The sequence below is a fragment of the Physcomitrium patens genome, chromosome 15 (genome assembly GCF_059467195.1).
Source record: "Physcomitrium patens ecotype Gransden chromosome 15, ASM5946719v1, whole genome shotgun sequence".
Taxonomy (NCBI): domain Eukaryota; kingdom Viridiplantae; phylum Streptophyta; class Bryopsida; order Funariales; family Funariaceae; genus Physcomitrium; species Physcomitrium patens.
The window spans coordinates 13335164-13479342 of NC_143424.1; the positions used below are offsets into that span (position 1 = coordinate 13335164).

Here is a 144179-nt window from a genome sequence, read left to right on the forward strand (position 1 = left end):
ATTATATAGAATTATTCTTATCTTCAATAAAATCACTAAACATCAAGAGTTTCTTCAAACATTGTAATATCAAATGCATTGTATCTCTCCATCAATAATCAAGGAAGAACATGTTGTTCTTGAAGGTCTTTATCTACATTGTGGCATCTTGAACATTGCAATAATAAAATGTCTCATCTAATAAATCATTAAACAATGGCTCATGAATTGAATGTGTTGGTTCTTGATTTTTTGTCTCTTTAGTACTACAAATACAAAGAAACAACAAATAGGAATAGGAGGTTGAATGTAATCTTTTCTAAATTATAATTCTTTTATAGTAAAAAATTACTACTTCATCTTGATTTTGATGAATGTCATCAATAAAAAATATCAACATTCTTTATTATATTTGTAAAATTTTTGGATAGCTATCATGGACATATCTTTATTGTAATTATTATTTAGATAATATGAATAGATAGAAGTATATAAAAGTAGACTAATTTCATAATATTATTTAGATAATATGAATAGATAGAAGTATATAAAAGTAGACTAATTTCATAATATCTTCTAAGAAAGCTTCTTAGAAACTTTATAGATACTATTTTGACTTTATGTATATTTATAATTGATTGATAGGTTAGAAACTTAATCAACTAGTTAACCACTTATCACATATATTTGTAGCTTATAAAACAAGCTAATTATGTGGCATCCATATAAAAAACTTACTTTGTAAGTTAAAATACGTATTGTATTAAGTCAACATATTTTAAAGGTCTTATAAAACATTGATATATAGCTCTTAGATAGATAATAAATATAGAGGTAAGAATGAAGCCTTCTTCTTTCTTATCAACTCTTTTCTTCCTTCTAATCTAGTTTCAAGAGTCTTTAATTTTCTTTTCTTTTGACAATAGTCATTCTAATTTTTTTTTAATATACATACTTTTTTATTTTTATTTTTTCATACTTCTTTGAAAAGTCTCACATATTTATTTGCTTTTATCTAGTTCTTGTCTTTAATATGTGCTCCTATGTGTATTTATAAATATCATATTTGCTCCAATGAACAAGATATTTTAACTTATTTTAGTGCTGCCTTGAGTCTAAGACTTTTTTGACCTCAAATTCTTTATTATTATCTATTTTTATAAAAAGGGATTGCTCTTATTATCTTTTTGATATATTAATTAACTTTTATGGCTTAAAAAGGGACATATGAAATACTAGATAGATTTTTATTTACTTAGGTAGATATAATTAATAAGCAATTGGATTGATTCATTCATAAATATGAAAAGGTTTAAGCTTATAATAATCCATCTTATCACAAAGACAAATAAACTTAATATCGTAACAAATAAATTATAATTTATTACCTATGTTGAATTATAGTTGTTTTTTGCAATAGGCACCTATGTTGACCTTTTACCATTCTTAAGCTTCTTTTAATTATAACTTCATTATTATATGTAACTCTATCAAATAATTTTTCAAATATTTTATTATAAAATTATCAATTTTTGATAAGTTTAAAGTATCAAGTCGTAGATGATAACCATAATTAATAATAAAAAAGTATTTATTGAATAAAAGAATGTATCAAATTATTGTATGTAAACTCTGCCAATGGCAAAAAAAATTATGCAATCATCTTGATGATAATTGATGGTATACCTCAAATATTGCTCTAAAACTTGATTCACTTATTCTATTTATCTATCATTTTAAAGATAAAAGGTCAAAGATAGTGTTATATCTATCTTCAATATCTTAAAAAGGATTCTCCAAAATCTTGATATAAATTATATTATATCTGATTTAATATCATTTGATAATCTATAATAGTAATAGATATTTTAAGAAAAAAAATTAGTTATTTCTTCATTTCAAATAGATTTTATACATAATACAAAATATGCAATTTTGGTGAAATAATATACTATCATGAATATAAAATCATATGAACTTGAACTTCAAAGATCTATAATAAAATTCATAGAAATAGAAGACCATAGTTGTTTTGGTATAAGCAATGATTGGAAAAGTTTATAAGATCAATAATGTGGAACTTGTGGCTTTGAACAAACATCACATGATTGTATATAGTCTTTTACAACCTGTCACATTTGCAACTTCAAAAAATCTTTAAATATTAGCTATGAAGTCTTGTTGTATCTAAAATGTTTCGCCATTGAAAAGTCATGACAAACTTAAAGAATATGTAAATATGTTTTTTTTTCTTAGAACATATATGTCATCTTTTAAATAAAGTAGGTTGTTCTTGAATTCAAACTTAAAAGTATTATGAGACTTAGAAAAAGTATTCTTGATATTGTGAACAAGAGTATTAGTGGGTATATTTGATTGAGTTTGCTTAAGAAAGATTGAATTAATAGTCAATATTTATTTTATTATTTGAAGATGAAATTGCTCGAACTTCAAGCTGATTGTTTTTTATTGATCAAAATTTCTATATATATATATATATATATATATTTGCTACAAGATAAAAATACCTAAAAAGTATAACTCACAAATCTTGTTATTTTTTTGATTGATATGTAATTTTAAAATCAAATCTTAATAATGACATGCTACAATGAGCCTAACAACAATTCAATACAAACATTAACATGACGTATTTTTATAATCCATATATACAATAAAAAAATTAAAAGTGCATTTTAGATAGTGAAGCCATTCTTAAAAAGAATCAAAAATTAAAAGTTCTTTATTATAGATTTTATAGTTGATTTATTTATTTATTTATTTATTTATTTATTTATTTATTTTTAGAATACAAAGCTATAAGATGGAGTTTGTTATTTGCTCCTACTTATGATAATATTACACTCAAGAAAAAGTATAATGCATCTATTTTCATATATAAATGCTTTAAAAAAGTCAATGCAATACAAAATTAGTGATGAGATAAATTCCTTTTGCAAAGTATCTAACAATGCTTCAATTTCTTTTATTTATAAAAAATTACTTTACAAGTCAAAGCTGTAAGTAAAGCCATAACTTGAAAAATATTCTTGATAAAGATCTGATAGTACTTGATAAAGCTCAAAAAATATTGTATATCTCTTATTATTCTTGGAATCTTCTAATCTATGATAATTTGGATCTTCTTGGGATCCATTATAAGACTTTTATTGAAAACGATGTATATTAGGAAGTCTACTTGAGTAGTGTGAAATACATTCTTTTTTATTTTGACATATAATCTTGCATCTTTAAATTTTTTTAATATACAAAAAATATAAAGTTCATGTTCTTTTATGTTCTTAGAGTAGATTAAAATGTCATTTAAATAGCAAACAATAAATTCATGAAAAAAATTCAAGAAAAATATTATTCATAAGATGTTGAAAAAAAGCTCATACATTTGTGAGTTCAAGAGGCATGAAATTATAATCAAAATATCTATACTTATTTTTAAAAAATAGTCTTTCATTCAACTCTTTCTTTGATGTGGATTAGATTATATGTTCTTGTAGATCTATTTTTGTGTAGATCTTTATTTCATTAAATTGATCAAAAAATCTTGAAGAAAAAATTGATGTTACTTATTCTTCATGGTGATATTTTTAAGTCCTTGATAGTCTATGCATATCTTTAAAGATCTATTTTTTTTTCTTTAGAAACAATACAAGAGCTCATGTTGGAGATTTTGAATGGCATATGAAATTTTTGGCAAACTTCTCATCAATGTATTCTTTTAATATAATCAATTCAGTTTGCAATAAGTTGTAGATTGATCTTAATGGTGGTTGAGTTCTTTCTTGAAGATTTATTAAACAATCATAGGGTAGATGTTGTCATATTATGTATTGTCATGTTTGAAAATGTACTTGGCATCTAGTTATAGAGGGTGAGGTTATATTTTATAAGTATCCAAGAATCGTAATATGTTTTGCCATTATAAGAAGAATGCAATTTGAATTTTAATTCAAAAGTGCTTAAATCCAATAGAAAGTGATCAAAAAAAACTTTTTTTTAATAATCTCAACCATGTATAAATTCTAATTATTTTTTTAATTTTATAATTAGGTAATTTTAATTTTTCATTACAAATCCTAATCCTAATTAGCAAGCTTTATTCAATTGTAGGTCCTAATCTAAATATCTAATTAGAAAAAAAAATTCTATTTAAATACCACTACAAATTGTTTATGTGCTCAAAAAGAATTCACTCCAATCCAACATACAAATCATGAGAAAACGCCTTAAAATCACACTGATGTTATTTGGCCACCAACTTGAAAGTTGATACAAATGTTCTAGTAGTGATTTCCCCTTCTTCAACTGTTACTTCTACTCAAAATTGGTGTATAGCTTGATCTTTAAGTCCTCTAATACCATGCCAAATCTCACTTTGATCCAAATAGTAGATCTTCAAATATTATAGAAATCTTACCCAATCTCAAACTACCAACTTCTGATACCTTCTTGTACCAAAATCCAAATAAATACCAACCTCACTATTAAACTATCATAAAATATCATATACACTTAACACACCCAATTAACTAAGAACTATCAAATTTTTGAATTATAGATGTGATACTAATTATATAAACTAACTATGAGTAATAGTTCTAATTGTATTGCATAAATTTCGAGTTGCCAATAAAAATCCTAACTTTGAATAACAACTGTTGAGTTAAATCAAATCCTATAAAAACAAGCCTTACATCTCTAGAAGAAGGTTCAAGCTAGCTCTTCAATCCTAATTGTTAATCTTTGAACGCTTCTCTATTTTGTCCTAGGTCGTCATTTTAGTAACTAGAGGTCTGATTTTGACCCTATCTCACAAACTATCAATTCCCAAATATTAATCTAACCTATCCTAGGGGTTTTTTAGTCCAGTCCTATCATCAACTGAATTTTAGTATCAACCATATTAATTATTTATCTCTTCTAATCTGATTTTATTAATTTATGGTCTTTCTAAGATAGTAAAAGAATCTCTATAATCTAGAGAGTAAAATTATTAAGCAACCTTTAACCTACTAACTATTAAGACAAGAAAAAAAGTACGAGGCTTTTATAAAAGCCATGTTTGAATATCTTGAATTATTATTGAATTAAGATAATTAGATATTAATTTATAATATTTTTTTATTATATTTTCATCATATAATTGTATTACAATATAAAAATGCTTTAAAAGAATATCTGTATTTTTTCAAAAAAAATATCCTAGAAATTTTGATATTAGCTAAAAATACCACTTAATATTTTTCTACCATCAAAAATGGATATAGCGTATATAGCAAAAGATGGCCCTTGTTATGTTGCATATATGAAAGCTCTTGTATCTAATAATATAAATTTGGATGTATTAGATTTATATTTTTTTACTTGATTAAAGGAATTTTGAATTAAATTACAAGAAAAGTCAAAGTTATAAGAAATCTAATCTATTTAAAGGTTATATTTTTTTAACCATAATCCTTAAATAATTGGTTTGAAAAGAGATCTTATTACATTAAATATTAATGTTATTATGATCTTTAATTGTTACATCTAAAAAAAAAGTTCTTATATAAAATCTCTAGAAGAAAAAAAATGACTATCTATGATTTCTATATATATAGATTTAGCTTTCTTAATTAAAGATATTTCTTGTTTTTGACAAAAAATTTGTCTGTAAAACAAGTGCAGGCTTGTAAATCTAATAAGATAAAGACTTTGTGATTTTTAGGTCTTTAATACATAACTGTTTTAAAATATACAGTTTGTATTGTAGGAAAAAAATTATTTTTTATCACATTGTCTTTTCTAGCAACCATGCCCTTTATTTTGTAATTGCATTATTTTTTTGGACTAATTTGAGTAGTGTGCTTGGATTCTATATAATATAGGTACAATATTTTTTGACAAAGTTAACTCTTTTTTTGCTCAAAGAAAAATTTAAGATATATTATATCAATTTATATTAGTTTTGGCCTTAATAAAGAAGTTTTAAAAAACTTATGATCTGCAATTGTTACTTGAATTGTTCTTCTCTAGCCAAATATTTATTCTTGAAGCCTTTCAAATAATCAATTGATACATATAATGGCTTGAGCAATAAATTATTAAAAAGATTTTACTTTTGATATTATGAATAATAAATCTTTAATATTATCGTTTAATCCATATTTAAATTGATTGGTATAGACTTTTTTATTCTAGTCCACATTACAAGTAAGGTTTTGGAATTCAATTACATACATGGTGGCTAATCGTAATTTTTCTTATAAAGATAAGACCTTGATGTTTGCTACTCTTTTATATCACTTTTTTCAAGTATGGATGTAAATACTTCTAAGAATAAATTCAAATCATAAAAGAGCCATGAATATTTTTTTATCAAAGATCTAAACAAAGAAATAGAACTTCCAAATAGAAGTGCACCTATAAACTCAACTTGAGTAAATCCATTAAGATATTGGAAAGAATACAAGCTCGGATAGAGCTTGACTACTTATTGAAATCTTCAAAATTTTGATTTGATTCTATCAAACTTTTTGAGCATATTAATCCTTGCCTCTCTTGTTCTTATAGAAATAAGATTTCTTCAATTTGGTTATAAAGTTAATCTACTTGCTTCTTTCAATTGCACAACTTCTTAGCATAGACTCTGAATTTCTTCTATAGACATAGAAATAATGCTTCTATGATTGACATTGGTGATCCGTGAAATTTCTACTTTAAGAGTATTGAGAAAATTGTGAAGATCTATAATAGTTAAAAATCTATTTTGACTTGTGCTAAGTGTAGCATCAATGATTTTTTATTCTATTTCAAACAACTTAATGAATCTCAAAGTTAAATTAAAAGAAAATAATATGTATCTTTTAATATCAAATGAGAATTTTTATAAAAAAGATAATTTATTTTTTTTAAAAAATTATTATTAAAAAAATAAATTTTAATTTAAAATGAATAATTTACAATCTTTGAAACACAACAATAGAAGTGAAGTAACAACAATAGAAGTGAAGTAACTCACTCATTTCTAAAAATATAACAAGAATAATAAATTAAGATTCTTTTTAATTTATCAAAGATAAGAATTTTAAAAAGTTACTTAAATAAGTAAAAATTAAATCAAAGAAAGTTGACAAACTAAAAATAAAAAATAAATATACTTAATAAAAAATTAAAATAAATATTTCTAAAGATTGGAAAATTAGAGATTCTTAAAATTAGACCAAAAGTATGAAAAGAATTGATAAGAGTAAAAACAACTTCATTCTTAACTCTATATTTATTATCTACCTAAGTATTACGTAAAAATATTCTATAGAACCTCCAACAAATGTCTAATTTACAAGTCACGTGTCTTAACTTACAAGGCAAGTTTCCTATATGAGTGCCACATTATTAGCTTATATCACAAGCTATCTATAGGTATGACATGTGGCTAATTTATCAGCCAAGTTTCTAATCCACTAATCACCTATAGATATATGTAAATGTGAAACTACATCCATAAAGATTCAAAGAAGCTTTACTATAAGTTACTATTAAATTAACTTATTTTTACTTACTTCTATCTATTCATATTATTTGAATTACTATAGACATATTTATGAAAATATGATAGAAATTATGTCTATATTTATGTATATATATATTCATATATATATATATATATATATATATATATATATATATATATATTATTGCTTCTTAAAGATAAATGATTCAGATCCAATAATTGAATTAAATTTAAAAATAACTTATAGATCATTATTTTTTATTTTTTATATAGTGATACTTCTATATTTCTTTACTATTTTTTTAAAGTTTTTTATAAATTCTTTTTTACAAATTTTGCTTATAAAATTCAAAGTTTAAAAGTGATTGTATATAATTTTTGTGTACCTTAAATAATTATTTGATGAAAAAAAAAGTAAGCTATATAAAAATTATTATTAAAACATAAAAAAATTATATTCCTTGTTACAAACATATATATTTATCTAGATAAAAAGTATTAGATAGAAAATAAATGTAGATAGATTTGATGTTATCTTGTGGCAAAGCTTCTTAATAGCCTCATAGATGCATATTTGACATTATACATATTTGTAATTCATTGATAAGTTAGAAACTTGGCCGAAAAGCTAGCCATGTATTACATGTATTTATAGCTTGTGATACAAGCTAAAAATATGGTACACATATATGAAACTTGCTTTAAAAATTAAAACATATATCTTGCAATGTTAATATGTGTTGGAGGTCCTATAGAACATCGTCACGTAGCTCTTAGTTAGATAGTATATATGGAAGCAAGAGTAAAGCCTTCTTAACTCTTGTCAATTCCTTTTTAGTCTTTAATCTTATTTCAAGTCTTTTTAGTCTTTATTTCTTTGGCAATTACAATTCTAATTCAATATATTATTATATTTGAATTATTTTTCAATCTTTGTAGATGACATAAGAGTATATTAAGATTTTTTTTTGTTTGAGATTTTTATCCTTCACAAATTAACAAGAGTCCTAATTTATTGTTTTTTTTTTTTTTTTTTTTTTTTTTTTTTTGTTCTAAAAATGAATGGATTATTTTACTTCTATTATTATATTTTTAAAGGTTAAAAACCATACAGCTTTAAATTAACTTATAGTTTTTTAACACTATTTTTTTTTTCCTTAAAAAAAATAAACTTCCTATCACAGACATATATATTTACTCTAATATTTATCTATAGGATTAAATAGAAATAAGTAAAAGTAGATTTATTTCATAATAATTTTTAGATAAGCTTCTTAGAAGCTTTATAGATGGTATTTTGACTTTATATGTATTTGTAGTTGATTGATAGATTAGAAATTTAGTCAATAAATTAACCATGTGTTGATAGTTTGTAGAACATATAGAGAACTTGCTTTGTAAGTTAAGATACGTATCTTGCAAAGTCAACATGTTTTGGAGGTCCTATAAAATACTACCACATAGTTTTTAGTTAAGAATATATATTGAAGCAAAAATGAAGCCTTCTTCATTCTTGTCAATGCCTTTATTATTGTTATTGTTATTTCAAGACTTTCTAGAATTTTTGTCTTTGGCAATAATTATTTTAGTTTAATATTATATCATCTTTGAGTGATATTAGACTTTTTGAGTGTCAAAAGAAAGTATTGATATTTTAATTCTTTGAAGTTCATGACCTTGATAGTTTGAAAAGAGTACTAATTTATTATTTTTATCTTATTTTAGAAATGAATAGATTATTCTACTTTCATTTTTATATTTTGAAGATTATAGATTATCCATCTTTAAAAAAAATATTTAATTTTTTAATACTAATTTTTTTTTTCTTTAAAGAAAGTAAATTATCCTTCATTGTAGAAATTTTCATTCAATATTAGAAATTGTAGATTATCATCTTCTAATTTGACTTGTGGATTGGTTAAGTTATTTGAATTAGGAGAAAAAATAATGGATGCTATATTTAATAGAAGTGGGAATAGATTTATAATTATTATAGATCTTTACGTACTATTCTTAGAGTAGAAATTCAAGCATCACTAGTGCCAACTACGGAAACACTAATCCTATGACTATAGAAGAAGTTGAGAACTTATGACAAGAAGTTGTGCACTTGAAGGAAGAAAAGAAATTAACCTTATAACCAAATCCAAGAAGTTTTGCTTCTATAAGTACAATAGAGACAGGGATTAATATGCCCAATAAGTTTGATGGAACGAGATCAAAATTTCAAGGATTCTTGTAATAAGTCAAGTTATATTTAAGATTGCATCTCTTCAAATATCTTGATGGATTTACTCAAGTTGGATTTATAAATACACTTCTATCAAAAAGTATTCTTTTTTAATTTGCACCTTTAATGAAAAAAGATATATAACTCTTTTATGATTTAAATTTATTCTTAGTAGTGTTTATGGCCACATTTGGAAAAAATGATCAAAAAAGAGTAGTAGAAATCAAATTCTTATCTTTATGGTAAGGATCACAATCAACTACCATATATGTTATTGATTTCTAAAATATTGCTTGGAATGTGGACTAGAATGATAAAGCACTCATCAATCAATTTTGATATGGATTGATGGATAATATCAAAGATTTGTTATTGATAATATTGAAGGTAGAATAATTAGAACAATTTATTGCTAAAGCCATTGTATGCAACAATTAATTATTTGAAAGGCATCAAAAATAAAGGTTTGGCTTAAGAAGAACAAGTCAAGTCATAAGGGTATCTTCCAAGTTATCAAAAACTTGTTCATGAAGGTCAAAACAAATGCAAATTGATATAATATGTTTTAAACACTTCATGGATGAGAAAAAGTTTCAATGTTATTAAGAAGGTTTATGCTTATATTGTAGAGAAGCTCAGCATATTATTCAATATTATCCAAAGAAGCAATATAATCACAAAACTACGAGCATGATTGCTAAAGAAGATAATGTGTCAAAAAATAAGTTTTTCTAGCTATAATAGAGACTCTGCAGCTGAAATCATGTGTAATATATAATACATGTCCTATTCTGTTCTTAGATTCTTCACCTTATTTTATAATAGATAAGTTTTTAGGATCTAAAAATCACAAAGTCTTTGCATTATTAGATTCAAGAGCCTCAGCCTATTTTATAAACAAAGAATTTTTCAAAAAAGAAAAAATATCTTTAATCATGAAAATTAGATCAAAAAAGTAGAAGTCATAGATGGTTGATTATTGTCTTTTGAAGATATTATTTATAAAAGTATTCTTTTAGATGTAGCAATTAAAGATCACAATAGCATCATAATATTTAATAACATAAGATCTCCATCTAATTTGATTATTTTAAGATTATCATATTTATAAAAATATAACCTTTAAATAGATTGAATTTCTCCAAACCTTAATTTTTTTGGTAGTTTAATCAAAAATTCCACAAATCAAGTAAAAATACATAAATCCAATACATCCAAATCTTTACTGGTAGGTATAAGAACTTTCATGCTTGTAACAAAAGAAGGAATATATTTTGTTATATGTACCATAGCCATTTTTGATGATAAAAAGACATCAAGTGGTATTCCTAGTCAATATCAAGATTTTCAGGACGTTTTTGAAAAAAAAATATAGATATTCTACCAAACAATGTCTTTATGATTGTTCTATTGATCTTTGAAAAAGAGCTTAAATACCATTTGGACCAATCTATAGCCTATCACAAAATAAGTTGGCTGCACTCAAGGAATATATTGATAAAAATTTGGCTAAGAATTTCATACAATATTCTAAATCTCCAAGCAAGGCTCCTATCCTATTTATAAAGAAAAAAATAGATTTTTATAGATGTGTGTAGATTATTGAGGATCACCATCAAGAATAGATATCTTCTATCTTTGATTTTAAAATTTCTTGACTAATTCAATCAAGCAAAGATCTATACAAAAATAAAATTACAAAGAGCATATAACTTAGTCCACATTGAAAAAAAAATTGAATAGAAGACTATTTTTTGAAGTAGGCATGGACATTTCGAATATATTTTCATAGCTTTGGGACTCATGAATGTACCAATTGATTTTCAGCATGTCATAAATGATATCTCTTGTGAGTTTCTTAATGATTTTGTTATTTTTTATTTAAAAAATATTCTAATTTATTCTAAGAATATTAAAGAACATGAACTTCATATTTGTAATGTTATACAAAAACTTAGAGATACAAGATTATATGCAAAGATGGAAAAGTTGGTATTTTATACTACTCAAGTTGATTTTTTAGAATACATCATTTCCAACAAAGGATTAATGATGGATTCTAAAAAGATTCAGACTATCATGGATTGAAAGGTTTCAAAAATAATCAGAGATGTGTAATATTTTTTTGAATTTATTGATTATTATCAAATCTTCATTAAGAATTTTTTCAAGTTGCAGCTTTTCTAACACGTCTAACATATAAAGACAAACTTGAGTAGAACAAAGAAACAAAAATATCCTTTAAAGCCTTGAAGACAACATTTATTTCTTCACTAATTTTATATCACATCGATTTTTCTAAGATGTTTTTCATGAAAAAAAATACATCAAAGTTTGTTATGGGTGTTATTTTATCACAAATGAGAGTAGATGATAAGATCCATTTGATTACTTTTCATTCCAAAAAAATTTGAGTAGCCAAATTAACTACAAGATTGATAATAAAGAGCTTTTTGTAATCATAGAGTCATTTCAAGAATAGCATTATTATCTAGAAGGTGCTTCTAGTCTAATTATTGTGTATACGGATCAAAAAAACCTTGAATACTTCATGTCGATATATATTTTGAATTATCACCAAATCCATTAGAATATGTCTTTATCAAGATTTGATTTCAAGATCATCTATATTTCTAAAAAAAAACAAGATTTATCAAATGTCCTTTCTAGACATTCTTATCTTATATCAAAAGAAATAAATACAATTCTTGATCAAGAAAAAAAATCTCTTAAAGTTAAAGAAATTTCACCTTTGAGCAATAAAATCAATAATTAACTATTGATTCAACCTTTATCAAGCAAATTCAATCAAATTTGTCTTTTGATTCTTTTATTTATAATATTAAGAATAATTCTTTTAAATATCATTATACTTCCAAGTTTGAACTTAAGAATAATCCACTCTACTTCAAAAGACATTTATATATTTTAGAAGGCAAAGCATAATTATGTATTCTTTAAAGTTGTCATGACTTTTCTATAACCAAATATTTTGGATACAACAAAACTTTGGAGCTAATATCTATAAATTTTTAATTGCCTCAAATGTAGAAGGCAATCAAAGACTTTGTACAATCATGTGATATTTATTCAAGATCCAAAATTCCTCATCATCAATCTTATGAACTTCTTGTAACAAATTGGACTATTATAGGTTTAGACCTTTTCATATCAATAAATAAGTCAATCCTATTGCTTATTGATTATATCAATTAGAGTCTATGAAGATCCATCTTGTATTTTATATATCTCTTTTTGAACCATACAAGATTGAATATTCCAAAAAAAAGATAATTTTTTTTAATAAAAATAGATATTAATTAAGAATTTGAGGTAAAAATAATCTTAGATTCAAGGTGGTGCTAAAATAGGTTAAAATATCTTATTCATTAGTGCAAATATAATACTAGTAAATGTACATAGGAACCAATAAAGAATCTTTCAAATGCAATAAAAAAAATTGAAGTTTTTCATTGACAACATCTATCAAAATCAAGATGAAGAATAGAAAATCTTTGATATAAAAGAAACAAGATTCAAAAAATATAGCATTCTACCTTCTATTCTTTTTTGATACTTTTATGCATTTTTGATACTAAGAAGATAGAGAATCAATAACCAACACACTCAATTCAAGAACTATTACTTGCTAACTTATTGGACAAAACATTGTGATTATCACAACCTTCAAGATAATGTAATCAAGATAAAGATCTTTAAGAATGATAAGTTTTTCTTCAAAGAAATGGTGAGATATAACATGTTTGATATCACAACCTTCAAAGAAATTTTCAATGTTTGGTGATTTTATTAGAGGTTAAAACAAATCCTTATGGTATCTCAAATATTTTATTTAAAGGGAGTTACAAAGGCTTCAACAACAATCAAATAATAAGGTGGTCTTCTTACTTTAGTATAAGATACTATTAATGGCTGAGAAGATCTATCAACCAACTTCAAATAGAATAAAGATTAGAATATGTGGCAAATACAATTTACCACATCTTGAATTTTTTCAACATATGATAATCATTCTTTCTCAAAGTTGTCTTTAGAAAGAAGAATAATGTCACAAATATATATATTTATTCTAATATTTATCTATATGATCAAATAAAAGTAATTAAAAATAAATTTATTTCATAATATTTTTTAAAAAAACTTCTTAGAAGCTTTATAGAAGTTACTTTGACTTTATATGTATTTTTAGTTGATTGGTAGGTTAAAAACTTAGTAAATAAGTTAACTATGTGTTAATAGCTCGTAAAACAAGCTAATTAGGTGGTACATATATAGAAAACTTGTCTTGCAACTTAAGATATGTATCTTACAAAGTCAATACGTTTTCGAGGTCCTACGGGATACTACCATATAGCTCTTAATTAAGAATATATATGGAAGCAATAATGAACCTTCTTCATTCTTGTCAATGCTTTTCTATTCTTTAGTCTTATTATCTTTGGCAATAGCCATTCTTGTTTAATATTATATTATTTTTGATTGATTTTTTTGTCTTTTTGAGTGTCATAAGAATCTATTGATATTTTATTTTTTTGAGATTCATGTCCTTGATAGTATCCCTTTTTGTAAAAAAATTCATTGAATATTAAAGGTTGTAGATTACCCTCCTCTAATTTAACTTTTAGAATTTATTTAAATTAGATATGGAAGAAAAAAATATTGATATTATTCTTGGAAGAATTGAAAATAGATTGGAAATTCTTGTAAGTCTTTACAAGCTTGTAAATTCTCTTAGGATAGAAATTTCATATATTTTTAATATAAATCATAGAGTTACAATTCCTATATCTATGAAAGAAGTTAGTAATAAAGTTTAAAGTCTGTAATAAAAAGTTGTGCAATTAAGAGAAGCAAGTAGATCTCATTCACAATTGAATCTAAAGAATCTTGCTACTACAAGTAGAAGAAATATAAGGATAAATATGTTGGAGAAGTTTCATAGAACAAGATCAAAGTTTTAAGGACTTTTACAATAAGTAAAGTTCTACCTAAGATTACATCCTTTTTAATAACTGGATGGATATACTCAAGTTGGAATCATAGGTGCACTTTTTTCTAAGAGTGCATTTTTTTGGTTTGCATCTTTGATAGAAAAAGATTCATAACTATTCTATGATTTGAAATCATTCTTGAAAGTGATTGCAAAAAATTAGCAAAGACCAAATTCATAGCTTTACAACAAAAATCACATTCAACTATTACATATGCTATTGAATTCCAAAATCTTACTTGCAATATGGATTAGAATAATAAAGCCCTTATTAATAAATTTGATATGGATTAAAAGATAATATCAAAAATTTATTGTTAATATTATTGAGAGTAAATTTGTTAGAATAATTTATTGCTTAAGCCATTGCATACAATAATTGACTCTTTAAAAGATATTAAGAATAAAGATTTGGTTGAAAAAGTACAAGTTAAGCAATGGCAACATCTTTTAGGTTTTTGGAAGCTTACTCGTCTAGACCAAATCCTATGCAAATTGATACAATATGTTTTAATCTTTTACTAAGTAAGAAAAGACTCATTCTCATCAAAAAGATTTGTATCTATATTGTAGTGAATCTAAACACACTAGTCAATATTATCTTTAAAAATTATAAAATCACAAAATGATGAATATATTTGCTAAAGATAATGCATTAAAAAATAAATTACTTCAACTACAATAGAAATTGTACAACTAAAATCTTGCATAACTCAAAATAAAGATACTATTCTCTCTTCAATTTCTTCACCTTGTTTTACATTAGAAGTTTTTTTGAGACCAAAAAATCACAAAATCTTAGCCTTGTTAGATTTAAGAGCCTTAGCCAATTTTATAAATGAAAACTTTGTCAAAAAACAAAAAATATCCTGAATTAGGAAAACCAAACATGTACATGTGGAAGCAATAGATGATTGTTTGTTGACTATTGAAGATATTATACATGAAATAATTTTTTTAGGTGTAGCAATTAGAAATCATAATATTTTAGTAATATTTAATGTGATTAGATCTATAATAATTTTAAGATTATTGTGACTAAAAAAATATAATCCTCAAATAAATTAAATTTTTTATAACCTTAAATTTTCTCATATTTTAACCGAAGATTTTGTTAGATATGTAAAACTTTATAAGACCAATTCATTCAAATCTTTATTGATAGATGAAAAAAAAATATGCATACTACAAAAGAAGGATCAATTTTTTTTATATTTGATACAGCTATATTTGATGGAAAAAAAATTTCAAGTGGCATTTTAAGCTAATACTAAGATTATTAAGACATCTATAAAAAGAAGCATTTAGATATTCTTTCAATACATTATTCTTATAATTATTGCATCGATCTATAAGAAGAAGCTTAACCACCATTTGGACCAATCTATAATTTATTACAAAATGATTTGACTATACTTAAAGAATACATTGGGAAAAATTTGGCTAAGAATTTCATATACCATTTTAAATCTCCAATTGAAACTCCTATCTTATTTTTAAAGAAAAAAGATTGATCTTTACAAATGTGTGTGGATTATCAAAGATTCAACAAATTCACCATCAAGAATAGATATCTTCTACTTTTAATTTTAGGGCTTTTTAATCAAATAAATCAAGCAAAGATTTATATAAAAATAAATTAATAAAAAAATATATAATTTAATATATTTTTAAGAAAGAGATGAATAAAAAAAACTATCTTTAAAAACAAGTATGGACATTTTGAATATAATATCATACCTTTTGGATTCAAAAAATGTACCAATTTATTTTCAAAATTTAATAAATAATAACTTTTGTAAATTTTTTCATAATTTTGTTATTTATTCTTTAAAAAATATCTTAATCTATTCTAAGAACATAGAAGAATATGAAATTTATATTTGTTGTGTATTATAAAAACTAAAAGATGTAGGATTATATGCTAAGATAAAAAAAAAATGTATATTTTATACTATTCAAGTTGACTTTCTAGGGCTCATCATTTCAAATGATAGTCTTATGATAGATCCTAAGGAGGTTAAAACTATCATAGATTAGAAGATTTTAAAAATAATTAGAAATTTGTAATATTTATTGGAATTTATCAATTATTATTGGAACTTAATCAAGAACTTTTTTCAAGGTGTGATTCTTCTTACACATGTGACATGTAAAAATAAATTTGAATAGAACAAAGAATCTGAAGCATCTTTTGAAGTTTTCAAAACAAAATTTATTTCTGCACCAATCTTTTGTAATATCAACCTCTCTAAGGCATTTTTCATGGAAAAAAATGCATTAGACTTTACTATCAATATTGTTTTGTCACAAATGGAAGCAGATGACACTCCACTTAATAGCTTTGATTCCAAAAAACTTTAGCATCCAAGATTAATTACAGCATCCATTGCAAAGAACTTTTTATAATTATAGATTTATTTCAAGAATAGCATCATTATTTAAAAGATGCGTCTAGTCTAGTCATTGTATATACAAATCACAAGAATCTTGATTATTTTATGTCGTCACATATTTTGAATCATTTTCAAGGTTATTGAAGCATGTCTTTATCAAGATTTGATTCTTAAATTATTTATTGATTTAAAAAAAAAACAAAATTTGTCAGAAACTCTTTTTAAATATTTTCATTTTGTATTAAAAAAAAAGAGATATAATTTTAGATCAACAAAATTGTTGATTTTAGAAAATTTTTGATTTTAGAACAACAAAATTGTTGATTTTAGAACAAGATAGAAGAATTTTATCTTTGAATAATGAAATCAATATTTACTATTGATTCAACCTTTTTTAAGCAAGTGCAAACAAGTATGTCCTTTAATCTTCTTATTCATTATATTAAAAATAATTCTTTTAAATTTTATGATTCTTCAAAATTTTAATTCAAAAATAATCTATTTTTTTTTTAAAGATGATTATATATTCCGAAAGACAAAGCACAATTACGTGTTTTCCAAGCTCATCACAACTTTTCAATAGCTAAATATTTTGGATACAATAAGACTTTGAAACAAATATCAAGAGATTTTTGGTAGCATCAAATGTAGAAGGTAGTTAAAGTCTTTGTACAATAATGTGTCATATTTTTAAGATCAAAAACTCCTTGTCATCAACCTTATAGACTTCTTCAATCATTATCTATTCCAAAACAACTACAGTCTTCTATTTTGATGGATTTTATCAAAGATTTTTCAATCTCAAGTTTATATGATTCTATATTTGTGATAGTAGATTGTTTTATTAACTTGGCATATTTTATATTATATACAAAATCTATTACAAATAAAAAAAAAAACTAAGCTATTTCTTCATAATATTTATCACTATTATAAATTATCAAAGGATATTATATTTGATAGGAAGACTCAAGTTTAATAAAAATTTAAAAAATCATATTGAAGATTTTAAATGTAGACATAAATCTATCTTTTATTTTTTTATTAAATTAATAGAAAGATAGAATGCATGATTCAAGTTTTGAAGTGATATTTAAGGTATACCACCAATTATCAATAAGTTGATTAAATAAATATTTTGTTATATGTGAAGTTTATTTATAATAATATGATACATTTTTTATTCAAAAAACATCTTTCTTTCTTAGTTATGGTTATCATCCATGATTTAATATTTTTAATTTTTTAAAAGTTTAAAATCCTACAATAGAAGATTTAACGAATTATTTATTTGAGCTATATACGATAATAAAGGTATAATTAATAAAAGCTTAAAAATAACAAATGATTAATACAGATGCCTATTATAAGGAGCAACTTCAATTCTACATAGTCAACAAGGTATGATTACTTTGTCACAATATCAAGATTAATCATCCTTATGATAAGTTGGATTAAGGTAGGCTTTGACCATCTTTTATTTCTACATATATCTTCTTGAACCATATAAGATAGTGAATATCTTAGGTAGTAGAAAAATGCCACCTTCTCTTATAGAAGATGATAGTAATCAAGAGTTTGAGGTGGAAGAAGTCTTAAATTCAAGGCGGCACCAAAATAAATTGGAATGTCTTATTTATTAGTATAGATATGAGATTAGTGAATGCACATGGAAGTTTACTAAAAATCTTGTAAATGTAGTAATGAAAGTTGATTCATTTCATCAACATCTATCAAGACTAAGATAAAAGTAGCAAGATTTATGAAAGATGATGATTTCTCCTTATAGAACATGTTCCTAAAAGAGGAGATAATATTATATATATAAGAAGTATTAGATAAAAATTAAATATAAGTAAATTTGATATTATCTTATGGAAAAGCTTCTTAAAAGCTTCATAGATGCATACTTGATCTTATATATGTTTGTAATTGATTGATATGTTAGAAACTTGACCAATAAATTAACCGCATGTTGTACGTGTTTGTAGCTTGTGATATAAGCTAATAATGTTGCACACATGTAAGAAACTTGTCTTACAAATTAAGACATGTGTCTTACAAAGTCAACACGTATTAGAAGTCTTATAGAACATTGTCATGTAGCTCCTAGTTAGATAATATATATGGAGGCAAGAGTGAAGCTTTCTTCTTTCTTATCAATACTTTTTTGGTCTTTAGTCTTATTTCATGACTTTTTAGTCTGCTTTTGCAATAACTATTCTAGTTCAATATATTATCATCTTTGAATGATTTATTTGTTTTTTTGAATAACATAAGAATGTATTAAGATTTTTTTTTTTCTTTAAGATTCACATCCTTGTCATTTTCTTCTTTTAATATGGTAGTTTTTAGATTTTTTTATTATTATTTTATTTCTATCTTATAAATTTTGATGTTTATTGATTCAAAAAGTATTAGCATACTTTTGAAAGAAAAAATCATAGATTTTGGAGGTTAAATACTACCAATTGTCTCAAATTTGTATATAATTTTGATATAAAATATGTAAAAATATTATATATATATATATAATATTGATATAAAATATATAAAAATATTATATATCTATATATATATATATATATATATAATATTTTTTTAAAATTTTATAATTTTTTTATAAATAATGGATATCTACCTAAAATTCACCTATACTAACTTGAAAAGTATTTTGAAAAATCTTAAAGTGACATTTAAAAATTTATCCCATGAATTGTGAAGATTGCTACAAGCTTGAATATGACTTAAGAATAAGACTTAGCTTCTATGCAGCAAAAACTTACATGACATCTTTGCAACTTGAGTTTTAACGTATTTTTTTTAAATTTTTAGCACTATAAATATATTATTAAAAAAGTATTTTTTTTAAAAAAATCTATTATTTTGCATTATCTGACAAGATATTTTCATTTTTCCTAAATATTTTTGAAGGAATTAGTATCACACAAGTTTCAAAAAACGCCACCTTAGCTTAAAAGATTGTTTATTTCAACGTTTCAAATTTATTTTTATATTTTTTAAAGTTAAGACTTTTCTTGTATGATTTCATTTAGAAAAGTAGAGATGTTCTTAATCATGTAAGATTTAATTTAAATACTTATAATCTGAATACTTGCAAAAAATTATTATTTCATGTTATATCTTTCAACACAAAAGCTCTTCATTTCATAGGTACAAATCTAAAAATAATAATTGACTTGTTGTAATTATGACGTTTTTTGAAGAATAATAGAATTTATATCTAATTCCATATAAAGAAACAACAAGAATTTAAATTGTAAGCACAATAATGATATCAATCACAAAACATTATATGTTAATCTTTGTCATTAAAGATATATTTTTATATAAACTATATAATATATTTGTAAAAATTTAATAAAAGATAAAAATAATTATGCACGTCAAAAAAAAAATGGAATATATTATTCCTGGTAAATTTATACACCATGTGCTGAAAATTTTAAGTCTTCAATTCAACATAATTGATAATTTAGCACTAAATTTAAAAATAAACCTATGAGTACTGTATACTTTGATGTATGTGAATTTGAAGTTAAGTTGATAAAATTTGGAAAATCAGTACTTCACATTTGAGCGCCAAATGAAATTGGATTCTATTTATTTATTTTATATCACACTTACTCCTCCAGAGCAAGTTTTTTAAATTAAATATAATAAAATAACATAACTAGTATCTGTAATTGGTGATGATCATTGTTATTCTTATTTAATTTTTAAAAAATGATTTCCTAAATTTGTACACAACATAAATGTAATAATGGACTCATTGTTTGTGTACATAAGAATTTAAAGATACGAAAACATCCAGAATGATAAGAATATTGAGCATTCCCTGTGTTTGGATAACAACTTGTGTTCATGAATGCTTCAAAAAATATATATATATATATATATATATATATATATTTATAACAAATAAATGTAAAGTTGTATGTTTTTCAGTGTATTCCAAGCACACATTTTTATTTCATTTTTTCAAAATTTAAAACTCCTGTAAAAATAAACCAGGTCCATGGATAGAATATTTATTTATTTATTTGCTTAACTTACATTGGCAACTTGACAATTTTTGATATCCAATGCAGAAGGTAAAACCTTCTTTCTACTATCGTTTTATAAAAAATCTAGATAGTTTGATCTAACTGAAATGCTTTGGAGGGATTGCAAAAATTGAGAAAACTGAAAATTTATGTGACTGTTTTGAAAAATCTGCATTCACGAACTATTACACTTATTCTTACATCTCAACCAAAAGTATATAATTAACCATGCTTAATCTTTTATTGCAACGATCAGAATTAACTACGAGAAAGTAAGAACAAAATAAATAGGAAGAACAGATGTTAAGAAAATATTGAGAGCAAACTTGAAAACGTTCTTACGATCAAGAAAGGAAAAGCAAATAACTGTTTTCATTGGTTTCATGTATTGATTTTTTCTTACTTCAACTAATATACTATTTATGCTCTAAATGTAATATTCTAATATCTAGCACTGTTATTTTCAATATAACAACTAGTAGGTATCAATATTGTGACAAAATGGTTTTTAATCTAAAATATTAAAAAAATCATATTGTTAAATTAAATTTATCATATTGTTATAAACAGTGATTTATGAAATAATGACGTTGCTGATATGCATAAAGATTTATATGTATGTACGTATATATACGTATGTATATAATGACCAGGAAGCATGCACTAATATTGTATTTTGACACTCACATGAGAATTGGACACAAGTCAATAAATAAAATGAAGTCAACAACACAAAAATAAAACTACCTTTCATAGATTGTTTAAAGAACAATAGTGGGTACATTTGTTCATATTTAGTACAACATCAAGTACGCTTTGTTGTCTACCAGACATGACCACATTGAGGAAGCTAAGAATGAATGACACATTCAATGCATTAAAAACAAAAGTGCAATGTCTTCGTACACTTTTATGACTGCTTTAATGAATTCATTGGGGGGGGGTGTATGTATGTATATATATATATATATATATGTGTGTGTGTGTGTGTGTGTGTGTGAACATAAACATAAAGTCACATATTTTTATTTCACAAAAAAGAGTTTATTGTGTGAATTGAAGGAAGAAAAAGTATTTAAAACTAAATTATTTGAGGATTAAAGTATTTTTAATATTTTGAATGCATGTATGGGTTCAAGTTTCTATTCTAGCATTGTTTGTGTCTGATTGAATTAAACAATGTTCCAGGATATAAATAAATGAGTGAATCAAATTCTTTGTCATTAGTACTGCATTTCTAAAGAAAATGGATGTACTTTTTCATTTTGTGTTACACAAAAAGCAAACCTTTGGCTAAATTTTTTTTCACGTGTTACTAAGTTCCACCGACTTACTATCCAACAAAAATGCATGGACTACTGACAATATCCAAGGATTCAGGGTGATCGAAATCACATTTGACACACAATCAATCACTTTTTCTGCACAAATTCATACACACACATGTAAAAAAACTACGGAACATTATTATTATTTTAGGACTATGTGCAAATCCTGAACATTCCTCCACAATTTATATTCTAAACAAAAATTTAAAATTATGTGTAATATTCCAGCCCTAAATTACAGTGTCGTTGACATCGTGAAGATTCCCAACTCATGATATATATATATATATATATATATATATTTATATATTCATATGTTCCATCGCGTTCATAAACCTGCAAAGTTATTTTCCAAGACACTTATTTTCTTCGTCTTCCACTTTATAAACCAACATCTACAACTTTCTTTTTACACCCTGATATAAGATCCAGCGCAAGTTTATAAAAACATCACACTGCTGGGAAGATCATTGAAGAGGAAGCATTTAACGAGCAGCAGTTACGTCGACGATGATTGGATACGTGTCGGAGAAGATACACACATACACACATATAAATATACATATTGGATATGAATGTTGCATTTGCATAAGTCGTAGATTCGTCGCAGACATGGGGTGCCGAGGTGATGAAGATTTAACAAGAGAGGGAGATAGAAACAAAAAAAAAAAAAAAAAAAGGGGGATGGAGGGTGACAAACGGTGTTTGGGAGGTCCTTTGAGGCGATGCCACGTCGAACACCCCACCGAGGAACCGGCTCTTCAAGTCCTTTTTTACGAGGCTCCAGTGCAGGAGCGGAATGCAACCTGCCCACGCAATGGGTTTGAATAATTCCCGCTCTGCAGACGTCGAACACAGTCAGGATAACAGAGAGTTGTCCACCAAAACGAGGCCTTTGCCAACTGCTGCAGTAGTCAGAGACGTTGATCGCAAGCGCCCACCCAGTTGGTGGAAGGATTAGATGGCAATAATCTGGAAGACGGGCAATGCATCGGATGATGGGAAGGAAGGTGGCCTGGCGATCATGATGGACACGCTTTGCAGGCTGGCGGGGCTGCGGTGCGTGTCGGGGGAGGTAGGATCTGCAAAGGGAAGGTGTGCGGAAGCCGCTTCCGCACCGGCTGTCTCTTTGCTGCTGCCCCGAAAAGCAGGAGCCTGGAAGAAGGGAGAAAGAAAGAAGCATCTCCGGAGCAGCTGCTATTCCTGGACTGTGTCCCTCTCTCTTTCCAGTCTCACTCCCTTAGATGGAGGTTGAGAGCCTCTTTCGTTTCTGTTCTGCAGGGATCTGTAGTCAGGTAATATTATTATTATTATTAAAAAGAAAAAACTGGAGTCGGTTGAACCTGATTTCACTGCAGGGGGGAGGGCTCATCAGACGACCACCACACCAGGTGTTTGCGATGGATGATGCCATGGACCGCGGGCCGTCCACCATCGTGGCATGCAGGCGCGGTCCGTACCAAATAGGTACCATCCGTGCGGGGCTTCGAGACTAAACATAGCTCGGGAGTAAGAGAAGGAAAAGGACTCCCAGATCCACTTCCAGCCATTCAATCTCGGCAATAGTCAGATGCTTCCCCACCAATCTCTTTCTCTTGCTACCGTGAATTACCCCGAAACCAGTCTCCGATTCGATGCGACCTTGGATCAGGCTTGGTACGGGCTCGGTTGCTCCGGATTATCATCACCAGGCTTGCATCGAGGAGGACTGCAGCTAGGCTCCGTTTTTACCCTTCCTTCCTTGTCTGAACTTCCTCAACTGCGATCCATCCAAGTTGTAACACACTGCCAGACTAGATAACTGACGGAACGAGCAGGACTGGGGGTCTGGGTCGCTGGACATGCGGGGGGGATGAGGAAGAAAAGGAAGGGAACCGTAAACCCCTCCTTTTCTCTTTCCTTTCCTTTGCTTGGCTTGGCTGGGCTGGGCTGGGCTTGGCTCTGCTCCTGCTCTGATGCTTTTCCTCCCGTGCGGTGCCAGAAGTCTTGCCTGGGCATTAGCGAAGGCACGCAGTATGTTCTCCAGGGCTGGTCACACTTTTGGGCCAGGGTCAGGGCCAGGGCCATGCGAAGCGGGCCTCCTCCTTTGCCTCCCCCGAAGCATCATCATCGTACACGGCTTTGTACTGCACTCAGTACTTGACTGAAACCGGAACCCCAGCGTGGAGAATAACGTCCCCCACCCCACGCATCTCCCCCTCTTTCTCCCCTCTCTCAGTGTTTACATTGTTTATATATATATATATACACACACACACACACACATACACTCACACAGATATGTATCTATCTATCTATCAACCTGGTTACTTTCTATCCAATAATGAATTACTATATATATATATGTGTGTATATATATAGTAGTACGTAGAGGGAGGTAAAAGACTTGAACGGTGTTCGGCACACTGACTGCTTTCATGGTGTGGGCACCAAATGAACTAGACTCTTCACATCAGGAAGTGGGGGACTTACCGAAGTCACCCAACCTCCATTTTCAAATCATAAAACCAAGTATCAAACAAAAAAAAAATTAACTAAATAACAAAATAAGACTGGAACCTCTGAAGAGTACGATTTTATTTGAATTTGAAACGGACGGGAGCCAAGCCCAGCCCAAGATATATACATTCCTTGATAAAGATAAAGTAAGAGAGGGAGGGGGAGAGAGAGCCCCGAGCAGCTTCTTCCTCCTCACCCACTAATTCACCCTTCCCTTCCTTCGCCATTAAAACTTGTTGTTGTTATTGTTGTTGTGCTGTTGCTCTCCAGTGCTGTTGTCTTTTGCCTTGCCCCTGTATATATTTGTATCTCCCTTGTGTGTGTGTGAGTGTGTGTTGCGTGCGCCACCAGGTTGCAAAGTCATGAGAGAAAGGAGCGGGAAAACACCTTTCAAAAACAGTACAGAGAATGAGGGTGAAAAAACAAAAATAAAAACGAAAATGAAAACGAAAATATAAAGAAATTATGTACACAAGAATGAAGTGCTTCATTCGCAAGCCACTCACAAAGAGGATGTGAGGGGAAAAAGAAAAATGTCATGATGGCCCGCATTCTTTGAACAGTGAATGCCCTTGTGGGTTCTACAACACAATTGACGAGATGGGGTTGTGTCGTTTGTTGCGGCTTTTTCCAGCGCGATGGCCCCCTTCTCGGAAGAGAAAAAGCGGAGAGAGGGGCTGCTTCGGAGGTGCTTCAACCAGCAAAGTAATCACCATCGCATGAGAAATTGTCTGCAATTATCTCTCGCTCTTTTTCTATCCCTTCCGCTCTCTCACATCCGAGCCATCACCTCCTCCTCTGAACTGAAGAAGCACCTCTCTCGCCCCCTCTTGAGTCCCCATTTCTTTCTATCTTTTAGGGCTGATGAAGAAAAGTAGAAACTAAAAAAGAATGATACACGACTATTATAGATGGTTTCTGTCTCCACCTGACGGAGATCTCTACTGTCCAGCCCACACACGTTTGGTATTCCCAATATTTTAAAGATTTGCTTGTTTGCCCTAAATCCGTTGATATTGGCAAGCATCTCGGAACAGTAGGTTCAAATATTCATTCAACTTGCAAATATAATTTTTCAGAGGCAGGGAAAAACATGCCTCAAACAAACAGGTTGGTTAGAATTTTTGTGGGTAATGCGACGATTGGACGAATTAATAGGGTACCTAAAAGAAGGAAACCTTACAAACGTATCACGTTCCTTACAAAAGCAATTAGAAAGATGTTGCTCACGTGTGAAGATCAGTAATTTGAAAAAAGAAATAAAGAAGAAAAGAAGAAGAAGAAAAAAGAGGTTAAACCTGCTTAATATGAAACAACGTCCTCAATATCTCACAATCATCCATAGTCACCTCTTCAGTTAGTTTTACAAGAAACTGCCAAGCACAACCCAATTGACTGGATAACTATCATCGCCGTCTCCATCACAATCTTATTCGGTCGGCATATTATTTAGCGAACACATGGTGAAATGACGCGATATTTCATAACAATGTAAAGATGAAAAAACCCAAAATTATTCGCAGCACCTTGTGAGACGCTGCTTTGCACCTGCCGAGGAATTAGAGCACACACGGCCAGGTGCAGTTTTTCTGTTCTATTTACCACCCATGGGTGCGGAAAGTACTATTCATACAGACATTTTGGAATCGCGCGGTGGAAGGGGATGGATTGCCTCATTCCTCACGCAGGAGGAGGAAGAGGAGGTGGAACCAGAGGCAGCAGCGGCAGGTGTGTGACAGGCAAGAACCAAACCCTCGCCCTCTCCCCCGAGATATGGCGCGACGGTAGCTGGAAGCAGTTCGTTGGCAGGAGGGAGCTTGTGGGCGTCGGGTACCCCTCCACCAACCAACCGTACCGGGGCAGCGAGAACCTTCCATGGTGGGCTAAAAAAGGAATGGGAATGGATCAACAACGAATGAGGGAGGGGATGGAACGGAGGGGAAAAAGCTTCCTCATGTGTACTTCCCGGTACACGGATCAGACGAGGGACTTGTAGTAGTAGCAGTAGTCGTAACAGCGGTGTACATTGTTAATAATAGAAACTAGCTAGCAGACAACGCCATGCACCGACGATGGGACAAAATCGGAGGAGGCCAAGAAGTAGTAGTAGCAGCAGCGACGTCGACTTTGTAGCTACCAGAAAGTAGCATTCGCGGGGAACCGTTCGTTCGGAAGCTGCTTGCGATGTGCATGCAACAAGTTGTTGCTTCAAGGTGGGGATGGTGGAGCACCCGCCTCTTCTGCTCCTTTATCCCCCACCTCTCCGGGTCTCACATTCCAATCTCTGCTTGATAGTGTGTCACCGAAGTCAGTTGCGTCATCTTCGCCCTTGGAATCTAATCTGGGCCCTACCCTTTCCCATGCACTTGTACCTTTGATGTACTTTCAGAAGTACTCAGAAAGTACCTTCTCCGTGCCTTACGCCGTCTCCCACTCCCTCCCCACTCGATTTAGGACCCGCAGCTGGGTGAGGTGGACCGCTGTATTAATCCCCGCTTCACGGATCCATTACACGGTGATAAATCTCATGGGTTCTCTTTCTTTTGCCTTATTTTTTTTTATTTATTAATTTTGTTGTTGTTTCTTTTTCTGCGTAGATCGATATTTGATAAAAATGTTACTTGAAACTCGTCGCTAAGCTCCGTTTTGAAAGCACGTCAGCGGATTGAACCTCAAGGTATCGAATCAGCAGTTCCACTAGTTACGGTTACAATTTCGACTCTTGCTCAATCCTCCGCGACTGAGTGAAATCCTGTCCAGGGCCAGGATCAGGATTTGGATTTCCTTTTTTGGTTCCCGTATTTATTTAGAATTCTTTCGATGCTTCGAACATTGCCATACCACGTGTTTAGGTTATTCCATAAGTGACTCAAACATGGCATTTCAGAAGGAAAAAATAAATAAAAATCCTGCATACTATTTGACCTGCTTGGGTTTGCTGCTGCCTCACACATGGATGCATTCCTGGAGCAGATTTCCACCTTTGTTGCCACTTGGGCGTGGATCCCAGTCCTAGCGTCAAGTCCGGGAAGTTCTGCAGAATGAGAATAAACTATCAAAGCAAAAAAGAAAAATAGAAAAATAGTACAAGAAGAAGAAGAAGACTTTTACCCCACAACCGAAGCAATCGTTGAATCGCTGTTAGATGCGAGGGTGACAATAAAGCGCCGCTAACGGATTCAAAATGCTATACCACCATGACGTATTCCTAGGTCTTGTCATGCTCGAGGTTAAAGAAGAAAACTGGTTCTCGTGGAGGAGTAACATCATGTTCTCTATAGTTACTGGAAGATGGGGGATCCTCCGCAGTCACTAGCAAATTGTCGTCTCCGTGTGTCCAATGTGCATTTTTATGGAGATGACTTCTCAGGTTTTTCTCATTGTACAGTTTTGATGTATGGGTGGTATTTTCTAACCTCTTATTTTATTTGTTTGTATATATGTATAAATATATATATATATATATAAAACGTATAGAGAGCATGATTATCCACACATATATTTAGACGTTGAGAATGCACAAAAACATAACACGTTGAAACAACGCGGATGTAAACCTTCCCCTAGAAAGTAGTGCTATGTCAAAGTCGTTACAATAAAACCGCGTAAAAATTCAAAAGAGGAAAAAAACTAGGAAAGGGAAAGAAACCTAATGTGCGTGTATATATATATATATATATATATATCAAAGTAAAGCATTGCAGATTCAGGTCAATAATACTTCAATATTTACCGAGGTCCAAGTCATACCCACAATGGATGAAAGAACCCAGCAGCGTGACAGTGATGGAAGAAGAAAGAACAACACGACGATGATGACGACGTCGACGACGAAGATTGTTCCCCAAGTAGGTGATTCCCTCCTTCCCTGCAACAAAACACAAACCCATTTCTGCAAAGTCACACAACCACGCCCACACCAATTTACCACCACGACCACTACTACTATTATTTTTCCTCCCACCACAGCGATAACTTCCAGAAGCAGGATTACGCAGCCTCGGTGGGTGACTTCACCTCCACTGCAAGGGGGTGCAAATGTAGAGTGGGAAGGATTTTACGAAGAGTGAGCAACGGAAGCAGCGATGATGCCCCAAGACAGCAAGCAAGGAAGAGTTGGTGGTGGTGGGGATTGGAAGGAGTTGGATATTATTAGGATGTGAGAAAATGGGGAAGGTACAATCCAAAAGAACGGAGTGTGTACGGCAGTCGCTACGGAAGCTCCTTGTTGGTATCTGCCACACGGACCTTTTCTCTACTTTCTTCTTCTTCTCCGCCTCCGACGGCCCCTCTCTCGGCTCCCTTCCTCTACTCTCTCTCTTGCCCCACCCACCCACCCCCCGCACCCTCCTTTCAACCCCCTTTCAGCCTCCTTTCTTCCTTCCCTGCCCTGCCTGCCTTCTTCAATATCTCTCTCTTATTAGTTACATATTCACGGATTCCTCTACATCTATGCGTGTGTTGCGTTGCATCGACATCGCCGTAGCATTTCACATCAACCACTACCGATGTGGTGGCGAGTGCGGCGGAGGTGACGCTGCTTTGTGTTTTTGGTCGACTCCGCTGGCATTCGTTTTGGCCTGTTTGCTGCAGGAGCAGCTAGGTAGCTAGCTAGCTTTCTTTCTTTTCTTTTCTCAGGTGGGGGAGGAGCCTGTTTTGCGTTTCGACATCGAGGATTTTGAGTGGTGTTTTTGTTGGGAGTGAGTTGCGATCGAGTCGGAGGTGACGAGACGAGCGTAGAGGGTTATTAATTGAGTGAGGAAGTTGAGAGTGCGGTTGTGTGTGTTTTTCATAGTTTCGTTGGAAACGGACCTATGGAGCCGCCACGGAAGGAGCTCGTGGTTGGGGACAACCCCGGGGACGGCGAGAGTAGCGAGAGCGTGGTGCTGCAGTGTGGGTCGTCCGCGGATGTGGAGCAAGGGGAGGAGGTTGTGCGAGGGGAGACTCGTGCACGGGAGAGTGGGGGGTTTGTGAGCGGGCGGAGCATATCAGCGGCGTTGCACTCGTACTGCGATGGGCTCGAGTCAGAGATAGTTGTAGGAGGACCTAAGGCGCAGGGTCTGTTGCGAGGTCTTAGTGTAGAGGTTGAGGACTGGTCTCACATGGACAAGCTGGGGTGCTTGGTCGAGAATAGCTGTGCGGAGGATGTTGACGTGGTTAGTGACCGCGATGACGCGGTTAGCGTGCGTGTTTTGAGTCGATCGGATGGAGACCGGAGAATGGACAGCTTGCAAAATGGGTTCGGTGAGTTTTACGCCCTCCCTTGAGAGTTGTATTGTATGTACATGTACGTATGTGTGTATGATCGATAGCTTTAGTTGTGCGGGTTGTCTGGTGGGTGAAGTGTTCATCAACGAAATCCCCTCCTCGCATTCTTCCGTCTCAGGAGTGATGGTTCAGTCGAGCCAGGCTATTGTTTGTTTGGAAGTAGCAGTTGCTGTGGGTGTTTCAAGGACTTTGCACTACTACCGATTGGTTAGCGTACCATGTTGATGGGTTCAAGCATTGTGCTGATGCATTTGTTCTGCATCTGCAGCTTATTTGACAAGCGGTATCAGCAAAGGACCATGCCGAACACAGAAGAGCTTCATGCACGATCCGTTTGGAGTTGGCGAGTCTCGTGGCATGGTGAGATTTTGACGCGCTCGTGGTTGATTTTCCGATGTGCATGGTTTGGATTGTCTCTATTTGGTTTCCAGCGATTGTCGGAGTAGTGCTAGGTTCTTACATGAGATGCCCTCAGGTTGACAGTCTTCCAATGAAGAGAAAGCTTGACGACATGGAAGAATGTTGTACCGTGGTGGAGTCTGAGATGTGCGAGGACTCTGTGAGCGAGGACGATTGGACCTCGTCATCGTCTGTCTCGGATGCTAGTGACAGCGAGTCTGAGCAATGGACGAGAAGGAGAAACCTTATCAAGAGAAAGAGAAGCGGAGGTGACATAACTGAAGCCTTTCAACCGAGGTCTGGTTTGCTTTTCAAATCTAGGAGCGCTCTGGATCAAGAGGAATTAGTGGACTGCAACGAGGAGTTGAAAGGGATGCAAGAATTGTTGCAAATGCAAATACAGGTAACAGCTCGTTGTCTACGTCTAAACCCAGTTGAAGTTCTTAACAGTGTGTTTCAGTTTATGAACGGATCATAGTGCTCGGATTCGTGTACTTAACGGCGATTTTCTCATGTGTCCGTGTGTTCAGGCTTCTGATAGGAGGGAAGCAGGAATGAAGCAGCGTATGGAGATGATGATGGACATGTTATTCAAACACATGGGACACGTAGAGAAGCGTGTGAGCATTCTTGAAGATGTGGCGCAACCGCAGGATCAAGTCTTGGAGAGAATTAACGTTAAATTAGAGAAGGTCATGGAGGGGTTCTCCACTTTGAATGAGAACCTGACAATCCTGTCTGCCTGTCTATCCAAGAACTTGGAGTCTCAATGACACTTCTGAAATTATAATTGTACATACCACCTGTGTAGTCAAAATTTTGTTTCTTTTTCTTTTTTGCCATACGGGAACTTTTTGGGAAATACTTCCGAGAAGTCGAACAACGAGTGGAGATAGTCAGAGGGAGGGTAGGGGTACCATTGTGGTACAGGCGCATCCCCTGAATTCACATTGCGAGAGCCCAAGTAGGTTGATGCATCAGTTGTTTTCATTGAACATACAGCCTCGAGATTTGAAGCGAATTATGGAAAAAATTCACACGTATTCCGTTGTCTGATGTTGGTCTTGACGTAAGTAGTGCGCATTCGTCTTTTGTGTCAATCGGGGTTTTCAAAACCACTCTGAGTTGGACCTCACTTTCATGTTGAATCCAATGCAAGAATCAGACCATATACTCTATTGTCAAACCCGGAAATCATCATCGGGAGTTGCTGCTCCTGTTCCAAACCTCTTGCCTAAGAAGTGAACCTTGGAATTCCTACAATATTCTCGCAACAAAAGCGATTGGAATTATTCGAAGGTTTTCATCAGGATGCGACTGAGTTCTCGCTTAATTGTCAGCAGAGTGAGTAAGCCGTGATAGTAGCAGCAGATGTCGGACGCAGCTGCCGAATGGTGAGGCTAGGAGCATCTCCGTTCCTAAAATTCTTTTTCGCTTCAATCCCACTTGCACCTTCCTTTCTAACTTAGCACTCCATAATCACAAACTTCTGGTTGACAAAAATCTTTCGATCAGTGCGTCGTGAAATTGACGGGGAAGTGACAACATGGAATGCGCAAATGAGAGAAAGAAGTACAGTCCAGAGCTGCAGCACCAGATGGGAGGCAGTCAAGACGCCGAACTCTACAAGTGAATTTCGGCAATCCTCAACCATTAAAGCAGAGATAAAGATATCCCACAGTGCAGTGTAAACTCATTTTTTGGGAAGAACTGCAAAGAGCTCACAGTTCATCTCTAACCAGAGCCACACAATAACTCGCAGAGACCAACAACACACAATACAACTCAAAAGACCTCTGAGCATGGAGTTACTGTTCCGTGAACCAGTCTATCCAGCTGTGGGGAAGCCGAGTGACTGAAGGAAAATGGTATCACTACGGAGCTTGTTGCAAGGCAATGATGTGAAACGGCGATGGAATGTTATTTTATTTTGAGGCTTCTTGCAAAAACTATATCAACATTCAATACTGATCAAAATGATGGCTATCAATCACTCAACAACAGATTCTGCAACGTGCCTATGCATCTCACACAAACTATCAATCGTTGTCAATGAAATGCAACAAATGGATCTACCGCATCGCATCATCTCACAAGCTGATGTTTTATCAATTGTGTTCTCACTGCAACCACCAAAAGCACTTAGAGTTTGATTGGCAATCAAACTTCACAAGCAACATGTGCAAGCAACCCTAGATGTGAATTGTAGCCTTACCAAGATATGTGCAACCAGGCACACAACTGACGATGGCTAGAAAGTTGCAGATTACTAGATTGGATAGATCAACAAATGTTCCGTGACACTTTGCAAAAAAATTGGAACTTCTCCATAAGAAAGAAAGGACCAACTGCTTTTTGATACAAGACTATTTAGACAATGGAGAGCATAACATGCATGATCCAATTGCACCTCAGCAAGATGCAATAGGTGTGATATAGCTCTACTCCAACAAATTTGAGCTACACAACTCCACTATAACAGATCCAAGCTACACAACTTCTACATTGGACGACAAACTTGGTAACTATCCTTGCTTGTGCTTCTTGAGGAGAGTCTTGGGCAAAAGAAAAGTCTTATCCAACACATTCCCGGGCATGATGATCCAACTCATCCGCATTGAGCCATAGTCATGAATACATTGCATGTGATGGAGTGATGTTGGATTGAATTTATTATGATTTTAAATTTTTATTTGACACTTCACAACCCTGGTTTAAGTTGTAAATGTACGAATGTTTTCAGAAAATGTAAAAAAAAAATGATCATCCTTGACAAAATTATAAGTAGAAAGCCACACATCTATGTTGTAATTCATTGTGAATTTTATGTGTGGCTTATAACCCAAACACTTAGGGAAATTTAAAGTTAATTCACCGATGCTTGAATGTCTCTCAAAATTCATTGCACATTTGTTCTCACACAGCTTCAACATGGGTTATGGAGGTGCAGCAGCGGCGCTAGGTTACACAAGCTCTAACTTTGTTGTGCAAATCAAGTCCAGCAAATCCCCACACCTCAGGCTGTGCTTTTGTTGCGCTGGGTTGTTGCTGAAAATTTCTCAAGCACGGTGCAATTGCTGCCACTACAGCGTAAAAGGAGACACTCTGCAATGAAGGTAACCTTCGTAAGATAATTAGCATTCCTAGTGACGCTGCAGACACAGAGGCTGATCTACACAGACAAGGACTTGGACGCCATAGCTATGGTGTTGCAAGGCACATGCTCTCTTCATTGCATCGTTTTGGTGATGTTGGTACTCTACTTCACCACAAGATAAAAAAAAATTAACCACATCGAGGATGTACCCAGTTTCATGTCTGCGGTTCCCGGTTGTGATGTATGTTGCTATTTTGAGGGTGTGCTTGAACAGGGATGTTCGAGGGAGATAACTTTTTTCATGACTTGGGAACGTATATCATGACGGACGCTGAAGATTGTGGTCAAGCCTTACCAGCTCTTCGTTATTACAAAACTTGGGATTTGTATGATGCTGGATGGAACAGAGGTTGCAGTTTTGCATGCAAGAGTCCACCGCACCGTTGTGAACCTTTTTCTATACCTTTGGAAACCTCTTCAATGTCCTCAATCATCAACTCCCAAAGCATCTGGTAAAGGAGACCCTGACTCGGTTTGTCCGTCTCCGCGTTGTACCGGGCTGTTTGCAGATAATCTAAAGGTGTTTCATGTCTGGGATGTGATCGACGGACTGGGGAGCGGCTTCTACTGACGTTTTGCAGGATAAGGGTCCGCACGATAAGTGTTCACGCGATGTGCCGTGGTACTGCAGTGATTTTTGATACGGCGCATTTTCATTATCATCACCAACCACTTCAATGCATCATCTCAACAATACTGCAACGGCTAGGGCTGTGTGCAACTGCACAGGATCAGGTTGGTACAGTTATAGGTCAATCAAGGTCGTGCACACAGGTATTCTCTTCCATAGGTTCTTCAGGGTTCTTCTCTTAGACACAGAAATACAGGCTCAAGAGACTGTCTCTAGCGTCTCCAAGTGGCAAAGTGAGATTGAAACACAGACAGAATGCAGAGGTATATAACCAGTATTTCAATTTCACAAGGATTCTCTTGTCCTCGAAAGAATCGAATGGAGGTTCACAATTTCACGATGAAATGGAAACGAGTTGTTTGACCCTAACGCACTCACTGCATCAATGAATATATCCTAGACCACTTATATATCCACCTAATCCTAATCTGGGGTTAACGCTACACATGCTATTCATATTGTTCATGCTAATGAAGTCAGGTTCATTTTCATCTTCCAAGGGCTCGAAATAGTTTCCATATACATATTCTGGCACGTACCCCTCCCCATCTTCGTAGACCATGACATGCCCGTGCCACTCCCAAGTACGATACCCGGATCCAGGCTCTTCCTGATAGCTCACTGACACTGACTTGCCATTGCCTAGAACGATCGATTTTCCACTATTGGGTTGGAGCACTTCCCATTGCCCATCAAGGATTAAATCCACAATCATGTCTTCAAGGGATGTTTCTTCTTGTACAAGCTTAGATCTAATATTTGACCCATACCGACTTTCTGGCATGTCCAAATTATGTGCACTGTTATCGAGACTGAATGGTCGGATGTCCAGGGATTCCATCGCCTTGCTGAGTGGAGACATTTCAGACCTGGAGTTAGGGTTTGGGGGTGTGATTGATCTGTCCAGTTTTGATCCCGCAGTGGTGGTGTTTGAGGTTGGAGCTGGAGCTGAAACTGCAGATACAGGCTTAGATCTCGCCATCGTGAGGAAACCCGTGAGCAAAGACACTACACAAAAGTAGATTCTCGTATGATTTGAAACTTTCATGCAAAATAGCTGTGTCGTTACAACAAAATCTGCGTTGAGCTTCTTCGCCTGCTGCTACAATTACGGTATTCAGGAGCTCATGACTTTCAAGTATCTGCAAAATTCAAACACTAGGATCAAGACTTCATTACATTTACAAAACCGATTAACAGGAACTTCGAGCACATTACCTCGCATGCACAGGCCTAAGGGGATATACGAGGAGAGGAAAACTTTTATGCACTACGAGCTGGCAGAATTGTATTGTTGACTATATAATTCAAAGGATTTTGGACAGGTGATGGAATGCAAGTTCATATTAATAAATATCCCATCAGATGTCGAAGTCAAATCGTACCATCTCTTGACGACCAGGACATTGATAAGAGAGATGTCCACGCATGACAAGAAATACCAAGACGAATATGCAAATTATTCCAAGCAACTTGTACTGTATATGACAGAACACATAAGGGTCTCAAAACCTTGTGAACCATCCCGGCCTCCAAATGAACATGTGTAGCACGTCATAGCTCTAACATTGAAACTTCGAACCCTGAAGTCTGGAAACTCTCATTGGCTAAACCGGGAGCACATGCATCGATGAAGTAAAAAGAGCAACAACAGGCTCATGGAATTTTAAGAGGCACAGAACAATCGAAAGAGACAAAGACAACAACGAAATCCGTCTGTGCAGATGAACAAAAACACATACAGTATGTGCTTTCAGTCACCGGTTGAAAGACTACCAAGTCATAGGTCCCGCATAATTACATTTGAGTCCACTTGATATTAAAGAGGGAAGGTCAACCTCACAATATCAAAAGGGGCCTGGAATCGTGCTTCACTGCTGCAAATGTAGAGTCTCGGGATGCTAAAATTTCAGCGTCAGTTTAAGTAAATTCGTTCAACCCGTTGGCGATGAATCTTTTCTACAATGTAGCGATCGCAATATTTAGGACTCTAAGGTTCATCCATAATGGTAGAATGTAATAGCTGCAACTCAGAAGAACGAAGATAAATTCCACCCCAATTTTCAAAGAAAGCAGATAAGCATGACAATATGAAATACATTATTGTAGAGAGTTGTGAAGGCCAACACAGATTCTCCACTTCAATGAACACTAGAACCGAGAACATTCTAATGAGGATTACAGTATACAAGCAACTCCAAGAACGTCTCGCATTATGAAACTCACCGTAACACCCGATGCCAATCCTAAGATGGCCCATCCCTATTCCTCACGATCTTAATTCCACCTGTCCATGTTTCATTACTGATACACATCTGCAACGAAACCATACCTAGACCATACGAAGGGCGGATGCTTCTCCACAGACCTCCCTGATAGTGCACCCACCAAAACCAATCCTCCACCAATCGACCCAAAACCTAGGTCTGCGTCTTCTTCACGCTGACGGTGCACATTTCTTGCTTGCAGACATGCAAAACCAGCTCCTCTGCATAGATTCAAATATCTCAAAAACCCAAATGTCGTGATGAATTGCTCCTCTACCCAATTCAGTTATCCTCTCTGAAAACCCAACATCGCCGTCATCAGCCTCCTCAATCCTCCTAACGAACAAACCGATCACCACTCCAATTACCAACACAACTCAACCCAAAAAAAATAAAACAAATAAAACAAACCAAAAAAAAAACTTTTCTCATACGTGTCGCCTCACTCACAATTCAACCAACAAAAATTCGGATAGGATTCACTCAGAAAGCGGAATCCTAAACGCAGCACACAACGAGAGAGAGAGAGAGAGAGAGAGAGCGAGAGAGACACAGAGACAGAGACACAGAGACACAGAGATATAAAAGCAAACCAGGGGCAATGGAGAGGACCAGGAGGAGGGGGGGATAGGGTGGTACCCAGTGAGTGATTCGATGACGATATGATACGAATCCCGCAACAGAAACAGATGGAGAGATGAAGAGAACGCAAACGAAAAACGAAACAGGATTGGGTGACGATGCTGCAGAACTTCTATTGCTGCTGCTGTTATGCATGGGCTTCCACAGAATTCAAGCCCCGAGAAGAAAAAAAAGAGAGAAAAAGAGAGAAAGAGTGAGTAAAAAGCACACCAAATGATCGGACAAAGCGCGATTTGCAAAGTGAAAAACCTCACTCACTCTCGCTCTCTCGCTCTACAACAAAACAACAAAATCCGGCGCAATGGAAAAACTCACTCCTCCGCACTGGATGGCCTTAGGGGGGGCTCCCCGGGCCAGGTCTCACGAGCCCGGCCCAGCCCGGCTGCGCAACTGCCACCTCTTGTTTTGATTTCGACGCCGATACCCGGATCCGGCGCGAAGGGTAGTATCTGGCAGGTATTGGCTGTTGCTACGAGATTTCCGCGCATGGTTTGGATTATTGGGAATCGTTGATAGGGTAGGGGGTTCTCGGGCAGCTCGAGAAGGCAGTTTTTTCTTTTTTCAAAATTTTGAAGACCACAAGAGTTGGGACCTATTACCGTTGGTGGGGCCCTATATCGTGCATGAAGACAATTTGGGTTCCGTGTCAAACTCCAAATCTCGTAACTCTTCCTGAGTATTAGCTTTTACTTTTCACTTTTTCCATTCTTTACTTTGAGATGAGAATAAATCAGCTCTTTCTTTGTGATAAAATGTAAAAATGAATAAGATTTTTATTTATTTATTTATTTTTGGCACAAATGTAAAAAAATCCATTGTAAGGGGTACCAGTACAGAATGTTTGGCATGAGCAGGACTGAAAAATCCCACCCAGACATGGACTCAATACTAGAATCCAAATAAAAAAGTAAAAATTTTCTTAAAAAAGGATGATAAAAAAAGAAATAAGTAAATATGTATATTCAAAAAGAAATTAGAATAGTTATTACTAAAAGATAAAAAAATTAAAAACCCTTGAAATTAAAATAGAAGCAAAAAAAGAGTTGATAAGAGTGAAAAAGGCTTCATTCTTATCTAAATATATACTATCTAATTAAAAACTATGTGACAATGTTTTATAAGACTTCCAACATGTATTCAATTTGTGAGACACATGTCTTAACTTGTCAGGTAAGTTTCTTATGTGTATACCACATAATTATCTTATACCACAAGTTTCTAATATATGTGATATGTTGCTAACTTTTTGGCCAAGTATTCAACCTATTAATGACCTATAGACACCTATAGAGGTGAAATTCTATATATGAAGCTTCTAAGAATATATTCTATAAGATATTATCAAAATTAATTTATTTTTATCTATTTTTATTTATTCATATTATATAAATAATTATTAGAATAAATATGGATATTTGTGATATTATGCCCCTTATTTTAGAAAAAACTTCTTCAAAGAGTAGTGATCATATATTGATAAAGTTCAAGATGCAACAAATTATATTTACTACATATTTTAATCTTTGTTTCTTTTGAAGGTAGTTAATAGGTCCTCTCAACTAATGATAATTTCATATTCTAAGGTGGAAAGACCATCTCAATATTTGATCATTGTTGAGTCTTTTATAACTTCTTTTAAATAAAACATTTGTAGTAATATTAAAAGTTGTTCCTTCTTCCATTAAATTTACCAAATATCAAAGGCTTCTTCCAAAGTCATAATATTAATGATTTTATAATGGAGAAAAAAATTTCTTTAAGAAAATATAGGATTTATAGGTGTAATTAGATATGGTCAAATATATTTTTTTTTATTTCAAATGAATTTTATAACTTCAAATTATCTTTAAATAGAATATATAATAAATTTTAAAAAAAAATATCTTTATATATTTTATAGATATCAAATCTTGCTCTCAAAAATATTACTTGCTACATTCTATAGGCTTTTAAAATTATTGCTCATAAAATTAATGGTAGCTAATCCACCCTTGACTCAAGTAAACACCATTGATGTGTACTATCTTAAAATAGAGCATGTGATAGTTTTTTAGAAAGCTACTTATCTATGCTATATGCACACCAAAGCTTATTGTCTAAAATATTGTATATAAAACCTTATAAGCAACCAAAATTACTATATATAGTAGTTCTTGATAGTATGTGGTAATTGACACCGTTCTTCATTCAATTAGGCACCATAGCTCCATAATTCATTAGATTTGAGCATAAGATGTCTCTTTGGAAAGCTATTCAGCTTATATATATATATATATATATATATATAGATCAATTTTTAATTCCTAATTTTTTTTATAATATATTTTGTAAGCAAATAAAGTCATAGATCATATTAATATAAGGTTGACTCTTCTTTATTCAAAAAGATACCACAAGCTAATTATTTTTTATTAAAAAAAATATCATAGCTTTACATCAATTCTTTTCAAAGTAAAAGCTTTCCAAGAAGCTTATAAAAAAAAGAACAACTCGTCAAAATTTCAAATCTAAATTCCAAGCATATTATAAAAAAACCTCAAACAAGCGGCTGGTTATATCTAAGGAAAGAAAGCCCTAGCAAAGGAATAAAAGGGAAGGATTCAAAAGTCAATACAAGCTTATATCACTCTACTTTAGTCTATATTTCTTTACCTCAATACCATACCACTCTATTGTAAGCTCATATCAATCTATCTTAACTTATTTTTATAAATAAAATATTAATATCCATAATTATTTTTTTACTTTTTTTTAAACAATTTTTTTTATTCTAAACTATCTAAAAGTTAACATACAAATTATACAGAAATTTAAAAAATAAAATAAAACAATAAAAGTAAAGATTAAAGTCTATTAAAATTTAAGATAAAAAATAAAAGCCTCATAGATACAACATCAAATACCAAGTCACAAATTTGATTGGTTAATTAAATTCATGCTACTTAAGCTAATCAAGGATTGATTCTTGTCAAACTTATTGATTGTTATAGGCAAGACATGGCTTATGATTGCTAGTGTAAATAATATGCAAAAAAACAATACAATCACATAGCCTTCTATCTCTTGAGCTATAACAAGTTGCAATCTATTTAAAAACTACAGTTATAACTATAATCTTTTTTCTTACTATTTCATTCTTTTGATCTTTTCCGTCATTTTTTTTATCTTTTTTTAAAATTTAAAATTTAAAATTTTTAAAAATTATAAATCAAATTTTTGTAATATTTTATATTATTTTATATATTATGCCACTTTTCATTGTCATTCTAAAATATATAAAAAATAAGTCATTCTTAAAAGAATTTATTTCTATTATGTCATCTTAAAATTTGTCACAATTACAATATTTTGTTCAATAATTCTATACATTATAGCTCTTAAGTTGAATGTGATGGTTGTTGATTCTTCATCTTATTAGTGCTACTATTATAAAGAAATCACAATTAAGATAAAAAATGAAAAGAAATTTTCATTGAACATTCTTTCTTTTATAGCAAAGAACTACTTGACTCTTCACCTTTGTATTGATGGATGTCATTTACGATAAGCTTTGACCTTTTTTATTGTATTTGCAAGATTTTTTCTTTGCTCCTATATACATCACTAATATTGTATCTATATCAATGAACAAGATATTCTATTTCAATGCAACCTTGAGTCTAATATATCTTCCACCTTAAATCCTTGATTATTATCCACTTCTATTAGAAGTAGTGGCATTTGTCTTTTTTATAAGATATTCACTATCTTATATAATTTAAGAAGAGGCACATAAAATATGATATGAATATTCATAGATTCCAATAGATATATTCAATAAGTAACTAGATTGGTATATTTAAATATAAAAAATATTCTAAATCCACAATAAATCTTGTTGGTGGTTGATGGTATACTTAAAATACTATTCCAAAACTTGATTTATGTACTTTATTTGCCTATCAAGATTTCACTCGTACAATCTCTATTGTAGCTGAAGAAATTTATTTTTTAATGCATTATCTTTAGCAAATATGCTCATCATTTTGTGATTTTCTAATTTTTAAAGATAATATTGATTAGTGTGCTTAGATTCACTACAATATATGCACAAATCTTTTTGATGACAATGAGTCTTTTCTTACTTTGTAAAAGATTAAAACATATTGTGTCAACTTGCATAGGATTTGGTCTAGACGAGTAAGTTTCCAAAAACCTAAAAGATGTTGCCATTGCTTAACTTGTACTTTTTCAACCAAATCTTTATTCTTAATATCTTTCAAAGAGTCAATTATTGTATGCAATGGCTTAAGCAATAAATTATTCTAATAAATTTACTCTCAATATTATTAACAATAAATTTTTGATATTATCTTTTAATCCACATTAAATTTATTAATAAAGGCTTTATCATTCGAATCCATATTGCAAGCAAGATTTTGGAATTCAATAGCATATGTAATAGTTGAATGTGATTTTTGTTGTAAAGCTATGAATTTGGTCTTTGCTACTTTTTTGTAATTACTTTCAAGAATGATTTCAAATTATAGAATAGTTATGAATCTTTTTCCATCAAAGATGCAAACCAAAAAAATGCACTCTTAGAAAAAAGAACACCTATGATTCCAACTTGAGTAGATCCATCTACTTATTGAAAAGGATGTAATTTTAGATAGAGCTTTACTTATTGTTAAAGTCCTTAAAACTTTGATCTTGTTCTATGAAACTTCTCCAACATATTTATCCTTATATTCCTTATACTTGTAATAGAAAGACTCTTTAGATTCAATTGTGAATGAGATCTACTTGCTTCTCTTAATTGCAAAACTTTTTATTGTAAACTTTAAACTTTATTACTGACTTCTTTCATAGATGTAGGAATCGTAACTAAATAATTTATATTAAAAATATATGAAATTTCTACCCTAAGAGAGTTTACAAGCTTGCAAAGACTTGCAATAATTCCAAATCTATTTTCAATTCTCTCAAGAATAATATCGATATTTTTTTTCTTCTATATCCAACTTAAATAAATTTCAAAAGTTAAATTAAAGGACAATAATCTACAACCTTTAATATTCAATGAAAATTTTCACAAGAAAAGGTACTATCAAAGACATGAACCTCAAAAAACTAAAATATCAATACATTCTTATGACACTTAAAAAGACTAGAAAATCAATAAAAGATAATATAATATTAAACTAGAATGGCTATTGCCAAAAGTAATAAGACTAGAGATTAGAAAAACATTGACAAAAGTAAAGAAGGCTTCACTCTTACTTCCATATATATTCTTAATTAAGAGTTATATGGTAGTATCCTATAAGACCTCCAAAACATGTTGACTTTTTAAGATACATATCTTAACTTACAAGGCAAGTTTTCTATATATGTGCCACCTAATTAGCTTATTCTATAAGCTATTAATACATGGATAACTTGTTGACTAAGTTTCTCACCTACCAATCAATTAAAAATATATGTAAAATCAAAGCAACTTCTATAAAGCTTCTAAGAAGATTGTTTCAAAAATATTATAAAATAAATCTATTTTTAACTACTTCTATTTGATCATATAGATAAATATTAGAATAAATATATATATTTACGATATTATTCTTCCTTCTAAAGACAAGTTTGACAAAGAATTATCATCATATTTTGAAAAAATTCAAGATGCGGCAAATTATATTTGCCACAGACTCTAATCTTTATCCTCTTTGAAGATGGTTGATAGGTCTTCTCAGCCATTGATAGTGTCTCATACTAAGGTTGGAAGACCACCTTATTATTTTATTGTTATTGAGGCCTTTGTAACTTCCTTTAAATAAAATATTTGAAACACCATAAGGAGTTTTTTTTTAACTTCAATAAAATCACCAAACATTGAGAATTTTTATCAAGGTTGTGATATCAAACATTTTATATCTCACCATTCATTTGAAGAAGGACTTATCATTCTTGAAGTTCTTTATCTTGATTACATTATCTTAAAGGATGTGATAATCACAATATTTTGTCTAATAAGTCAGTAAGAGATAGCTCTTCAATTGAATGTCTTGGTTGTTGGTTCTCCATCTTCTTAGCATCAAAAATGCATAAAAGTACCAAAAAAGAATAGAAAGTAGAATGCTATATTTTTTTAATCTTCTTTCTTTTATATCAGAGATTTACTATTCTTTATTTTGATTTTGATATATGTTATCAATGAAAAACTTCAATCTTTTTTATTACATTTGAAAATTCTTTTTTGGCTCCTATGTATGTTTATTAGTATTATATTTATACCAATGAACAAGATATTTTAACCTATTTTAGTGCAATCTTGAATTTAAGACTTTGTTCACCTTGAATTCTTAATTATTATCTATTTTTATAGGAAAAAAGGCATTTGTCTTTTTTTTGAGACATTCATTGTCTTATATGGTTCAAAAAGAAATATATAAAATACAAGATGGAACTTCATAGACTCTAGTAGATATAATCAATAAGCAACATGATTGACTTATTTATCAGTATGAAAAGGTCTAAGCATACAATAGTCCAACTTGTTACAAGAACAAATAGTCTTGATATTGTGACAAAGTAACCATACTTTATCATCCATATTGAAATATATTTGTTTCTTGCAATAGGCATCTGTATTTATCTTTTGTCATTCTTGAGCTTCTTTTAACTATGCGTTCATTATTGTATGTAGTTTTGACAAACAATTTGCTAAAAGGTATGTGTTGACTAGAAAAATATATCAAATTATTATATGCAAACTTTATTAATGACAAAAGATATGTCTAATCATTTTGATAATAATTAATGATACACTTCAAATACTACTCAAGAACTTAATTCATCCATTTTGTTTGTTCATTAGTTTGAGGATGAAAAGCCAAAGAAAGCTTTATATTTATTTTTAATATCTTGTTGGTGGTTGATGGTACACTTAAAATACTATTCTAAAACTTGATTTATGTACTTTATTTGCTTTTCAATTTAAAGATGGAAAATCAAAGATATTTTTATTTATTTTTAGAATCTTAAAAAAAAAAAATTAAAATCTTGATATAAATTGAATCCTTCTATCTTATATAATATCTCTTGAGAAATCCATGATAGTGATAGATGTTATTAAAAAGAAGCTTAATAATTTTTTTATATGTGATAAATTTTAAACATAGTATAAAATGTGCTATCTTGGTAAAAAAAAAATATTATCACAAATATAAAATCGTAAGAATCGAAGACTTAAAGATCTATAATAAAATCTATAAAAACAATAATTTGTATTTGTTTTGGAATAGGTAATGGTTAAAAAATTCTACAAAGTCAATGACATGGAGTTTTAGATCTTAAATAAATTTCATATGATTTTACAAAGTCTTTGAATACCTTATATATTTTAGGTCACCAAAATCTTTTGATATTAATTCCAAAGTCTTATTATATCCAAAATTTTCTATTATTAGAAAATTATATCTAACTTAAAAACATATAATTATGCTTTATCTTTTAGAATATATAATTTTCCTTCAAAATAAAAATAAAATATTCTTGAATTCAAACTTAGAAGTATCATGAGACTTAAAAGAATTGTTTTAGATATAATAAATAAGAAAACCAAAGGACATATTTGATTGAACTTGCTTTAAAAAATTAAATCAATATTCTATATTAATTTCATTGCTGAAAGATAAAAATATTTTAGCTTCAAGAGAACTATTCTTTGTTGATAAAAAGCTATATTTTCTTCTTTTGGTATAAAGTAAGAACATCTAAAAAGAATATCTGATAAACTTTATTATTTTCTTGATTGATAGGCGATCTTGAAATTAAATTTCATTAAATACAAGCTCTAGTAAGTTTGGCAAAGATTTAAAGCATGTATTGCCATGAAATACTTAAGGTGCTTATAATACATATATAAATATATATATATATATATATATATATATATATATAAAAATGTAATGACTAGATTGGAAGTGCCTTTTAGATAATGAATCCAAGATTGCAAGAAGCTCTTTATTATGGATCTTGCAGTTGATCTTGATAGCTAAAACATTTCTTGGTATAGAAAGCTACTATGTAGAGTTTGTTATCTACTTCCATTTGTGACAATATGATACCTAACATAAAGTCTAATTTATTTGTTTCTATAAAAAAATACATTGAAAAAATTGATACAATCTTATATAATAATATAGCCATTAGGTGAAAGAAAAAAAATATATATATTATAAAAGAGCCAAGTAGAAAGATATAGTAAAAAAAATGAGGATAAATAATAAGAAGATAGTAAAAACTTTAATCATAATGTTGTCTTTTTATAAAAGATACTTCTATTTATTTTATAAAGGTATAAATGAACCAAATAAAAATAAATAAGATAAGTAATTGATATAGATATATTTTAAAAAATATTAAAAATAGTTTTTAATAAAAATTACCTCAAAATATGAAGAATTGATATTTAGAAAGAACTAGTTGTGAATTAAGGTCAAAATCAGACCTTGAGGCACAAAATCATGCATCTATGGTAATTTTAAGGATTCTTTAGTTTATCAAAGAATAGGATTTAAGAACAGACTAAGAAGAGAATTTTTAAAAGTTAATTTTATGTAATTTGAAGGTATACTGAGATTTTGAGATCTTTTCAAAGTAAGAGGTGTACTTAGTAGATTTGGATTTTAAGAAAAAAAATCACAAATTTAATGGCTTTGTCAATGTCATAGCATATTTATAAATAAAAATTTGTCAATTTATCATAATGTTTATTGTATATGTGTATGAAAAATTTGATATCATTTAAGTGATTAGATTGAAGGTTGTGAAAGTTTTTGAGGGATATAATCTTAGATAATTGAAATTTAGGGTTAGTAAGGATTTTTGCAATCTTGCAACATTTATTAATTTGATTGAAGCAAAAATTAGTAAAAAAAAATTAAACATAAACACCTATGCATCTACCAATTTTTAGAATAATTCAACAATTAAACAAGAAGAAACCTTTATTGAAAGATCAACATTCAAGTTGAAGAAGGAGGACAGTCAACATTTGAAAGATATGGGAGTTTTACTTTAAATTGGTAGATTTGATTCTTCTCAAATTTTATATGATTATAAATTACTTATAGATTAAATTTTAAGTGAATTTTTTTATTAATATTATTATTCTAATTAATATTTATTAAGGTTTCAAAATAGCTATAGTAATTGATTGAAATTTATTAAGGATTTTTTTGAAATTATTTAGTATTTAGAATTTGATTAAAATTTGATTGAAATTTAATTAAGATTTAATTAGGATTTAAGATTTGATTAAGATTTGATTGGGATTGATTTAGATTTTGGTCTAGAATTAGGATTAAGAATTTAACTAAGATTTTTGATTAGGATTTGATCCAAGATTAAGATTTAGGAATTGATTAGAATTTGATCTAAGATTAAGATTTAGGATTTGATTAGAATTTGGTCTAAGATTTGATTAAGACTTAATTAGGATTTATTAGGATTTAATTAATATTTGATTAAGTTTTTATTAAGATTAGTTTAGGTTTTGATTAAGATTTTATTAGTATTTGTTTAGGATTTATTGAAAGTTAAATTAAGATTTGATTAGGATTTAATTTTATTTCTTTAATAATTTTTTATTTTTTTAGGATTTTTATTATATATATATATATTCTTTTAAGATTAATTTATGATTTTTTAAATGTTTTTTTAGAAAATTCTATGAAACTTTTTTTTGAATTTAATTAAAATTTGATTAATATTATTATAATTTAATAAAAATTTATTTAAAATCCTATTTAATTTGTTAGGATCTTCTTGTTGCAAGTTTGATTTTACATTCTTCAGCTATGCATCTAGTGCATTCTTAAGCAAATTTTACAAAATACAATAATAATATAAGATTGATGCATAAATAAATGTTGTATTTAAAGCTTTAGAAGATGCTTCAAATTCTTTGCTATACTCAAGTTTGTCTTTACATGTGAAATGTATAAGTAAAGCTGTAACTTAAAAAAAAAAAATTGATGAAGTTTTGATAATAATTTACAAATTCTAAAAAAATATTATATATATATTATTTTTGATTTTTATATATATTATTTTTGAAACCTTCTAAGTAATAATAATTTGAACTTTCTTTGGATCCATCATAAGATCATCATTTGAAATGATGTATTCTATAAGGTCAACTTGAATAATGTGAATTATATGCTTTTTCAACTTGGTATATAGTCTTGTATCTTTAAGTTTTTATGATACATGATAAACATGAAGTTCATGCTTTTTTGTGTTTTTAGAATAGATTAAAATTTCATTTAAATAGCATAAGATAAAATCATTTGGAAATTCTCCAAAGATATCATTCATAAATTTTTGAAAAGTAGCTAGGATATTTATAAGTCCAAAAGGTATGACATTATATTCAAAATATCCATACCTAGTTTGAAATATTGTCTTTTATTTATCTACTTTTTTAATGCATATCAAATTGTATGCTTTTTGTAGATCTATTTTAATATAGATCATAGCTTGATTTAATTGATTAAAAAATTCCAATATCAAAGATAAAAGATACTTATTTTTAACATTGTTCTTGTTGAGTCTTTAATAATCCATATACATTTGTAGCAATCCATCTTTTTTGTTTGCAATAAGATAGAAGCTCCTATTGGAGATTTTGAATATCATATGAAATTCTTGGTTTAATTTTCATCAATATATTTTTTGAATTCAGCCAATTTATTGTACAATAAACTAGAATGAGTTGTTTCTTGAAGATCAATTAAGTAATTATAAAGGTGATGCTTTAGAAGAGTATCTACATTTTTTTATTAAAAATATCTTGATAATCTTAATATTGGCTTGAAATGCCACTTGAAGTCATTCCACCATTAGAAACATATGTGACATAAATAATATAAGGTGATCTTTCTTTTATAGCTTGCAAGATATCTCTTGCATCTAAAAATATGACTTTAATTGCAATAGATTTTTGACTTTTTATAAAAGTAATAAAAATCTTAATTATACTTTGAAAAAAATCAAGCCTATAAGAAATCTAATTTATTTTAGAATTATAGTTTTTTAGCCATAATAAATCTAAAATAATTAGATTTAAAGAAGATATAATTATATTGAATATCACAAAGCTACTATGACCATTATTTGCTACTTTTATAGAAAAGATTTCATAAATAACATCTCTATAAAATAATGGATGATCATTTATGACTTCCACATGAATAAATTTAGTTTTTTTTTTTTATCAAAATATGCTATATTTTTTAATAAATTCTTCATTTAAGAAATAAGCCAAGGCTTTTTAATCTAGCTAGACTAAGGCTTTATGATGTTTAGGTTATAAACTAACATCTATTATAAAACAAAGAAAAGGTTGTGAAGAAAGAATAGAACCTTTCCTAAATGTTGTACAAAGTTCCAATTAAACAATCTCTATTATAGCTAGACAAATTTGTTTTCCAATTTATTGTCTTCTTCAACAACCATATTCTTTATTTTGTAGTTATATTGCTTCTTTGGAAAATATTAAATAATTTTCTTAGATTCTCTACAACATAAGCACAATCTTTCTTATCAATAATAAGTCTTGTCTTACTTAAAAAGAGGCTTGAAATATACTGCATTAATTTAGATGTCTTTTACTTGTGAATGTATATATTGAAAAGATATTGGTGTTGCCATTGAATTGTAAAAATATTAAGGCATATTTATGTGAATTTTATATCAAAATTCAAAAAGCTAATTATGATACTTCAAAGCAAAGTCAATTGTTTGACTCAATGTTTGAGGATCATATAAGTTGAGCATCAATTTCTTTACTTCATGTTGTAATCTATAAAAAAATTAATTAATTAATATAGTGTCATTTCACTTTTATTCAATTTTAAATTATTAAAATTATAAAGTATACAATATTTTCATATAGAAATATGGCCATTAAGTGAAAGAAGAAAGAAAATATATTATTATAGAATAATTTAATTTTAAAAAATATAATAAAAAAATATAGGTAAAAAATATGTATATAATAAAATTTTATAATATTAGAACTACTTTTTATAAAAATATACTCTAATTACTTTATATAGCCATAAATAAGGCAAAATAAAGTAGATTAGAAAAATAAAGAATATAGGCATGTGTAAAAAGGAGTTAAGAATTGATTTTAGCAATAATTACTTTAAAAAAATTAGAATTGATATCCAAAGAGGACCAATTGCCAACTAAGGGCAAAATCAAATCTCAAGGCACAAAATCAAGTACTTATACTATTTTTGTGATTCTTTTACAAAGCAAAAAAGTAAAATTTGAAAAAAAAATAGATTAGATTTTTTTAATTATTAATTTTGAAGGATCTAAGTTTGTAATGACTTTATAAGAGCTTTGCAAAGTCAAAATTATTTTGGGATGATCCTAGATTTTATGAAATAAATAGGATTGATATTTTGGATAATTTTGCAAGTCTTATAATTAATCTAGAAGTAAAAATTATAGATTTGTGAGTATAATTGTGCTAAATATATGCTACAAATTTGAGCTTAATTAATTGGTTAGGTTAAAGGTTATTGAAGTTCAAGTGGATTGAGATCTGAAATATTGGAGTTTGAAGGTTAGTAAGAGTTTCTAAGATCTTTGGCAATTTGCTTATTGAATTGAAAAGAAAATTATTTGTATGGATAATAGACTTGATTTCTAAAATTTGGATGAATTTTGAAAGAAATTCAATAGTTTAAAAAGGAGATATTGGCATTAGAAGCTTAGCATTAAGGTTGAAGAAAGAGGCTATCCAACATCTAAACAGATTATCTTACATTTCTTTCAATTAATAAGTGCAACTGATCTTATTTTTTTCATGCTTATTTATAATTAAGTTATTGAAAAGTAAGTAAATTTTGAATTGATATCAATGGTTCAATCATTAATTATTGAGATTTTGATCTACTATAAGATTTGATTAGGACTTAAGATTTGATTAAGATTTTATTAAAGTTGGTCTAGGATTTGGTTAGGATTTAGAATTTATTAATAGAGTCATTAGGATCATCTTATTGCAAGTTCTATTTTATCTTCCATAGCTAGGTACTTAGTGCATTTTCTAGCAAACTTCATGAAATACAACAACATTACAAATTGATTGCCTTATCATAAGATACAAATCTTTTTGATTGAAGTACAAATTACATCATATTTTTTATATATGGATCAAAATTCTATCAATTTTATTTTTCAAATTATCTAATATTGGATCTTATTATTTAAAAAAAATGATAATATAAAAACCTAAAATTAGTGTATCAATGAATCTAAGTTTGTAACAAAATATTTATAATATTTTGGAACATATAAAAATTTCAACATTTAGAAATAAAACGAAAATTTTGGTTGACCTTGTACATAAATTACATGTTTATTTAGATTTTAAATTTGATACCCCTTATGATTCCAAAAAGCTGAGTTGTATTAGCTTATTATTCTAGTATAATAAGTAGGCAAAAGAGCATTACACATTCATAAATATGTGTACTTGCACAATTTACTCATAATAAACCTAAAATTCATTCTAATTATAGATTTAATATGATATATCAAATGAATGTATTAGAATTTTTATATAAATTGAATAAATAAATTATTATCTTATACTCATGGTTATTGCAATGATGTAAAAATATTTGTTCATAAGTTTCATTACTGCTATTAACAACCCTTCCAATTTTTTGACAAAAAAATGCATTCTGTTGAATTGTACCCATGAGTGTTCTATTTTGAATATTAATCGAAGAAAGAAAGAAAGAAAAACAACATATTCTTACTACTTTCATTCGAAAATTGAGTATGTGTGTATATTTACATTACGAATACAGATGTACATTATTATCAATGTAGTTACTGTATATATACACATTTGATACACATTAATCTTTAATTTCAATCATTTTTTACAAGGACACAATACTCCCCTTTTACACTTTACAACAGATACTTTACAACAGATACTAAAAAAACACACAATAACTATAAAAATAAAAATAAAAATAAATTTACCATTTTCAGAACGCACTTAGTAAATCACACACTGTTTAGAACAGAAACACACAGTGTGACTTACTGAAAGGATCGTGTAAATCTGGGAGGAAACGAACAGTAATTAATTAATTAACTAACTAATATTTCCAAATAATCAATCAATCGAGCTGGAAGATCAGACCCCTTCTCACAGACAAACAGACAGATAGACGGACAGGGAGTATTCCCCTGGCCCCACCTCACATTATTGAACCTATACCCGCATACCCCATGTAATACCCGGAAAACCCATGACACCTGGAATACGCCCGGCTTCATCCCGTTCACACTGACTGGGGGGGGGGAGGGGGGGCAGAGGGCAAGCAAGCAGGGCTCGCATCGTGCGTGATTGTGTTGCATCACCGAGAGAGGAGGAGGGCAGGAGCGGGAGATCATCGACTTGCATCTGTCGATCAGCATTGTTCTCGCTGCTGTAGTCGGGAATCAATTCGCTGCTGCTTTTCGTGTGACATGTTTTAGAACCCCCCCCCCCCTTTTTTTTGGGTACGTGGCTGGACGAAGGAGCGGCGTTGCGTTGTCTGTTTTCCCCCCCGCTCCCCCTCCCCCTCCCTTCATTGACGTGTTGGCACTGCCGTCGGCGTGTTTGGGTAGTTTTTGTTTCGTTTTTTTCGTTTTCTTTTTTTCGTTTTTTGTTGGGTTTGGTTTGTGAGCAGCGGGATTCATTGAGTGGCTGAGGATGACATCTATAGCTACGTACACTCGGAAGCGGAAGAAAGGGACGGGGTTTATCGGTGTTGGAGCTGTCGATTCGAAGCCTGATTTTACTGAGTTGGAGTTTAGTCATGTGGGTTTGGGGGGAGGGGTGAAGAAGTTGGAAGGGTATTCGAGGAGGGGGAAGAAGTCGAAGAAGGGGAAGAAGGAGGAGGGTGGTGAGGAGGGAGGAGAAGGAGGAGAAGAAGGAGGAGGAGAAGCTGTTGTGGACAAAGGCGTTGAGAAGGTTACGAGGACTTACCGGCGTAAAGATGCCGTTGGAAGAAAGCCAGTTGCACGCAGGGCTTTTGCCGCAGCAGTGAAGGTAATTAACTTGTAAGAGTATGTTTTGAATTATGATGTTTTAGCGGGATAGTCGCGGGGTTGAATAATATTTATGAGTGGCATATTATCAAGTTGACCATGTGGTTGTCTTATTGGAAATAATTAAATTTTCGGCTCGATACATAGTGATGAAATCAAGAGAGGTTGTATGATTTCAGGGAGGGTGTGAAGCTCTGCTTAAGGTTGTGGATGATACGGTAGCGGGTCTTGCTCCTCTGAAGTTTGAGCCGCCAGTCGCATTTGTGTAAGTTCGTATTGTAGTCCCTTGTTTCATGTTTTCCTGTTTTCAGGGCAGTGCGACATTGTGAAATAGGGTTTCGTCGCTTTCTTCTCCTTCTCCTTCTCCTTCTTCTTCTTCCTATTGTTATTATTACTATCATCACCATCATCATCGATGTTTCTGTAGTTGCTAGAATAGGGTGCCTTCTATTCTAGGTGTTAGGGCTTTAGTATTCTCTTTACTCCTCAGTTTTACAACGAAGAGTTATTCTTATGGCTCTCTAAGTATGAATGTTAAGAGATTTAGCCTGTGGAAGAAATGGTCGTGTCTTCATCGTCTGCTAGCTTAGGCTTCGGAATGTGGGATTGCACTGATGGATTGCCCGAACGAACTCTTAATGAGTGATGGCTTAGCCGAAACATTGGTTTTTCAGATATAATCCGCTTGAGTATGCAAGGAAACCTTACGAAGAGTATGTGCGAAAATATGGTGCGATTTCTCTGATTCAACTTATTCTTTTGTAGAGATTAGACTTTCGCGCGTATTTTCTGAATGTGATCGTGTCTTGTTTAGCCTGGATTGGCATGAACGGGTTCTATACCCTTCTTTCATGGCCAGATTTTCCCCGGGTATGGAGCTGTATGTGCTCACTCATGTGTAATGTTTGGGATTACAGGGGGTAAGAAAGTAGAGGTTTTGATTGTGAGCACGAGCCCGGGACCCTTTGGGATGACTCAGGTATGATTTCTTTCTCCCGCTCTTTTTCATGTTCCGCGGACATCGTATTAAGGATCGGGTCTACTGCTTTTTGCGGTACTTTCAGACATCCTGATCCGATCATTGTGGATGTGTTAAGACAGGGGTGCCGTTTGGGGATAGCGTGTTTGTTCGCGAATTTCTTCATATAACAAGCGAGGTCAACTATTTTCTCATTTTCCATCGGTATTGTTTTGTCTTCTTCCGTTTCCTATGGATAAATCCATCTTCCAGGTAATATGACTGGATGGTTTTTGGGGTGCAATGCAGATTAAGATTCCAGGAAAAACGCATCCTAAGAGGCCCATTATTGGGTTGAACTGTCCTCGTCGTGAGGTCTGACCCTATTCTAGTCCTCTCAATTTCTCTTACTTCTATTCCGGATGTCTCTAATTATCCATTGCAGTCGAGTGAGCTATTTGGAATTTTATTTTGTTGTGTTTAATATTTCCTTAACAGGTATAACCGATAAACAGACTCTTTCTCTTCCAAGTCCTGAACGATTGAGAATTTTCGTGTTTGTTCTTTCGAGTTTCCGTTCTATATAAGACTGTCCATTGTGAGCAGGTGAGCGGACAAAGGTTATGGGGCTGGGCAAAGGCTCGCTTTGGCACAGCTAGTGCATTTTTCGAACGGTTTTGGGTCTACAGTTATTGTCCCCTTTTGTTTGTGGAGAGTTCCGGCAAGTAAGTAACTTATTCATCCATGGTTTGTGCTATTATGAGCAGTTTTAGTTACTATTTTTCTTCGACTAGTTATTTCTCCCCGTTAGGTGCGGGGCATATTCAGGCCAATTAAAAAGCACAAAACTGATTTTCTTTCTTACCTGTAACGTCAGTACACCCATTTCCTACTAACTGAACATTCTGCCTCTCTGCAATATGTTTTAGTGTGAGGGTTTGAGGATTCGTTTGCAATTGGAAAGAACGCTTACGCTATAAAAGCATATTTTTGCCCAGAATTGTTTGCAGAAGATAATTCATGGTCCTAATTATTATTTTAAAGTTTCAGTAGAAAATGGATTAGAGTGTTATCAAGAACATGTATTGGCCATGTAGTAGGCGTTGGAAATGATAGAGAGTTGGAAATGGGTGCGCTTGCCCTATTGAACCTTACAAACAATTATTCAGGTTAAAGTTTTAATAGATAAAATTTCTGACTTTCAAGTTGCAGCTCGATTGCAAATTACTTAGTCCTTTTACAGGCTGGAGTGGTAAAGAAATCATACAATTATTTTGTTTACACAGCATTTAGTGATCGAGGTACTAAATTCGGTAGTGTGCTTTTGCAGAAGTCGCACCCCAGACAAGTTGACTCCTACTGAAGGTGTTTCAATTACAAATGTTTGTAATGAAGCTCTTCGGGCTGTTATTGGTGTGACAAAACCCCGTGTAATTTTGGGCATAGGTTAGTGCTGCCATTTGTTGAAACTTTTTTGTGAGCATTATGACATTTTGAATTTTATTAAGTAAGTGGTTGCCAATTTGATTGTTTTAGTTTGCCAGCCTTATTGTCTTCACAATGGTAATAGCTAGGGATGTTGAAGTATGGGGCGTTGTGGGTGATGCAATGATGCAAATGCGTAACATTCACTTTAATCATCCTTTCAGTCAAGCTTCTATCCACTTGTTTACAATCCGAGTCCCACAGCAAGTCATATGGATGGGTGAGTGGGGTGGGATGCAGGTGAATATGCGGGTGACAGAATAAAAGAATGTGCTCCTTCTGAAGTTAGAGTGGGGCATATTATACAGCCAAGTCCTTCCAATCTCAAAGCGACCAAAAACTGGGACAAGCTTATTGAAGGCCAACTGCGAGCTTTAGGCGTTAATGTATAGTCTTCCGTGGTCATTTTAGTGGGCATGTGTTTATTAGGGACATGGAAGTGTTGTGGAGCTGTGCAGAGGTTAAGAGATGCTGAAAAGGCATTGACTCAGGTTGAGTAGCAATCCCTCTTGTCAGTACTCATTGACTGTCTACAGTGCCTGCAGCTCCCAAACATGTCCTTTGTGGGTATGTGTCAAGTAGTCGCACTCTTGTTTGCTATGTCTGCCACCTTTAGGCATCTTTGACCCTAGACTAAGTTATTTCGTGTCCAGTGTGAGCATGGAAGAAGAGTGGTAGCTCGAGTCACGGGTTGTGAATGACTGCATGTCATGTAAGTTATTTTTGAATTTTATGTGGTATGGTTTCTATCGAATTTCCTATACGAGCTTCAAATCTAGCTTAAACGCTTTTACTGTAGGAGTGTTGTGGCATTTTGATCTTATCCAGTGACGAAGAGATCATGTGTGACTTGTTGCAGGTACCTATCTGTAAGGGCTTGCATGTACTGCACTCCCTACTCACGGAATATACAAGCTGACTTGGTCCTACCACGGATAGAGTTTCCTATGTCGTGCTTATTTAGAATTGCAAGCCAGATGCATAGTGATTTATTCATGCATTCATTTGATAGCTGCTCAGGGCAGTAGATGTGCAGTCGGACTCAAAGTTGTAACATTGTACCGGAATGACTCAAATCTGATAATCCCCAACCCTCTCAACAGTTCAGGGTTGTACAGTATGTGTGTCGATAACCATCTCAGGGTTGTCCGTGTGATACCCATGAGTTCTAACGTCGTCAGTGAGCCACTTCTTGGTGTGTGCTGCATGTTCATCCTCGAGGTTTCAAAGAGTTTGTAGATAGATTAGATAGATATATGTATTTACTCTGGAACATCTTTCTTTTTATAAATTCTAGAACTGTTTGATATGGCTCATCTTTTCCACCCGAACCCCCACTAATGCAGATGGTGACTTTGGTTTCAACCTTTGGCTGCTTAATGTTAATTGTTTAAACTTCAAATTAGTTTAGGAGTTGTCTTTCCATGAACATGCGCTCAAAGTGTGGGCGAATTTTTCGAAAACCCTCTTGGACATCCTGCAAAAATTAAACATTATTTAATCGAAAAGGTAATTCATGATGGGCCTTATTTGTTCTAACCTTTTGTCAGTTCATTCTCTCCTCATTATTTACTTTAATCAAACAATATTTTTCTATTGTATTACAGCACGTTTTTCGTGGGACTAGACCTGTGGTTGTGTACCAGTTACATAAGTTCACTAGTCTCACCTTCCCTTCAGAGGACTCACTTTGCCCTATTAGCTGCTTTGTTTGCATGCACCCTTGAAAACGATGGTGTGTGCAAAGGGGCAAAAATCCATGGCTTTGGTTGGTAGAAAACTTGGAGACGATTAGGAAATCCTTACACTTAGTGTTGAACATAACTTCAAAAAAAAAGAAAAAAAAAGAGTAAATAAATAAAATCATTCACATGTGAAAATTCGGTCTTCTTTTTGTTTTCTTTTAAATATATATTTCAATTTTTTTTTTTGAGTGCAGGCTTGGAGTTTTAAAATTATTTTGTAATATACATAAAATGCAATCACAAAAAGATTAGGATAATGCTGTATTTTTGGCAAAGGTGGTCACTTAAACTATGGACAAACCTTGGACAAGCATTGTATTAAAAATGTAAAAAATGTAACAAAGAATTGAATGACATTTGGTGTCAGAAGAAGGAGAAAAAAAAAAAAAAAAAAAAAAAAAAAATCTAGAAAAAATCATAAACCAAATTCATTTGTTGCAAGAAATTTGTGAATTATGCAAACTTGGTATTATTTTGGATTCTAAGTTCAACACATGCAATCAAATTTCGCAAAACTTAAACATTTATTGTTCTTGGTTCAATTGCAACTTCTAAAGACTTTGTAGTTAAAAAAAACTTTCATCTAGATTTTCAAAATAAGTATTCGTATGTATTTATGTGCAGTGTCTTATAGTAATTATTTTTTATGATTGATTCTTCTTAGTTTACAATCATTGTGATTGTTCAAGGTTTCTATTATCAACAACTCCAACAAAATGTTTAGTGTGCACTAATTTAATTAAAATAGATGCCACAAGCAATAATTGTGCATCTCTTTATATTAGTAACATTTGAGTTGTTTATAAAATTTTGTACTAGGCCAAGATACACAAGTTTTTAAACATACTGTAGTTTTATGTACATTTTTTACACATATTTTTAAAAAATATTCATATTTTAAACATTGATTTTACATGGTAAATTACCGTGTAAAAAGTTACAGTAATTACTTTTCAAAATAAACATCAATTTAAACATTTACTGAGTAAAACTAGTGTGATTACATTGTTAAATTAATGCTTAATTTTGCACATTGTTTTTTTAAAATTACATAGAATAATTTGCATAAAATTTTGTACTAGGCCAAGATATATATTAAAAGAAATAAATAGAAAAAATGAGCTACTTAATGGCTTGGCAAATGCAAGTGCCCAAAGAAACTACTCCTCATGTAAACTATGAAGTAGCTCATTTTTTTTTTTATTACGTTTGATGATCTTATCTTTATTTCTTTATTTAGGACATTACACCAACTTAAGAATGCAATTGCAAAAGTCGGCATGCTGAAGATTTTAGTAAGAATTAAATTAAAAACAATTAGAATAGAAACATTATCAACCAAGACTTATTTAAGAATTCCTTTTAATATATGGTTGGTTAATTTTGAGTATAATTTTAATTTTTCTAATATTAGAAATTTTAAAGTCAATACATGGTATAATTTATATATTAAAAAAATATTTTAAAATCTTTTTTTAATGATGTATTATTTTATTAAAGAGGCATAACTCTTTCTTTGTGGCTACAATTAAATACCAATGTAACAACCTAGATTGTTTTGGTATTAAAATAAATCTAACTTAAATTTCTTTTGACTATTGTACAAGATAAAATTAATGTGTTGTTGAAGTTGTACAATTATATTTTAGAAAGAAATATAATTTAAATAAAAACTAAAAACTTATTTATTTATTAGTTATCTTTTTTCATCTTCTAAAAAGTATTTACAACTTATGTAGATCAATGCTATTAAAGATTTAGAAGTTATTTTTCCACGCCTTTGCAATATTTCTTCATAAAAGACTTTATTCTACTTTCTTTAGAATACATACATAAAATAGCTAATAGTCTCAAAAACTCTAAGGTTTAAATGATTATTTAAATATATTTAATTTTTTCATAGCTTTATGTAATAAAACCACAAATATGAACTATACTTAAAAAATAGAATGAAAAGTTATTTTAGAAAACTTAATATTGAAAAAAAAAAAAAAAAAAAAAAAAAAACTGCATAATTATTAGATAATATTTTAAAAAAAACAGTTATCATATAATATAATTTTTGCTGTTGGTGTAGCACAATCAATAAATATTACAAGAAAGAAATAAAAAAAAGGAAAAAAAAAAAATCTATTCCTTTGAATACTAAATTTGGAACTATTTTGAGTTTTAATTATTTGAAAAATAAAAAATATGTTTGACTTTGTAGTTAAGATATATGGAAAATATCACTATAAAATTTAAGGTTGCAAATGAGTGAAAACTATAGACAATCTAAAATGCAGATTATTATACATTTTATTTTATTTTATTTTATTTTATATTTTTAAATAATGCTAACAAAGACTGCACATTCATCTAATTATTATGAATAAAATCTAAAAATAACCACATGTTTAAAAAATTAACAAGTTTGTAGAGATGATGCAATAAAATTGATTATCTTGTAGATATTAGTCACATTGATCCAATTTTAAAACCAAAATTTTTGTAAAATAGAGATTTTTTTTTTTTTTTTTTTTTTTTTTTTTAAATTCTTTATCTACTATAATTTTATATCTAAATATTATTTTCACTTAGCCAAGTTATATAATGTTGGTTAATATAAAATAGAGTTAAAAATAATTATAGGTTTTTTGAGACAAATAAATATTTATATTTATTTATATATTACTATAAATAAATATAATAAAAACTATGTTGAAAAAATATTCTATATCATAAATTTTTATAAATAATATATATTGAATGAAGTAGATGCAATTACTACATTAAGTATTAAACATACATATCTTAAGTTTTATAAAGATCATAGACAAGAGATATTATAGCTATTACAAAAGTTTCAAAAATAAATTCTCTAACTTTTAGAAGTTTTTAGAAAATAATTTTAAAAATATAAAAAGATAGATACATTACCAATAATTCATACTATAATTTATTTATATGAATGATGTTATTTTAATATTATAAAATAATAAGATTTAAAAAAGAAATTGATGAGATTTATAAAGTAATTTGAATAAGAAATACAAAGGATTTGTTTTTTGTTGAAAATTCAATTTTATATATAGCTCCATCTATACATGTTTTTAGAATTATTTTTATTAAAAAAAAATTAAATATGAAACTAAAATTCTATAAGGATCTAAATAATTTTTATATATTATTGTGCAGATTTTTTTATTAAATTTAGACGAAATCAATGCTTGTAGGTTGAAAAGTTAAAGATTTTAGACAAATTGAGATTAGGATTTCATAGGATCTTTTATAATTAAGATGTAAGAAAAAAATAAATATCAAATATAGAAGTTTTGAAATTATCATTGTGGCTTTAAAAGATTTTGCATGGTTATATTTATAAAAATATTGTTTTAAAAAAATCCGATTAAAACATTAAAATTGTGTTTATTTTTATAAAATTATATTGCCTTATGATGATTTTCAAAGCAAATTCATTTAATTTAAATAATTAGAAGTACTTTGATTTTTTGTATTTTAAAAATAATAAAATAATATTTTTATATTTATTTTTAATATATATATATTCTTTGAATTTTAACTTTTCTTTTAAATATTTTATTTATATAATTTTTAATAATTACTTATTTATATATTTTTTGTATAAAGTTGTTTCTTTATAGTTACTTTGCATCAACATATAGAAGAAATCTAATTACAATAAATGTTTTGTATAGACACATCCATTTATATATATATATATATATATATATATATATATATATGTGAAATTTTGGTGAAAAGGATTTAATAAGATATTTATTTGGTCACAAAATTGTAAGACTATATTTATTTATTTTCAACATCACAAATAGGTATAAAGTACGAGTGGTAAATTTACTTGTATTTTTCCAATTTTGAGAGTGTACTTAAAAATATAAAATCATCAATGTTAGGAATAAATATGGATTTAGAGTTTTCTTTGTTTAAATTTTTTGGGTGATAGATAGATAGATAAATATTTTGTAAAAACATTGTTTAGTCTTGATTTTCAATACCTATGTAAAATAAAAATATCTAAAATGAATATTTTTATTTAAATCTTAATATTTAAGTTTGATTAAATAAGCCTTATTTGTTTGTTAGAACTTGTGGTAAAGCACTAATTTTTAGTAGATTTATGGCTTATTTTATAAAGTCCCATTTAATAAGGTTTTTGTTTGGAATATATATATATATATATATATATATATATATTAATTTTTTTTTGATAATAGACTACTTTGATAATACTCTATTTTTAATATATTTTTTTATTGACCTTATATTATAATACTTTTAAAATTTATAGCTTGATAAAATAATTTTTTTAATTGCATTGCAATAATGAGAAGTACATTTATAAAAACTATTTGTCATAGTTTTTGTTTTTGTTTTTATTTTTATTTTTATAAATTAAAATAGTTTGTAGATACATTAAATGCTTTTGGAATATATATATTTTTCCATTCCATTATTTATCCCACAAAATTCATCAAATATTGTATTGTGCCTACCTTATGCTAATTAAAATTAAAAGTTTTATTAACTTTGAATAAAGAGAAAACATAATTGTATCATTAGATAGATTAAAGATATTGGCACAAGTAATAAATAAGAGCAATATTGAGCAAAGATCTATTCTTTATTTGAGTTTTAATTATTTATGATAGTTGAGTTTAAGCTTCATTTATTTATTCTTGTTATTATCTCTAAACAATATACAATTTGAATACAAAATCAAACAACAATTTTCTTTCTGTTAGAACAAGAGCAATTATTTCTAAGAACACCATTCTTAATTATTGATTGACCTCAAAAATTATCAACAAAAGATGTTGTTTAGCTTATAATTTTAGAACAATTATCTCGCTTTATTTGGTTAAAAATGAGTAATTGTAGGTTTTTATGTCCTGTCTAACTTTCAATGTAAGTAAGTACTACTAGTTTAGTTTAGTTTTTTTTTTCTTTCTTTAAATATATATACATATAAGTACCATTATTTACACAAATATATTAGACAGTATTGCTGTTATTTTTTAATAGTAACTATCTGTATTACTTGATTTAAAAAAAATTCAAGTACATGATTTCATATTTAATTATTATTATTTTTACTGAGACAAACTTTTAGTATTGGGATAAACCTTTCATTATAAAATTAAAATTCTTTAATACCCATTTTAAAATAAAATAATCAATGATTTGAACCAAATTTCATGGTTTTTCTTGTGTCCTTTATGTATAATATTGTGTTTTGAATAGCTATCATAATTATTTCCAAGTTGTTGAAGATTGAGATGCAATTGTAGGACTTATCAGATATTTGTTTATTTTTTTTATTTTTTCAAATATACAAGATCAATTTCTGAATAAAATGTTTAAGTAATGATTTTAAATAATGGTTAAATTCTGAATGTGTGATTTTACATTTAGTTTGTGAAAAGATTGGATGGTAAATCCATCACAACTCTATTTGATGTGGATTGCCAACCATCGAAACTGAAAAACAGAAGCAAATATAAAATGAATCATTTATTTCAAAAATTAGATCTTACTAATTCCTAAAGTAACTACATAACTTCTGCCATGCACATATCAAAATGATACTAGAATGACATTTAAGTTATTTAAAATCACAATTCGTCAATATTCCGAGTCCATCTCATATTAATATTACCCTATCGCCGTGTAACTAAATAAATGTTGATAAAATCCATGTCTTTATACTATAAAATCTAAAATTCATGAATTTTGAAAATGAAAATTATTCAATGTATTCACTTGGGATTAATATCATATTTTCAAAATTAATTAGTGTAAAGATAATTAGGGTTTGAGAAAATGCATCAAGACCAGGATCGTCGTCGTCGTCGAGCAAGCACAAGCATACGGGGTATAGGGCTTTGAGCCTCAACAGATCGATCACACCACAGACCTCCAGTCTCGTCATTTTCCTGAGACGAACCAATTTCTAGCTTGTCACCGATATTATCGCAGTTGGGTGCCCCTCGAAGTTGCGTTGTGATTCGGGAAGGAGTAATTCAAGAGATATAAGTAGCGAGGTTCATTTTGTTGTTTTTCTGGTTTTGTTTTGGAAGACGATACAAATGGGTGTTGCAATGGAACTAGGAGAGGAGGTGGTGCTGCTGTATGACGGAGGCAAGGTTGGGGTCACTCGCTTTTCGGAGGCGCTTGTACCGGAAGCATCTCCTCCGCTGCAGCGTGTGTAAGTTTCTGGAAGTCAATTGTGTGTTTCGATCTGTTTCGTAGTGGGAACTTGCAATGCGGACACGTTTTTGTGTGATTCGATTCAATCACTGTGTGTTGTTGGACTTTGTTTTTTTGTTTTTTTTTTCGTATAAGTTCTGGCAGTTTGAAGTTGTTAGGGTTATCCAACTATTTCCAATCGCAGGAATTTAATTACCCTGTCTGAATGTATTAAGTTTTTATGGGGTTTGGCATTTGCTGGGCGTTTTGTTTGCATATTGGTTGAAACTGTCGTTGAGAGAGTTGGGTATCTTTCATGTGTAAGTCTGTGATTTGGATTTACTGACGATCGATGAATCTCAGGCATTTCATGAAATGTTACAGATTAAATTTTCTCTGTTACTTTATTGTCCTACATTCGGTAGTGGTAGAAATTTTTTATGAGAACTTTAGGGCCTAGGCACTGCGAAGAGGGATTTCTGTGATTTTAATTTGGGTAGCTTTTTCTATGCCATGGCGGCAATAGTTTTGCGAGTTTATTTTCTTCTTCATTGGTCTGCAAGTGATACACTTGCAGTTTATGTTCATTGCTGCAAGCTGTGTGTCACTCTGATATAACAGTGCTAGCTCTTTTCATCATGTGCAGCGTATGCAATCTTCCCTGGAAAGATCCCAACGGAGAAGTGTTAACTAAGAGTGAGGTTGTTAACTTCAAAGATAACGCTGGCTTGACTAAGGTGCTTCTATCTTTGCTTCACTTTGTTCTTAACCTCCTACATCTCTTTTAAAACAATAATTTTTAATGAAAGTTTATCACAATTGAATTTGGTTTCCCAATGTAATGACTGTGTTTGGTAGTTAATTTGCGAGGGAATTGTGCAGGTATCCTTGATCGTCTTTCGTCAAGAAGTCACTTCATCCGCTTGTGGACGTGTTGTGCACGATCTTTTCGAGTATCTGCTATCAAATGCCCCGATCCAATCACCCGGCTTCAGCCTCGTAGTTCCAGCTATTTCACGAATGCCAGGGTCAGTTCTGAACATGGACACAGGTAACAATGCAAACATTTACGCAGCTTTTTTTAACAGAACTTCAGAAGGCTCTGGCAACCTGGACGGTCTGCCGAAGCTACCCTCAACATTTGCTGTGCGAGATGGGTTCCTGGCATACGTGTTTCACTATGTGCATGCTACGCAATTGCCAACCTTAGTGTTGGTAAGTCCAAGTACTGAAGGGGTAACTGCTCAAAAGAATGAATCCAACGAGGTAAGTGAGTCGACTGTAAGCCGTTCATGAGTGCTGTGTTAAGATGCAATAGGTACTATTTTGGAAACTGGAATGCTTAGAATTCAAATTCTGCACAGCTATGTCTAATAAGTTGATTGACCTTGTCGCGATCCCCACCTGCTAGGTCGGATGCTTATCATGCTTCCTGGTCGTATGCTCCAGTGCTGTTTTTTGCTCAGTGGATCGTTTTTTGATTGGGATTTTGTAGGTGCTACTCGCTCTTGGTGATGTTGTTGGAAGACAAATCGGACTCACGTGTTCGAAGCAAGAACTGAACCATGTCACTAGTTTAATACCCTTGGCGAGTAGTATGGAAGACGACTGGCGCAGGTTGTATATTTAAATCATGCAGATATAGGTGGAGAGACGTTTGTATTTTGCTTCTTGGAAATATAATCAGAAAGTGGTTCAGGCAAACATTTGAAGCATGCAATTGTTGAAGAATGTCTACCTGACGGCGAGCATCATCAAATGAAAAGCAGGCTGGAAAGGAAAGAGGTCATGCATCTTCTCGCACACCTACTTAAGCCTCTTCCCAATTGCTTCATATCAGCAACCTGTTTGTTTTCCTATCGATATAAAATTTTCAATGATCAGACTGATCCGAAGCAGAACGTTGTCCTTTTCTTCGGCCATAGACAGTATCACCACGCCGTCACTACCGGGGCCAAGTTGGTCTGTATCGATGAAAGCAGGGTTGACGAGAGGAGAGAAAGTACTTGAACCTCTTATTGTGCTTATAGCTGATGGTCAAAATGGGTTCTAAACCTTGGATTCCTCAATGTTTCTCGTCGAGTGAACATGCCTTGATCTTCAGGTTGAAACCGAAGCCTTCTCCTTTTATTCTTAGCCCTCGCTTGATACTTGTCATATTTCGAAGCCTCTATTTGTACAGAGCCTGATCGATTTTGCGAGGTCTCATTACATACCAAGGAATTGTGACTGTAAATAATTCATAGATTCTTAAGTTGGGATTTTTTCGCGTTTGGTTTTGACTCTCAGATTGATTGGCAAAAGTGGAGAGATTATTCAGGAGAAGGACAATCTGGACCGTATCTTTGCGAAGCTAGAGGATCCTACTCATGGATTTGTTCAACATTCTTGCTCTGAACCTCGCATCATGCACTTATGGTGCTTCAGAGTCATACCAGTCTTTGACACGCTTGTCAGAACCTGTTCACTGACAACTCCATGTACTTCTAAAAATACCGATATCATTCTTCCAAACTAGTGCTTCACTTTTTTCATTCCACAGTAGTTGGTGGGTGGTATAATACGGGGTTTCGAACATGGCCTTTTTGGGTGATATTTCACCCATGATGCAAGATTGAAGTGTCCTGTGGTATTTCAAAATACCACTTAATATGTCCCCAATGAATTTGAAATTGAAATATCAAAAATGAGGTGGGTCAAATATCAAAAACCACTTTGTTTGTTTTGTCTCAGCTCTCCTCTTTTTGACTCCATACAAGGGATAATGAAATTTGAATTAGGGGGTAATATCAAGGGTGATAAAGTTTGAACAATGATATTTTGGATTCGATATTATGAATGGTACTGGAAATAGCAGGTGCAGCAAAAGTGCCATGTTTGAAATCTTCTAATAGGAATGTTTTTAGCAAGGACATCATCAAATAAAAAACTTCCACATGTGTTTCTCAATGAACTTTTTCAAGGGATGATAAAGAATAAATTATTCTAACAAAAAAAAAAAAAAAAAAAAAAACCATTGCAAGGAGACAGAATGTTGCAAAGCAATCTCCTCTCATGTTATCTAGTGAATAGAAAAAAGAAACTACTTTTATGAACAATTTGGTGGATATTAGATGTATGTTCTATACTTTGTGTACGATGAGGCATTGCTTGAAAAGAGATCTTCATTAAGCAATTTGGATTTTTATTTTTATTTTTTGTTCTTTTCTACACTCCTTGCCTTTATTAAGTTGCAAAGTTGACTAATTGATTAGTAGTAGGATTTTAAGATTATCCATATGGTCTTATAACTTTTTAGATTTTACATAATGATCCATAAGATATGAAAAGAGAGACCATTTTTCTTTATGAATTTGTTTTAAGATTTTTTAAGCATTTTTTTTTCTCCTTGTTTGTCCATAAGTAATAGAAAAGTTTTGAAGGATATTCAAAAGAATATATAGAAGAAATCCATCTATTGCAATCTTCAAGCCTTTCAAATCATTGTAACATATATTGTATATTAGCATCATATTTGATATACATGTCATTAATAATTATTCTATTATCAATTAGTTTTTAAATTTTTTTAATATATATTTTCAAAATTAATATGAACTTGTTTTCTTTCAATGAGCTATAAAAAAAAAACTTGTCTTTTTGAATGTTGAGTATTCTCAAAGGAGTCATGCCACTTCAATCTTTTGTGCTATTGCTTCTGATAATTCATTGTTCTCTATGTAGACTTATAAATAATGCATTCTTTAGCATTATAGGCTTTTATTCCTACGTATAATATATTTTCCAATCCTTCATTATAAATCTGCCATAAATGATAAATTATACTTTACTAATATTATTACTAATTTTAGTATTATATATACTTACTTTAAAAAAATTGGTGAAAAGTATTTCAAGAATAGATAGGAATAGTATGAAATTATATGTATAAGTATATATGTATATATAATACAAATAGAATATGTGAATGTGTGTACATGCATGTATGTGAACATGTGTAAGATTGTTGAAATAAAAAGTGATTTTATTTATAAAAAAGTGTATATAAACAAATATCTCTTTGGACGTAAGCATAAACTATAAACTATATTAGAAATATTTGCAAATAATAATGATTTTTTTTCTATTTTAGACATATATTGTAATTGTGCTATACATAAAATGTAAAAAATTAAAGTTTTGTCACAATCATATTCTTGACTTCAGTTATTAGAAGAGGTAGAATTGACATGTAAAACAAACTTGAAGGAATGAAAATTATATTTTGAATATAGATTGATTTCCATAATAGCTTTTTTGCAAATATAGGCTTATGTTAGCAAAAATAAAATAATAACATGAACTTTGAAACTCAAAATTTGCCAAATTTGCAATTAACATAGTAATAATATCTCCATACAAAACCAACTCGTCAAACACATCTCCAATTTGCCGCCAACTGTTATTCTAACATCATGAGTCATACAAACTCAAGAAAAACACTATTAACCTTTCAAAGATGCAAGAAGGGTTACAACCCAGTTTGAAGAAAAGATGTCACACCTCAAAGAGAGAGACACACATTGAAAACAGCATTTGGATTGAGAGCCGTGACCGTAGCATAGGATGAGATGACAAGGAATTCGGTCTCATTGCTGTACAGGTAGCACAGCATGGCAAATAGCTACACAAAAAAAAAATCCATTTGTTGTGATACCATGAAGTGGTAACAATCAGAGCGCAACGCTGCAATTCACAAGCTCTCGGACACTCACCCCAGAAGAAAATGTAACGGAAAATGAAGTAACACGATCAGAGTCTGCTTGAAAGCGGCCCTTCCAATGCTAGTCTCATCCATATCTTTAGCTCTTCTCCTCCAAAGGACAGGTGAGAAAGTAATAGGTGAGAGGACAGTAAAAATCCGCGACTGATCTCAAAGGGAATGCAAGTTTTCCTCCCTGACAACCAAAAGCAGCTGATTGACTGATAGAAAGCGCTGCAGTGGCGGTACAAGACCACATGTATATCCCAAATGCTGGAAGATCACGAATGATTTATACGCTTCCAAGACTGTAGGCTCGTCTCTCATCGATCTATCAATGATCAGAAATCAGTTCATTTGCTACATAAAAAAATAAAAATAAAAAAAATAAAAAAAGGGTGAAAATTCACATCTACTACCTGCACCTTTCTACCTTTCAACCACATGCTTTGGATGGTTCTGCTCATCGGCGTCGTTTGCTTCATCTTGCAGATTGAGTAGCAGCGAATGGCCTACTTTCAGGCTTGTGACGCGCACCGGCTTGCCGTTCATTCCCTCTGCGAGAAGAAGAAGAAAAACAATTTGAGTGTTCAATGCTCAAGGAGTTGCAGCAGCTGGCTACCAGAATATGGCTTCCCATCATTCCATTGTTCAGTGCGATGATATGGGTGGTTGCAAAAGGAAACGTACCTCCAGGAGTCACAAGACACACATTCTCTGAATTCTGCAACAAGACGCTGTGCCGTTGTCCCTCCACTTCCACTTCCACAAGCAGCAGCGGCCTTTGCTCAATTTTCACCCGCCCCACTAAGACTGTCCGAGATCGTCCCTGTGCGTCCACCACCAGCACTTGACTGCCGGTGTGAAGCTCAGACAGGTAGGAAGTGACGCCTCCGGCCATGCCAACATATGCGTGTACTGGGCCCTGCATTGGAACGAGAAAAGTGCGTCAACAGCCGACCAAACAAAGAAATCTAGTATATTGATGAAGATCCAAGGCGAGGAGGGGTAGACTTACAGCGTTTACGCGAAAGGGACGGGAAGCGGTGGGGTCGATGTCTGAGCACTCTGAGTGCACCAAGAAGAGCGCTCTCGCAAATGAACCAACCTGCAAAAGTGGACAAAGCAGAATTCGTGACACAGTTCGAAAGCTCAAAAACCTACGATGCGAAGTCGTTGGGAATTTCAGGGTTGACGAAAGAGGAAGGACATGGGTTTAAGCAAGCTTACCAAGAGACCTTCTCCGGGTTGCAAGAGGTGGCAAAGATCAACAGTGACACGGTCTCCAAGCCCCACCGGCTCCACTGCCGTGACCATGGCGTTTACCATCCTCACGCCCATGGTGGTCTCTTCCCTCTTTTTCAAATACGTCCCAAGTTGATAGATCTGCGAAGGGTCGTCTGTATGTAGAACAACGCCGTCTGTGCCCTTGCCGAGGGCCTCCAGATAAGTCCGGGCATCGCTGGTGCTGTTCACCACGGCGTACAGAGCTGTACTACTGTTCAAAAATGCTGCAACCATCCTCTCTGCCGCCGCAACCTGCATCAATAAACACCCGCAACACAAACTTGAGACTCAACATCTCCCTTACCACGCCACGTTCCAACAGCAGCATATTAATTGTGCGAAGACGCGCGAATTCTGAGCTGATAGACTTTATCACAAGAGATTATGATTCCGACCTGTGAATCGAGGGCACTCATGACCACAACTTCAGCCCGGCCCATCAAAGAAGGAAGGTAATCAATCTGCTCGCCGGACGCAAACTCATGGCCCAATGCTGCCACTTGCCGATTGTGGGAATCCACGATCTGGCCGCCGTCCAGGTATAATGGCCGAATTTTTGCAAGCACTGTCAAACCAAGCAATCGACGCTGTTGGAGGAATTCGCAACGACAGGGTTTTTTCTTCAAAAGAAAAGAAAAATGAAAAGAAAAGAAAACGACATGAAATGATGCAAATGGGTGAAGGAGCATACAAATCCAGTCGTCGGCGAGGTCTTTTGTATCAATTGTGAAGACAAAAGTCGTCCAGCCTGTCTCAACGGCGGCCATCATGACATCCTTGCTGCTCGTCCACACCCAAACGGACTTAGCAGCCTTCTCCCGTGAGCCGATCCGGCCGCTTGCCACTCTGTCCACCGACATCGACCTCGAGAAGGGATTTGTTTTAGGCACACACGTCTGCACCGTGAGAGCCTTCGAAACCGGCAAGCTGCTGCTATGGGGCAACCTAGGGGTTTTGGCCTCCTCCAGCCTCCTGTCCCTGGAGTACAGGGGCTCATGGTGATGAGAATCGCCAATGTTCCTGCTGCGCGGAATTTCGAAGATTGGCTCATCGACTGTAGTAGATAGTCTCAAGTCGTGGTTGGCCACGACTAAGGGTTCATCGATTCGGTTCCGGTCGAATTCGAAGCTAGGACGGCTCCGTGTGGTGCCAGTTGAGGCTATGGAGTCTTGCCGCCTCCACGACAATGGTCCCCCTCCTTGCATCAGGTCCTTCAGGTCCTGATTGTAGGTTGTGGACGACATTGACGATCCTCTTAGCGAGGAATTGAAGGAGGAGTGCTTCGACAAGCTGGAGCCTGGTGCCGCAATAGCAAACTGGCGAACGTAGTCCACACCTCCCGAGTTACGGACGCGCGTGACGAAACACGTCAGGTTGTCGATAAAATACTTCCTATCTTGCTTCATTTTTCTGAGGATACCATGGCCGTGGATTCACTCAGCTTAACAGACTTTATGATATTCACAAGCCATGGCCGGCAATCAAGCAACCTTGAAAAAAGGGAAAGCGCTGGAAAGGGAGCAGGATGATTTCATCATACCTATCAAGAACGACATGATGAGCCCCGAATTTTTTGGCTTCTTCAACGACGATCATCTTTGGGTGAAGCCCTGGCTTCACATCTATCACTATCTGCACCTGGGCCTTCTCGCAACACTCCTTGAGATCCTCGATATTTAACAACGCAAGACGCTTGCTGGAAAGCTCGTTTTCCAAGATCCTCCTATTGGCTCCGAGCCATGAATTCTCGTCCAGGCGGCATTTGTATCCCACTGTTGCGGAAAACGTCCACGCTTAACATCAGTGTGCCTCGTAACCTGCGACTGCGCTGACCAATCTCGCACACAACGGACTGGAAAATAAAACGCTAGTTCATAACCCTAAACCCTTGCACCGACAAAGCTGCGACCGAACACCTGAATACTTTAAACCTTCACAACAAGAATCAATCCCAAGCACCTCGTCTTGTGTCTAATTTCTCTAACCTTGCGAGACATAATTCCAGCGTGTGACCCCAATAAATTCCATCGTCTCGAAGAACTTGAACACATCACCGCGCTCTGCGAAAAATGCTAATAGAAGCCGCTAATTCTAATCACAGCTACCTTCACGAAGCGCTGTGGATTACATCTAGGAGATAAAGAGCAACTTACTGGGATTAAGGACGTGAGAAAGAATGCCCACGATACAAACCGTATCGCCTGGCCGAACCGCATTCATGAACGCCCAATTCAGAGCCTGTGTAGAGATATCCTTGTTGACATCCAACGCGACCAACACTACTCCCGGATGCATCTCCTGTTGTGGTCTCGGTTCCGACGCGCCGTCTTCCATCATCACCTCCGCCTCCATCTCCGCCATAAAATTTCAACCGCTACAACTAGCAAACCATTCACTCTCTCCCTGACCCTTCGAAACTGTGCGTCGCCGTCGTCTGCGTGGAAACCAAAGTTTCCTTCGCGCTCCGCGGCTGGTTACTTCTCATCCTGATCGGGATAACAAGGAGACATCCTTGCAAGTCTCGCTCCCCCCGAATTCGATCCCTCCCATTCCTACACCCACCGCGACAACGAGTCACAACAATGCCTGAAAATTAGCGTAATGGTACGAGGATTCCCCTTCTACCGACAACACGGATTTGCAACACAACAGTCCTGACTAACGAAAACCTGGATGCGACTCAAAGGTTGCGGGAGGCATCGGGAAACATCGCCTGTTCATTCGGGGCGGTTGCAAGGAACCAGCTCCTTCCCCCAGGACAAGCACCTTTTCACGTTCGGAGAGTTCGGCGCTGAGCGCGCAATACAAGGGTACCTTTTGATATGGGAAGCTCCAGATCCCGCCGGACTAGCTACTGCTGGCACCGCTGAGTCCTTTCTGGGAGCACACAATCAACCAGCGCGTGGGCAAGCCTTCCTCGACCAGGAAAAAGGATTACTCCTCGGCGTTAAGAATTTAGAATTGAAAATAATGCGTGCACATGAGGTGACTTGGTCAATCGCGAAGCGAGCTATGCTGCTTGACAATCCAATAGCGATCATCTCGTGTCTCTTTTGCTAGCGGCGCGCATTTGAAGGTGGAAACAATAATAATACAACAACAATAATAAACTATTGCTACAAGAATGTCCCCAGACAATCAAACTGGAGAGTTGCAGTGGCTTGACCCCCAAGGGAGCTGCAGTTCCTTGTCTCTTCGTCGACTGGGATAGCAAAATCAGAAACCAATCGGAATCCAATTAGTTTTGCCTCCTCAACGAAATCTTCGGTCATTGATTAATTAATCCCCGGACGCTCAATGATTGGCGGTACAGACCGCTAATGAAGCTAGACTACACCATTCGAGACCTGACTCTTGGCCCTCGATAAGATCACGTCCCCTACACCCGCGGCTCGATATGACAGAAACGTAGCTTTTCAGTTCGGTCGGTACACCCACATCCAAACCAACAGTCGTCGTGAACAGTGCTCATAGAGAGGAATGCCACTCGAGAGCCACATACTGAAGCGCGAGAAGGAAGAAGAAGAAGCGGGACCCGATGATGGAACCACAGCATCTCCGATTACCCAATAGCGTGGTGCCCCTTCAAGTCAGGGGCTGCGTCGACGCAATTAGGAAAAGCCACGGAACAATTGTAGTGCAACCCCCCTAAGGGCACAACGGCATCTTTCCTGTTTGTGCTTGCTTGCCTGCTGGGTGGGGATCTCTGAGCTCGGAGCGCCCCTTCCACTGCCTCACTCGCCCCACTTTTCCCCCTTCCTCCATCGCTCCAATCTTGTCCGGCATATCCATCACATATGCCTACCTCCGCAAGGAAACCTCCCCCCTGAATAAAGAAAATAAATCTCTCGGTTGCCACTAAATATGGCGCAGCCTCAATGAATTCCTGTGCCCATTTCACTGCTTAATTTGGCTTCCCTACGGCTGCGGTGGCAACCGCAGCAAATTAGAGAGTGTACCGAGTTCATCGCTTCCTCTTCTTCCATTTCCTTCCTTATTCCCGCACAATCGAATCTTGCAAATATGGGTGGGTGGTGGGGTGCCATTGCCACGTTGCTAGCGCCTCCGGAAACAGTTGAGATTCATCTTCTGTTGCATGTGGTGTCTCAACCTGCGCCAAAACATGGGCCGATGCTTTGTACTACTCTCTCCCCCTTTTCCTTCTTATTCTTATGCTTCTTTGCTTTTTTTGGTATCTTTTGATGCTTACTGCATCAAAAGATAAAATGTTTTGCAAAAGCACACCTGATCCCTTAAACCATGTTTTTGTCTTGCAATCCAATGCCACATTGAAAAATAAAAATAATCAGTTATTTATTATTACAAGGATGAGGTGTTGTTCCTCTCCTTATATCTATATGAAAGTGTTTGCCTTTGCTATCCATGGTCTACTATGAAAAATTATTTCTTTTGTTTAAGTTTATTACACTTGATGTTTTCCTTTAGAGCTTTTATACATGCAAAAGAAGGGTCATCTTTTGCTATATATGCTATGTTGATTTTTCATGGTGGAAAGATATCAATTGGTATTTTTAGCTAGTATCAAGATTTCAAGGATGTTTTTGAAAAGAAGAAAGCAAATATTCTCTTTGTAATAAGTTGGATTATTATAGGCGTGAATCATTTTTTTTTAAACAAATCAATTTAGTTGCATAGCAATTACACCTACTAAAGTCTGTATAAAGATCCATTTTGTGCTCCATGTGTCTTTTCTTGAGCCATTCAAGATAGTGGATATACTAAAAAGAAGTCAGATGTCATATCTTCTATAAGCAATTAATAATAATCAAGAATTTGAAATAGAAGAGGTAGCACTAAAATAGACTAGAATGCATCATAAATTAGTAATAATATGATGTAATAAATGTACATGAAGACCATTCAATTTTTTAGTGCAATTATTAAGCTATTATAATTTTTATCAATATAAGATTATTGCTCCTTGTGGGACTCTCTCTTAAAAGAAGGAATTATGTTATGGACATAGTGACACTTAGAAACTTGTTTTGCAAGTTAGATACATATCTTGCAAGTTGGACATGTATTAAATGCCATATAAAGTGTTGTCATGTTGTTTCTTAATTAGATAGTATATATAAAGATAATAACAAGGTCTTTTTTAACTATTATCAATTTCTATCTTATTATTCTTGCCTTAATTTAAGAATCTTTAGTCTCTTCATATTTAACAATAGTCATTCTAGTTTCTATCTTATATCTATCTTTAAATGTCACAATAGTGTTTTGCTTTCTTAGAGTTTTGTTATGATTTATGTTCTTAACACTTACTTCTCTATTTGTCTAAAATTGAAATTATTTATAATGTAAATTACATATTATACTTCCAAAAACTTTGGTAATTTTTTTAAAAATACCATGAGACAACACTATCATTGTATAGTGTACTAAATGTTTTTACTTGCATTATAACCTCAAATTTTTAGTGCAATTATTAAGCTATTATAATTTTTAGTATTTATCTTATTTACATATAAAGAATTATATAAGATATATATATATAGTTATAATAATAATAATAATTATTATTATTATATATATATTGAATAATTAAATACAAATATTAGATTTACATACTATCATAGATTAATAAGATAGTTTTAAATAATTTTTTAAATATAATAATAAAAAATTAAAATATTAATATTAATAAATATTTTAAATTATTTATTGGTATTTTAGATATTATAATTATATGAATAACTCTATAAAATATCAATATAAATATTAATCTTTAAATATTTTTAATCACAACAAGAATATGTAATATTAAATTACTATATGTAAATTATATTTTTTTTAATTTTTAAAATATTAATTTAATAAAATAAATTTTTATTTTTATAAATAAGATTTTATTTAATGAAATGTTTAAAATCTTCTTAGCCTTATAATTTAGTATAAGCATGTTTAACGTAGACCTTAAGGCCTTGGTCTTAACTATAATGTATTATCAAGGTGCTCAAACCTACATGACACTAATACACTTGTTTCTTATTAGTTATTGGTTATGGTATATTTATTTTATAATAGTTGTTATACTTTTTAAAAAATTACTTTACCATGGTATTTAAAATTTCCAATTAGAATATAAGATATGAAAAGATCTTTTAATCTTACTCCAATACACAATAATGGCATTTGTAAGTTGTTAAAAACCTTATTTTGGTAAAAAAATAAAATTCTATTTTCAAAATTATTAATTAAGTACAATTATATTCTATTACATATCTTTTATTTTTTATTTTGTTTTTAATCATGAATTAACTTAAGATAATTTTTTATTTTTGGAAGTAATACTTTTATAAAATTTGGTAAGTCTGGAACAACTTATTTTTGTTTACAATTTGTGTCTATGGAGTTTTAAAACTAATGAAGGTAATGGTACATCACTTATAGTTCATTGTAACATATATATATATATGTATATATATATATATTCAATATTTTACTTTATTTTACTTATATTACTAATAAATGAAACCTAAATTTTATATAATAAAGAAATAGCATCAAATAATATAAGTATCATATGTTTGTATAAATATATATTGGTTTGTTCTGTCAATTTCTTTCCTTAATCTTTTTCTTCTATTTTATATTGAAATTTTAGAATTGTGTTTCACAGAAATTCCATGAGCAATGATCAGATACCTTACAGCTAATTCCACTGTTTGCATTCATATAATTAACCATATCTTAAAGAATTGAAAGTAACCAACATACTTCAATCAATTAAATTAGAATTTTTTAAACTTTTTTAAAAAACAAACATATTCTTGATTTTGATACCCCAAATCTAAATATGCCAGCAATATCCCTCCTTCCTTGTCCCATATCCAAAAACAAAAGGACAAATAGAACTTCACTCGTAGCCCCTGATCGTATTCGTAACCAATAGGTTGACGAATACATACGCCCTCGAGATACAAACAATGCTACGATCCCCTGATGGCCACCCACGGTTGCCCCAAGCCCATTAATGCCTCGCCACCAAACATCCCGACCTATTACCGCCTACATTTCTTCATTCGTCCATATTCATCGAGAATCAAGGTCAACCCTATATCTGTGAGAGTGGGGCCCATCACCACCTGTAGATGAAAAGAGCGAAACCACCTTAGGGATTTCAGGAGGAGGCTTGGCTAAATATGGAACGTGTCAAAAATGGAATTAAAACACGTGGGTTCAATCAAGGTTTCCATCTTGAGCGGGTCGGGTGAGGAGGAGAGGGTGACGTGGAGGGGGTGAAGGATGGGCCCCGAGATCTGGTGCGCATGTCGGGTCTCCAGAACCCGGGATTCGAATTGCCCCGTTATTTTTTCGATGGCTGGAAGGGAACGAGTCTCGTTCGCGTTCCCATTCGTTCCAATAGGGAACCCAAGTCTTGGACAGGATTTTCTGGACCCGTATTGATTTTAATTTTTTATACATTTAATTTATTTTCCACCCTCCGACGTGGCAATTTCTTTAGGTGCCTTTGTATAGGAATATTATGGCTTATTTTTCATGATTTTATGATGCTCTTAATACTTATCCTTCGGAGATTTGGGTCCAAATGTTTATTTTAGGGTTGTACAAATTCTCTCAAGTTACTAATTCATGAGACGTTTTAATTCTTTATTGTATAATAAGCTTAGATACATTTTTTGCATGCTCGATTGGATTTTTATTTTATTCCACTTTTAATGATTGCAATCATGGATTTAAATCATATTTATTTCAATGATTGATGATTAGTAATGAAGTGTTCATTTTATGTATTTAAAATTATTTAAAATATAATTTCTATGTACAAATTTTGATGGTATCTTTTTTTGGGATGGTTTGAATTATTAAGTTAACTATTTTGGTATTAAAAAATATAGATTATTTTATTACAAACTTGGCTAATAATACCAAAAAAGTAGCATCTTCTATACAGTGTCAATCTCAAGCATATCATATAACTGTTAAATTGGAACTCAATTGAATCATTGATTTTTTAAACTAATACATGATACACTACACATACAATTTATCATTTAAGATTATTATTAGTTTTTTTAAATTACTAAATTTAAGTACATACCAAACAACATTACTATATTTTATTTAACTTAGTTACACTAGATAGTACCACTGCTTTATTGTTTACCGCTTACAATAATTTCCAAATTTGACCTAATAATTCTAAGATCACTTATGATGTAGAAATAATTTCTCTAAGGATTTGGCATTCATATGAAAGTAGCGTTATCTTGTTGACTATAAATGCCATTAACTTCTATTCTAATTAACTTCAAAATTCATCATCATAATTTTATCCTAGTATTAATTAGTATTCTATTAATCAAATATATGACGTGTTATTTTAAATCAACACATTTTATTTAAAAATAATATTTAATATAATATTAAATATTATTAAAAAATAGGCAATATAGATTTTTTATCTAGGTTTTTAAATTTCAATTTCAATTTATTTTTATTACAAAATATTCTATATTGTGGTTTTTTTAGAATTAAAAAAATATTTAAAAAATAATTGAATCTATTTTTTTTAATCAAGTACACAAAAATACAAAGCATTACAACAACAATTTATGTGCTTTATGTATTTTTACAATTTCAACTAAAAAATCAACTTGGTTTGTTGTTTGAGCAATAGAATTGAGAAAAATCATCTATATCACTTGTAAAATTAATTTACGAAAAATTCAAATAAGTATTTTTAATATTAATTAAATTATTAATACATGAAAAAAACTTAAAATTAAAATTAAATTAATAAATGTTTTGATAGATTCTAAATAACAGTCTTTATATGTTTATTTTATTCTTTGTTGATAAGTGGAAAGATCATCCTTTAATTTAATGGCAATGCATAGCTAATAAAAAAATTGCTTTCTAATAAAAGTAATGTTTTAGAAACTGGATAAATAAATTTTACTTTATAAATATCTTGTGAGACCTCTAAATTATATGTAACTTGGGTTTTATTACTTCTTTAACAACTTTCTTGGGAAATAAAATGATAATACAGATTATTTTTTGTTGTTATTGTAGTAAAGGAGAGAGAGAGAAAAAAAAAAAACAGTACAATCATGGATAATAAAATGAATAATTTTTCTCCATGACTTTTTTAGAGAAAATAATTATGAAGCTTATGAAGACAGATTAAATTTATTCTGTAATAAATATTACTTAGTATGAGGGTGTGAAATTTTCTTAAATCAGATAAGTGTATTCTAACTCCATCTTCTATTGTGCTTTATGTTGGAAGTAAATTTAAATCTGATCTAAAATTTTAATTGGAAAGTTATAAAGAAAATAAAAAAAAAAATTCAATGTATAATCTTGCAAAGGTACTTTTTAAATTTAATTCTTGAAATTATCTTTATATTCAATAAATTATCCAAAAAAAAGGAATAATATTAATATAAACTTATTTTTATTCACCTTATAATTCAATATTATAAAAATATTTTATTCGCCTTAAATCAAAAAATATATATTATGTATATTTTATAGCATGGTATGTGGTGGTATGCTTAAAATAAAAAATAAAAAGTATGGAATGGATTGAATCAACATATTTTTATTAATAAAAAACACCTAACTTATAATAAAGAAAATTTACAAAATATTTATCAACTAAAATATATTTATTATAATTTTTATTTCTAGAATTTAACTATAATTTTATGTTTTAAATTTATTAAATTATAGCAGACTAATATTTTTAGTGTAGTAGTGTTAAATTTTGGCTTGTGGTTGATAAGTATAGTTTAAATATGTCATTTTTCTTAATTTGCTCTTGGTTTTTGGCCTACTCATAAACCAACTTAATATTTGAAGCCAAGGTTTTTCCAACAAGATTTAAAAAATAATTTATAATTTTTTATTTTTATTTTATATAACTATAGAGATAACATTATATAAAGCAACATCTATTTAGATTTAAAAATCTTTGATTATATTTGATGACTGAAATACCAATCTATTAGCCATGTGACATGATATTGTAAATTACATTATTAATTTAAATCTTACTAGCTTGTATTAGATAATAATGCTTACATGCAAAGTTAAATCAAATATTTTAAAATAAATTTTATTTTATCAACTTAGATGATAATAATAACAAATTAGTGGCTTATAATTATTATTTTATATACTATTAATAAAGCTATAGGTTTTAAGTTTTGTAATCGTAAAATTAAGTATTTATATAAGGATTTATTTTTAATTATAAATTATATTATTAATTTCCAAATAATATTATTGATGAATTTTCTTCGAAAAATTCCTATCAACACAACAAAGAAAAAATGAATCTAAAAGGGGATAACGTTTTAATTATTTTTTAATGTGATGGAAGTATCATCTTTTTTTTTGGTAGTTTTTAGAAGTTAACAATTTATTAACTAAGAGACTATGTATATATTATTATTATTATTATTATTATTATTTATAATAAATCAATAAAAGAAATTATTTGGATTTTATAATAGTATGTAATATATTTTTTGTAATACAATTTAATTTTATAAAATAGATAAATAATATATATACATATATATAATAGAAATAATAAAAAATAGATAAAAAATTTGGAAAACAAAATCACAAAATAATTTTTATAGGATATTACATAAACTTCTATATAATATAAAGATATCTAAACATAGAAAATCTCTATTGCTTTATTTTAAAGAAGTAGACAATGGAGATCAAATAGAGATAGAATCTTTTATGATTACTATGATTATGATAGATTTATGTCATTTTTCTTGCATCATCGTTATGTATTAATTAATTTAAAAAATATTCTATCAAAATATAATTAATTTAGTTGCATTCTTAAACATATATATATATATATATATATATATAAAGAAAAGAATTATCTTAACTACAAGAATTAAACATAACTAATATAAAAACACATAATTAGAATTTTATTATCGATATAATATTTTGTATTAATTTACTTTGAATTTTATTTTAAAATTTTAAATTAATAGGAGGCTTAAAATTTTATACTTTATCTAATTTTTGAATCTAAATGATTTAATATTTATTTTAAAAAAATTAATAGAATAATTATTTTATAAATCTTGAATTACTTATGATTCATTATATTTTTGGATATTTTTAAAAATAAGTGTATTTTATTTTAAGTTAAATAATTTATTTATGATAGTAAAATTAATATACTTATAGGTTTAACAAAAAATATCTCATATAGATCTCAAATATATTGAAATATCAAGAATATTTCTATATTAATAATAACAAATATATTCCTTACTTTTGTGATAATAGCAAATATATCCTTGAATGTAATAAGGTTTCACCAATCTTCTTTTTTTAGTTGTCATTTGGGACCCAAATTCATGCATTTTGTTGTGTAGATTTTGCCCTTGTCTAGTTTTCAACAAACTTGTGGATGCTATGGTGATTTGAGGCAACATGACAGTAGAAGGCATGTAAAGCTCATCCTTTCATGCAGTCTAAGCACAACTATGGATGAGAGAAGTTGGTTTTAATCCACTATGGATTTCAATGCATTGTTTGTACCTTGTGTATTTCATGCTTTTAAACATACTACACACACTTGTAGAATGCAAGCTTGTAAGAGAGAATCTCAACTTGTATGGTATCCATGCCAATAGTCTCCATCTCCAAATTGTGAAACCCATAAGTTGCAAAACTATTCTCTTCACTCTTGTGAGAAAAAAACAATTATTTCTCACTTTGAATGTCATTCCAATACATAATTCTATATTATATTGATGCAGCAAGATGCCAAAGTTTTACAATGTAAAGAATTTGATTAGCATATTTTTTTCAATGTCAATCCACCACCAAAGGCATTTTAAAGATGTGGTTGAATTAGATGTGTACATTGAGAAGTCTAGAGTCTACAAGTTGTATCACCCTTGTGGTGTATAAATGAACAAAAGAAAAGGAGACTAAATTTTTGCAATTGTCTAAAAGCCAAAAACTATGTAAGGCCAAAAATTGCATGGCAAAATGCATGCGGTTTGGGCCCTAAATGACAACTAAAAATGAAAGCTTGTCAATACCTTATTGTATTTGAGGGTACATTTGCTATTATCACAAAAATGAGGGATAGATTTGCTATAATAAAAAATACATGGATATTCTTTATATCTTAGCATATGTAATTTTTTTTGCATAAAATCTCTCTAGTAACTAGAAGCAACAAATTAACCATTCTCTCTCTAGCTATAAATATTCCATTCTATATACAATATTATGTGTTATTAACTTATCCATCTAACAGCACAAAGTGGTATCCACTGTCATACATCCCTCACTGTTCTTACTCTCACTTACAGCAAAAGGCATTCAACAATGTTGGACTTGCAACTCTGTGATATATAAATATATATATATATATATATATATAAATAAAGGAAAAAGGACATATTTTTCTTCCACTGTTGGCATGCAAATGTTGTCATGGTTTGACTGCAGGGCAGATGAGCATGTGCACATGAACTGGATGGCTACAAATCCTAACACAAAATCTTTTTTCCTTTTTTTGATTTGCTTCCGCAAGCTTCTGACGCCGAAAGTCACACATAACGCAAGCAAGAGACGCGGGGAATGAGAGGTTGTCGTGTTGCAAGGCCAGGGAGGCTGAGCACGAGGGCGTGCATCTCACGAGGGATCCATTTCATGGTCTCCAACTCCCAGTTGGGTCTTCTGTTTCTACGAAAACGGTGTGGATCCCACCTCGAAAATAGTTTATTGCAGCTTGGGAAGTCAAAATAAGAATTTAAAAATGGAGTGCATTGGTCTCTGAGGACCAAATCCTCACGACAGTCGCAGCAGAGCAGACATGCCCCTGCCCCTGCTTACACGCTGCATGCAGGCTTCTCAAAGCCGGACCAACACTGACAAACTTACACAATCACACACACACATTCTCTCTCTCTCTCGATTGCTGTGTGCGTGTGTGTGAATGTTCTTCAGAGCTACGACCAATGCACAGATCTGCATGGCTTCTAATCTATCGGTTTGACATGAGAAGCTTGTAGATTTGCACTTGGCAGCCTCTGTTTAGCAGAAAGTCCCTCGTCAGTTTACTCCTAGACAGCACACCGAGCGGAGCGTAATCCCACCCGACCAACTTCAAAGACTCGAAAGGCAAAATTGGCGTGGCTATTTGCCCCACCCATGATCTTGCCACCGCAAAAAATAGGCAACCAGGGTCTGTAAGATGTGGCGTGGCTCTCCTCCACCGTGCCAGATCCCATCCTCCAACCACGTTCTTGTCTCAGATTTAATAATCACAAAAAACATGGGTCCACGAACTGATTTCGCCGTATGGCAGGCTCTCATGACTCCGGAATCGTGTAACATGTGGCTCGGTGGGGCCTGCACCTGGGTACAAGATTGGGATCGAGCATGCATCCTCCCACTAAAGATCAGTGGGACACGACTGGGGAAGCCCTCAGCTGGTTCCTTCGCGGTTTGATCTCTAGGTGGAGTTGGTGGTGGGTGCATTCATTTCTGTGTTGTGTTTATTAATTTAGTACAAAGAATATCTTTTTTTCTTTTCAAGAGTTGTGCCAGAGCATTTGCGGAGTTGATGTGTAGCACGAAACGGAGATATAAACATTATAACCTTATTTTTCATTGTTCAAAGTACCCCACACGCTTTTACGTAGAAAAATCACCCAACAAGTACGTAACTGTGATGAAACTTCCAAGTTTTGTGCATTCCACACAAAGGCGTTCGACACATTCTTGATACACTTTTGTCGTGCACGCTTCATTTTTGGTGAACAGAAACAAATCTCCACGTAGACTGTCTTAGGGGTACAAACACTTTCAACTATCAACTTTTGCGTCTTGAAAACAATAGATGAGAGCCACTTGAATTTCTTAATCGTACACGGGGTGGATGTTGAACCTGATGTTCACATGCATTCGAAAGAATACTTGTAGAGAGGGTATAAAAGTTACAATTCACAGCCTTGGAATCACATTTTAATTCTCTTCGAGCTTTTCCAGAAAGTAATGGAGGAGTGATAAGTCTCCACCTATGTTCAAATCGCTTCACAGCTGTGATAATTACAAATGTTCGAAAAGACTTGATAGAGCTATAAGCATGGCGCACCCATACCACCACAAGAATGTGTGACATAACCAGTTCACTAAGGCACTGTAATACAAAACGATTATCTTCCTAATGCTCTATGCTCTACAGCAGTGAATTTCGCCATTATCGGGGTTTTAGAGCGTCAATGCACTCAAAGCCAATCCTCGGAAATGACCTCAAAGACGATAAATCACCGCATCATCCAAGTCCCCGCTTGGACAGTATCACAATCCAACAGGGAAAACTAAGCTCCGCAAACACAGATGACTCAGATACCAGGTGTCTCACACAGGCCGAGTCTTTCTGTGAGAATAAGGAAGAAAGATAATTAAACAAGAGTAGATCTGACTCCAATGTGAAATGTTCATGTGGGGGATCCAGTCAAGCCAAGGTGAGTCCAGTCCAGAGGGGCTGGTTCACTGGTATGGTAGAGACGATTCCTCACTTGCCTGCTCATCACACCCAGTCCTTCCACAACACGCACAAGAGCAAGCCACCAGCGATCCTCACTGACCTCCCGTTGCAGCAGAGATTCCGAGATGGCGCTATCGTGTTGGCCGGAGAGTACCTGGTAGAGAGTCTGCGCTGCATCGCGCGTTCGCTCAAGGATGGTGGTTTCACCTTCACCCTCACAGATTTGAGTGAGATCTTGCTGGGAGGCTGTGAGGGACATGGCGAGCGCCCATTGGGCAGCAGTAGCCCACCTGGAAGATGCTGCCCCCCGGCGGCGTACATTCTCAGCTTTCTGCTCCAGATCGGCCTTGATGTCCACCTCGCCCTTGACGATGCTCTGCAGGTAACGAGCGTTGGCAGCTCCTGTGCTCCGGACCATGCTAGAAAACATGGAGTCGTCTTTGGAAAGAAGACCCTACGCATATAATGAGAAAACGAAGGGAGATTCAATTGGAAGAATTCTAAATCCATCCGAAGCTGGTAGTTCGTGTCCAACCAGCAACCTTAATGCAAGCTAAAAAACTGGAACACAAAATTCGAAAAGATAAAAGAAAGAAAATGCACCTCAGGAGTATCAATTTCAACCAAGCGACCCGCATCCATGACCAAAATCCTATCAGAGTCGATGATGGTATTGATGCGATGCGCGATGATGAGCATTGTGCACGCCTTGAACTCTTCCCTGATGGTTTTTTGAATCAAGGCATCTGTGCCGACATCAACAGCTGCCGTTGCCTCATCCAGCACCAAAATTTTTGATCGACGAAGGAGGGCACGGGCCAAGCTCAGAAGCTGCCGCTGTCCAACGCTGAAGTTTTCACCCCCCTCGGCAACCTCAGCGTCCAGTCCCTGGGAGTTGCGACGAATAGCGTCCTTCAAGTGGGCCCTTTCTAACGACTCCCATAAATCCGCATCATTGTGTTCATTAAACGGGTCCAAATTGAACCGGATAGTGCCTGAGAACAAAACGGGCGTCTGAGGAATGATTCCTAACCTTTTTCGAAGATCAGCCAAACCCAATTGAAGGATATTAACCCCATCGATCGTAATCACACCAGACTCAGGTTCAACAATTCGGAAGAGAGTGTTGAACATTGAACTTTTGCCAGCTCCAGTCCGACCGACAACTCCCACCTTCTCAAACACAAGCAACGAAAAGGCGTAAGTTTCAAGATCAAAAACCTTGCCACTAAAACCGACTACCACAAATCATTGGAAGATGAAGCATTCAATGCTAAATTTGAGGTTCAGCCAAAAGAGTTAAATCACCTTTTCTTGAGAACGAATGTCGACGGTGAGGCTGTGCAGAACTGGAGGCAAGTCAGGGCGGTAACGCATGGAAACGTTCTTAAATGAGATAGCCCCAGCAAGAGGCCATCCAGGCGGGGGGCGGTGATCTTCAATCTCAAGGGGAGCCTCAGACTCAAGCTCGGTGTAATTCCCCACCCTCTCAACAGCATTAAAGGAATTTTCAGCCATGGAAGCAAGTCGGAGCGTAGAAGTCATGAGGGAGGTGATGTTCAGGGCATAAGAAAGCAAGAGACCCATTTGAGGTGCAAATGCTGCTTGGTTATTTGACCGGGAATTTCCGAACACAGCAAGCGTACCGGTGAGCCAAATCATGAGCCCGCCGAGAAAATCCAGCCGAATAGCAAGCCATCGGTTGGAGCTCATGTTCACAAGCGTGAATCTGACATTCGTGTCCATAGTGTTTCCATTAACTCCCGCCATGCGATCATAGGCTTTGTACGCTCGGATAGTTGCCAGACCATTAAGAGCCTCCCCAAACTGAGCGTAAACAGGCGACCTCGTAATGGAATCTAACCTCTTGACCTCCCTTGCTGTGGATTGAAAGTATAGATATGCAGCGTAAAAAGCTAGCAGAAGAGGAAGAATGGCCCAAAGGGAGATGGTGCTGACAAAGCCAATCAGTGCAAAAGTGGATAACAGCTGAAACACTGTTGTCAAAAACATGTTAGTATACAGGGCTACATTGCGATCAATGTCAGATACATCTTTTGCAAAGCGGTTAATTATCCGCCCGATTGGATTCGCATGGAAGAATCCCATGGGCGCCCTCAGCATCGCGCCCAACATGCCATCGTGCATTCTCTGTGCCGCTGCGAGACTCGACAGCACAAGCCAGAAAGAATTTGACAGCGTAACACATACTTGCCCAAAAGAGAGAGCCGCGTAGATGCCATTGTAGAACAGCGGTCCCTTGGGTTTTGGCTCCGTCTCATCTGTCCAGACACTCAGCCACGTGCTAGTGGAGAGACGCACCACTTCCGCAGCAACATAGAAGAAAAACAGAACACCCACTACTTTAAAGCCACCCAAGGCATTTTTATAGCGTTCGAGCACCTTCACGCTGACGATCCCCGTTTCACGTTCCTCTTGCTTGATGAGAAGAGCCTTGGCTTTCTTCTCTTTCTCGTGCTTCTTCAGGCTACTAGAGCGTTTCCTCAGAGAGGGATTCTTCTCTACCTTGCGAGAGTCGTTTGATTCAGGGCCTTCAAATATGAACGGAGCCTCTTCTTCGTCAGACTGGACATCCTCCATACTGCCGGCGTTCTCCATGAGCTGCTTGAAGAGGGGCCCATTGGCCATGAGCTCTTCATATGTCCCTTGCTCCATGATTTTGCCCTCATGTACGAGGATAATGCGATCAACATGGGAGAGGAAATGAAGTTGATTGGTAACCAACACACGGGTCTTCTTCTTAAGTTCATCGCGAAGACAAGTATCAAACACTTGTCGCGCGACGTGGGCGTCCAATGCACTGAGGGGATCATCCATTATGTACACATCTGCGTCTGCATAGACAGCGCGCGCAATCGACACTCGCTGCCTCTGACCACCAGAAATGTTCACCCCTCGCTCACCAATTTCGGTTTGGTCACCACCTGGTAAGGAAGCAAGGTCTCGGTCGAGTGCTGAAGCGTGCACAGCGCGATAGTAACGCTCTGCATTGAACGGTGCTCCGAAGAGAATGTTATCCCTAATACTAGCGTTGAAAATCCAGGAAATTTGTGGGACGTAGGCAACACTGCCACGGATCACAACATGGCCACCAGACATCGCCGGAAGCTCCCCAAGAGCAGCTGATATCAGCGACGTTTTACCCTGCCCTGTCGAACCCACAATTGCCACAAGGCTCCCTGGTGCAACCTCCAAATTGATATGTGACAGCGTTGGACGCTCTCCGTCAGCATCCCAAGCGAAGTTCCCATCCTTGATCACTATGGCCGGAAGGTTTGGCTCCAGGGGGGGATTGTCTTGCAAGACACGCTCATCTGCCAAGAGCAGATCCTGCAGCCTCTTGAGTGACACATTTGCATTTACTGCAGCCGTGATGAGCGTGGGAAACATGAAGAGAGGAAAACGTAGCACAGCGAAGAGTGAGAGAGACGTGAAGGCCTTGGCGGGTGTCAACGTGCCCCCAAACAGAGTGTAAATTCCAAAAGCTAGGACTGTGACTAAAACCGGGATACTATTGAGAAGAAAGCTGTTCACACTTGAAAGAAGCTGCGCCTTCCGGAACCAGCTGAGTTCGTCACTCCGGATGAGACCCACCTTAGCTCGGAAGCTATTCTCCCATGCATAACATTTCACAATGTCCATTGCAGAGAGAACCTCATTCATCAGCCCAATGCGCTTATCTGTCCGCTGCAAACCCTCTCGGGACAGGTATCGCATCTTGGAAATTATAAATGTCTGCGCAGGAAACATGAGCACAAGGATACACGACCCAATTATCGAGGCCACGCCAAGCTGTTGGTAAAGCAACACAACCGCAACCACGATCCTTATGGGAGCAGACCACAGTCCATGAAGTTGCTGGCAAATCTGTTGGAGAGCCTCTGCGTCGGTGGTCATAAGATTGGTGATTTTCCCCGTGGTGAAGCCGCGGCGCCCGCCTGGAGTAAGACGCAAAGATTTCCGAAATACAGCAGCTACGAGTGTTGAGCGAGTTCGAAAGCCCACTCTCATCACATTCTGAAAGTATTGGCCCTCACAGATAACCCCAACCATAACTCCCAAGAAGATGGTGGCTGCATAAATGTAGCCCTTCTCTGGAGATTCACCGTTCTGCATAGACTCTAGAAGGCGGGACAAAAAGATTGGCCCCACAAACTGACACGTATCATTCAAAATTTTGAAGATTCCCCCGATCCAAAACCTTTTGCCGAGAGCACGGTTCAAGGCCCGGAGTAGCCATGGCTTTGGTTTGGTACGCTCGTCTTCCCAGCACCTGAGAATAGGAGAAGTTGGATATCTTAGACGAACAACCATCTGCACACCAGAATCAAATGCAATACCCATCTGCATACTAGAATTCAGCATACTATTCTTGCTCTCATGGACTTTTTTCAAACCCATCGCAATTACTGCAGCAGTGAGGTTTATGCTCAAGAGGTGATACCTATGGAAAGTAGAATAAAGCTCCTCAGTCTTATCCGACTTATCCAGCTGCCATACATCTGGGTCCTTGATGGGCCGTTTATAACCAACCTGCATTAGTGGAGTCATCCAGTTGAAGAGCAAGCGTGCAACAATATTTGATTGAAACTCCGGACAAACATTGTTGCCTCCAGCAAGGGGTTCGTAATCCTCTGGCGCGAGGGTTACATCGTGGATGGAAACAGGCGTGTACTCCACTTGCTCGAGACTTGGGAAGTAGAACAAGTAAAACAAACTAAAGAGAGCTAAGACACCATAGTGGCTAAAGACCAACTGCTTCACAAGTGTGTCGTAATAGTCTCGAAGAGTGAAGATGTAGCTCGTCATGGTGGTATGCGCCACCAGCCCGTAAATGAGCGTGAAGCGCACATACCATATCCACACCTTGGTGTACACCCTCAGCTCAGCACAGAGCATTATCAAGACAACGGTCCACGTGATGGATGTCCATACTAGGGACGTAATCTGCATACGATTCACAAACCCAAACCATGAGCTTGGCAACAGAATCGGAGGTTCAAGAGCTTTGATTCGAGAAAATGAGAGGGGAAAAAGGACAAGGATAGAAGGGCACCTCAAATGGGGGAAGTGATGACGAGTTGTCACCGTTCACAGCAGAAAGCTTCAAGACTATCTGCGCAATAGGCTCCCCAACACAGAAGGCAGCAAGGAGGATGGCGAAGTAATGTGCCCCTGACGACTTCAGCTTGAATTTACTTGGTGCAGTATTGGAAAACAGAGAACGGATGCGAAAGAGGCAGACGAAGATCAAGGTCAAGTTGGAGAAATTGATGATGACAGTGTCGAGCAGACATGGGGTGTAAGGACCGAACCCGCTTGCAAGCTTTGTGTCCCATATGCCCCCTTCCACCGGTCGGCAGAAGGTGTCCATCAAATCCCCCCACGCCATACCTACTGCTCTGAAGGAAGCCACACAGACCTCATCAACGCTCCAAGATTATACGAACCCAATTTGTGTGTAAGCAATGATTTCTTCGATTCAAAGCAATTGAGGCAACAGCTACCCAAACAATTTCACTTGAAAAAAATTCACTCGATATAGGGTGCCCACAATTCATGATGTTCATATGTGACGAACATGATTTGTGGTTTACGAAGTCCTTCGAGAAACTATTACAGTCGCTCAGGGATCAGACCGCATATCGAGGACCATTCTCCGCCGCAACGAGACAACGTCATCATACTCTTGTAAACCAATCAATAGACTTAAAATCAAGTTCACACCTCAACAGTTCCAACAAACACATCTCTCACATCACGACATATCAGTCTAATAGTCGGAAGGCGCCGTTTGCAACCAGGTTTTGGACCCAACATCGAAGCGATGGATTGCCACCCAACGAGAACAATACTTCTTCATACCGTATTGCCATGTTATGTTGACTACCCACAAAGGATAGGGTCAAACTGATCAACCATATGGCAATCTGCGTCTTTCAGTTCATCTCGTGTGCTAGTCTTTAACAGTTACTAACAGTTTTGTAAAATATAGCCAGATGCTGCGAGAGACTCGATTTCACCAAACCCAAATGTCCCGCGAGCAGAATCTACTCTAGCGTACTCACAATCTTTCGGTTACTCGTCTTCTACAAGGCGAGCATCTCCAAAACGTATTAAAGCAAAATCAGAGGCAGTATTGATTAACTGCGAGTCTGGTGGCATTAAAAAATATATCAATATTCATGGAACCAGGATAATTCGGCAATGAATCTGCCACAGAAGGGTCAACTACGGCCCACCAAAAATTGCATCCAAGCTCGTCGTTCATTCACAAGTTTGAGCAGAGTAATCCCATCACCACAGCTGACGTTGATTCCACACTCTCTCCAGATACTCAGAGCTATCCGCAAAAAACCCACAACTCCAAACACATCGTCATAACACAATTCAAAACCAGGGTGGTACCCCAGCCTGCACACAACCCCAATTCCGCACCCACTAAACCCAAGGACTTGCAATTGTTGGAAACCCCTCTCGAAGCCAGAAACGCTACCTCTTAGAGCTCCAGCGCGCCTGGCGCAAGAACCCACCTCCAACGCAGCTGGTATTCTTGACCTCCCCGCCTACTCACGGAATGCCACCCACATCTCTCGACCTTCACAGCTGCCTCTGCTACTAATTCCCCGCACCTCCATTCCCATCTCCCCCGACGGTACGCCCTCCTGGTAAAGGGCGTTGGGCTTAACTCATCGCAGCCGACGAGCGGGGGTGGGTGCGACACAAGATCGCGAGGTTCGCGACCCAGCCACCTGTTAGACAAGCGGCGATGCACGAGGCCCCATCAGCGTTACATCAACACACACCGCGACGAGTCGTCGACGACGACGACGAGCAGCCTCGCCCTTTCTCCCCTCACATGGATAAGTACTTTCATTCTATCACCATGTCATCATCGTCATTCTCCTCCTCCTTCCACGACAAACCCCCTGGCAGCAAACCTCTTTTCAAGTGCTGCAAACCAATTCCGCGCGAGCTTTGCACTGCCACCGCCAGGTCGGCCTCGCCACACCTCGCAACCTTGCCTTGGGATCCCAAGGAATCAACCTCCATTTTCGCAGGCGCCTGTTCCCCTTTTTGCTCCTTTTCGAGCGAGTTTGCCTGGGATTGGAAGAGGACATAAAGAGCAGAATGAGGATGTGTACAAGTGGGCTCGGGCCATTTGGCACTGCTGAAGAAGGTCTCAGTGGCGAGGAAAAAAAAGCTGCGGTCGCTCCGAAAAGCGAAGAAGTAGAATGAAGAAGAAATAGGGGCTTTTCCCCCTTTCCGATGCCCCCCCCCCCCAACGGAATTGCCCTTGCGGGTGGGTTTTTGAATGTGGCGCGAAGGTTCGTAGGAAGAGAGGTGCGGGGTTTATGGCAACGTGTGGACCTATTCACACCTTCGATTTATGACGTCGGACTTTTAGGTCAAAAAATGAGAGTTGTGTGGAACAATGAATATCGGCACATGAAACAAAAGGGGAATTGACAATGTCATCATAAATAATGTCACATTATGACCTAAAATACTTACAAAAAATTATATATACATATATCTATATATATATATATTCACACTAGCAGAAACTATTGTTCTAAAATAATTATCAAATGAAAACTATCTACTAAAAAATAATTAAACTAATATAATTCTTGAAATATACTTTTATCTATCAATATGCAAAAAGGAAGTTGACAACTTTGGTTGAATTTGCAATTGCATTTACAATTGTTTTATATTTTAATACTTTGGATTTATTGAGCTATAAAATGTTTAAATTATTGATATTTAATAGATAATTTGATTCATTTTATTTTAATATACCTCTATCAAAGTTGATAAGAAAAAAAACTTTAGAATAAAAATTATTATTTAAATTATTTATTTATATATATACATATATACATATATATATATATATATTTATATATTAATGATATTATAACTAGAATTTAATAATAAAATTATATAAATAGATATATTAGAAGTTATTTTTAAAGAATTTAAATAATAAATAGTAATTTTTATTATTCTTTTAAATATTTATTTTTAGTAATTATATATCAATTATATTTTATTTTCATAGTTATTATCATAGCTAAAAAATAATAGTTCAAACTTTAAATTTTATAAATTTTTATATATTAGGCTTTCTTAAAAGTAAAAACATTGTTTTAGAGTCTATGAGTTTTATTCAAATTAAATTTTTTACTTTGAAAAATATGGTATGCAATCTTTTGTAAGTGCACAACATATTGCCCTTTGTTTTGTGTTTTTTTTTTGATATATTGAGATATTTATTTCTATTATTGAGAAATTTTGCAAATAACTATATTGCTAGTACTTTTGAAGCCATTGTCCAAGTTGTTGATAAGATGTCAAAGAGTAAAATGACACCATTTATTTATAAAACACCTTAAATTATTTTTATAGAGATTGTCATGCAAGACTCTAGATTTGCGATGATTTCAATATAATGATTGTTTTTCAATAACCTAGAACAAAAAGAAATCAGTGAGAAGAGTTAAAAGCATAAAAAGACAACCAATATAAAAACTTAGGGGCATTTTGGACAAACTTATATAATAAGCATCACCAATAATAGTACTTGATTATATAAAAATGATATTAATCTTCAAATATTTTGGCAAGTAATATTTTTTAAGGAACAAGATCAAATATACCAACACTTTATATACCCATTTTGAAAATGCAAGTACTTCAATCTATTTTACATTTGATATTGAAATTGTGACAACCTCAAAATAAGTCCATTCTTTGATAAAATCAAGCTAGACACCAATTTTTTTCAATGTACCATCAAGGTATTTAAGAAGTCTAACATTATCAACAATGATAGAAATGTTGCTTATAACTATATTTTTACATTATAAAAACTAATAGAATTTGAATTAAGTGCATGCTTCCTTATTGTTGGCATGTCCTTCCACCAAAATAAATGTGCTTCATATGCAATAAAAAATGTTATTAATGCTACCTAACTAGGATACATTATCATCTTTATATTAGGCAATCATATAAATATATTTCTTGGAGTTGGTTTGTAAATAATTTGATGTCTAATAATAAAAGATAATATTTAGAAATTCTTATTAGAAAAGTATTTATGAATTTATCATATAATATTATTTTTTGAATAGAAGATTGATATCTCTTTAAGGATCAAATCTAAAACATATATTTTTATCATTGTTTTGGCATTCTGTTGCCATGCAATAATAAACAAGGCAAAACTTGTCTTAAAGGTTTTGAATGTCTTATATTCTAAATAGCACAAAATATAATAATAATAATAATTATTATTATAATTATAATATTTATAGCAAGAATATCTTAATTAGTCACCATAAAAGAATTATTATATTAATATGATAGTTTATATTTTTATCTATTATATTTAATTTTTTATTTAAAAAATCTAAAAATAAAATATAAATAAATTATTGATGCTCTCTCCTTTACTAGCATCAATAAGATTGTAATACATGTGCAAAAACAACAAAAACTTATCAAATACATAAGAACAACTTCTTCTAACATAGACACGTAATAATTGAGTATTACAAACTACTAAAAATAATAGACTAACTCTTGCAATACTTTAATTGTGTAGTTTGCAATCCAAATATTTATAGAACAACTATAATTGATTGATTGGCAATATTTAATAGTTGTAATAGTTGGTGTTATTATGATTCAATTTAACTATGACAACACAAAGTTTTAGAACAACAGATAGATTTGAACAAAGCAAAAATACTAAGATCATATGCATAGTTGTTTTTATTTATACAAAGTTTAATATTATATATAATTTTGAAATCATGACAATCTTTTATAAGAAACTTATTTGAATTTCAAATATTAATTTATTTTTGATATCAATATAAAGATTTTTTTTTGTTACAATAGAATATTTTTATCAATATTAGAATAGATGCTCTATCTAAAAAGTAATGCAAAATTACCATGTACAAAAAATATCCTCAAAGTTAACATTGTCAATAGTTAACTATCCTTGTTTTTAAAGTAGAAATAGTATTCTATTAGACAAAGAAAACTCATCTATTATGTTGCATCAACTTAATAAGTTACATCCATCTACTTTCAAAGCCCTTATCAACCAACATAGTTAGTGGCTTAAGCTCATAGATCAAATATGGTATATCTTATAGAAATAATCAACAAAATATAAATAAAAGATTATTTCATTATCTAAAATATCATTTAAAAATGAATTGGGCATTGGGAATTAAAAATATTTTATGGCACCACAATTATTTTAGAGAGCTGCAAGGTAGACATCTTTTTATTACAATGTGAAAGTTCTTTGATGCCACACCAACAATACACCACTAATGCACATTTTTCAAAAAGTTAAACACTAATGATGCTGAAAGGTATAAAAAAAAATAATAATCTATAATATAGAAGCTAATTAAAGCAATCCAGCAAAATTGCTACAAGAATATATTTTTATTTATTTACTTTATTTAGCTTCGTATTATTGATGTTTCTATGTATTAGATTGTTATTGTTGTTTTTGTTGTTTTTTCTTTTTTTTCTTTTGTTGTTTTTTTATACCTTTGACCCTCGTAAATGTCCAACTTATTGAAAACTGATTGCACTGGTGTATTGTTGGTATAGAGCAGAGAATGTCCAAAGAATAAAAAGCAGGTGTCAACCCAATAGTTCCTTTATTTTATATTCTGAAAAATACTATTTTAAGAACCTCATTTTCTAAAAAAATCCAATATATATATATATATATATATATATATTTGTAATCCTTATAAAATTCCAAAATATTCTAGATTCTAACAACCTCTCAAAAATTCTTTAAAATAAATATAATGAAATATAATAAAAAAAATGTAACAAGATAAAAATTCTAATTGGACAATTGTATTAGCTTCAATTTTTTATTATTTTTTTATAGATCAACTTTTATAATAAATACAATAAATGTAACCAATATACCAATGGAACTTGAAATAGAACTGTGATTGATGTCACTTACCCTTCTAATCTAAGTTTTATGAAGGTTTAGCTGTTTGATCTTTTAATACAATTTGTTTTTTTTTTTTTTTTTTTCAAATGTGATTTTCATCATAAACTTAATATCTTTAATCACCACTTTAGAAAAAATTTAGAATACTAATTTTTAGATCTTTAAATGTGTATGGAATCTTAATTGACATCAAATCACCAACTTCTGATACTTCTTTGTATATGCATTTAGATATCTTTCAATCTCATTGTCAAAATAACACAAAACTTTATAATCATAACACACTCTTACAGATCCATTTAATTAGAAAAAATTAACTTTATGTCATGCACAAAACAATTGTATAGAACCCAAGTTTAACACTAAATTTGTATGACTATCAAAATATTATTACTTACAAAAAAATTAATTTTCTTTTTAATTTTTTTTTTTTTTGAGTCATAACTCCTTAAGCCCTATACATTTTAGTCTGTTTCCTGTAGACTTCAAATTTTCTATTACAAATTAAGAGAAAAATAAGAATTTCCAAAAATCAACTAATCTTACTCAAAAAATTTGCTTGCAACCAAACCATTTTGACATACTTTTTAAACTTAGATATTTTTTTTATTTACAATATACTTCAATATATATGTTTCAACATTAGCTAATCTAAGCTACAAGAATAATTTTTAATGCTTAAATAAAAGTTCTTATTAGCTGTTTTACATTTATTTCCTTTGTTTGAATAATTTTAAAGATCAATTAATAAAATAAATACTACAAAAATTTCCAATTTTAAAGAAATAAAATCTATGCAAATAAATATATATAGTATAAATTGAAATTTTTAGGATTAATTATACAAGGTTTAAAATCTCTAAATGAATTATTTTGAAAAAAAAATATTTGTATTGATTTAATATTTAGTGAAATAATAAAAATGCATATATATATTTTTAGAATGTATGTGTGTGTATATATATATCTATATATGTATAAAATACAATTATTATTTTTTAAAAAAATTGCGTTATATTTAAACATTAATTTCTAGATAAGTTTTTTTATACTCTTTTAATCATATGTATTTTTTAAGGAAATTTCTTTATAAAATTCACTTCTGAACATTAAAACTTAGCTGCATTATGATATTATATTTTTACTTCCAGTGTTTGAAGGCAAGTACATAATCTGAACATATTTTACCGTGCAATTTGGAAACTTTAAAAATAGTGTTGAAAGTTTATAAATTTCTCGATATTAGAAATGACTTCAATGAAATTCACGAATATTTCATAATGAAGTCGGAGCTTTATGATCATTAGTTTGAAGGTAGTACATTGATTTTTGAGTAAATCATTTTCAGTTCTCAAATTAGTTCTGGATTTTCTTGTTTTTCAGTAGTCTTATTTCTTTAATAGAATCTTCAACTTATTAATGTGATACTGTGGAGCACATCTTTGTGCATTAGTAGTCCATTTAGGAAGACCAATCTTATGACACATCAAAAAAGAAAACAGGATTTGACCTCTTTAAAAAGAACTTCAAGTCAGAAGCTAGAATTGTCAATTAGTCAACTTGTGGGAGTATCAAAGTCAAAACAGATGTTAAAAAGCTCAAGGTGATTACAACTTTATAAAGCTTAAAGCATTATCGCGCCATTTAAGGTAATAATTGGTGCAATTATTCATAAATTGGCATTGTAATTGGTTCACCATTTCACCAAACCCCAACTTTTATATCCATGAGCATCTGTAGATACTGAGCATATTTGTGAAATACATGAAACTCATCTTTATCTCAATAGATTTGTGTCTTAAAGTTGTGACATGTGAAACTTGGCAGAAGAGTGGCAAAACATGAGGGGAAACTATGTTCAATTTAAATACTAGCTCATTTTGAATATTTTTCCGTCACGATTAGTCGACTGATAATTGCAATCAGACAATTACATTCACACGAAAAGGAAAAACCAAAAAATTGAATCCACAAATGAGTAGATTGGACACAGGGCAAAGCATAGGAAAAGATGGGAAAGACATTTATATATCTATTTGAATATCAAATTCAATGACGATAGTCCATGTGTTGAACTGAAACAGACCTCTGCTGCTATGAATTCCACCACACTCCACGTAATTCTCAAAGTTATAAACTTGCTTGAAATATTATGAGTTCGAGCACATACCAAAAGTGCTACCAACTCCATCGAGTTCGCATAGAATTTGATAAAATGAAATTCACTTCGTAGTGAATCAGATTTATACCGGCCTTATTGAGAGGCTTGGAGGCAATTCTTCTCAATCAACCCATAAAGCTAGGTTGAATTGCACAGCATCACGGAATGCTTGGCCTCCTCCTGTCAAGGACGCTTTTAATGCATGTCCTTCGTTTTGTGGTTGAATAACGATACCAATTATACCAATTATAGGCCTGCCTTTAAGGTCGCATTGCTGACCTATCACATTCCCAGTCATAAAAACCCCGAGTCACAAAGAAGATAATACAATTGCTCACATGTGCATACAGACAATCACAATTCTAATGCACGCAGTTATGGTGAAGTTCAAGAGAGAGCTGAGAATCACAGAGCGAAAGACAAATCCTCGCAACATCTTCATTTGCTTGTTAGAGAGAGCGGGCGCTGCAAACATTCTTGCTGCCCTGCACTGGATAAGGTTTTCCATCTGACTTCATGCAAGACGAAAGAGCCAAAGTACTGCAAGCCGCTTTGCACAGTAACCACTTCTTTTGCAGCATCGTAACCATTCCCATATATAAGCATAGAGGAGTCTAGAAATTCTCGTGTGGTTCCTTGCACAGCCCTCCTCTGTGAAACTTGTCCCAACGCCTTCAAGTTGCTCAATGCAACGGTACCCGCAAACATGTGAGTCTATACCCTCGAGCTGCCATCCGGAACATCAACAACGTATGATTCCAACACTGTGGTAGCCAGCCTTCCATTGATCTGCTGCTCATGAAGTGAAGTCACAGACCGAAAGTTCTGCAGACGATGGCCTCCCTTCAAGACTCTAGAACTGAAAACATGATTCTCATCGTCAAGGGTTTCCAGCAGTTCTACACTGGAAGTGGCCGGAATGCCCGACACCAAAGATAATTCCCTGATACTCCCAACTCCATCAGCGCCCATTATTAAGTTGCTCGTTTACACGTTTGCATGAACTTTTTATACGTCTGTGGCTGGTCGAACGACCTCACTACAGACCACACGACGTCTATGAATTGTATATATATTGATATGAATTGACATATCAATATAGACCCACACTGGTTCAGCTCCACAGTCTGTGAACAGAGAGCACACGCATACTCCTCCTCACACATCACGAATCCACGCACATCATTGTGTCCAACTTAAAACCTCATAATGCTCAACTGGGTTGACGAGTCCTCGAGGTACACTGGAAACTGCCACAGTGACGCACCCAACACGCAGAAAAGCCAATCCCAGCCTCCGATCCACGATCTACGACCTTCACCCCAGTGGAAACGCAACAGCAGTGTGAGCAAAGCTAGGATCTAGAGCAAGCTTACAGCTTCGCCAATTCTCCAAAACCAGGTTGTAGTGGATCACAGCCCAGGGTGAGTAACTCGTGGTGTCACGCGACCTCGCATCCCACAAATCGCAGACACGCCAGCACCAGATTGTAACGACACCCCGCGAAACTGGCCCTGCAAGGAGTCGCGACACGGTCACAGAGCTACCTACTGGACTTTGCTAGGTTCGGAGCTTCGCCCTAGTAGGTCGTGGAACCTTCATTGGAAGGTTCGAATGGTGCCCGACCTGACAAGTGACGGGGCTCTGTTCATCCATCATCCGTTACGAGGATGAGAGATTTCTAGAATATGTGTGTGGATGGATGATTAAAGTAATATGTGCTGGCGTTGGCCAATCCATTTGAGGATACACTCCCTTTCAATCAATAGACTCTTCTATGTTGACATTATTGTTAATGGCGTAGATTGTGTTTTTACATTAAGCAACTAATCCCATCATCTTGGTATTAGTTTGTACTAGTGGAAATCGATGTTGTTGGACATGAAAAGTTTCTATATTCTTGCTTTCTCCACATTTTTTTCTTCATGGCCAATGAGAACAGTCTCTTCCAGACTACAGGGCCCTAGAAAGTACCACATTCTTATGCTCCCATGTTCTTACATTCTTCAAGTTCTAGCATTCCTATGTTCTCCAAGTTCATGTATTTCTACATTCTCCAAGTTCTTGTGTTTTTTGTCTTTCCTTCTTTACAACCAATGAGAAGGCTTCTTTGTCTTATATTCAACTTTTTTAATATAATAGATGTTGTTACTTTTCACTTTAAAAGCCATTTTTAAACATTGTTTAGTCTTTACTAGGTTGGATTCCAATTTTTGAAATCTTGCAATGGTTGAAAATATGAATTGATATATATATATATATATATATGTGTGTTCAATGTAAATGTCTTATTTAAGTTCATCTTTACAAATGAATTGTTGTTAGTTTAAAAAATTACAAAATTTGTAAGAAAATGTATCAATAATTTGTTTAAGGAATAAATTGTGATTTAAAAAGACAATGATAATATTTATATAAATATATATAATAAAAAATAAAATTTAGGAACTTTTGCTTGTGATTTAATGTGCTTTTTATAAAAATAAATAATAGAAATCGTAGTCTTTTGGAATATAAATTATTTTTCATGGTTACAAATAATAAAAAGAACTTATGAAACAATTTATTTTACTCATATAGATTTTTTTGAAGCATTTAACTGAACCTATGTTTTTACACCAATTTAAATCTTTAAATAACATCTAACTTGGTCCTCATCAAAGAAGAAAAAAAAAATATATATATATACACACGTTTTTTAATTGGAAATTTCATATCTAAATTATATATATATATCTATATATATATATCTATATCTATATATATATATATATATATATATATATAGATATATCATACATAATTTATAATAATGTGTAACATGAAATTTAAAAAGCATAGAGATGTATTTAAAATAGACAATAAGAATAAAATAACAAGTGTTCTAGTTCTGTCAAAACAGTAGATATTTGGCTTTGATTCAAAGAAATGAAGTTTTGAATTTAGTAATACCAAATTACAAAAATAAAATTTATTATTTCAATTCCAAATTCATTAATTGATCAAAAGACAAGAGTTGTGACAAAGTAGTAGAATTGACATGAAGCTTTAATGTGTTAATATATATATATATATATAATTTAAATGATTTTTTTAATCTTCATTTCATTTTTTAATTACTTGTTTGTTAAGCTAAATTTTCTTCTTTCCTAGATAATATGTGCTAAACTTTTGTCCTACTTAGTAGTTAATATGTAATTCTAAAACTAAATAAATAGATCCAATTGGTACTATGAAATCATTTCTGTGTGCATGATCATTGTTTATACATGCCTGAATTACTTTTTTTGTATTAAAAATAAAAATAAAAATATATGCATATATATATATATATATATATATATATATAATATGCCATATTCATGGTATATTTTTAAAATTTCACCAATTCTAAATATTCTTACATTCTCATGGAACAAATTATTTCATTTGGCTAATTACATACTTGAATAAAATGTATTATGAAATTTTTTGAATATATGTAAAATTAAAATTTCATCAATTTTTTATGTCACGTTCTTATTTTATAATTTTTTTATTAAAAAAAAGCATCATTTGATTCAATTAAAAGTTTAAAATGCATTACATTCAAGATTATTATTATTATTATTATTATTATTATTTTATGCACAACCAATTTAGAAGATATAAATCTATTACACTTCTATATTTTATTATATTATTTTTCGATTTACATAACTCTAGCATGAAAGTAAAAATATTATGTTGAAAGTTATTTTATTTTTTGATCCTTCTTTATAATTTATTCTTATCTTTGTACCTACAACTAATAACAAAGATATTTATTTTGAAAAAATTATATAGATTATGTTTATATATGTATAATTACATAGATCTAGAACTAACATGTTTTTTTATATTAAAATCTCATATATTATGGTATATTTTTTTATAATTCATACATTTCAATTAATCTATTAATCTATTAAAATTCTTCTTAAGTTTTCTTATTGTAAATATTATCAAATATTATTTTTTTAATATTTTTATTTTTATTTTCTAAATATAATTTGAATCTAAATGATTATATCAATTATAAAAAAAAATAATTCAATAAGATATAAGCTACATGGAGATTATTAGCAATTCTTTTTTATTACAATTTCATAATAATGTACTTAAGTTTTTATTTTATTATATATTTTTTTCATATATATTTTTAGAATTTAATTTTATTTAATTTTTGTAATATTAGAAAAAATATATTTTTGTGATTATTTTTTTAATTATTTATATTATAATTTATTATTATATTATTTATTATTGTACACTAATAACTTCTTATAATATATTTCATCAAAAGATAATTAAGAGCCTTCATAGCTTGTGAATATATGTATATATATATAATATTTTCATGATACTTTTTGAATTACATAGTTATAATATTTTATAATAATTTTGCTCATAGTAGTGAGTTAAAGATTAACTTATAATTTAGCTTTAAATCACCCATGTGCAATGTGACCATATATTATTATTCTTTTTATTCTCAATATATATATATATATATATATATATATATATATAGACAAAAACTTCTTTACAAATATATATATTTTTTGAAAAAATATCATGTATATTCCTCAAATATGCTAAAAGATCAAGAATACCTCTATATTTTTTATAATAGTAACTATATCCTCTTTTTTTGTGATAATATCAAATCTATCTTTGAATGTAATAAGATATCATGAATATCCTTTTTTTAGATACAATGGGGGCTAAACTACATATTGTGCAAAATTTAGTACAACCATTTTTATACATTTTGGTACATTATACCTCCTCGATTCACATAGATTGTGGCATGGAAATTTTTGGCAAGTTTTGCCTCTTAATCATTGCCTATTAATTTTAATATATTGTGCATATTTTGTTATAATAATTTTCTACAAGTTTTATCTCTTCATACTTGTCTATTGATTTTAGTATATTATATATATTTTGCTATAGTAATTTTTGGCAAATATAGCTATGGTAATGCTTTCCCTGCTACAATGCTTGCATTTTATGTTAGCAATGGAGTACTAGAGTAGGTTCAAGCTCCTCCTACATATTTAGCTACTTCTTGTCTTCTATAGTCATTGGCGCTTCTTTCTCTTCTTGATGTCTTTGCTTCTTTTTTTTTCATGACGAATTCTTCTTTTTGCCTTTATCATGACTACTACAACTCACATGACTATTAGAGTTTATCTTGTGTATGTGTGTATATTATTTATTTTGTTTATTGTGTTTCCCATCCAAAAGCAAAAGAACTTATATGATGAATTTAACAGATTAATAATTATCTACTTAGAACCTAGTACTTTACAATAGAATTACCATCTTTCATATATTAATTTAAGGCTATAATGCATTATAAAAGAATCCACTCTATCTATGTTTAATATAGATTTATATTTATAAAGATGCAATTGCTTATCTTTGTTTTGTAATTTTATAACTAACTTCCATCCCAAGCTAGGTATTCAAGATAAGAATCAATTTTTCTTATCAAGCACAAGCAAAGCATCTGTAGTTGATTATATAAGAGAATATTCATATTTGAGGTGGAATTGTGAGCATTACAAAATGACTTTGCTTTGATTATTGTTAAACAAGGTCAATTCTTGTAGTGATTAGTGGTAATAAGGTGAATACTTTAATTTTTGTAGCAAATTATTGTAGCAAAAGATTCAATTTGAAAGCAATTAAAAATCAATAATTATTCTTCTTGATTTTCAAAGGTCACTAAGAGTGCATGTGATACTACAAGATATGTAGTGATTTACCAACTATTAGACTCTATCTTTGAATAATGTTATATTAGTAGTCATTTCACTTGAGCTCACGCCAAAGTTGCTCTACAACTTCTATACCCTCCTACTCATTGAAGCCTCATATACTTATTCCAATGACTTTTATGACCATAGATTTTGACTTCCATGACCACAGTCATGATATCTTAATTAATCAATGTAATTTGTAGAATTTGAATTAATACACAATTTGGCATTGTAATTTAGCTTTTGATTCAACTTGCATTATCAATTTTGCTTATAAAAAATAAAAAACTTATAGTAGTTGATCAAAAAACCAGTGTTAGTAAAATTAGGTAAGATCAAGATCAAGCAATACCAATAGTACTCATTTTATGTTGGAATTCGAGCAAACAACTGAAGCGGCTTATTAATTTAAAGTTTAAAAATATATCAAGAGTATAACATCCCCAATGCTCATAATTATTTTCTTTAAGCTAAATTTTGATACAAACCTTAGCTGCTATATTAATTGCTAAAAAAATCACTAAAATTAATCACAATAAAAAAATCTTTTCTTTTGACCTTACAGGTAGAATATCTTGAAGCCTTTTTTAGTATATTTTATTAGAAAAATTAGCCTAATCTTGTATATTATGCATGGTTATCAAATTTTAGATTTTTAATAGATTTTTCTTTATAAGAAATTTTTGAATAAGAATAATATTTCAAAATATATATATTTTTTTTTATGGATATTATTTTTAGTAATATTAAAAAATTAAGAAAGTTATTTGTCATGATGCAATCAACAACCATTATAAAACATCTATTATAAAGTCTAATCAAATGAGATATATTATAAAGTATTACAATGACACTTGCAAATAGAAATTGCATGTATTATAATCTCAATTGGTAAATATAAGTAAATTTGTCATTTGGTCATTTATCTTTGAACACATATACATTGATATTGAATACTTGGGCAACCAACATACTAATACTAATTGAATAGCAAACAACATGAGAAATAAGTTAGTCAATACATCACAATTAAAGCTATAGACATCCAAAAAGGTATTTAATAAGATAAAAGTGTTAGAATATCCTACTTGATGGTATGGTATTGACAAGAAAAAGTTATTTTTGAGCTAATTGGCTCCTATAAAGACAACTATACCAACTTCAAAGTATATTATTACCAAATCAAAATAACAAATCTTGGGAGCTATTTAAAATTAAAAATCAATGAAAAAAATTATTTTCTTTAAATTTTTATTACCTACAATGTAAGCTTTCATAGTTTGCAATATTGTTGACTTGTCATTAGTATGAAAAATACTTATTTGAAAAGAAAATATTATAAAATACTTCTTTTTGCTACAATAATTGATATGAAGGGTAACTATTTTCTATTGCATTTAATATTGTGAATGTTGAATATGACAATAATTAGATATAGTTTTTGGAGAAGCTAAAGACATCAACTTTTGTATCATGTCTATTAAACAACAAACTTATAAAGTTCATATTTTTGTTTGACCAATAAAAAAAGTCTCATTGATGCCATCAACTATGCATTTCTAATATGTAAATACACATTTTATATGTGTCATTTAGTTAAAAACTCATAATGGCAATTCAAAAATCCTATGCTTATATGATATCTTTGGGCAACAATATAGACACTAGTTGTTTCAGATTTTAACATCAAACTCTCAAAAGTCCAAGTTATATCCAAAGAAGCTATGAAGTACTTAATAATTACTAGACTATAGCATGTCACGAATATACGCATATAAGCTAGTAATCATATGTATAAATAGGTAGAAGTAAGTAAAAGTAAGTAAAAGCAAGTTAATTCTATAATATCTTCTATGGAAGCTTCCTAGAGGCTTTATAGATGATACTTTGACTTTATAGGTGTCTTGAATTGATTTTTTGGATTAGAAATGTGGTCAACAAATTGGCCATGTGCCACACATGTTGTTAGCTTGAAGACCAAGCTAACTATGTAGGCCATACATAGAAAAACTTACCTTGTAAGTCAAGGCATGTATCCTACAAAGTCAATACAAATTGGAGGTCCTATAGAACATCGCCACGTAGTCCCTAGTTAGATAGTATATATATAGAGACAAGAGTAAAGCTCTCTTCACTCTTGTCAATTCCTTTCTTGCTTCTAGCCTAATTTCAAGAGTCTCAAGTTTTCTTGTCGTTTGAGAATAAGCCTTTTCAGTTTTTTTTAATATACGTACTTCCTTATTTCTATTTTATCACTCTTTCTTTGATATGGATTTCATTGTTTATGCATCATCTTTTAGTTCATATCCTTGATAGATTGACAAGAGTACACTTACAGTATCAAAGCTTTGTCTTATCTTAATTAAAAGTGGATTATCTTTTTCTCATAATAAGACATAAGTATATTAGAAGTTAGAGATTATCCTCTTCTAAATTGATATTGTTCTTATTATTTTCTTTATCCTCAAGTCGTTTCTTCTACTTGTCTTGATTGATATTAGATATTTTTTTGAGTGTTAATATGGTAGAGCTTATTAAAATGAAGAGTGCAATGGCACAAATACAAGAGCAATTGAGGGATTTGATGCTTGCAATACATCAACTTAGCTTACCACCATAAGGATCAACAAGAATGACAAGAAGTGAGGATATATAGATGATTAGAGCTACTTCAACATCTGAACCAAATCATGTCCCTCCACCCATGGTGGAACATCCTTCAACTATTAGAGAACTAAGAGTTGTCATACCCAAGAAGTTTGATGGTACAAGATCTAAATTTTGAAAATTTATCAATCAAGAACAACTTGTGATTGAACTTCAACCTCAAAGCTATCCAACTCTAAGATCACAAGTTAGATTCATTGGTACACTTCTTTCAAGTTTAGTATTATCGTGGTTTTCATCTTTTCTTGAATAATGAGATCCAATATTAGATAATTTAGAGGCATTTTTGGTCGAATTTTGGTCCATATATTGAGAACATAATGCAACTCGTGTTGCAACCAACAAGATCCATATTTTGCAACAAAACAATCGATCTATAACGTTATATGCTTCTCAATTTTGACAACTTAGAACTGATATCAAGTGGGATGATGCTGCACTTATTAGTCAATTTTTCTATGAATTATAATATGAAGTAAAGAAATTGATGCTCAACTTATCTGATCCTCAAACATAGAGTCAAGCAATTGACTTTGCTATGAAATGCGACAATTAACTTTTTGAATTTTGATTTGAAAGTCATATAAATAGGCCTCAATATTATGACAATTCAATGGCAACACCAACATCTCATCAATACATATATTTAGAAGCAAAGGATATGCAAATTGATGCGGTATATTTTAAACCTCTTATCGAACAAAAAAAAGACTTGTAGCCATCAAGAAGAAATGTGCTTATATTGTAGAGAACCTAAACACACTACTCAACATTATCCAAAGAAGCGACAAAATCACAAAATGAGGAGCACATTTGTCAAAGAAGATAATGTGTCGAAAAACAAATTTATCTAACTACAATATGAACCGTGTTGCTAGAATCTTATAGAATTTCTAATGAAGGTCCTATCCTTTCTTCAGAACCCTCTCTTTATTTTATAATAGATATGGATTTAGGACCTAATAATTATAAAGCCTCTGCCTTGATAGATTCAGGAGCCTCAGCTTATTTCTTAGACGTAGAATTTAGTAAAAGTCATAAAATATTGTTAGTACAAAAAATCAAACATGTTTATGTAGAAGTCATAGATGGTCGTTCATTATCTTATGGAGATGTTACTCATGAAACACTTCCTATAGATATAGCAATAAATGGTCATAGTAGTTGCCTAATCTTTAATATAATTAGATCTCGTTCTAATCCAATCATTTTAGATTTATCATAGTTAAAAAATATAATCTTTGCATAGATTGTATTTCTTATATCTTTGATTTCTCTAAAAGTATAATTAAGAGTGAAATTAATCTAATAAAAAGTCATAAGTCTAATGCAATTAAACTTATATTTATAGGTACAATAGCTTTCTTACATGTTGCAAAAAAAGGATCACCTTGTGTCATTTATACCACACTTGTTTCTAATGATACAAAGACTTCAAGTGGCATTCCCAACTAATATCAAGAATTACGAGATATATTTGAGAAGAAGTATGCAGATACTCTTCTAGAACAACACCGCTATGATTGCTCAATTGACCTTTAAGAAGGAATACAACTGCCATTTGGATCAATCTATAGTTTATCACAAAATGAATTGGCTCAATTCAAGGAATATATTAAAGAAAATTTGGCCAAGAATTTCATATACTATTCCAAATCACCAACAAGAGCTCCAATCTTATTTGTGAAGAAGAAAGATGAATCATTGCGGATGTGTGTTGATTATTGAAGACTCAATAAGATCACCATCAAGAATAGGTATCCTCTACCTTTAATATCTGGACTTCTCGATCAACTAAATCAAGCTAAGATCTATACAAAAATAGATCTACGGAGAGCATACAATCTAGTATATATTAAAGAAGGAGATAAATGGAAGATTATGTTTTGAACTAGGTATGGACATTTTGAATACAATGTCATACCTTTTGGACTTACAAATACACCAGCAGCTTTCCAACATCTAATGAATGATATTTTTTGAGAGTTTTTAGATGATTTTGTTGTTTGTTATCTAGACGACATCTTGATCTATTCTAAGAAAACAAATGAACATGAACTTCATATTCGTCGTGTATTACAAAAATTAAGAAATGTGGGATTCTATGTCAAGAAAAAAAAGTGTATATTTTACACTACTCAAGTCTACTTCTTAGGATATATCATTTCAAATGATGGACTTATGATGGATCCTAAGAAAGTTCAAATAATTATGGATTGGAAGATTCTAAAAATAGTAAAAGATGTTCAATATTTTTTTAACTTTGTCAGCTATTATTGAATCTTCATCAAGACTTTTGTCGAGTTGCAACTCTACTTACACGTTTGACTTGCAAAGACAAACTTAAGTGGAATAAAGAAGCTGAAGCATCTTTTGAAACTTTGAAGTCAGCCTTTATTTCTACACCAATCTTGTATTGTATTAACTTTTCTAAGACATTTTTTATGGAAACAGACACATCAGACTTTGGTTTGGATGTTATATTATTACAAATAGGAGCAGATAATAAACTTCACTTAATAGCTTTTTATTCCAAAAAACTTTCAATAGTCGAGATTATCTATGAAATCCACGACAAAGAGCTTCTTACAATTATAGATTTATTACAAAAATAGCATCATAATCTAGAAGGGCCTTCTAATCTAGCCACTGTATATATAAATCACAAGAATCTCGAGTACTTCATGTCAGCACGTATTTTAAATTGTCGCCAAGCCCATTGGAGCATATCCTTATCAAGCTTTGATTTCAAGATCACATATTGATCCAAAAAACAACAAGGTTTGTCAGACACCCTTTCTAGACATTCTTATCTTATATCAAAAGAAAAAAATGTATCTTTTGATTTATAAAGAATAATTCTCTTAAAGCCAAAGCATTTTCATCTTTGAGTAATGAAATCAACGTTGACTATTGATTTGACCCTTGTGATATAAATCCAATCAAGTATGTTTTCTGATCTTTTTGTTCACAATATTAAGAATCTTTCTTCTAAGTCCCAAAATACTTCTAATTTTGAATTCAAAAATAACCTACTTTATTTCGAAGGTCGACTATATGTCCCAAAAGGAGAAGTACAATTATGTATTCTTCAAGCACCTCACAACTTTCCAGCAGCAAGACATTTTGGATACAAGACTTTGGAGCTTATATTCAGAGATTTTTGGTGGCTACAAATGTAGAAGGATGTGAAAGACTTTGTTCAGTCATGCGACATTTGTTCAAGATAAAAAAAACTCCTCGTCATTGACCTTAAAGACTTCTTCAACCATTGCCTATTCCAAAACAATGATGGTCTTTTATTTCTATGGATTTTATTACAGATCTTTCAATCTCAAGTACTTGTGACTCTATATTCATCATAGTAGATCATTTTACTAAGATGGTACATTTTGTACTATGTACAAAATCTATCACATGTGAAGAATAGCTAAGCTCTTTCCTTACAACATCTATCACTATCATGGATTACCCAAAGATATTATATCGAATAGGAGAACTCAGTTTGTATCAAGATTTTGATAAACTCTTTTTAAGTTTCTAAAAATACATATAAAACTATCTTTGGCATTCCATCTTCAAAGTGATACACAAATGGAGCATGTTAATTAAGTTTTGAAGCATTATTTAAGATGTACCATCAACTACCAACAAGATGATTGGACAATTCTTTTGTCGATGGCAGACTTTATTTATAATAACACAATACATTCTTCTACAAAACAAACGCTTTTTTTTGCCAATTATGGTTATCATCTATGATTTGATACTTTTGACTTTTCAAAAGTTGATAATTCTGTGGCAGAAGATTTGGCAAATCATTTATCAGAGTTACATGCAACAATGAATGCACAGTTAAAAGAAGCTCAAAAACAACAAAAGATCAATGTAGATGTCTATCGAAAGGAACAACCACCATTCCACACATGTGATAAGATATGTTTACTTCATCGTAATATCAAGACCACTAGTCCTTGTGATAAGTTGGACTATTATAGACTTGGACCATTTCTTATTTTTATGTAAATCAATCCAGTTGCATATCGTTTATACCTACCAAGATTAATGAAAATCCATCCAGTATTCCATGTGTCTCTTTTTGAACCATACAAGACAATAGACATACTAAGAAGAAGACAAGTTCTACTTCCTCTTATAGAAGTAGACAATAATAAAGAGTTTGAAGTAGAAGAATTCCTAGATTCAAAGCAACATCGAAATAAATTAGAATATCTTGTCAATTGGTGCGGATATGATATTAGTGAATGCACATGAGAGCCAATAAAGAATCTTGTAAATGCAACAAAGGCGATGGAGGCTTTTCATCGATGACATCCATCAAAATCAAGATAACATTTTACTTTCAATCCTTGTTTGTAGCTTCTTTGTAGTTGTGATGCTAAAGAGATGGAGAATCAACAACCAATGGATTTGACTGAAGAGCCTTTATTTACTGACCTACCAAACAAGACATTACAATTATCACAACCTTCAAGACGATGCAATCAAGATGAAGATCTTCAAGAACAACATGTTTTTCTTCAAATAGATGGCAAGATACAATGTGTTTGGTATCACAACCTTGGAAGAGACTCCCGATGTTTGGTAATTTTATTAGAGGTAGGAACAACTCCTAATGGTATTTCAAATATTTTATTTCAAAGAAGTTATGAAGGCCTCAACAATGATCAGATAACAGGGTGGTCTTTCCGCCCTCGTATGAGACACTATCAATGGTTGAGAGGCCCTATCAACCATCTTCAAAGAGAACAAAGATCTGAATATGTAGCAAATACAATTTGTCGCATCATCGATCTCTTCAACATATGATGACCACTCCTCATGGAAATTATCCCTAAAAGGAGGGATAATGTCATAGACATACCATGTAAGCTAGTAATTATCTATATAAATAGGTAGAAGTCAGTAGAAGTAAGTAAAAATAAGTTAATTCTATAATATCTTCTATGGAAGCTTCCTAGAAGCTTTATAGATACTGCTTTGACTTTATAGGTGTCTTTAATTGACTTTTTGAATTAAAAACATGTTCAACAAGTTGGCCATGTGCCACACATGTTGTTAGCTTGAAAATCAAGCTAACTATGTAGCCTACATGTAGAAAAACTTGCCTTATAAGTCAAGGCATGTATCCTACAAAGTTAACACACATTGGAGGTCCTATAGAACATCGCCATGTAGCCCCTAGTTAGATAGTATATATATAGAGACAAGAGTAAAGCTCTCTTCACTCTTGTCAATTCCTTTCTTTTTTCTAGTCTAGTTTCAAGAGTCTCAAGTTTTCTTGTCGTTTGGCAATAAGCCTTTTTAATTTCTTTTAATATACGTATTTTCTTATTTTTATTTTTTCACTCTTTTTTTGACATGGATTTCATTATTTATGCATCATCTTTTAGTTCATGTCCGTGACCTAGTATTAGACATCATCATAGTTTGACAAAAATCAATTTGGTAATATGCCTTTGAATATTGTGGAATCTCTAAACTCTCAAAACTTGAAAGCAGATGAGATGCAGTTTATTCTAATATTGAAAATGATTTAGCAACAGCTTATGGCATGGTATAATAAGCAATGTATCATTGCCAATACAATTATTGAACCATTGTCAATTAGTGTAAAGCAAAAGATTAAATAGTCACAAAGATTTGCACACAATTATCATGTCATTTTGTCATCTAATATTACCTTTGAATGCTTATTGAAGTAATCATCTCATGTCTTGAATTTACCAAACTACACATGCACTTGCAAATGATAGTAGTTAGTTGGAATCATATATGTGTATACAATTAGAGCTCTGCTCTTCATGCAACAATCAATTATGGACTACACTGCTTAGTTCCATATTATTTAAACTCAACAAGTAATTTATATTGTAGCCATCACATCAATACCATCCATTGAATACTGAATAGAATTAAACAACAATGAAGTCAATGTTGCTCCAATTCTACCATCTTTGATATAACATCTACTTGGTCACTTAAAAAAGTATTACATCCATATAAAGAATATTGAAACAATTAAAAGAATATTTAAATATAGTCAATGTAAGAATATTAGGCATAATTGCTTAACTTGTAAGAAACCAATTTGATTCCATTGCTAAAGTATCATTGAATGTGATGTTTTGCTTCTGTAGAACCATCTTTGTCCACAAGAAGGATTTTTAATTTATTTTATTTCAACATTATTATTACTATTAAATCAAATTTTTTTATTGTAATATATTAATTTTGAAAATATTTTTAATATATTTACATAGTTGCTTCAATATATTTACCTAGTAGTGGTTCAAGGAAATAAATTCCATATTGTTTGCTTGCATATATGCATAAGTGTATGTATGTGCATGTACCTTTATAATGTGAGTGCGACTTATTGGTCATTGACAAAAGAAGATTATTTATAATTTATTATTATTACTAAGTTTTTTGCCTATATTTTTAATAATGTGTGTGTTTGTATTTGTTTTTCTTCTAAAGCATTGATTGATTGAAGTTCCTATATTTGATTGTCCAACATAGGGGCTTCAATCTTATAATATAGCAATCTTATAATAATAGCAATATTATACTAGAAGTAAAATATAATATAGGTTTTTTGTTTTTATTTTTATTTTTTTAACAATAATTATAATAAATCAATAAAAAACTCTATAACTCTTAACTAGAAAGCATAGTGGAGAAAGTGTACAAGTGAAATGCACGGCTATGAAGGAACAGTAGTTTGTGAATCAATTGACTTAAAAATAGATAAATAAAGTGAAAAAATCTAAAGCAATAAAAAGATATTCAAAATATGTACAATATTATGTTCATTGAATGCAACTAAGAGTTTTTGGGCAATTTAAAGTGTATACAACTTTTTAATTCTAGATTCATTGTAGAAACTTCTTTAGATAGGTTCTTAATGAGAATACTTTTTTAAAATACTAATATAAAATTTAAAAATTAGTAATTAGTAATATATGTATATTAAAAAAAATCACATTGTATTATCACATTTCATTTAATACTTTTGTTTCTTCCAAATGTATCAACAGATCTCAAATTGATAAAAATCAGATTTAGATTAAAGGAATTCTTTTGACTAAATAGAATAAGTTATGTACTTATTTAAAAGATCTTATCCTATTTTAGTAATTAATTTACTTTGTAATATATAATTCAATGATTCTAAAATTATTATTGACTTCTTTAATTTACAACATAATTTTAAATATTAATATTTTTTTCCATTCATGTATTTATAAAACTTAAAATTCTAATAAATTCTTTTATTGGAATTTTATTTTTTAAACAAATAAGAAATAAAATAAAATTGCCAATTAGGTGACAAGTTATGGTAGGCAATAGCAAAAATTGTAATTGTAAACATGTCACTGAGGCTCGTAGTGAGGCGTAGAGGTGGTGGCATGCAAGCATCCATGGTGGTAATGGCAGCAAGCACTGCAGCAAGGAAAACATTGCTACAGCTAGGTACCACCAAGACTTGAGCAAGGCTAGACTTTTCCAATAGCCAAAAAGTGTAGAAAGGGCCACACCAAATTCTGTGCAGCACATGGTTTGGGCCCCAATGGCACCTAAGAAAGAATAATTATAATATATTTTCACATTCAAAGGTAGATTTGATATTATGACAAAAGTGGGGGGATATATTTGCAGTTATCAAGAATACAAGAATATTCTTGATAATTCAGCATATTTGAAGGAAATAAATGATATTTTTCCTTTTTTTACTTCTTAAATGAATCGTGAATGTGGTTATCATGCATTACTGTTAAATTCTGCAAAACACTCCACATTGTGACATTCATCTTTGGGAGTGGCAATTATCCTACAATGTTGAAGGGTTTCTACACTTCTGTTTTCCGAAATGTGTAACATGCTTAAAGTTAATGATAAGTTTTATCTTTGCTTTTTAACAAGATGAAGTCTCACATAATTCTATGAGTACAAGAAAGCACAGAGAATGATAATGAAATGAACGAATTGAAAAGAAAAGAAAATACAGTTTTTGGCATTTCACCGACAGCTATTCATAAACATTCAAATACTCAAAAACATAGCCAGCAGTAGAGTATTACTGGGAAAGTATTTGCTAACTACACTCCCAACTAATAGCATTTAACTGATGACGTTTACAGTAAATGAAAGCAGAAGCATGATCAGAACCGTACTTCAGTGCGGCAGAAACCCAAAAACTTAAATTGTGCTGAAAGTGAACATCCTTCAAAGCCACATGTTGTTGAGAAGTTAAAAATAAAGTACACACACAGGGGTTAATCGCATGAAAGTGATTTAATACATGCAAATCCAAACTAGTAACAGCATGATAAGATCATCAGCGGACAGTAAACTACTGACGATCGGTTTCAAATCCGAACATGCATCCTTAGTGGCAGTGATGAAGTAGGTTCTAAATTAGCTGGGATTATTGCTCTTCTGGCTCCTCTTGCTGCTCGCCTTCTTCTTCAATGTGTTGGTCAGGAGGGTTACTAGGCCGGTTCGCGCACGCTCGTAATGATTCAAATGCTTGCATACTCTCAGGGTCGAAACCTCCAGCAAACTGCATAGAAAGTGAGAAAAAAATGAGTGCTTGAGATTGATTGTTACCGTGAGCAAACTCGTCATTTGGAAAGATGGGCACACGAAAGTATTAAAAAATGAATCTGTTGTGATCGAATACATAAATTGTGCAGTGTAATCAATAATATTCTTTAATAGGAGTTGGGGAATGAGAAGCAAGAGAGTCTGAGAATGATGTACCTGATGTACTCGGAACGCAAACCGAACGCCCTGTAGCAAGAGGAACTCGCGTACAGGCTCATTGAGAGACCCTACTTGCTCGAGCTCCGTGGAAACTCGTTTCATGTACAAACGAGCCAGTTTCACTGACGCCAGCTTGATCTGCATTGGAGTGTCGCGTGAGCGAATAAAACGTCGTCATCACCAATTCACAACAGTGGATCAGTTGAACAATTTATACGAGAAGACAAGAGTATCATTCAAAGGTTGTGAGATTTAAGGAAGATATAACGCCTGAAAGAAAAAGGCCAACGATGTACCTTTCCAACGATGCCTGAATCAAGCATCCATTGGACTGGAATATTGAATTCCTTGTAGCGAGCCATAGCCATGTCCCTTGTTCTTAGCAGCCCATACACACTCTGCTCCGTTCTGCAGTAGCCGTGCGCCCCCAATGTTAAGCACAGAAAGTTTGATAACATGAGCAACAAATATTACGACTGAGATAATTTTCTACGCAGTATAATGCCAAAGCCTCACTACAGTTCAACAAATATTCAAGAGAATGCATGCTATTAAAATCCAACAAATTCTTGGCATGCAACTGTACGAACAATCCAGAAGAGAGACTAACTTCTCCAATAGAGTAAGCATTTTCTTCAAGGCCTTATCGCACGGCATCTCGGACTTGTCTTCGAATTTAGATACCTCGCCCAGCAGCTTCGTCAGATCCTGATACTCGAATGCAGCTTCACGCATTGCATCAGCCTTGCCTTCTGGCCAATCAAAGTGCTTCAACACCGCTCTTTCATCGACCTATTTAAACAAAGAAAATCCAATCACCAATACCAAGTCTTAGATTGCATTCCGTTTACACAAATGGAGGCAGAAAGACCGTACACGCAATAACTAAGCTAAATCAAGGCAAAATTATCATATCGCCGAAAATTACACCTGTTGTATACAGTATAAGTCACTACGTATCCTTGAAAGGTTAAACATACTAAGTTAGTAGCGATGAGGTTGAGCTAGTATTGAAGGCACTTGATATGTGTTATGACATTGCTGGGATCAGCAAGCAAGAAATGAGAATTAGCAAGATAGATTACAAAATCAGTAACTAAGATGAACGTACCAAAAAGGAGAGCTCTTCATCTAGCCAATTCACAAACTCCACAACATCTTTAATGTCACCATACACAGCAGCTCTCACTTCAGCTGCTAGTGACATGACAAATTCTCCTTGGGTCTCCACGTCAGCCTTGATCTGCATATAATAAAATACCATCAGTTTCCAACCAACACACCTAATTCACAACCGTAGCTATTAGTTTGAGAACGATCTCTTCATACAATATCAGAGCACTAAACTAGTCACAATCAACCCATGTACTAGGACTTCAACCAACAGATTCATCAAAGAAGTGGATTTATCGACTGAAAAACCGCTTACAGCTAGCAGATGGGTCGATCGATTTTCGATCTCGCCGATCATGTTGTTGCGAGCCTCTGGATTATTTCCACCAGCAGTGTTGACTACAGCGCTTTTAGCGTCACGCTTCATGAGGGACTGGTAGAACTCCACTACCTCTGGAGCTCTATGCACATCGTCAGTTTTTTTGCCCATCTTTGATAACCCTCCCATGGGTGGAGGAGGAGGAGGAGGAGGTGGCGCGCCGGGTCCGCCGCGAGGGGGTGGCGGGGGAGGAGGAGGTGGCGGCACTCCACCACCTGAAACTCCTGCAGATTGTGGAGCAGCTGGCACACTGGGCTGTGGCCGAGAGGGCTTGGGAGGGGGTCGTGGCTTTCTCAATTCCCTCTTCTCGACCTCAGCTACAGTGATAGGTTTGGTAATAACTTCTCCGCTCTTCAGTGCCGGCATGGTCTCGAGACCGAATAACTGCTCCTGCTGAATGCCTACCTGTTGCATCTTTTCTGACCATTTCACCCTCGGCACCTTTGGCATTTCACCTCTTTCTACTTGAGCTTTCTCTCGTTCTGCCTGCATTTTTTCTCTTTCAGCTTGCGCCTTCTCCTTGATGGCTTGTTCCCTCTCTATGGCTGCTTTGTGCCTGTCCTTGAAAGCTGGGTATTTCGCAGAAATCTCAGCTGGGACAGATTTCTCAATGACCTGGAAGGATGCAGCTATGCCATTGAAACCATCCTTAGTAGTTGCTGATTGTGACGTCTTGATTGGCGCCAGGCTGGACATGGCAGGAGGATTAGAGTTGGCCCCTGAACCGCTAGGTGATGATAGGTTTGATAGAGATCTCGTGGGAGAAGCCGTCCCATGAGATTCCGCATCGTCTTTGTTGGCCCCGTATGTTGTGATTTGAATCGAGTCGCTCTGATTTCTGATTATTAAAGCCTCCAAGGGTCCCTTTGATGTCTTCTTCCTGCGACGCTGTGAGCCAGGATCACTTCTTGAGCTAGGGCTTCTCTCGTTACCTATCCCGTCATCTTTCCTTCCTGTCCAACTCTTCAGTCGCTTGATCAGACTGTTCTTCTTAGACAAGTGACCAGACACCGACCCAACTTCTGATGAAATGTCGCTATAATCTTCGGAGGGGCTCGAAGTTTCAGAAGAGGTGCTCTCGTAGCCGCTCTCCATCTGGTCTTTAGAGCGCAAGGCATGCAGGTCAGGGGCAGCGTACTGCAGCATCAGTTGCTTTGCCTTCTCCTGTGACCTCGGGCTCAGATTCTTGTTCAAATCCATAGCGCTGACTTGACCCTCAGGTGCCTGATAATTGCGCAACTCGTATCGAAGGCATGCATTAACCCACCGCAGATATACGAGCTCTTCCACTTCGGTAAATCGATCGTTTTGTAAGCCCTCAACCTGTCGAGCTAAATCTTCATTAGCATGTCGCAAGGCTGCAAGTTCTTCATCAGCCTCAGCCAGAATATCCTCCTCTGTTCTATTCTGCAGGTATTCGATGTCCATTTCTGCTGCGTCCAATTTTACAGTAAGCTCCCGTTTCTGGTATTGTAAATCTTTGTTCGTGCGCCTTAGTTCTACGATTTCAACTTCCATCTCTCGCAGAGCTTGCAACTTTTTCTCAGTTTCCAAGTCCCGTTTACTGCCGTCTTCTTTATCTGTTTCTAATGTGGCCAGTTTTTGCTTCAACTTTAAGAGCTCCGCCTTATCATCTCCAACTCTCGTATTCAATTGTTTCTGTATCTCCCTGTTTCGTGCACGCGCCTCCTCGAGATCCTTCCGTAGACCAGTCACGCTCGCGGCTTCATCGGCCAGCTTCGTTGATCTAGCCTCCAGAATCCCAATTCTTTCTTTTAACTTAGCAATTTGAGAGTTTTTCTCTTCTTCTACCATTTCCAATCGGCTCCGTAATTTCTCTAGCTCAAGGTTTCGTCTTTCTAACCTCTCCTCCATATCCATTAGACGAGCGTTCTTCTCTTCCATCTCTTCCTCTAACTTCACAAGTTCAGCTTCTTGATCCTCAAGGTCATAGTATTCAAGAAGCTCTGCCTCCATCCTCGCTTCTTTGTTCTTGAGCACCTTCACAGTCTCCCTGAGAGCCCGAAGCTCCGCTGTAGCAGAGTCATTTGCAAGGCTGTCAACATACTCATCTCGTAGATAGTCTGAGGAATCCGACACCTGCGATTTCTGATCGTCTCCATCATCATTGAATGAATCTCTTCTTCTTCCAGGACTCGGAGATCGTCTGCTACCCACTCTCCCTCCTCTATTCTTTGTAGTCTTAAAGCGAACATCGTCTTTGCCATCCTCACCTGGGACGGCCTTGAAAGAATCCAAATCTGCATCAGTGAAGCCATCTGCACCATACGAGTCCTTCCCCACACTCCTTGCGGAGCGAGGGCTTAAAATTCCCAGCTCTGCCTCATACAAGATATCGTCGAATTCAGGAAGTAACAAGTCTTTATCGCCGTACTCACTTCCGATAAGACTTCTCGCTGGAGAACTTGGAGTTACTCGTTTCACCTCTTCCGTCTGCTAAGCAACATCAACAGCATTTAAATTCAGAATTTTGCAGGTATAAATGAAACTCATACATACACCACAATTAAAAAGCACACTGAGGGAAAAGAATGTCACAAAAAGTAAAAAGTAGAAGCCAAATTGCTCTCGCACCGGCGTTTTCTGTTGCTTTGAGCGAGATTCCACGCCCAGATTCTCATTCTGACCCTCCTCGCGCTTGTCTCCATGATCTGGACCAACCAACGATGGCACCAATGCTTACAAGCTTGAGAAAGTGAGGAAGGTTTTGAGAAAAAAGGGACACCCAATACCACTAACAAAAGCTATACTCAGTATTCGCCTTTCCAACTCCGGCAACTAAAACCACCACTGCAATTGTTGTATATTATATACTACTTGCCGGTGGAAAAATACATTTCTGAAAGAACGACACTATGTACTTTCAAAATTTCAAGCGAATATTCTGTTTGCACATTCCCAGTTACTGACCGAAATGAAAGAAACCCACCAGTCCCAGTTCAAGATACTCTCCGCACTTGACTCATCATGGTGTGTGTGTGTGTGTGTAACTGACTATGTGTTCACGTGCTTCGGGAGCAAATGAAGAGGAGGAACCGAGCGTGAGAAATTGAGCGTGAGAAGAGGAAAGTACGAGAAGAATACAAACCTTCAGTGGCTAACTGCCCTCTCTTATTCCTGAGCTGCCTTCGGTAAGTGACAGCCGCTACAGAGCATGTCACCGCAAGGCCTAACCGCACTAACATGTACGATTCTCTATGTGATTCTGTTGGATTTTATTTACATTGCCACTCTTTAACGCGCAGAGAGAACAATTCAGTTCCACCGTGTAGAATTCCCTCTTTTGCAAGGCTGCACCTTCCCTTCCACCCTGAGTTCGGGTTTCCGGCATCTACCAAAAACAAAATCTGCACTCGTCTCTTCCGGCGGTTGGCCTGTGAGCTCCAAAAAAAGCTTTAAGACATCCCTGCTCTCGAACAAACCAATTCCTGCCGCAACAGCCACCCTATTCCAAAGCCCAGAAATTCCCTTGTTCCTTCATCAAGATGGGAAGAAAACAGCTTGAATTCTTCGAGACGGCAGACTTCCATAGATGTACAACAGCGGAAACAAAACCCCAATACTTCTGAAATCAGTGTCTCATTGACATAAACCAAACAACGAGTATAGCCAACAGCTGCGGGGTTCTGCAGCCTGTGAACGAAACGTCTCTTCTTCTTCTTCAAAGGTGAAACACCAAGACAGGACAAAACTGTGCCTCTCGGTCCATTGTGAAGCACCTCCACGCCACAACCCGCTCCGGAACAAAAGAGAAGGCCACGACGTTCACCTGAGTTATCAGAAGTGCTCGTGTACAAAAGTGAAGGCCATGCCAGCCACGAAACCGCAGCGATAAGAAATGATCCACTTTTCCGCGAGGGCTTTACAATGAAGCCAGGATGCGAGCATTTCTCATGCTTCATGATCTGGGAGTGACTCACCTGCAAGGAGGAGTGGGTGGAGGGACCCGAATATCTATATTTTACTAAAAGAGGCTTCCCGACGATCGGATCAGGGCAGGTTGAGCGGATGGCGGCTCGCGATGCGGGCCACAAGATCTACGCCAGGACTGACTGGTCCTCCTCACAAGCGCTTCCCTCCCTCCGGCTCACTAGTCCCTCGCTCCCTCCCTCGCGCTCCTCTATCTTCTCATCCCCGCCCCCGTGCTCGCATCCACCCGTCATCCCCAGTCGCGGCGACGCTGCTCCCCCGCAATATTGTGTCGCTGGCTCCACGAAACCCTAAAAACTGACCCCTCTCTTTGACTCTCTCTGACTCCCAAAGATAGCCTCGTCTTGCTGACTGTGTGTTTGTACCCACTATTGCATGTTATATCGAGGGAGAAGGAGGATCTTGTTTCCCTCCTTGGATCTTCCAGTTGCACCAAGTGTCTTTCTGGGCTATGGCATGATGCTTTGTTTCAAGGGCTTGTGGCCTTTGTAATGTGTTTGTGGGGGGTATCTAGGACTTGGTGTTTTGCCATTCTATTATGATTCTTGTGTGAATCAAATGTGGATGAATTTGAGCTTCTCTAGACTATGTCCCACATGTGGAATTTGATTCAAACTTCTCCATCCATCTCCTTGTTTTGTAATCCATGATTGAATTAAAAATATATATTGCAAAGTTCATGTATACATAGAAATTTTTTAAAAGGTTGTAATTATATATTATTTTTTGAATTATCTTATTCTTATTTGACTTTGGTACTAGCAAAGAAAAATGAAAACCAAAGCCCACATTGCACCTTATCATCACTATCATACTTGCAACAATATTGTCTTCTCTCTTATTTATAATTTGTATTAATGTGTGGATAGTTCTTGTCAAAACATTATATTTAGCTTATATAATATTTTTCTTCTTTAAAAACTTACATCTGCATTATTTAATATATAAGCTAAAATATATTATTTTAGAATTATTTAATTTATTTTATATTATTTTAAATTCTAAAAACAGATATATCATATATTATAAGAAAGTAAACCTTCTAATATAATATTTATATTAATTAGGAGTTCTTTTAAAAATAATTTTTGTAGTACACTAAAACATTATTATCTTTAAATTATAGTAAAACTATTCAACAACCTTATTAAGATTAGATTGTTTGGAATAACCTATTATATACATTGGTTCTAAACACTAATCAAATAAATTAGAAATTTTGATTAAAAGATCTTGATACAATTTATAATTGGATTGCAAAAGAATTGACAATATTGTGTAAATAAAGATTAGTATACACAACAAATCAAGTGCTAAAAACCATCATCAAATATGTGATCAAAAATCAAATAAGAATGCATAACAATCACACTCTAAAAAAAAGATGAAAAATCTAGACACAAATTAGTTAAGCTATTTTTTAATCTACAAAGGAAGAATCCAAGAGTACAAGTGTATAGAAAAAATCCTAAACTTTACTTAATGGCTAAATCACTATAGTCAAGCAAAATCTTACAATTATGAGCTTTTTCTTTTAAAAACACTTAAAAGACTTGGCTTGACAAAAATGTCAAGTCAATAGAATTTTTCTTTTAAATCCTCAAACCCTAATTAACACTAAAAAGACCAATTAATATAAAATAATTAGATAAAAATCCACTATAATATAGTAGAGTACACCCATTCAATATGATTTGGCACTTGAGGCCATGGTACATGACAAATGTTGTGTAGATAAAAATTGGCATACACAACAAATCAAGTAATAGAAATCATCATGTGAGATTGTGACAATTCATAACTCCAATGCTAGAGGCCCTCCAAACTTTTGGTACAATTTTTCAATAACTATCACTCTTCTAAAAGCACAAATATATATATATATATATATATATATATATATATATACAAATTCAACCTTCCTACAAAGGTACATTGCATAGCCAAAATGAAGTTGTTTATAATTTCCTTGGTAGTAAAGGAATAATAATCCAAAGCATTTAGTTTGGACCAAAATCTTATTACAAGATAAAATCTTCAAACAAGAGATTGTATAATGGGACCACAACAAATGCTAAAGTATTTTCTTCCTTAAAGATCTCCAAAATTGGCTCAAAATCCTTTATACTAGACTCAAACAAAAACTTCACAATAAATGTGGTGGTGCATGTAGTGTGTTGTAAGAGTGTGGTAATGGGGATAATAATAATCAAGGCTGTATCTCTCTAGTGTTGTATTGTAGTAATAAAAACACATCAAAGCAACCTTGTATTGTACCAACTTCTAGTATTATATTGTTTCCAAACATTGTTGGAGCAACTAACAACCTCAACACAAAAAAATAAAATTAAGGCCAACAATAAGAAACAATATCAAATACAATAATCTAAAAAAATTAAAAAATATTTTTTTTAATTATTTATTTAATTTTTAATTTTTTATTACATATTTTATTTTAATTTTTTATATAAAAAAACTTATAGAAGAGATGAATGTTATCAAGTAAAAGATAAAAAATCTAAATATAACTTAGTGAAATTATCTTGTACATTATATAAAAAGAATCAATGAATGTAAGTGTATAGAAAAAATTCTAAACTTTATCTATTGACTAAATTACCATAGTCATGTAAACTCTTACAATTTCGAGATTTATCTCTTAAAAACACTTACAAGACTTGACTTGACAAGAATGTCTACTAAAAGGTGCTTATATATATAAATCTTCAAATCCTAGTTGACACTAAAGAGGTCAATTATAGTAAAATACCAAGTAGATGAAAATCCATTATACTAAAGTAGACTACATCCATTTGACTTGATTTGGTCCTTGGTAATAAGTCATGTGACAACAATATAGCTTTAAAAAATATTAAATATGTCTGATATATATAGATATATATATATATATATATATATATATATATCATGATAAATATTAAATATATAATTTATATTATTATAAAATAATTAAAAATATATTATATTTAGTTTTAATAATATTAGAAATAAAATTATTAATTTTGATGAAGATTTTATTTTAAAAGGATTTTTTAATAATAATATGATTCTTAAAATATTATATATTAAAATTAATTTGATCCAAATTATAAAATGGTACTATTTGAGAATTTTAAAATCATAACAACAAATTTGATCCACTAATTTAAATAAAAATATTCTAACTTTTAAGCAAGTATAATAACAAATTTTAGTACTAATAAAACAAGTGAATAACAACTTTATATTTATATTATATGATTTGATTATATTTTAGAAATACTTATAAAATCTACAATATACATCATATATAAATTTAATATAATAGAATTCTTAAATTTAAATTTAACTTACTTCAATACAATAAGAATTTTTGAAGAATTAACATCTTTTTAAAATTAAAATGAAACTTAGACACAAATTTGGAATAATCATTTAATTTTATCCACCAATTATCTTTACTATGAAAAATTCTAACAACCAATTTTATCAAATAATCATATTAACCATTACTGATCTTCAATTTAAGAAATCACTACAGCAATCAATTCAACATCCTATTCTATCCAAAATTTATAATATCCTTCATATACAAGCATAAATGTACAAATATTTCATGACAATGCAATCCAAATTAAATCATGGTACATACTAATAAGAATATATTGCTAGTAAGCACTCTTATCACAACATATAAAAGAGAATCCAATTCAAAGGGATTGTAGATGAAAATGTTTATGACATAGGGATATAACGTCTATAATTTCTCTACTAGCTACTCTATTGTTTAATTTTTTGTAAGAGAAAAGTGAAGAAATACAATGTGCAAAGTATGATGTGCAAATTTTAATATAATGAGCAAATTACAAATGTGTGATATGTCAAATACATTAATAGCAAACTTCCAACTACATCATATATTAAAATTTGTTACTTGAGCTTTATTTTAGACAAATTTTCTTTGATCAACTTTTATTTGGTTTGATTCTTATCTTTCTAACAAAACTCTTTTCATGGTTGTAGCTATTGCAAACAATCTTGCTATTACATATGTCAAAATCCATGCTAATACATATATAATAAATAGTTATGACACAATTTTTTGCTGCTATAGCCACTCCTTAAGCCGATTGTTTTCTATGGTTCTTAAAAACGTCAATAATGTATTCACAAATAAAAGAGGATCTATACCCCCAACTTATTTTGACAAGTGTTGTGGCAAAGAGCTTCAAAAACTAATTAGAAAAGTTCTATATAATACAAGTTATCTAATACAATGAAATATAATTTTAAAAATATAAGAAATAAAATAAAATAATAAAATAGTTTTTTTTGTATAAAAAAATCTAATAAATTATAATAGAATGTTTTAGATCTTAATTATCAAAAAAATTATGTCATTTAATATTAGTTGTTTTATTAGACAAAAAAACTTAAAATTAAAAATTAAAAATTCTAAAAAAAATTAAAAGTATAAAAAATCTTATAAAATAAATAAAATTTGTGTATATAAAAGATATCTTATAAATTGACTTATTATTATAAATTTAAGTATATTTTATACCTAATTTTAAATAGTTATTTGAAATAATATTAGTATTTTAATTATTTTTAATATTCTTCTTATAAATGTAAGAATTGAAAAAATCTTGTCTACTTTTCTTTGGTCAATTTATAGATCATGCCTCACATTATAGACTCTTAGTAGTACCTTGCTGTAGTTATGCTTTCTTTGTTGTGATACTTACATCTTTTGAATTGCAGGCCACTACCACCATCTATTTGTTTGTGAATTTTTCTGCCTTAGGGCACAAATGTGACTTATAAGAAGATAAAAATAAAAATAAAGTTGCATAAAGATGATGAATCATCCAAATTACTTTTTTGGATTAAAGTTCAAGGTCATCCGTTTAAGTGTAGAAGTCAAGTATATAGCATATGCATTTTTAATAGTAATATCAAGAACATGAATCTTAGAGAACTAAAAGATCAATACATCCTTGTGTCCCTTGAGAAGATTGAAAAATTACTCAAAGATGGTATAATATTAAATTAGAATAATTACTACTAAAGAAAAAAAAGTCTAAAAAGACTTGAAATAAGATTAAAGACTAAAAAGGTGTTGTCGTACTGTAAATACTTACAATATATAAAAAATAGTTTAAACATATTATATATTGACAAATCTAGATGTATGTTAGAATGGTTAGTAGATTAAATTAAAAGGAGTTGGTATAAGAAACCTTACTTTGTTTTGTTTTATTTTGTTTTGTTTTGTTTTGTTTTTTTTTTTTTTTTTATACTTATTTTGATTTTGGTATAAAATATATATATATATATATATATATATATAGGATATAAATATTTAATATGAAGCCTTGAAAGAAGGTGGAAGCCTAAGAAAAAAATCCAAACTTATGGAAGGTTAATTGAGAGGGATGAAAGTAAGGTATGGTCAGATGAAGGCAAGGAATGAGAAACTTCATCCTTATTAGTCAAATACCATACCTAATGGACTTTGAAGAGGCTGCCCGTGACCTTAACAAGGATTTTGGCGACTTCAAAAGAGGCATTTGGGAATTAGAAGCCAAAGTTGTAAGATTTAGAATTTGAGCTACAATTTTTATACAAAGATTAGAGGATTTGGAATTAGGGTAAAGAAGTTGTAGATGTTTGAAGTTAAGGTGTTAATTTAAGACATACTATTACTCTTTGTGAATATAAGGAGTTGTATGATAGTTTTTGAAGATTGGAAGGTGCAATTAAAATGGCAATTTTAAGGCCTATATCTTTTACAAAAAAATTGTTGCTTTTGGAGTTCATATAAAGGAGATACAAGGAGTTGAAGGTGACACTTCTAAATCAAAGGCAATAAGTAAGTGGTTTTGTTTCTAGTAATGGTTGGAGCCATAACTTGTATTTTCATATGAATTTTTTACTCAAACTTTTGGAGAATGAAACAATTTGTGTTATAAAGCTATACATACAAATTTCGTAGTATTTGAGCTTTTATTTTGTGAAATATAAAGAAAATTGCACGCGAGTGTATAAAGACAAGGGTTTGAAGTGATTGTTAGGATTTTCAAAATATCTCAAGAACCTCAAAAAATTTGCAATTGAAATTTGTTGTGGAAGTTGATAAGAATACATCAGTATTTTATGTAAAATTTGAGTAAGTTTGGATGGTCAGATCAGGAGTTTGGGAAAATTTCTACATAAGGATATATAAGAATTTAGAGGATTTTATCATATTTTGGATGTTGTTGGTTACTTGAGGATTATGTATTTGGTGTAATTGCTTCAATAGGAAAATTTTATATATAAACTTAGGATTTTTCTTATTTTTAAAGCTTGATTGAACAATTAGTGATAGCCAAGAGCCCATTGCTTTCTTGAGGCAAACTCTCTCTACCTTGATATATTAGTGCTTCCACTAAAAGAGCCTTAAGGCACTAATTTTTTCAACAAGTTAAGATGGGGGATCAAAATCTTAGATTTGCATTACCAAGTAGGATGGATATCCATGATTTATTCAAGGCATTTGCTCAATTTATGGAAGAAAGGCAACAAGTGCATGGGGAGGATAGAAATACCACTAAAGCTTTACAAGTAGTGGTGGATAAAATTGGGAGGTTTGATGGAAGGAATATTATCAAGTTCTTAAGGATTTACACATGTGAAATAGAAGTTCATCTAGTTTCACAAATAAAGTTGATTACTACCTTTGATTTGGTAGTGATACCACAAATTAGGGAAATGGTGGAAGAATTGCATACAGAGGCTATATTATCAAAGAAATTTGAAGAACTCTTGAAAGATAAATTTTTTGAAGAAGATTCAGAAAGAATGACTAAGGTGACTTTTTTGGAGTGGATTGAGCATAGGCTAAGGAATCAAATGGCTCTAAATGAATTAATCAAGGAATTTGAAACTAAATTTAGCCAATTGCCATAGCAAAAGAGATAATTATTGAAAAAAAAAAAAAACTAAGTTATTCTTGTAAGTAATTGATGAATATTTGGAAGACAAGCTTCTCTTTCATCTAACAGACAAGACATCTGAGAGTGGTTTTACAAATAATTGGAAGCTAGTAAAAGAAAAAATGGATCTTTTAGCTAAACAACAAAAGATTAAGACTCATGATTTAATATCAAGGTTGGAAATAGTACCTACTTCTCAGAATCAAGTGCCACCTCAAAAGATGATCAAGACTTTCAACCATGGTACTCTTGAAGAATTAATCAAAGGCATACAAGATTTGAAGGTAGAAATGACTGAGTTGAAGAAATCTTAGATAGAAAATTCATCAAAGACAATTGAAGGCTCAAAGGGATTTGTAGAAAGATGTATGTGATGTGACAATCCAAACCACAAGCATGGTGAGTGTGATAGCTACAAAGGTACAATCAAAGATAGTATTGTATATTTTAAAGAGGACAAGATAAGATTCACAAGGTCAAATGAGCCTTCAAAGACTAATTTTAGAAAAGATGGCATGAAAAAATTGGTACAAGAGCAAATATCAAAGAATAATGCTATACAAAGAGAATGAGCTGAGTCTTTCTCTATTTCAATTGAATAAAAAGTAATTAAAGCTAGTTTCCTATCAATTACAAAAATCATAATCAAGGAGGCTAAAGCTATCAAAAAAAATGACTAGGTAGAATGATTCAATTGATGCTATTGATATTAATGCATATTTATGTCGAGACAAACATGATGATGATTTGTATAATGCCATGGTTGAAGAAAAAAGAGGTAGAGCTATTTCTGAAGAGGATGTTATTGAGCTTGAAAATAAGAAGAGGTTTTTAAAAAACAAAGAAGCTTATGAAAAGTAAAAACTAGAGAAGGTGCCTTTTTTTGCTCATCCTAGAGATATATCAATATCAAAGGAATGGTAGAAGAAAGACAAAGTGAAGGAGAAGGATGATGTTACCAAAGCCAAAGCTGAAGCTATTATGGCAAAAGCATTGGATACTTGGATAACTATGAATAAAAAAAAAGAGATTGGCTAAGTATTTGCTCTTAAATGTGATCCTATGATTAATGATGGCTACAAAAAAAAAAGTAAGAAATTGACTCTAATGAGGTTCAAAAAGAAGAGGTTGAAGAAATAAAAGAATTTTTTATTGAAGAAATAGAAGATGAATATTTGTAAATATTTGTTGGATTAAATATAAGTAATAAGGGGATTATTATGGATACAAAATGTATCCAAAATTAAGGTGAATTTGAATATGGAGGAGCGCAAGGCTTATTAAAAGAAGTCCAGACCAATCAAATTCAAGAATGTGTGGTTGGAGAAATAACAAATGAAAAGATGGTTCATAAGGATACAAAGGTATTTATTTATGCTGATAACTATAACTTTGAGTGTGGTAAAAAAAGGAAGGTGGATTATTATCATTTATTTTGGACAAAACTAAAACTTGAAGAGCGTGAAGATAAGATTTTAGCTTTGATTATTTATGACTCTGAGAAAAAAATCATATCTAGTAAACTTTTTAATAGGAGAAAATGGTCTATTGATATCAACCAAAAATAGATATTGAGAGTTTCAAATAATATAAAAGATATGTCAATAGATATTTTTAATGGCACTTTAAACCACTAATATAATACATAGAAGAAATTTTCTTAAAGACAGTTTGAATCATATATAGTTGCAATAATGCATCACAATGAAACATATATATTTTTTGAGTTAGATGGAGCTATTATTAAAATTTTAATAACAAAAAAGAGGATAAAGGCTTTCAAGAGAAGAGATGACTAGTTTCAAATAAAAGAAGAATTCTTACCTTAATATTTGGATCAAGAACATAAAAAAGAAGATACAAAAAGAGATGAAGATGAAAAAAACAAAGATGATAAGGTTGGCATATGCTAGAAGATGTGCAAGTTTGGAGGAGGTAGATGTCGTATTATAAAAGCTCATAATATGTAAAAATTAATTAAAATATATTATATGTTAATAAATCTAGATGTATGTTAGAATAATTAATAGATTAATTTAAAGAGAGTAGATTTAAGAAATATTATTTTAAATTTTATCTTTTTTGATTATAGAATTTAAACAAATTATAGGACTTAAATGTTTAATATGAAGCCTTGAGAGGAGATTAGAGCTTGAAGAAGAAAATCTTAACTAATAGGAGGCTTATTGAGAGGGATGAAAGCAAGGCATAGTTGGATGAAGGCAAGGAATGGGGATCTTCATTCCTATTGGTTAAAGGCCATGTCCAATGGACTTCAAGGAGGCTACCTGAGGCCTTATTAGGGATTAGGGTTTTTTTTAAGTCATTCGAGCTTTGGAGGCTAGGATCATCAAATTTAGGTTTTTAAATGTAGATGGAATATAAATTTTATGTAATTTGGAGTTTTTATAAAGGAGTTATTGGTGCTCAAAGTTAAGGTGTCAATTTGTACTTATTGTCACTCTTTGGGGCATAACATACGTTGTCATGTTGTAACACGACTATATGGTGAAAGATGATAATATAGATCTTATTATAGAAGAGCCAAGTTAAAAGACAAGGTAGAAAAATATGGATAAAAGATAGGGAGGTAATGAAACTTTTAGTAGTAATGCTGTTTTTTTAAAAAAAAAAAAAAAATAGCTTTCACTTACTTTCTAGGGCCAAAAATAAGACAAAATAAGGTAGATTGGAAAAATAAATGATAGAGACATCTTTAGGAAGAAATTAAGAGTAAATTCTAATAAAAATTACTTAAAAAAAACTAGATGTTGATACCCGGAGAGGGCCGGTTATGAACCAGGGTCGAAATCAGATCCTGAGGCACAAAACTGAGTCTCAAGGATGACTGCGGAACTCTTTGGTAGATCAGAGAGTGGGATTTGATAGAAGATTGGATAGGATTTCTATGGGAATTGATTTTAGGTGATTTGGAGTTGATATGACTTTGTAAGAGCTTTGCAAAGTCAAGGTTTGTTTCGGATGATTTGGGTTTTATAGAATAAAATAGGTTTTATATTTTGGATGATTTCAAGAGTTTTGTAATAGATCTATAGGTGAAATTTTGTGGATTCATGGTTATAGTTGTGTTTAATATGTGTCGTGAATTTGAGCTTGATCTAATGGTTGAATTGAGGAATATTGAGGTTTAAGTGGGTCAAGGTCTCAGAAAGTAGAATTTTAGGTCTAGTGGAGGTTTTTAAGATTTTTTGCAATCTACTACTTGGATTGGAATGAAACTTATGTGAGAGGATGCTAGACTTGTTTTTCTATGTATATGAGAATTTTGAGATCAATCGAACAGTGCAAAGGAGAGATATTGACTTTGGAAGATTGATATTAAGATTGGAAAAGGAGACCGGCCAATACCCAAGCACATTTTTGAGATTATCGTCAATTTGTATCTCCGACTTTTCAATTTTTTTGTACTTTTTTGGAACTTAGTTTTTAAAAAGTGTGCAAAATTTGAGTTAAGATCAATGGTTTATTCATTAGTTATTGAGGTTTAAATCTGTTGTAGGAATTACTAGGATTTGGTTAGGATTTGGTTTAGGGTTTGGTTTAAGGTTTGATTAGGATTTAGATTAGGGTTTTATTTAGGATTTAGAGTTTGGATTAGGATTTGGTTTAGAATTAGGATTTAGGATTTGAATTAGGATTTGATTTAGGGTTAGGGTTTAGAGTTTAAGGTTCAGAGTTAGGATTTAGGATTTGGTTAGGATTTTATTTAGGATTTAGGATTGAGATTTGGTTTGAGATTTTTTTAGGGTTTAATTTAGGATTTAGGATTTTATTAGGATTTAAGATTTAATTAGTTTTGGCCTAAAGTTTGAATGAAATTCAATAGGATTTTAACTAGAATTAAATTAAGATTGAATGGAGATGTATTTGAGTGATATTTGTGATCCTTTTAATATTTCTTTAAGAATTCTTATTGTTTTTTTGAAATTTCTTTAAGGTTTTTTTAAATTTGATTAAGCTTGCTTAGCATTATTATGATCTAATTAGAGCATTGTTAGTATTCTATTAGAATTAGGTTTTTATTATTGCAATTTCCATTCTTTCTTCCACAGCCAGGTGCTCGGAGCTTTCTCAAGCAAGACTTCATGTATTACGACAACGTTTACGGAAAGCAACCAATGATCGGCAATTAAGGTTGAAGGAAGTATTTTCTCAACTATACTTTTCATATACTGTTTTATGAATTTAAAGTTCAAATGAAGAAGTTTTAGAGAGTTAAAGTCAGTGCATCCAAATCAAAGGCAGTAAATAAGTGATTTCTTTCATAGTAATGGTTGGAGCCATATCTTGAGTTTTGAACAAATTTTTGAAGAAGATAACTTATTGTGTTAAAAATCTATAAATATAAAATTTGTGGCATTTCAATGCTTCAATTATAAACATATATAAGGTCAGATATGTATCTATGAAGCTTTACTATAAGATAATATCAAAACTACCTATATTTATATTCTATATAACATTTCTTATCTAGATAAGTATATGTATTCATAATATTATTTTCTCCCCACTTTTTTTTTAATTTTTTATAGAGATGAGTTCTATAAAGAGTAATTATGATATGTTGAAAAAGTCCAATATATAATGAATTGTATTTGCCACATACTTTAATCTTTATTCTTTTGAAGGTGGTTGATAGGACCTCTCAGTCATTGATAATATTTCATTTTAGGGCAAAAAGACTACCCTGTTATTTGATTATTGTTGAGGCCTTTGTAACTTCTTTCAAACAAAACATTTGTAAGACCATCCAGAGTCGTTTCTATCACTAATAAAATTGCCAAATATCAAGAATAACTTTTAAAGTTATGATACCAAATATGTTGTTTCTTGCTATTAATTCAAAGAAGAATTTGTTGTTCTTAAAGATCTTCATCTTGATTACAATATCTTATCTAATAAGTTTGCAAATAATAGGTCTTGAATTGAATCTATTGGTTGTTGATTTTTCATCTTCTTAGTGCCATATATACATAAAAACTATAAATAAAGATAGAAGTTCTATATATATATATATATATATATATTTTTGAATTACATTTATAACAAAGATTTATTATTCTTCATCTTAGTTTTGATGGATATTGTTGATGAAAAGCATCAATCTTTTTTATTCTATTTGCAAGATTTTTAGCTAGCTTCTATATGTATTTATTAATATCATATTTGTACCAATAAGTAAGATATTTTAACCTATTTTAGTATCTCTTTGAGTTTAAGTTTCTTTCTATCTGGAATGCTTGATTATTATTCACTTCTATAGAAAGAAGTGGCATTTATCTTCTTCTTGAGATATTTATTATCTTATATGTCTCAAAAAGAGATACATAGAATATGAGATGGACCTTCATTGACTTCGATGTCATATTGTAAGACAACTATATTGTAATAATATAATCAAAATTTAATCATCTTAATTCAATTATAATTCAAGAAATTTAAACATGGCTTTTATAAAAGCTTTTTAGTTTAATTTCTTATCTTAATAGCTAATAGATTAAAAGTTGGTTAGTAATTTTTCATTGTAGATTGTAAAATTTATTTTAGTGCTTTAGAAAACTATAAATTAGTAAAAATAAGACAAAAGAGATAAATAATTAATATGGTTGATCCTAGGATTAAATTGAAGATAAGATCACACTAAAAAATCTCTAGGATAGGTTAGATTGATATTCGAAGATTGACCATTTGTAAGATAGGATCAAAATCAAACCTCCATCTATTAAAATAGCCACCTAAGGCAAAGTAAGGAGGCATTTGAAGATTGGAAATTGAAATTTATGAATTAATTCAAAACTTATTTCAAAGGTATAAGGCTTCTTTTTATAAGATTTATAATGACTTTGTAATTTTTGTTCAAAATCAAGATTTGTAACAATGACTTGGGATTTATATAATACAATTAGGATTAACACTCTTCACTAGTTCATGCAATTAGTGTTATATCTATAGTTCAAAATTTGATAGTACTTGGCTAATTAAATATGCTAATTTTATATAAAATTTTGTATTAATCTAATGGTGAATGTATCAGAAGTTGGTAGTTTGGGATTAGATAGGGTTTCTATGATATCTGAAGATCTACTAATTGGATTAAGATGAAATTTGATACAATATTAGAAGATTTTAAGATCAAATTAAATAATAATTTTGAATTGAAGTTAATTTTTGAAAAAGGAGAAATTGATACTCCAATATTTGTATCAACTTTTAAGTTAGCGACCAAGTGATATTAGTGTAGTTTTTTGATTTTTTTCACAATCTGTAAGTTAGATTGGACTGAATTTTTTTTAAGCATATAGAAGACTTATACTCATATTTGTATGCAGAATTTTACATTTAATAAATTATTCATATTATGATTTATAATTCACCAAAGGTTACTAATTAGGATTAAAACTTACAAAAAAAAAAAATTACTTAAGAAAGTAATAAGACAATTGGAATTTATATATAGTTGAGGTTACTAAGAAGAGTGTTTTTGAACACTTCATATTGGCTTTAAGTACTTTTGAATTGAAATTCGAATTACATTCTTCCCACATGGATGAAATCTATTAAGATTTTTTAGATATTTGTAAAAGACAACTTCACCTTCTTTAGTCAGATGCCGAATGCATTTCTAAATAAGACAACACATATTATGAAACCAATGTTATGATGTAATACAACTAATAAGTAAAAATGGTGAAGAAATAATTATATTATAGAAGATTTTATTTCAAATATTCTAGCAAATTATCTTAGAAAATAGACAATAGTCCAAAAAAAGTAATACTAAAAGTATAAATACCACCTTTTTACAAAGTAGACTTCTACTTATTATGTAAGGTCATAAATAAAGTAAAATAAGGTAGATTAAAAAAATAAAAGATATAAGCATATATAAGAAGAAGTAAAGACTTGATTTTAGCAAAAATTAACTCAAAAGGGCAAAATTTCATACCTAGAGAGGATTAGTTATTAACTTGGATCAAAATCACATTCCAAGGCACAAAACTAGGCAACAATGGCAATTCTAGAGTTCCTTGGTAGATTATAAAGTAGAATTTGAGAATAAAATTGATAGGATTTTTATAAGCATTAATTTTGAGTAATTTGAGTATGTAATGACTTTATAAGAGTTTTATAAAGTCATAGTTGTTTTGGATGATTCTTGAATTTGTGAAATAAAAAGGATATTATATTTTGGAGAATTTTGTAAGTTTGGTAGTAGATCTATAGTTAAAATTTTGAAGACTTATATAAATAGTTGTTTGAAATATATGCTATAAAATTAAGCTTGATCAAATAATTGAATTGAAGGTTATTGAATTTCAAATAGGTTGAGGTCTCAAAAATTAGATTTTGAGGGAGAGTTAGGATTTCTAAGTTCCTCAATAATCTACTAGTTGGATTGGAGTGAAATTTATGTATAAAGATAATAGACTTGATTTACTATACATATATAAAATTTAAGAACAATTGAATGGTTTGAAAGGGAGATATTGGCGCTGGAAGTTTAACATTTAAATTGGAGTATGAAGGTGACCAACACTTGAGCAGGTTTTAGGATTTTCCTTCCATTTGATAAGTACAATTATTTTCAAATTTTGTATGTTTCTTGCTAACATAGTTATTGAGAAGTAAATAAAATTTTAAGTAAGATCAATGGTTTAATCAATAGATATTGAGATTCTAAATTGTACTAGGATCAAGTTGAATTAGACTTGATATTGTGACAAAATAACCATATTTTGTTTATGATATAGCAAACTCTGCCAATAATAAAAGAATTATTCAATCAACTTCTTAATAGTTGATAGTATATTTCAAATATTTCTCTAAAACTTGGTTTATATACTCTATTTGTCTATTGATTTAAAAATAAAAAGCTAAAAATAATATTATATCTATCTTTAGAATCTTTAAAAATATTCTTTAAAATTTTGATACGAATTGAGTTCCCTTATTTAATATAATATATTTAGGCAATCTATAATAGCAATAGATATTATCAAGAAAAAGCTTAATTATTTCTTTACTAATAAAAGATTTTATACACAATACAAAATATGCTATCTTGATAAAATGATTTACTAGCACAAATATAGAATCATAAAAATCTGAGATTAGAAGATCTATGATATAATCCATAGAAATAAAAGACTATAGTTGTTTTAAAGTAGGTAATGATTAAAAAAATCTATAAGATCAATGATAAAGAATTTTTTATCTTAAAAAAATGCTACATGATTGTACAAAGTTTTTGATTGCCTTTTATATTTGAAGCCACTAAAAATCTCTTGATATTAATTCCAAATTTTTGTTGTATCTAAAATTTTGGAATATTAAAAAAACATGACGAACTTGAAGGAAAATATAATAGTACTTCATCTTTTGGAATATATATATATATATATATATATATATATATATATTTTATTTAAAATATAGTAGATTATTTTTGAATTAAAACCTAAAAATCTTATGAGACTTAAAAGAATTATTTTTAATATCATTAATAAGAAGATCAAAAGACATATTTGATTGAACTTACTTAAAAAAGATTGAATCAACAATCAATATTGATTTTATTGCTCAAATATAAAAAAAATTTGGATTCAAGAGAATTTTTCTTTGTTAATCAAAAGTTACATCTCTTTCTTTAGATACAATATATGAATGTCTAGAAAGAACATCTTACAAATTTTCTTATATTTTGGATCAATAAATGATCTTGATAAAGATATGCTCCAACAAACTTAGTACTGATTCAAAATATATGTCAATATAAAGTACTTAAGATTCTTGTGATCAATATATATGGTGGATGGATTAAAAGCCCATTCTAGTTAATAATGCTATTCTTGAAACAAATCTATGATTGCAAGAAGTTTTTTATTAAAAATCTCATAATTAATCTTGATTACTAAAAATTTCTAAAAATAAAAAACTATAAGATAAAGCTTGTGATTTGTTCCTATTTGTGATAAAATTGTACATATACTAAAGTTTGATACATTTATTTCCATGAAGAATACCTTAGAAAAGTTGATGCAATGTAAGATTGATATAAAAATAAATATTTTTTTCAAGGCTTCAAAAGATGCTTTAGCTTCTTTATTCTACTTAAGTTTGTCTTTATATGTCAGAAATGTAAAATAGTCTATAATTTAAGAAAAATTCTTGATGAAGTTTTGATAATAATTAATAAATTTCAAAAATAATGCATATCTTTGATTATTTTTGAAATCTTCCAATCTACAATAGTTTCAACCTTCTTAGGATCTATCATAAGGCTATTATTGGAAATGATGTATCTTAAGAAGTTAACTTGAGTAATATGAAATATACACTTTTTTATCTTAGTATATAATCTTTCATTTCTAAGTTTTTATAGCATGCAATGAACATGAAATTTGTGCTTTTCTATTTTCTTAGAATAGATCAAATTGTTGCATAAATAACAAATAATAAAATCATCAAAAAAAAACTCACAAAAATCATCATTTATTAGATGTTAAAAATTAATTGATGCATTTGTGGATCCAAAAGATATGACATTATATTTGAAATGTCTATAATTAATTTGAAATGCCATCTTTTATTCATCTCATTTTTTGATGCATACTAAGTTGTATGCTCCTTGTAGATCTATTTTTGTATACATCTTTGTTTTATTTAATTAATCAAGAAGTCTTGAAATCAAAGATATATGATACTTATTCTTGATGGTGATCTTATTGAGTCCTTAATAGTCTACACACATTTGCAAAGATCCATTTTTTTCTTCATAAATAAGATGAGAGCTATTGTTAGAGATTTAGAATGGCGTATGAAGTTTTTAACCAAGTTCTTGTCAATATACTTCTTGAGTATAATCAACTTCTTTTGCGATAAACTATAAATTCGTCTCATTGGTGGTTAAGTTCCTTCTTAAAGATTAATAGATTAGTCATAAGAACAATGGTCTAAAAAAATATCTTGATATTCTTAAAACTAGCTTGAAATGCTATTTGAAGTCTTTTTTCTATTAAAAATAGGTATGGCATATATAATAGAAGTTGATTATTCTTTTGTTGCATGCATGAAAGCTCTTAGACCTATCAACAAAGATTTGATTGTATTAGATTTATAGATTTTTATTTGACTAGTAGGAACTTGTACTAAACTATGGAAAAAATCAAGGTTAGAAGAAGTCTAATCTATTTTAGGATTATAATTCTCTTGCTAAGATAATCCTAAAAAAATTAAGTTCAAAAAAGATTTAATGACATTGAATATTATTAAGCTATTATAATCTTTAGTTGATACATTCAAAAGAAAATTTTCATGGATAATGTCTCTAAATGAAAAAAAAATGACTATCTATGACTTTTACATACATAGATTTATTTTTTTTGACTAAAAATATTTCTTATTTTTTAATATAAGCTTTGCTTATAAAACAAGTTGAGGCTCTTGAATCTATCACGGCAAAGATTTTGTAATTCTTTGGTCTAAATAAACTTCTATTGCAAAATATGGTGAAGGATCTGAAAAGAGCATATGACCTTAATTAGGTATAACACAAGATTCCAACTGCATGGATTCTATTATAGCTAGAAAAATTCGTTTTTCAACAAATTGTCTTTTTTGGCAATCATGCTCTTTATTCTTTTCTTAAAAATCCTTTCTCTATTTCACAATAGATATTAATTTAGGACCTAAATATTACAAAGCCTTTATCTTGTTAGATTCAAGAGCCTTAACTTGTTTTTTAGATGAAGAGTTTTTAAAAAGAAATAACATATTTTTAGTAAAAGAAATAACATATTTTTAGTAAAAAAAAAAAAAAAATTTCATATAAAAATCATAGATGATCATTTATTGTCCTCTAGAAATATTATTTATGAGATATTTCTTTAAAAAATAGTAATTAATGGTCATACTAGCTTTGTGGTATTCAAAGAATATTGGTAATACCTTATCACCAATGAGAGTATATTTTTTATTATTTCAAATCCAAAGAGTATATTTGCTACTATCAAGAATATATGGATATTCTTAATATTTCAACATATTTAATGAATATACATGATATTTTTTCTAAAATCTACTTGTGATTGATAACTTGTCTTTATTATAATTAATTCTATCTTATATAAAAAAGAATTAAAAATATTTATAATTATATTTAAATTTATAAAATTTAGGTATTTTTTCAACATATGATAATCTTTATTTTAAAAAAATTATTATTATATTATATTCAATCAACTATCACAAATTTTGAATTTAGTAAAGTTTTTCTACTTAGATTTGAAAGTGAACTCTTTGCCAAAATCCATATAAAATAAAAATAATCTTCAAATTGTATGTATGTATATATATATATATATAAGAACATAATATGTAATTTTTATTAAAAATAATATTTTTAAATATATATGGTATAATTTTTATATTTAAATTATTTAGATATTTTTTAATATTTATATACATTAGAAAAATGATATCAAATGCTAATAAAATCTCCAAAAAGAATATTTTTACATGGTATAATTTTTTTAACTTATTCATATTTTTTTATTATAATTATTATTATCATTATATTTTAATTCATGGGATTAATTTAAATCTATAAAAATAATGCAAAGAATGCACTAAAAATGTTGCTGGTAAGAAGACCATTTAAGTCAAACTCTAATATAGATTCTGCATTTTTTATATTTGAAAAAACCTTGAAACCTGGAAGTAGAAGTGCATTAAGTAGTTTCACATCTTCACAACTCTTTCACTTAATAACTAACTCTACAATTGTCTGCAAATCCGAAAACTAGTGGTATTTGAAAAATACTGTGTTCTTTAGAAAATTATGGATTAAAAAATCAAATCTATAGCTAAAATTCTACAACTTTGTAAAATGTACCTTTTCTCTATTAAATAGGTATATAAATATGTACCTTCTTTATTTAAAAAACTTAATTTCATAATAATAAGAATTAAAAAGATCTTTTCTTTTACCATGGATTTGTGTTTTAATTTGATTGCCTTAATGAAATTCTTGAACAACACAATAAATGTAATTTTACTAATATTCACCTAAATTAAGATATAAGTATAACATATAGTTTAGTAGATAATTTTTTATGGCTGAGTTGTATTTTATAAAAAATTTGACTAACAACAATGCATATTTAAAACTCACACGTGAATATTTGTGTTTATTAATAAAAATATATATTGGCCCAATTTTTATTTGGCTAGTAAATTCTTTTGATTTTTGAAAGATCACATCTATTTGATTGTTTTGAATATATTATAAAATTCAATAAAAAATTCTTATTATACTTTTATATTTAATCTTATACATTTAAATATATATAATTATTTTCCAATATTATAATATAAAAAATATATTTAGAATTTATTTTTGTAGACTTTACAAATATAGATTATTTTATCATTCTACTAATTTGTAGTGGATGTTTCGACTTTTTTTGAATTTTAACTTTTTTTGAATTTTTAAAACATCATATTAACTTTTTAAAACATCTTATTAATCCTATACTTTTATAGTTAATCTTGAAAGAAAAAGAGAGTTTTAAATTGTGTGGTTAGTAAAGATATAGTTGTGCTGGAACAAAAATAAACTATAAAATATAAAACATAATTTCTTTGTTTTAGTTTCTTTACCTTGTTCTGATAGATACAAGAATATAAAAATGCAAAGCAAAGAAATATATCATTGTGAATGCAAAAATTGCATTACATCTTGTAGTAAAATTGTTCACATTGATGATAGGCCTCTATCTCAAATAGAAAAGAAGACCTTGAATTCTATAATTTTGAAAAATAAATGATTTTTCAAAATATTTAGTACAAATTCTTATAGAGGACCTTATGGAATATAGTGCATGACATGGCTAATATAAAAATTAGAATTTACATCAGCTAAATTCATTTATGCTTTAACATACTACAATTTATTGTTTGAACTTTCAAAATGTATATAATTTATTGATATCCAAAAATTCAATAATATAATTTTACTTATTTATTTAATATATCAAATATTCATCTTTTTTTTAAATAAATCTTCAATCAAATTTATTAATATTTAAATAATGTATCAATTTAATTTTATTCTTTTTTAAAATAAAAAATACTTACATAATAAATAATAAAAATTAAATAAAAAAATTTATATATATATGATAATGATAAAACAACCTAAGTTTTTACTAAAGCAATCTATCCATCATTATAATTTTGCATATGGATAGTACAAATATTCTTCATTATTAAGATCATAATTTATATTTGAATAAATAGAATCATCATTTTGGATATGATTTCTAATAATTTTCAATAATTTCCAATAGCTAATAATAATATCTTTCTATTATTCTTCTCATACTTGCCTTATAATTATGCGTGTATTAAATTTACTTCTTCATCTTATTCTAATATATAATATTTTTTAGATTATATATAGTAAAGAAAAGACAAGAAATTGTATATTCTATAATTTTTTTATATTTTGCAATGGAAAGTGGGGGATATATGTATGCACCACTAGAGGAATATTTTGAAAGTATAGAAGAAATAAAATATAGTATTAATAAATTTATATACAATGAAGTCTATATTATATACAAATAGCACTTTGACAAAGTTCACATTGATTATAAGTATGAAAAAGAAGTTTACAATGATCAAAATTACCATACATACAAATAAAATAGTGCAAGTTGTTTGATAGAATGTCTATTTGTATTGCATACTCATTATTTGCATAATGATACTCAATGACATTTGATTGTTTAAAGTGCTCTTCATAACCATGGAGCTACTTCTTTTCTTTTAGGCCATCCATTTGCTTGTCATTTGCAACTAATCAAAAAAAACTAACATTATGTTTGCTAGCCATAGGCATCCCACCAAAAAATATTGTTGTTGCCTTATATGAGAGTGATACAAATAGCAAAGTCATTGCTTAAACTATTTATAATGAAGAATAAAAATTATGTTGTATTGCACTTACTAGAAAATCACCTATTATATGTCTTATAAAAACTTTACAAAGAACTAATTACTATTTTATTTATTATTGTGATAAAGAAAATAAAATTACTTATCTATTTTTTATTTATTTTAATTATGTTCAATTTACAAAAAGATACCATTTTTCTATTGTCATAGATTGTACATAAAAAATAAATAGATTTAGAATGCCAATGTTATATGTTATAGGAATGAAAAGTTTTAATACTTTATTCATCATTATGTTGTTTTTTTTCTAAGAAGAAATAAAACCTTTTTTTTGTTAGGTATTAACTCAATTTTAGTAAGTATATGAAAAAATTCAATCTATTTGCATAGGTGTTGATAGGAATTTAATATTAATAAATGCCATTGAATTAATATTTTCTACTTCAAATATGTTACTTTGCATTTAGTATATATATAAAAAAAATACTAGCAAATTACAAAAAATACTTTTCAAATAAAATAGAATTAAGATAGTCTTTAATTCTTATAGATTGGAAAATTGTGATTAGTATATGTTTTGTAGATCTTTTTAATTTGGAGTGGACTAATCTTTGTAACAAATACATTCTTATTGCTATTCATGTAGCTATTTAGTACTTAAAGAATACTTGAATATAACATATGAACTTTTTTATTAAAGCTTGGATAAATAATCTACTTCACATTGGAAGTATTATTACATTGTGAATAGAGGGTCAATATTTAAGATTAAAATCCTACTTAAAAGTCTCCACCAAAGACCTTAAAGAAGTTCAAATTTCTCATTGTCACTTTTTTCTAGAATATAAAACTTCAACCTTTTTTTCAGAAAGTTTTAAACAAACCCATATTATGTTAAGGGCAATAATTACATGAAAGAAAATAAATAAGTGATACTTTTTCAAAGAAGTATGACAAAATAAAAATAAGAAAGTATGTATATTAAATAGAAAATAGAATAACTATTGCCAAAAGATAAGAAAATTAGAGACTCTTAAAACTAGACTAGAACCAAAAAAGGAGCTGATAAGAGTGAATAAGGCTTCATTCTTACCTCAATATATACTATCTACTTAAGAGCTATATAGCAATGTTCTATAAGACCTCCAAAAATATATTGACTTTGTATAATACATATCTTAACTTGTAAGGTAAGTTTTTTATATGGGTGCATCATAGTTAGGTTATTCTATAAGCTATCAATATGTATGGCACATATTTAGCTTGTTAATCAAGTTTTTAACCTATTAATCAACTACAAATACATGTAAAGTCAAAAAAGTATCTATAAAGCTTTTGAGAAGGTTCTTTAGTAGATATTATGAAATTAATCTATTTTTATATATTTCTATTTATTCATATTATTTAGGTAATAATTACAATAAATGTATGTTTGTGACATTATCTCTTCTTCCAAGGATGAGTTCTACAAGGAATAATAATCACATGTTGAAGAAATTTAAGATGCGATGAATTATATTTGTCATATACTTTGATCTTGATTTCTTTTTAAGGTAGTTGATAGGTCCTCTCAATCATCAATAATGTTCCATTCTAAGGTAAAAAGACCACCCTTTTATTTGATCATTGTTGAAACCTTCATAACTTCTTTCAAAAATAATATTTGGAATACCATTAGAAGTTAGTCCTATATCAAATAAAATCACCAAACATCAAAACTTTCTTCCTAGGTTGTGTAACCAAATGCATTATATCTCACTATGTATTTAAAGAAGAATATAGTTTTGAAGGTCTTCATCACTATTACGTCATTTATAAGATTGTAATAATCACAATTTCTCATGTAATGAATTAACAAATGATGGCTCTTCAGTTGAATCTATTAGCTATTGATTTTCTATCTTCTTAATGCCACAATTAAATAGAAATTATAAATAAAGATAGAAAATAGAATGTAATCTTTTTTAAATTTTGTTTCTTTTACAAAAATGATTTGCTATCTTTTATCTTGATTTTGATGGATGTTACTAAAAAGCTTTGATCTTCTTTGGTGCATTTATAAGATTATTTTTTGGCTTTCATATGCATTTGTTAATATCATATTTGTACCAATGAATAAGATATTTCAACCTAAGTTAGTGCCACTTTGAATTTAAGAGTTCTTTCACATCAAACTTCTGATTATTATTCATTTTTATAAGAGGCGATAGTATATGTCTTTTTTTTAGAATATTCATTGTCTTATATGGCTTCAAAAGAGATACATAAAATATAAGATAAATATTTATAGACTCTAATAGATATAATTAATAAATAATTAAATTGACATGTTCACAAATAAGAAATGGTCGAAGTCTATAATAATCCAACTTGTCATAAGGACAAATAGCTTTAATATTACAATGAAGTAATCATATCTTATTATCAATGTAAAAATAAGGTTGTTTCTTGCAATAGGCATTTGTATTGTTCTTTTGTTATTTTTGAGCCTCTTTTAGTTGTGCCTTCATTATTGTATGTAGCTCAAATAAATGATTTGTAAAAGCTTTTGTCAGAAGATTATCAACTTTTGAAAAGTCAAATCAATAGTTAGTATTGATTTTATTGCTTGAAGATGGAGATGCTTTGGCTTCAAGAGAATTATCTATTGTTAATCAAAAGTGGCATCTCTTTCTTTTGGTACAAGATAAGATTGTCTAGAAACTATATTTTACAAACCTTGTTATTTTTTTGATGGATAAAGAATCTTAAATTTAAATCTTGACAAAGACATACTATAACAGACTTGGTAATGATTCAAAATGTGTAGTGACATAGAATACTTAAGATTCTTGTCATCAATATATACAATGAATGAATTAAGAATGTTTTTTAGATAATAGTACCATTCTTGAAATAAATCCATAATTGCAAGAAGTTTTTTATTGTGGGTATTGTAGTTGATCTTGTCTACTAAAAAGTTTTTAGAATGAAAAGCTATTAGGTGAAGTTTATCATTTGTTTTTATTTTTAATAATATAATACTTAAAACAAAATTTAATACATTTGTCCATAAAAAATGGCTTAAAAAAGTTGACAAAATATAAAATTAATACAAAAACAAAGAATTTTTTCAAAGATTTAAATGCTACTCTTACTTCTTGATTCCATTGAAGTTTGTTTTTATAAGTGAAACATGTAAGTAGAGCTACAACTTTAGAGAAGTCTTTGATGAAAATCCAATAGTAGTTGGCAGATTCTTAAAAGTATTGAATATCTCTTATCATTTTTGAGATCTTTCAATCAATAATAGTTTGAATTTTCTTAAAATCCATCATAAGTTTATTATTTGAAATGATGTATCCTAAGAAGTTCACTTTATAAAATATACATTTTTTGATTTTGGCATAGAATTCCACACTCCATAGTTTTTGTAATACATGATGCATATGAAGTTCATATTTTTTTGAATTCTTAAAATAGATTAAGTTATCATTTAGATAATAAAAAATAAAATCGCCCAAATTTTTTTAAAAGATATTATTTATTAGATGTTGAAAAGCTATTGATGCATTTGTAAGTCCAAAAGACATGACATTATATTCAAAAAATTTGTATGTGGTTTAAGATGCAATCTTTTTTTTATTTATTTTAATTTTTTTTATGCATATTTCATTATATGTCCTTCATAAATCTATTTTTGTATAAATCTTAGCTTTTTCAACTTATCAAGAAGTCCAGATATCAAAGATAGTGAATACTTCTTCTTGATGGTGATCTTGTTGAATCCTCAATAATTGATATACATTTGCAATGATTTATTGTTTTTCTTTACAAATAAAATTGGAACACATGTTGGAAATTTGGAATAGTG

The 144179-nt window shown here is 31.5% G+C and overlaps 6 protein-coding genes, 1 long non-coding RNA gene and 1 pseudogene across 15 annotated transcripts; 4 read left to right on the forward strand and 4 right to left on the reverse strand.

Moving 5' to 3' along the window:
- Positions 1-28548: 28548 nt before the first annotated feature.
- On the forward strand, positions 28549-31730 carry LOC112292410 (uncharacterized). The gene is made up of 4 exons (XM_024540851.2): positions 28549-30264; positions 30557-30648; positions 30764-31090; positions 31218-31730. The coding sequence occupies exons 1-4, from the start codon at positions 29835-29837 to the stop codon at positions 31458-31460; spliced, it is 1092 nt and encodes a 363-aa protein (XP_024396619.1). The 5' UTR covers positions 28549-29834; the 3' UTR covers positions 31461-31730.
- A 20102-nt stretch (positions 31731-51832) lies between these two features.
- LOC112292826 (uncharacterized) lies at positions 51833-56257 on the forward strand. 2 transcript variants are annotated; one of them, XM_024541675.3, is made up of 11 exons: positions 51833-52499; positions 52678-52763; positions 53173-53228; positions 53416-53477; positions 53596-53655; positions 53766-53831; positions 54063-54181; positions 54787-54902; positions 55182-55432; positions 55595-55653; positions 55801-56061. In XM_024541675.3, the coding sequence occupies exons 1-9, from the start codon at positions 52161-52163 to the stop codon at positions 55331-55333; spliced, it is 1056 nt and encodes a 351-aa protein (XP_024397443.1). In that variant the 5' UTR covers positions 51833-52160; the 3' UTR covers positions 55334-55432; positions 55595-55653; positions 55801-56061. The 2 variants fall into 2 exon arrangements, with proteins under 2 accessions (XP_024397443.1, XP_024397440.1); XM_024541672.3 differs by lacking the exon at positions 55595-55653 and having other exon boundaries at positions 55801-56257.
- Positions 56258-62625: 6368 nt separating this feature from the next.
- Positions 62626-64600, forward strand: LOC112292060 (uncharacterized). Its single transcript, XM_024540168.3, has 4 exons — positions 62626-62915; positions 63543-63633; positions 63779-64162; positions 64392-64600. The coding sequence occupies exons 1-4, from the start codon at positions 62797-62799 to the stop codon at positions 64524-64526; spliced, it is 729 nt and encodes a 242-aa protein (XP_024395936.1). The 5' UTR covers positions 62626-62796; the 3' UTR covers positions 64527-64600.
- Position 64601: 1 nt separating this feature from the next.
- Positions 64602-65628, forward strand: LOC141046298 (uncharacterized). The gene is made up of 2 exons (XR_012219130.2): positions 64602-65000; positions 65186-65628. It is a non-coding gene; the product is annotated as an uncharacterized LOC141046298 (long non-coding RNA).
- A 1889-nt stretch (positions 65629-67517) lies between these two features.
- On the reverse strand, positions 67518-72073 carry LOC112292584 (uncharacterized). 4 transcript variants are annotated; one of them, XM_024541203.3, is made up of 9 exons: positions 71739-72073; positions 71078-71476; positions 70465-70696; positions 69616-70334; positions 69320-69489; positions 68868-69176; positions 68656-68745; positions 68328-68562; positions 67518-68194 (listed from the first exon to the last, which is right to left on the reverse strand). In XM_024541203.3, the coding sequence occupies exons 2-9, from the start codon at positions 71283-71285 to the stop codon at positions 68067-68069; spliced, it is 2091 nt and encodes a 696-aa protein (XP_024396971.1). In that variant the 5' UTR covers positions 71286-71476; positions 71739-72073; the 3' UTR covers positions 67518-68066. The 4 variants fall into 4 exon arrangements, with proteins under 4 accessions (XP_024396971.1, XP_024396972.1, XP_024396970.1 ...); XM_024541204.3 differs by having other exon boundaries at positions 71691-71883; XM_024541202.3 differs by having other exon boundaries at positions 71594-71852.
- A 10895-nt stretch (positions 72074-82968) lies between these two features.
- Positions 82969-90306, reverse strand: LOC112292370 (ABC transporter C family member 2). 2 transcript variants are annotated; one of them, XM_024540761.3, is made up of 6 exons: positions 89996-90306; positions 88556-88901; positions 87944-88446; positions 84787-87772; positions 84082-84651; positions 82969-83932 (listed from the first exon to the last, which is right to left on the reverse strand). In XM_024540761.3, the coding sequence occupies exons 2-6, from the start codon at positions 88889-88891 to the stop codon at positions 83429-83431; spliced, it is 4899 nt and encodes a 1632-aa protein (XP_024396529.1). In that variant the 5' UTR covers positions 88892-88901; positions 89996-90306; the 3' UTR covers positions 82969-83428. The 2 variants fall into 2 exon arrangements, with proteins under 2 accessions (XP_024396529.1, XP_024396530.1); XM_024540762.2 differs by having other exon boundaries at positions 88556-88896; positions 89996-90136.
- A 6211-nt stretch (positions 90307-96517) lies between these two features.
- On the reverse strand, positions 96518-98193 carry LOC141046241 (abscisic acid receptor PYL8 pseudogene; annotated as a pseudogene). Its single transcript, XR_016506740.1, has 2 exons — positions 97084-98193; positions 96518-96953 (listed from the first exon to the last, which is right to left on the reverse strand). The product of XR_016506740.1 is annotated as an abscisic acid receptor PYL8 pseudogene (transcript).
- A 15168-nt stretch (positions 98194-113361) lies between these two features.
- Positions 113362-119304, reverse strand: LOC112292149 (protein CHUP1, chloroplastic). 3 transcript variants are annotated; one of them, XM_024540326.3, is made up of 8 exons: positions 118525-119304; positions 118011-118087; positions 115353-117869; positions 115035-115166; positions 114534-114715; positions 114220-114331; positions 113921-114061; positions 113362-113720 (listed from the first exon to the last, which is right to left on the reverse strand). In XM_024540326.3, the coding sequence occupies exons 1-8, from the start codon at positions 118619-118621 to the stop codon at positions 113586-113588; spliced, it is 3393 nt and encodes a 1130-aa protein (XP_024396094.1). In that variant the 5' UTR covers positions 118622-119304; the 3' UTR covers positions 113362-113585. The 3 variants fall into 3 exon arrangements, with proteins under 3 accessions (XP_024396094.1, XP_024396093.1, XP_090112629.1); XM_024540325.3 differs by having other exon boundaries at positions 115353-117872; positions 118525-119264; XM_090256503.1 differs by having other exon boundaries at positions 118366-119184.
- Positions 119305-144179: the final 24875 nt, after the last annotated feature.

Bases quoted from the DNA above. Each gene is read 5' to 3' on its own strand.
- LOC112292584 (XM_024541203.3), bottom strand. From the start codon at position 71,285: ATGGCGGAGATGGAGGCGGAGGTGATGATGGAAGACGGCGCGTCGGAA. The intron at 70,697-71,077 runs GTAAGTTGCTCT...TTTCCGCAACAG, and splicing joins TTCTCACGTCCTTAATCCCA to TGGGATACAAATGCCGCCTG. The intron at 69,177-69,319 runs GTCGGAATCATA...TTATTGATGCAG, and splicing joins TGAGTGCCCTCGATTCACAG to GTTGCGGCGGCAGAGAGGAT.
- LOC112292060 (XM_024540168.3), top strand. From the start codon at position 62,797: ATGGGTGTTGCAATGGAACTAGGAGAGGAGGTGGTGCTGCTGTATGAC. The intron at 62,916-63,542 runs GTAAGTTTCTGG...CATCATGTGCAG, and splicing joins TCTCCTCCGCTGCAGCGTGT to CGTATGCAATCTTCCCTGGA. The intron at 64,163-64,391 runs GTAAGTGAGTCG...GGGATTTTGTAG, and splicing joins AAAAGAATGAATCCAACGAG to GTGCTACTCGCTCTTGGTGA.
- LOC112292410 (XM_024540851.2), top strand. From the start codon at position 29,835: ATGGAGCCGCCACGGAAGGAGCTCGTGGTTGGGGACAACCCCGGGGAC. The intron at 30,265-30,556 runs GTGAGTTTTACG...CTGCATCTGCAG, and splicing joins CAGCTTGCAAAATGGGTTCG to CTTATTTGACAAGCGGTATC. The intron at 31,091-31,217 runs GTAACAGCTCGT...CCGTGTGTTCAG, and splicing joins TGTTGCAAATGCAAATACAG to GCTTCTGATAGGAGGGAAGC.
- LOC112292826 (XM_024541672.3), top strand. From the start codon at position 52,161: ATGACATCTATAGCTACGTACACTCGGAAGCGGAAGAAAGGGACGGGG. The intron at 52,764-53,172 runs GTAAGTTCGTAT...TTGGTTTTTCAG, and splicing joins GAGCCGCCAGTCGCATTTGT to ATATAATCCGCTTGAGTATG. The intron at 53,478-53,595 runs GTATGATTTCTT...GGATGTGTTAAG, and splicing joins GACCCTTTGGGATGACTCAG to ACAGGGGTGCCGTTTGGGGA.
- LOC112292370 (XM_024540761.3), bottom strand. From the start codon at position 88,891: ATGGCGTGGGGGGATTTGATGGACACCTTCTGCCGACCGGTGGAAGGG. The intron at 88,447-88,555 runs GTGCCCTTCTAT...AATCGTATGCAG, and splicing joins CATCACTTCCCCCATTTGAG to ATTACGTCCCTAGTATGGAC. The intron at 83,933-84,081 runs GTGCATTTTCTT...TTATATGCGTAG, and splicing joins TTGAAATTGATACTCCTGAG to GGTCTTCTTTCCAAAGACGA.
- LOC112292149 (XM_024540325.3), bottom strand. From the start codon at position 118,621: ATGTTAGTGCGGTTAGGCCTTGCGGTGACATGCTCTGTAGCGGCTGTC. The intron at 117,873-118,010 runs GTGCGAGAGCAA...GATGTTGCTTAG, and splicing joins CAAAGCAACAGAAAACGCCG to CAGACGGAAGAGGTGAAACG. The intron at 113,721-113,920 runs GTACATCATTCT...CTTTCTATGCAG, and splicing joins TTGCGTTCCGAGTACATCAG to TTTGCTGGAGGTTTCGACCC.